Raw genomic sequence first — 144,179 nt, 5'->3', positions numbered from 1 at the left:
CCTAAACAGCACAACACCACAAGGTATAACAACAACTATTCATTAGAAATGTTAAAGCACTTTAGCACCTGCTCTGCTCAAGAGGGGTCAGCAGTAACAAGTTTCCAGACTAAATCCAAACTAAATGCTGGTACAGGAGTCGGAGTTGCACATCTGTTTTAGACATTCCTCTACTGTAAAAGATTTTTGTAGTCTCGCACAGCAGATATCACACTAAGCCTAGATTGAGTGATATGGTAACAATATCTAGTTAATTGAAAAGCCCTTTTTAAAAAAAATAATCACATATGGTATTAAAAAAAGTTAACATCCATCGCAAGAACCCAGGGCTGACTGACATTTCATATAGGAAGTTGATTCATGCTTGTGTTAAACCTGGGCACGGTCCAGCTGAATCAGTCAGCTAAATTATCGCACTGCCAGTTTAATATTTTGCCATCTGCTAACTGAAAGCTCTGCTGCCTGCTGGGTCTCGTATAGACTTTTATTTATTATATTACACATGGCAACATCTGCCACAGGATTCAGCTTGACTCAGCTTCCTAATTAAACAAACACACACAACAACTTCAGTACATGACTAGTTCTAACTATTATTTATAAAATGTAGGGTAGATATTAAAAAAAAAGTCATCTACTCTCGGTGATCAAAAAGTCTACATGGGTTACAACAACTTTGATTAAACTCCTCAAATATTCCATTTTGCAGTCACAAAACAGCAGCAAACAAACAGCTACAAGTATTTTGCCTTTATTTTTTAAACTGTTTATTTTGTATTGATTATGAACAGAAAAGGCAAGTGTTTCAAAGAGTTTTCAGCTCTTTCCCCTTTTGAACACCCCTCCTGTCACTCACATTTTACACTCCTATATATAATGTTCAAACGTTTTCTAAAGTAAGGGGTGAGGGGGAGAAACAGACTTCCTCTTGTACTGTAACTAGGACAGAAAAGTAGCACTTGATGAAAAGCATGGCACTTGATCAGAACAGTATTGCATGGTTCATCCAGCACACAAGAAGCCATAAATGCCTCATCTGAGAGCATTCTTAATGTCTTGGTCTAAAGAAAAGGGAAACCTCTGGCAAAAAAATAGTACTAGCTACAATAATGCAGTGAGACGATGCCTTTTCAACTTGTTTTACAGAGGCTACCAAATAAATATTAGATGATCATGACTTGCAAGCGGCCACAACCTGGAACATTGATCAACAGCAGAAAGGGAAAAGGATGGCTAAAGTGAGTGATGATAGTAAAGAAGGCAAAACCTATTTAGTTTTTTTTTAAATGTAGGTAAGTCACCTGCTGTAAAACTACTTTAGAAGGATAACTGGGTGAAATCCTGGCCTCACTGAAGGAAATGGAGAAACTCTCACTGACTTGACTATGTCCAGGATTTCACCCACTGTGTTATGTAAAGTAACAATACCAACCAAATTAACATTTCAATGTCTCATAACATACACCACATCTATAGGACTTGATCCAACTCCCACTGAAATCAATGGGAGTCTTTGCATTCAATGGCAGCTGGATTATTGGCACTTGGTATCTGTCTTATAGTCAGACAGGCGAGAATCTACAAAAAGAAAAAACTGTACAAGGAAGAAATACATTAGGAACAATCTGCTCAAGTCACTTTAAATTGAAGCTGAGCTGGCTGACTTAAAAGAAGATAATCTGGTAGTTTTTCTTGATTCAAGTAAACATGTGGCCTGATTTAAAAAAAATGAAGTGACTAATTATTGGTAAGTCTTTGAAACTCTCATTTTCAAAACCTGGCATATGAGGAGATGAGCTTTAGCTTTAATATGAGATCACAATAAACAACGCCATCCCCTTAGGACTAGCTAAGAAAGCATAAGGTACTACTAGAGGCCTGAAAACGATAAAATCCTTCTACCAGCATAAAAGGAAGATTCCCTTCAGTGTCAGTGACAGACTTGTGGTGAAATACTGACCCCAATACAGTCAATGGGAAAAAGTTTTGCCATGGTCATCAATGAAGTCAGGATTCTACCACTGAGATTTTGGAGCCAACAGTGCTACAACTATTGCTCCATGTATGTATATGAAGAAGCTGGAACAACGAGGTCTCTATACACGCAAGCCATTCATACACTGCAATAGCTAGAATCCATAGATACCCATGAGACAATTCCTTCCCTGTGTCAGTCCTGAGGCAGTGCAGTTATCCACTGACTCTTATATGCAGTGGACTGTAAACACCCAATCTAGCCATCAGTTTCACTTAGGCACAGGGACCAACTTGTAGCCATTTAGATCCCTTCCATTTTTAAATAAACCAACCAATATAACAAAGCACAGTATGTAAGATTATCCGCTAGTCAAAAGGCCCCTGCTAGTGGACTACTTACAACTGGGTATGTTTATAGCCTCAAGCCTTGAGAAATGACGACAACTCTGTATTAACATATGCCTTTTAATTTAGCAGGGCAGGAGTCCTCAGGTTAATTAGACTCCCATCTCTGTAGATACAAAAATAAGTTTCCTGTACAATTGGTAGTTTATCACATCACAAATAAGGTAAGTCCATAGTAAGCCACTCTTTTCTTCGAGATCCAGAGCACCTATAAAAGTAATGCTTGTACAATCCTTTGCGTTTCAAAGCCTGAAATGGTGGCAGCTTTACATGTTCAGTTTAAGCGAGATACACTACAGGATGTTTGATCTAAACTGATTTTAATTAATTTTGGAGTGTAACATTTGGATATGTTCAAGCTCAAAGAAATAATGAATCTTTTCCTATTTCATTGATGCTGCACAATGAATTATTTATGACTGAATCACAAGATGACAAAAATACCAAACAATATGCACTCTATATTATCCTTCCTCTCTAGTTTAAAATATTAAGTCTACCGTTGCTTATTTGAAAAGCTAGCATAAAAGGAGATGACAAGAGGGCAAGAGTAAAATCTAATTTGGTGCAGCACAAAAGGACAAATACATGTGTTATTTTTTTAAGTGTAACTCTTCTGCAAGATGCCATTGGGATCAAAAAGCCGTAGGTCCTTCTTCAAACCACTCATCACCAGTCCAACCTTCCACCGAGAATTTCTGGAATAACTAAATACCATCCTTGGGCACACTTAATAGGCAATACTTCCCCATTCAAAAGTTCAAGACTGTATTAGGGGAAAAGTAACACATCAACAACAATATACCTAAAGGAATGATCAGTAAAACACACACCTCCATGGTAACTTTGGCAGTAGTCCTAACTCGGTCCCCGCTCCCACCAGTGAGATCATCCAACAGGTAAATGTCCCTTTACTAGGTCATTTCCCCCTCCACTAAATACCAACTCTCTGGTTTGGTGTCGATGGGCAGTGTAGCTCTAGAGACACAAGTGCACTTAGGCTGGCCTGTCTCCAGTCCCGTGGGAAGGGCTGCCTAGTCCTGTCCTGTCCTAACCCAGCTATAGTGATTCCAGTTTTATTTAGTGGCTGAGTAGAAGGGGCCTCACTGGAGTTCACTTACCTCTGCTAACATCCTCTATGGCTTCAGTGAAGAGCCCTTTTGGTATTGCACCTAGCTGAAGAGGTGCCTGTGCATTCTCTCTGTGATGGAGTCATCTGTGCATTGTCTCCAATCAAAGAGGCACCTCTGCAGTGACTCTTACAGCAAAGTCCTCAGCCTGAGTCATCTCTCCTCATGAAGTGCTCTGCTCTCAACATAGCAGGATCCTCAGGGTAGGAGAACCAAAAGCACACAGGACCCTTGAGCAGAGTCCCCACCACAAGGAACATTTTTCTCTCAGGCCACATCTGAACTGCAGCTGGGAGCATGCTTCCCAGCTTTGCTCAAGCTAGTATGCTAAAACTTGCAGCATAGCCGGGGTTGCACAGGCAGCAGCTTAGCCTAATGCAAATCCTCCCAAACCCTCTAGGTATGTTTTGGGGCAGGTGGCCTGAACCACCACCTGTACTACCCCTGGTTACCCTGCTATTTTTAGCATGCTAGGTTGAGCAGATTAGCGCATCTGTCTACCCAAGCTGGGAAGCATGCTCTCATCTCAGTGTAGATGTACCCTCGGTTCAGTTCTCTTACCCAGCCAATTCTGAGTTTGTGTACAGTTACGGTGGCTCCTAAAAAGAGTCATTGGCGGAATTCTAGGTAAATAACTTATGCAAATTAAGCTTTCTGTAGCTATGCTTCCCCTTGTTCACTAATAGATGGAGGAGCCTGAAGCGCTCTCCTCTGGAACTTCTATCATTTGGAGTTTGGGTAAATAGCTTATATTGATGAAGTAAACTGTTCTTCCCCATATTCACCAACAGATGCATAGAAACTCCTTATCCTAGACCAGTGGTTTTCAACCTGGGAGTCCGCAGACCCCTGGGAATCCACAGTTTATGTCTAAAAGGTCTTCAAAAGGTGGTTGTTACCATAGAACAGTGGTTTTCAACCTGTCGTCTGCAGACCCTTCGGGGTTCACAGACTACATCTTAGATTTCCAAAAGGGTCCGCACCACCATTCAAAATTTTGTAGGAGTCTGCAAATGAAAAAAGGTTGAAAGCCACTGCTCTAGACTAGAGCGTCAGTCCACCTAGTTTACACAAGTAATGAAGACTGTACTTAGTGATCACCCAGCTCTATAATTTCTTATGTGTACAAACAGCAAATGAGGATTATCTTCTTGATGATTAAATTACAACAAATAAATATATAGATCTGAAGCAGCTGACTTGAGTAATGTTCATGCTCCTGTGACAATCTCATGTGGGAAGCCATCTCAGAGGTCAGTGGAAAGCTATCAAAAGCTACACACCTCACAACACAGAAGGTAGAAAAGGGAACTTTTTCCTTCCACTCCACCCCTTCTGTTGCACCTCAGTGCACCTCATGCGGGCGTGGACATATGTTCAACAGTCAGTATGATTGGTAACAGAGTCATTTATTTCTCTCCAGCATACATCTTTATACTCTTGAAGCAGGCAAGCAAGCAATTGCTAATTGGTTAACAAAATACACACAAGCACTGCTATAACTTCATAGGATAACATCATCCTAAACAGCTTTCTAATTTATTATCCTATTATTACCTGCTAGAGAGAAGTTAGCCAAGGCCAACTTCTCATAACAAAACTCACAGCCTAATTAACCCAACCTGAAAACCTAAACATCTCAAGCTTCCCACACTACCATCTGCCAAGCTAGCAAAATATTCCCAACACCTCCCCCCTTAACTCAAAATCAAAACAAAAAAAAGCAATAGCAAAACAATCCCAACTCACAATATCAATACTACATTCACACAAGCCAAAGCAAAAGGGCAAACAAAACACCAGCTATCTAACTAAGCCGTAACAATATCTTCCGCAGTGCCCTGCTCTCATCTATCACATCCCCCCTCCAGGTAACGCAAGTGGCCCAAGGGGCTAGGAGGGTTCTGCCTGCTGTCGCGCCCGAGGACGCAGCCAAGGCCGGACCCACTTCGCCGGAATCCACCTAGGACCTTGAAAACAATCTCAGCTAGGCCACCTGGCATTCCCCTACTTTCTCATAACAACTTTATCTCATCCCTCTATTCTTGTAACCACGCTGCTGTAATTTTCCACCAAGGCAGCATAGGGAAGATGCAACCGAACATCTCCCCACTATTCTTAAACACAAAAAAAATTAAAAACATCCAAAAAACTACTCCAAACTATATAGCAAAAGGCATGCAAAACAAACAAACAACAACAAAAAATACATCAATAACAGGGCTCATCTGTAACCATGCAATTCATAACATACAACACCAACAACATCAAACAAAACAAACATAAATCAACAAAAATAAAACAAATAAATGGTGTAAATTCTGCAGGGTTCCCCCATATTCTATTGCACACCATCTTGTGACAAATTTCTATTACCAATTCATCCCTCATATGTCAGGTGATCAAACTGACACTGAGGGAGGGGGGGTCCTAGAAAAAACACAACATAAACCACAAACATTTTTAACAACCACAGCAAGTCTGGCCAGAAAACACACACCACAAACAGACATAAAACATAAAACATAAATTTAAACTTCATAATAAATGCACGGTACATTAAATACTATACAGCTAACATCAATTCTCTAAATATCTAAAAAACAAAAACAAATATACCCCTACTGGGCAATCAATCATTACTTAAAATACACAAATACCCTTATTAATTTCAGGCAAAACAGGGAAATCACTTCAGCAATTAAATCATTTACAGTAATACAATTACTTCCTAGCTTACTTCTAAAATCCAAAGCTAATCACAGCTTAAAAATTCTTACTATTAACTTCTACTTTAAACACTAAAAAAAACAAAACACCCCCACTTATATGCCCATAAAACCAAATACAATCTCAATTACATAACACTATATACATTCTTCAGCTAATGCAACAAAATTATTTATGGCCAAACAATTGCAAACTAATTTCTTTGCCTAAATTTATTACAAACATTTAAAAACACCAAACACTTTTCTTTTAGCATTTTACAAAATTCAGCTAGTATTCCCTTCAGCAACCACAAAATTAACCTTTTACTCTGCCTTAAATTACTTGCTTATACTTTAACAACAACCTTTCTCAACTTAAATCACCATTCCAAGTATCCCCCTGAATATTTGAAATTCCCAAGCTTTTATCTGTAGCCTGGCCACCTGGGCCCGATCCTTTTTTCCTCTTCAGATTCTCTGTCTGTTGCCTACCCGCCTGGGCCCGATCCTTTTTTCCTCTTGCTAAACCGTTCCTTACATAAACACCAACTTATTTCACTATCAATTTAGCTAGGAGGGTGTACTTCTTAACTAGCCCCCACCCTTCTAATCTCTACTGCGAGCAATTATCTATACTTTCCCACCGTGGGGGCTACATTTTATGCATATAACTTTAATTACAACATCTGCAATCAGCCTATCTATTTTAAATATAGGCTACATCTAGTATCAAGCAATCTACAACAGCCAATAATCAGCACATAACACAAAATTAACAAAACCTAATAAGGCTAACAAAAGCACTTTACATAAAGGTACTTTGGGTCACATAAATTCAAAGCCATTCTCCCAAATTACCTAAATTTATGCCTAACAACACCATAAACTCCCCCCCCCCCTTGAGAATACTCAACAAACCTTTTGGCTGAGTTTTCTCAAACTTTAAAAACAAAAAACAATTAAACTCTAAAAAACCGGGGTTAGTAATGGGGGGGGGTAATATTACAATCCAATTAGGGAGGGCAATATATGCTAAAAATTTTATCCAAAACACAGGGCGTAGCCTGTAGAATAAATCCCAAAATCCAATTAACATCACATTCCTCAGCAGGAGTCCCAAATTTCTTCCTGCCAGTGTACAATTCTTTATTTCTTCACCAGGGTCAGTTCTCAATGTCTTTTTAGTCAGGACTTTCTGGTCTTTGGCAATATCAACAACGTGAGTGTTTTTTCTTCTTTTCCACCACCGTCGTGGTTCAATTTCTACGGGGGAAATAATCAGGACGTGGGGGCTGCAGCGGACGAGGGAGAGATTAGCCAGCACGTTACCTTGTCCTTTTCTTTCCCTGCTTGGCTTCTTTTAAACTGTAAATCCTGTGTCAGAACACCCAGCTGTTGCTGCTCATACCGGAGAAGCAGAACAGTATTCCCGGCACTGTCCCCGGCTCAGACCAGCCAGCGTGGGACGCCTTCTCCGGGCTGCTGCCAAAACAACTTACTTGCTTGTAGGTCCGAACGACCTCCGGGGCCACGGCATGAGACTCTGCCTGCGCCATGCACTCCAAAGTTTTCCCGTCCAGGGCTCGCTTGCAGCGGAGCACCTCCTCTCGTGCCTCTGCCTGCTCACGAGCCTCTGCCTGTGCCATGCACTCCAAAGCTTTCCCGTCCAGGGCTCGCTTCCAGCGGAGCACCTCCTCACGAGCCTCTGCCTGCTCCCCCTCTTTCCACAATGATCCAGCTGGAAGACCTTGCATTTGATTTAACTTATTATAAATGGCCTGCAGCTGTTGACCCTGGCGCTCCATTTTCTTATAAAAAACATTAAACTGGGTAAACTGAATAGGCGTAGTCAAATTGGGATAGACTTGTGATGGCATGTGTCTCACCCGAGCCTCCTTTATTTCCCCGCATTCGTGACACCCCTAGGTCCCGTGGACACGGCATGGCTTGGGAGGGGGTGCATACGGCAAAGCTGTTTTCATAGGCTCGGGCGTATTGGAGGGTAGTGGAACCATAACAGGGGCAACATTATCCAGGTCGGAAGCCAAAGGTATCACCGTGTCCTTGCCACCGAAAAACTCCCTGTCTCCAACCGACAACACAGAAGGCATTTCGGGCGTTGGGTGGAAAAGCTTAAAAAGGGCCGCCTGCACTCCTGCCTCGGCCACGAGAGTTTGTACTATCTTCTTTGTCTTATTCCATACTGGACCCAGGGAAAAGGCTTCCTTATCGCCCTGAGCCACCGACTTCCAAAGCTTGGAGCCTAGCCGCTCCCACACAGTTTTATTAAAAATTGTACTCGGCTTAACAAAAGGTTCCCTTCTCTGTCCCCACCGCAGCAGACGGGACAACATATCAGAGGGGAGCTTCTCTCCCTCTCTTCTTAATAAGTGAATCAGTGCAGCAGGGGAAATCTTTTCCCCCTGTCGGTTCATAATGTGCAAATAAAGCTTCTGTGTTATCTTTTCTTCAGCTGATACAGCGGTACTCACGTTAGCTGCTCTGCCCTTCTCCACCGCGGCTTATAGCCGCCCTTCTCCTCCGCGGCTTATAGCCGCTCTCCTCAGGGCTCAGGTGCGCCTCTCTTTTCGGACGCCCGGGGGCTTCTCCAGCACTCCCCGCCGCAGCTCCTCCGCTCGCCTCTGGGCTCAGGCTCCTGGCCGTTCGCCTCTGGGCTCAGGCTCCCGACACTATCATCATTCGATACGAGTCACGTCGGGGTCCGGGGGCTTCTCAAGCACTCCCCGCCGCGGCTCCCAGCCGCCCGCCTCTGGGCTCAGGCTCCTGGCCGTTCGCCTCTGGGCTCAGGCTTCTCCGCCTGGGTCAGGCCACCGACACTTTCATTCGATACGAATCACGTCGGGGTCACCATTTGTTGCACCTCAGTGCACCTCATGCGGGCGTGGACATATGTTCAACAGTCAGTATGATTGGTAACAGTCATTTATTTCTCTCCAGCATACATCTTTATACTCTTGAAGCAGGCAAGCAAGCAATTGCTAATTGGTTAACAAAATACACACAAGCACTGCTATAACTTCATAGGATAACATCATCCTAAACAGCTTTCTAATTTATTATCCTATTATTACCTGCTAGAGAGAAGTTAGCCAAGGCCAACTTCTCATAACAAAACTCACAGCCTAATTAACCCAACCTGAAAACCTAAACATCTCAAGCTTCCCACACTACCATCTGCCAAGCTAGCAAAATATTCCCAACACCCTTCTCCCCACCTATATAATTTCCTTGCATTTTCCAGAATTTAAGTCTAAATATGTCATGTAGTATGTAGCCTTCTCTTAGGGTGATGTTCCGCATACTGCCTTCCAAAATATTAAATCCAACCCTAATGACCCCCTTTTCGTAAACTCCTTATCATACATTTTACACACACATGCAGGAAATGTCAAATACGTGAGAGGACTTCACTGGAGCTCTGACAATTTATACCAGCTGAGAATCTGCCCTGAGATCTTCTCAGAATATTTCCTTCTAAGTCTTCTCAGGTGCTATACTGTCCATGCCACCTAAATATGTGACTGTCCTGCAGAGGGAGCCCTAACCAGGAGGGGAAATTATCTTGAGTTCCATTGAGTTCTTGCCAATCAGACACACTCTTCACTGCAAAGTATTACCACTGTTAGGTGACATGAGCTGTACAACAGTATCTGTCAAACTGACAGGTTTCTGCCCTTTTTTTTTTTTAAATAGTTGCTCTTTCAGTGCACAATCCCTGACTAACTCCTGCAATCATTCAGTTTAGGTGATCTTAGTCCCAATCTTCATGCGAGATCACAGGATTTCACACTGACACAGCGAATCCTCCTTTATACTATATAATTCCTTGTGCTCGAGTCAGTTCCTAAGTTGATCCCGAGCATGTCCCAGATGTTTCCTAATGCTATTAAAATTCATTTCTGTTCAAGATCATTGCTAGGGAATGCCTTGTTGACAGATTAGCCTTTATTTGCCGAGACACATACCAAAAGGGACAAGCACAATTGATCCTAATTATCTCCTACACAAAAAGTGTTAGAGCTAAAGAGTAGGTCTAAGACTGTGCATTTCCCTGATGTGAAGCCTGGCATTCCAGCTTGTTCACTCAGCAATACCAGTGGGTGTCTCTGTAGGAGCAGTAGCAATGGAGGAAGAGAATTAAAAACCAAGATTTCAAATTAAAATACATATAATATCTAAAGGATGAGCTCTTACTATAACCAGAATTTAGCAATTATCCTAACGGCATAGTCTTAATGTCTCAACTAGATTCCCAAGTGATTCTGGCCTCCGGATCATTTCAGTAGCCATCATGTCTGTCTATAGTTATCTCCTTTTCCTTGATTTGTCTTTCAAATCTTTCTGATGCTAAAATGCTTCTTTCAAAATCATTATCCAGTGCAGTGGTGAGAATACATTAGTGGTATCATTATCACCTGATAACCAACAATCATATTTTAGCATGGGAATACTTGGTAGCAAGCCAGCATTTCATATGGATGCTCCAGTTTATAGTGATACAATTCAGCATGAAATCTAATGAGGGCATGTAAATATTTATCATTATTGTTATCCATAAACCACATCCAAATTGTCACTAAGGCTGCCAAATATTTGTTAGTTCCAAAATCGGGCTATGCTTATCCTGTGCCACCCAACTATCTGGAATTGAATGCCGACAGGCCCTAATCCAAGTGGTTGTAGGCTTGTCAAACTATAGAAAGAGTCGAATCAAGTTGATTTTTGGCACAGTCAGATCTGCTCAGATGTGACTGCATCGCCTTATGGAACAGTCCTATAGACTTTAACAGAAAATAATAATCTTTATTCCTGTGTAGCAGGGATAATATTTGCTATTATGTCTATAGGATGCTGGTGAAAGGATATTCTCAATTTAATTCTATAGGGTGTGTGTGTAATTTCTACAAAATCCTTTTAAATGTGTACAGAACTTTATTAAATCTATGTGGAACTCTGTTGACTAGAGCATTATTAAATTTAATTGGACTTTTTCATTAGAGGTAGTGATTGAGAAAATAAGCCCTCATTCGGTACTACCACTAATCCTGATTGTCTTTTAGTCCAAAACAGTAGGGTTTACATTATATCCACACTTACAGCCCACAAGTCCTAAGTGGCTTATGGATTTGAGAGAGTAAATGAATCCTCTTCCCATAGCATTCTAGATTTTAACCAGGAAATTTTTCCCTAGAGGTACTTCATCTGGGTGTTCCCGCCATGTAAAACACTGACCAGCCTTGACTATTTAGCTTGAGAGAGATGGAAGTGGAAAACCTAATACCACAGTCATATTGAAAATAAGGGCACTCTTATGAAGGTATACAGAATGTGGATCCTCTGAAATAAGTGAGACTTCAGTCTTCTTTCCAATTTGTACTTTAATTAGGATGAAGATCTCAGAGAAATGGCCAATTCACTATTAATGGAGAATCTAGATAAACATTGCATGATTTCCCTGGACCCTCCGAGACAAACAATGCAATTAAATGGGAACATTTACTTGCACTCTTGATGGTATTACCTGAGGGATGGCAGATGCCAGATAGTTTAGTGTTTATTAGAGGAAAGTAGCAAGTTTGGCAACTGGAATTGGCTCAACCCCCTCTCTCATTTTTGTAATTTTATAACACCATATGGCCACTACAGATTTCTCCGGCTATCTTTTGGGTTATGTTCAGCTGTTTCATAGAATATTTAAAGTGAAGTTAAACATATTGAAGATGTAATGATGAGTACTGAAGATACATTACCAAGGACTGTTAAAAAACCTCACCAATATAGAAGTGCAGACTACTGTTTCAGACATTTATAACTAGCTAATATTTCTTAATCACTTGCTTGGTACCTCTGCTTTTCAGACTCTGACCAAATAGACAGGTCTCACATTATAGTCAGAATCCCAGACTGCCTCGGGCAAAACTACCAAGGGAACTGTCTCCAGAAACATGTGCCCCTCATAGATGACAGTCTTCCTCCCAACTCAGAGTTCAACCCTATACCGGAAACAGCAGCCATCCACCAGATCACAACCACTGTGATGAGACACAGGGAGAGGGGCGATATGTCCCAGATGATTTATGGCTTTATAGCGCATTCTCAACATCTTTAGCTGGGCCCAAAAGTGAGCTGTAGGCCAGAGCAGAGTATGGAGCATTGATGATATGTATTCAACAGAGTTCGCCTTACTCAAATCAAAAGCCACTGAATTTTGATAATGCTGTTTGTCTAGCCTGCCTCACAACAGTGGAGGTATTGAATCATACGGAAAACACTCATGGTATTTCTAGTCTTGGAGTTCTTGGTTTATCGATTTTAAGGCCAGAGGGGCCTCACAATCACCTAGTTTGACCTTCTGCACAACACAGACCACAGAATTTCACCCAGTTCTCTCCAAACCGAAGCTTTTGGAGTTCAGCCATCGTTCATTTTAAGACAGATTGGACTCTGATTCCGTAACCCTAACGGCAATTCAGACCTCATGAGCTGCCATGGCTACTTTGCCCTAATAGAGTAAGAGAGCCACTGTAGTTAGATGGCAATGCTGTTGCTGAAATAGTTCTATAACCCGGGTTTTACATTTAAGATGTAGGGGGAACATTTTGGGCTTGGGTGAAAGTCCAGTATCCTTCTAGCTAAATCATCTCTTCCTTTTTTGCAACTTTCCATACTGGTTTTATGGGACTGAATTTTCTTCTTTACTATACTTGCAAAAATTTCTACAATCCACTTGTCTCCTCAAATCCTCTCTCTCTTCCCCCAAACCCACCACCACCACCACCCACACTTCTTCACCGTAAACCAAACAAGTAGGCTGGGATTAACAGGCTCCACCTGTGTGGATTCTTAAACAAGTGACACTAGGGACTGTAAAACTCTTTCTAGTTCTAGTGAATTAAACTGGACAAAGTATTGTTTGAAAAAAGTTTGATCTAAATGGATCCTGGTTATACCCACCCTTCCAAGTTCCTCGTACTAAATGAGAACTACATACATGTAATGGAGTTCTGATACTTGTGCCCACAGTAGAGTCAGAAAACCTAAACAGCGATGCCAATGAGTTAGTAAGTAGCTCAGGGCTTGACTCTCTGAAGTTCCAAGTGCCTTCCAATTCCCATTGAATTCACAGAAAGTTGAAGGCATTTGGCATTTCATATGATGAAGCCCTGTGTTGGCCTGATTATCAGCAAAGTATTTATGCTACAAGTACATGGCATAACGGTTAGTGCGGTGTTGCAATTTATCAGTAAATATCTTAATTATCTATTAATTTGTCTCTGAGATCTGTGGGAGGGTAAAGCATTCAGAGTTCCTGCTCTTCCAAAGTGCCCAGCAAAATAACTCAAGATGGTATTTACATTCTACTGTGCTTTCAGATTCGCAGACTTAAACATCAACAAGTTCAAGCCTGAACGCTGTGGCATGCCAATGAGGTTTGGCCTCATTCATTTTTAATCAACCTTTATCCACCCTAGTTTTTTAAATGAACTGTTACTAATGACTAGTCATATGTCAGTCTAATGAATGGGATGCAGACGTGCATTAAAATAACCAAATTAGCTTTTTTGGAATTTTGTTACATTTCTATGGCACAGAGCCCCAGGTAATTATAGTTCAGCACTACTTGCCCATATTAAAGTCTATTTATTTATTTGAAGTCTTTAGGCAGGGCATCCCAATTTAGCTCATGTCAGCTGTTTTAGAAGCACTTTTCTTATTAACAAAGAGATAAATACATACAGACTGTGTAAAATGGATGCTAGAACATCAATTAACCACACACAGGATATACAAGAATAGAAAACATAACCATGAAAAACAGAAAAATATGAGTGAACTCAATCTTTAAGCATATGATCATATCTCAGGGTTTCCTTGAACGAGGAAGGCTGAGCCTATGGCTCAAGGTAGTAAAGAGATCTAATTTCTGTGGATAATTTAGTGCTAAGATCCAAAGTGGCCCCATGATCTTTATCACAGATCATTAGATTATAACAAACTGAACTAAATTTAAAAAGACAGGTGATTCTGAGTGCCAAAACTGTGACACTCTAAAGGGGCCTGATTTTCAGAGTTACCCAAAAATACTAGTCCCTTTTGAAAATATAGGGTATGATTAAAAAAAGTTAATGGACAGCCTATCCAGGATTTCAAAGCTTATTCTTCCATCACTATTTAAGCAAAATTCCTATGATCTCCAATCAGAATTCTGTACATAGGACAAATTTGTGGCAGTACATGGAGCTAGGCAACCAAGTTAACTGTCCCAGATACCACAGGAAGACAGGACCAGCCACCAGTGTAGGTCAATCTTCCTTCAGTAATCGGTAGTAGTAATACAGATCCCAGTACTATTGCTGGGACCCCACCGACCCTCCCTTCATACAAAGGTATTTAAAGCAAAGGAGTTGGCCCCTTATCGTACGCAGTGTTAGGAGCCTCAATCCATCTACACCTGCTTTAGGCAACGTTCTCCCCTAATCTTGCTTCCAGTTCTGGTTTGTCCGGACCCCTACTGAGTGACTGCAGTGGACATTTGCCATGCTGTGACAAGGTAAACTTTTTCCAACCTAACACGTTTACCCGGTCCCTGGGTTGCTGAAAGGAAAGTAAAAATATCCATCTACTTTAGGCTAATCTGGCAGAGAGGGAAACATTCTGTCCAGATATACAGCAGGATTGCCCAGAACAAGTCCCACAAACCAGGCTATTCTAATCCCAAGGAGATGGTTGGGAAGAGAGATTGCTACTACACAGAGAATGGTGCCCAAGGAAGGGCAGACAGCCATCCCCCAGGGGCATGGGAGCCAGTTCACTCCCTCTGAAGCATCTGGCACTGGCCACTGTCAGAAGACAGGATACAGGACTAGATGGACCATTGGTCTGACCTCATATGGCCATTCTTGTGTTATGTTCAAATGGCCTTCTGGTGTACCCTTCAATCCAGCCAATTAGCAAGGGAGACTCCCTTGGCATGCCACCCCCATGGCCAAACTTACCAGGAGGCTGAGTGCCTATGAGGAGAGGGAAAAGGGGAGGTAAAAGCACTCCAGAATTTTCTTATCCCTTGTGGCCTCCACCTCCGAGGCTGCAGTGGGTGAGTGGGACAATTTGCATTGAATTCCAATTATATTCCCCTTTGGGGATCAATTATGCCTTCAGGTGTATTGTGCACTGACATCCACAGGAGCCCCAGGCTCACATCCCCAGACAGAATCGAGGAAGATGCACAGTTCTGTAATCAGCCTCCTGTTGACAGATTACAGGAAAGGCAGAGAAAATGCTTAAGTACGGAGGATACTTATTGGATTCTTTCAGGCAGGAGCCTTATTTAACACAATGTAATACAGAACAATCTTATTTCAGGCCCCCACTAAATGACTTCTACGCTGACAGGCCCGGAGAATGAAATAATTTCTATAATATAACTACATTAAAGGGACTGTATTGGTAGCAGCAATGCAAGCTTCTCCATACCAGCCTGACCAAGGAGGACATCACTACAGTCTGAAAAGAGAGTCATGGACTGAGTCTCTAATGTGGGTGTCCCATTCATTAGACTGACATGACTAGCCATTAGTAACCGTTTGTTTCAAAAGCTATGGGGGGTAAAGGGTCATTAAAAATGAATGAGGCCCAGCCTCACTGCCATGCCACGGAGTTCAGGCTTGAACTCGTTAATGTTTAAATCTGAAAATCTGCAACAGTAGGATGTAAATACCATCTTGAGTTATTTTGCTGGATGCTTTGGAGGAACATGAACTTTGAAAGTGGTGGTGGTTTTCATATTATATGCTCTTGTCAACTGGCAACTAGTTTACCAAAGTGCCAGCGGATGGTAATCTGAATTAGATTCAAATTGTTGACCTCAAGGTAAAGGTATTGTATCCCATTCTGAGTCCATTCCCCCACTTTCTCTGGTATGCTATAACAAAGTTAAAAGTATATGGGAGAGATGGGCCAAGAAGGGAGAAACATATGGTATAGCCCCGGCCTATGACACTTAGGTGTGATAAATGTGTCACAAATTTCACAGCTTTACAAAGAAAGAGAGATTCTTAGAATTACAATTACAGATTACAATTGGAATCCACACCCTGTCATTGCAGATTATGGACCAAGTCTTCAGATGGCATAAATGGGCAGAGTCCCATTTACTTCAATTCATCTACGTTAATGTACACCAACTGAGAATCTGGCTATATGTGTGTGGAACAAGTAAAACCAGAAGCTACGATGGGCAATAGCCATTGCTGCTCATAGCATAATTCCTAAATGATTGCCATTCTGTTTTGTAACACTAAAGAAGTCTGCGATAAATAACCTCAAGTGCCACAAAAAGAGAGATTTATCAAAAGAAGAATGACTTACCAGGCATGACTAGAACTACCTGAAAAATGAGTAAAGCTCTCTATTGCCTCAGAGAATTTATTGTTTTCCTTTTTAGAGTTTTATTTTAACTGTTTTTTTAAGTCTTTAGCAAACTGTTTCTATCAATGCTGCAGCCTAACTTAAAATGCCACATCATCAGTCTTCAGAGAATATTCCTCTCCTTTCCCCTCACTCCGCACACACAGGTAGGTAACTAGCAAATCTAGTACTCTCCAGATGCAGATAAGTGACTTGCTCAGAGTCAACTCCCAGTCCCAAGCCCATAACCACTGAACCAAATATCTTTTAATTGCTAACCAGAGTTGAAAGTTTTGTTTATGAATTACTGATGAGAAAAAACTACAGGCGGGCTTGCAGGAAAATAAACTGCATTTATAAATATTGCAGCAGCCACCATCAATTATATAGCAGGTCCCAATTTCTGAAGTCAAATTTTAAACCAAATATATTCATAGACACCATATAAATGCCTAACCTCTCCAAAATTTAAACGGGTTCGCTTTTCCTTGGACCCATTCAGCCACCATTGACAACCATGGGCAGATCCTCAGCTGGTGTAAACTAGTGTGGCTCCACTGATTTAAATGGAGCTGTACTGATTTACACTGCCTGAAGACTGGGACCTATGCCTGCAATGTTGCGAAAGCAAGGCAGAAACATTGTACCAAATTATTAGCCACAATATGACTAAAAATGACTTTCAGATCTAAAGGCGCATTCTTAAACTGACAGTGTAAAGCAGTAATACGTAAACCAACCTATAAAATCCTATACACACAAAACAAAGTTGGGAATGTGCAAAGGACTCTCTGTTGTAGGAAAGGTTTATTTCCTGTATTCCTGTCTCTGTGCTGTTCGTGAGCATAAAAGGTTAAAGGAGGATTTGACCAATGTAAGAAATCGATATTGATAAAATATTTTCTGTTCTCCTCAACCTCAAGCTGCAGATAAATAAAGAGAGCAAATTAATCGCTGTAAATATTGAGGAAAGGGAATAATAATGCCAAGTCAATTTTGTTTTCTATTAGTTTCTTCTTAGAAAACAGAGTTTAAAGTTTAGCAGATATAGTTTGAGGGAGACAAATACAGAAACTGAAAACTTGTGCTACTGTTTTGCTTATTCCATCGCGGGCCAGAGTGAACTCTGATCTGAATTGCTGATTTAACCCAATAAAGAGTTTATTATTATTTATATGACAGAGCTTAGAAGCTCCAGCAGCAACTGAGGCCCCATGGTGCTAGGCACTGCACAAACAGATTGTGAGAGGCAGTCCCTGCCCCAAAGAGCTTACAATCTAAATAGAGAAATTAGACAAAGGGTGAAGAAAAGGAATCATCATCCCTGTTTTACAGAGGGGAAGCTGCAGTACAGAGAGATTAAGTGACTTGTCCAAGGTCACACAGGATGTCTGTGGCAGAATTATGAGATCTAAGTTCAATTCCTGAGTGCCCAGACCAGTACCTTAACTAAAACAAACCACTCTTCCCATCTTTTACAGGCCCTTCATTGCTGCTTATATGGTATTATAGTCATCTGATATATTGAACACGAGGTGCTTTCTAGAACATGGCACCATATTACAAATTATTCTACAAAGACTTTAGCACACATTGTATGCACGGAAGGCAGTCCTAATAACTAGAATGACACCACTCAGTGTGTCCAGTTAAGCATGTGTGTAAGTCTTTGCAGAACTGGGGCCCTTGGGTGTTATTCTGCAACCCTCACTCAGGTGAGGCACCTACTAATGGGAGTTTTGACTGAGTGAAGACTGCAGGGTTGGGCTTAGTGTGGCCACAACTAATATTTATTTCAGTTTAGATTACAGCTAACACCTGGTTAAGCAAGTGTGAAAAGTCAGGACACTTTTTTCAGGCAGAGGGTGGGGTACAGTCGCATATATTGGACAAAGCCCCTAATATCAGGATGGTCCCAATAATATCAGGATGTCTGGTCACCCTACATCTGGTCATGGAGTTCAGATCTGGATTGGGAGCAGATTTTCCTCAAAGTCTGGGGATGTCTGGCCCCATCCAAAGCCCATTGAAAGACTCCCGTTCATTTCAGTGGACTTTCGATCAGACTGTAGTGCAGTGTGAATACTACAGCAAACATTAGCATAAAGGAACAATTTTCATCTCAAGAGCTATGGAATATCAGGGACATTTTTATGTTCACTTTCCTTACGCATTTGTGGTATGTTGTTAATGAATTTATTCTTCCCAGTAACCATTCCATGCTATTAATAATACTAAGTTCCGTGACAGTACTGAAAATTTATGGAAGTAATTCTAAATGCACACAACTCATAGTATCAGATAGGAAACTGCCAGAAAGGGTAAAATATTGGCGCGCGTGTGTGTGTGTGTGTGTGTGTGTCCGTCCGTCCGTCCGTCCGCTGGGGACTTCACAAAAATGTTGCTGCAAAACCGGGCTTAGAGAAGAGAATTTAGCAAATATTTATTTGAATTTCATCACTGTTCACAAATTTAACATTTTTTTAAAAATATTTTTGCAAAATATCCTTTTTAGTTAAAGCTGGAAACACAGAGCATGGATGAACTTATTCACTCCATATTTCCAGAGCAACTTCTACAAGGCCTCCTGGATAACACCTGTGTCTGGGTTAGATGGTATCAACCCACAACTCTGGATGTGGTGGTCAAAATCATGGAGGAGCATCCATTTAACAGACCTGAGCTGGGACAGATGGTTGGAGAATTAGCAGGGGTGAAGCTTGCAGAGGAGAAAAGGGAGAAAAGCGGAGGAACTCCTTCAGAGAGATGGGAAATTACCTGTTACCAACATGGAAGACAGGGACGCACAAGAACAGACTGCCCTTGTATGGGCTGTGGGATGGCTGAATTTTGTGGCGGAACTGGGAGCTTGGGGGAGGGACAGAGAAAATGCCAACCATCTCAATGAAGGTGGGGTGGAGATAGGAGAATGGCCAAGTGGACACTGCATCTGGGTGTTCACTGTCTAGGAGAGATGTGGTGAAGCCACACTGGATCCTGCCAAGGGAAGGTTGAGTCTGGAGTGCTGTGGTGAGAGAAAACTCTGCCCAGCGGCTGAGATCACTCTCTGGGCCTCCAGGGTTTTCAACTGAAAAAGAGGTTGGTGTTGGGGATAGGTTGCCCCATCCAGTGGAGCCCCTTACCCTTTAATAAAAAGTAGGCATCTGGTATCCAGAGCAGAAGGGAAGTGAGCTGTCAGTGAAGTCAGACAAAGGGATTGAAGTAGGGGAGCCATAGAACCCTATACAACAGGTGCATGGCAGGGGGTGAAAGAGGGGACTGAACATTCTTGAGGAGAATGTGGAGAAAAGGAAAAACTGGCCAAGCAGGCATCAGAGGAAAAGGAAAGCCCAAAAGTATTGGAGAAGGATGGGCTGTCCACAGAATGTTCACTACTAGGGCCTTGAGAAGAGGAACCCTGAGCTAAGTTGGTACAACCAGCAGAATGAGAGCAAAGGGCAAAAAAGCTGAAAAGATAGTGCATGCCCTGCCCCAAAAGAATGAGGGCAAGAGGCGGGGGAGACTAGATCCCCGAATTGCCCCTGGTGTGAAGACCAGTGATCTGAAACAGAATTACAGGCACATCCCTCACCCACAAAGTGTGACTTCTGTGGGTGGAAGTAGGATAACCACACTAGGGCAAGCACGGGAAAAAGGTACCTGGTGCCACCTCTAAAGGGCAGGTGCCAGGGAAAAGGAACCTCAGCATTCGACAAGGGAGGGAGAGAGGGATGTGGCAGAGTGCTGGGAGCTAATGAGTGACTCAGTATGCTGATCATCTAGACACCAATCAATCAGTTCTCCTGGAGAAGGCAGATTGGTGATGCAGCTAATTAGCTGATCAGGCTGGGAGGACCAATAACCAATTAGCCATCAGCTGGGGGACATAAAAGTAGAGACAGGAAGGAAGTGAGAGGGAGAGACTTGGGCTAGCTCAGCCCAGTATGCTCCGAGATCTGGAGAAAGGGAGACCACTGTTCTCCCTCAGCCCTATGGGAAAGGGAAAGAAGCACTGTAAATACTTTGCTGCACAAAGTATCGGTGTTGGTGACAGGAATATAAATAAATTTGCCATTTACTGGCGAGATTGAGAGGTTTCTGGGACATCAGAGGATGGGAATGGAGCAAGGGTAACAACCACATTTTTACACATAACCTCTCTAAATTCCTAGAGAGACTTAAGTTTGTCTTGGCAAACTTGAAAACCTTTTGTAAAACTCTGGATTTATTTTCTAAAATGCAGAATGCAATAAAACATGTTAGATAAGGGCTGGATTGTGCCATTTATTAGTTATAGCCCTGAGAAGGGAGAGGTACAAAGATGCACCACTTCAGGAAGGGTTGTTCCACAGGGGACAAATGAAAAAAATATTTGAATTAATATTGTCAACAAATTGTAGCACATAGGAATTGGGCAGTATCCCTTTAAATAGTTTGAGAGTCCTGCAGTAAGCCTCTCTGTCTTCTGTTGCAGAAGCCATCAGAAACTAACAAAGCAGCAGTGACTATATGTAGCTATGCCTTGTATGTTTGTATGGTGCTAATAAACACGGTTCTTTGGAACCCAACTGTGTCCATGTGATTTCCTTAATGTTGTGTGAAGAGCAAAGACAACATAAGCCTATCTGCCTCTTATGGAATAATCCTATGTAATTTAATACTGATGAAATCAATGGGGTTCAATAGAAACGAAATAGGTTTCTATACTCTAAAAACGTACTGAATTTAATAAGTGATTAAGATCCATTTTATAGTATTTTAAAGCAACATACAGAATTGAATTGGGAATTCTAATTTTGTTACAGAATTCTGTAGGTTGGCTCAAAAATTACATAGAATGAGAATTATTCCCCATCACCATTACTATTTAGACTCATCTCTCCATTGTACGTCTAAGGGGTCTGTCCCTTTGGCATCTAAGCTCAAGGTTTTGGAAGCTGCATTAAAACAGTTAGGCTAATGGAGTTGTATGCAATAGAATACCATGCAGTATTTGTTTTGTTAGCCTGGAAGATGCATACTACATCCTCAGGGTAAAACCAAGACTAGCTAGTATTCCTATTTATTGATGAGCTATGACTGCCATCTGTTCACAGGTCTCTTGAAGGTTTACCCAGCGGGGCTTCTGGCTCACCTTTCTTGATAGTATTAACTCCCCAAATGTAAACCATAAATTTCCTTAACAGGTTGCAGATGCCATATATGGATTCACTGACTCTTCCTCAAGTTACCAGGAACCCAGGCGGTACTTTTTATTTCTGCAACAAACAACAATGAATTTTCATCATTTTGAAAGTCTGATAGCAACTGCTCCAGGCATGCAGGCAGGTGCATGTTCCGCAAGCAGCCATCGTAAAGCTCTGACAGCTTCTTCTCAGCTGCTGTCATCCTAGTCAGTAATTTCCAAAAAGGTATTAGAATATTCATAGCTGGTTCTGAACAGATTAGGCGTAGGCAGTAAATCATATGAGATTAACTTGGCAAAACATTATCCTTTCATGTGCAGCTGTTCAAATTTCTGAAGCAGAGATTGTTTAAATATAATCTAATATCTAGGTGCTGTACCTCTGCCACATATGAAGGTGGAAAGGACTGAAGGAAGACAGCCAACTGCATTGTTAGCTTTATCACGTAAACGAAACACAAACTCCTTTCATTAGAACACATGTTCTGAGGGCTTGATGCAACTTCCCCAGAGTCAGTGGGAATCTTTCCATTCACCTCAGTGAGAGCAGGAGCAGATGACTTGAATGATGAGGAAGGAGCCAGTGAATCAGAGAGCTGGTTTTTGTAGTGGTGGTGAGGGTGTGCACATGCATGTGCATACACACGTGTTCAAACTGTGTTAATTTTTTAATATGACAAAACGCACAATACAAAACAGGAAAAAGGAAAACCTATAGCATAATACCAGGGAACTTCTCCTGGTACAATGGTACTCTACAGCAACAGAAACTGCCCTTCTATGCCCAACCAGGATTATTCACATACCTGTATTTGCAGGATCAGATGCCAATACATTTTAAAGGGTCAACATTCTTGCTTGCAGGTTTTCTAATCCATGCTGTGGACATTTTAGGAGAATACCTGGCAAGGAATTTAGGCTCCAAACTTGAAAAAAATATATATTTTTTTCGAAGTTTTTTTTTTAAAGTTTCTTTTTCTTAACTCAGTGAAAAAAAATATTAAATTTTAAAAATATACCCTGGAATGATCTATCACTTCACATTGGATTGTGTTCATGCTGTGATGACATACACCACACAGAAAATGATGTAATCTGATGCACTAAAGAAAACATGAAGGCTATTTGAAAGTTCACCATTTCTTTAAGCTTCCCATTGCATGTGAATCAAAGTATGCGTTATTCTCAGGTAAAATATAACAGACAAGATATGACAGATTACCAACACACACAGTACCACCCAACCAACAAACTTACTATAGGTGCTCAGATAACGGACTTTGATAAGGCTGCCAGCTATTGGATGGAATTTACAATACTGACTATATGCTGCAATACAAAATACACTCACTGTCACGCTGCTCAAATGTGAAATTCCTGTAGAAGCCAAAAATCTATCTACATGACAGTTTACAAGGGTAATGGCTGTTCTTCTCACACTTAATTATGTGAAAAGACTAGTAAAGGGACGTTAAGGCCAGGCAAGGCCAGATTAAATGTTCTTCAGATTGTTAGAATTATACCTATCTCAAAGGAGGAACATTATATACTTGCTGATAACACAATTTCCTCACTCTTGTTACATGTTATATTTTCAGTATAGCCATCTAAAGTCTATCCCACGAGTTTATTTTATTTTGTATTTGTGCTTTAGAGTATTTTCATGTTAGAAAGCTTGTGACACATATGCTAGATTAAATAAAGAGAAGTGTACTATGGTTTATTTCAAGATGCTCACTTATACATTTCTTTATGGAAATCTATATGAGCCATTTGGGGCAGGGACTGATTAATCCGCAATTTCTGAACTGCCATGTCCATTTATGGTATATCTAATATATGTTAGAGCCTGATCCAAAACCCACTAAAGCCAAAGAGGGATCTTTCCGTTAATTTCAATGTGCTTTGGATCAGCTCCTATATGCTTAACAGTAATAATGACCACCAAGAAGTTTCCAAAACTAGAAAAAAAAATATCACAGCCAAATCACAATCCTCCATCCTCTCCTCCTTCCACTTCCTGCCCTCTTGCATAAATAAATAGAGTGACGAACTAAAATAAATTTTGTTCTCAACAGAATCAAACCCTTTAGAGTAGCAGTTTAAATGCTCAGATCATTTGGAATTAGCTGGACTCTTGGAACGGAAGTACACATTCCAAATGCAAGTGGCATTTTTGTTTCCACTGAAATGGCATAGTCTCTGTTTAAAAGTATGTGCTGCTCTGCAAGGTGACTCAGAACAGTGGGATTGTGGGGCTCATGATTTACTGCATTGCAATGATTTTCAAAATAAATATGCTCAGTTTACAAGGGGGGAAAAAAAGTTTGTTTCTAACTGCCAAACCAGAAAGCCCCCCTAGGATTAGAAAGGCAAAAGTAGATTCTCTCCTGCTTAATCTGCAGTATCAGGTCTACAGGCCAATTTACACCCTCAGTTACACCTGCACAACCCCACAGTCTCCACATTGTGTCCTCAGTGTCACCTGTGGAACCATTTGCTATTTTCACCATTGAATACTTGCTGAATACCATTGAATACATGGTCCTGGAACTACCATTTCTATTTAGACAGAACAGTTCTCTGGCCACTCTGGGAGCCAGACCCAAAACAAGGATCTGATCCAAAGGCCAAAGTCAATGAGAGTCTTCCCATTGACGTCATTGCTTCTGGGTCCGGCCCTGGGCACCTTTGGCATAACATAAAACACAAATATAAAAACTCCATTCCATTCTAACTAAACTGCAGCAATTCCATGCCAGGTGACTCCCCAAGCAAGCACCTTAACAGCTAACAGATCCTCCCGCTCCAACAATTAACTACCCTCACAACTCTCCCTCGCCCAACTTTCAAACACTTCGCGAGAGGAGATGAACATTGTAGTTATCTTTGGGTCAGTGGGACTCTTGGCATACATGAAGGTTTGTGGAATTGGGTCCTTAATAAGTGGCTTTCCTTATCAGCGCCATTTCAATAAGACTGAATGAATAAATGAGTTGTATGTTCAATCTTTTTTAGCGTGGCTATTCAATTTATTCATGAAAAAGGAAGTGCTTCCACTAGTTTCCACGACAACAACCCTAGGAATTCTGTCTTCATATAAATGAGTTATTGCTTTTTGTGCTTCCATAATCCAGGCAGTGAAGAAATTAACATCATACAGTCCCAGAGAAGACAATCCAATCTTCCTGTCCTCCCAACACCCCTACAGACCGTAAATTCATAGACATCGTTGCTAGAAGTATAAATGAGTTGAAATGAGAGCCTCAGTCTGAAGAATATTAAGCTAGAGATATCTAATTTCAGAACAATTTCAATTAAAGGAGCTTCTTTTGGTGCCTGTGTTTGTGTGTACACTAATAGAAAAACTGGGTTATACTTACAGTATGCCTTCTTCTCTGGTACGGTATCTAGAAATGAGCTTGTACATATTTTTCCATCACTCATGATTATTGCTCAGCTTCACTAGTCCATTTACAATTTCTTAGCTTAAGTACCAACAGTGTGTGTTCAGCACGGTACAAAACAAACAGTTCCTGCTCCCGAGAGATTACAATCTAAACAAGACAAACACCGTGAAGCAAAGAGAAGGGAATTATTAGGATATCATCATCATTGCTGACTCACTTCTTGGGGTGATTATGGAAGCATGAGTCTTGGAATTAAGTGAGGATGGGGACTTGCTGTGTCAGAAAAGGGATGGTATTCCATGAATAGATAGGCCTGGTCTAATCCAGAATAGAAGAGGTCCCAGCATGGAGTGACCGGGAAGTCCAGGATCTGATCGCTGAAGGTTTAAAGCCATGAAAGACAAAGGATACAGCGATGAGAAGGGTCTTTAGAGGACGCGCAGGCGCGACGCGAAACCCACCCGCTTTCCCTGACAGCCAGGATCTCTTCATCACCAACATTTATTTTTATAACATTGTTATAAAAAAATAAAAAACAAAATTAAAAAATTAAAAATATTATATATATATATTATTATAATATAAGAAAAGAAACACAAACACAAAAAAAAAAAAAAATTCTAAAAATTTTTAATTTAAAACAATCTAAATATTAAATATATATATATATATATATATATAAAAGAAACAAACCACAAAAAAAAAAAAAAAAATAGTCCATTTCTCACATTTCATTGAAGGTGTCATTCAGTTTTCGCCAAAGCATGAGGTTAGGTCGTCTCGGAAGGCTTTTTTTTGCGCGCTCCGTGGTGGCAGCACTCTCCACGCCAGGACATCGATATAGAGTGGAAACATCGCCTCTACTAGCATTGCTGCATATGGTCCTGGTCTGTGAGTGTTTACTGTTGTTGTTGTTGTTAAATTATTACAAATAACAATGACCCCCGCCCCCTAAGCCAAGCAAGAGGCCAGAAGAGAACAACATGCATTGATGATCGTGCGCTGGCTGGAGGAGGGGGGCAGGAAAAAATTATCCTCTGCTGCTTGCTGCATTGCCTTAGGGAGATCACAGAGTAACAGATAAGATAAAGCAGTATGTAAGTGTGTAAGGCCAGGACTTTGTTGTGCAAGAGGATGCAGCTATTCCTCGCTTGTGCGCCTCTCCAGTGCAATGCGCCGCCGAATGCGAGATCGAAATCTCGGGACTAGTTAGTTCTGAGATGAGGACTTACTTCCTCTTTTGGTCTTGTTCACTGAAACTGACTAGACTGTGTGTTACTGTTGGCAAACATGTATGTGTTCAAGGAAATCACCTACTTTGCTCTTTGGCCAGCATCAACAACAACTCCCAACTCCCCCCCCCAATGTGTATTATTATTATTAGCGCGGTTTGGTTACTGACTTTTTTTCACGTGTTTCTGGTGTCAGAAGACTTTCTGTTTGTCTGGGGTAATGTCATGTCTTAGCAGTGTGCCCACACAGACATGCTGACTGCAGCTGCAGGGTCAACTGCAGCACACACACACAGTAGTCACTAGGCACCAGGAGTCTGTGTGTGTGGTGTATGCCCGGTCTTTCTTGATGTGTGTGTGCTTGTGCAGGGTCCCTGGTGCTGACATCCCCGAATGTAAGGCAGGCTTCCCTTCACATGCATTTGGACTAGACCTCCCTCCCCCCCACCACCACACCCCCCAACCCCCTCACCCCCCCCCCACCATGGTCCCCCCCTATCCAGGGTAACCCTCGCCCCCCCCTCAACCCACCACCCCAGTGCACACACCAACCAGCACACCATGCTTCAATGCTTCATGTTTCCATGAATAAACGAAAAAACAGAAAAAGAAATATTATTAATTATTAAAACATGTCCTTATGTTTTTGTAACCTTGGGGAGTGGGGAAACTGAAACTTGGTTTTTATGATCAGGCTCTCTTAAAATCAATCTGACAGACACAGTCTGCTGCTCTGCTCGAAAGCCTCCTCTTCAAGCCCCTGCTTCATGATGGCTTTCCGGCTGGGATATTCTCTCAGCACTCACGTCTGGTGGCAGCCAGCAGCCACCAGGCTGCAACCACCCTCACCAAAACAAAGCCCTTGCTCTCTCCTCTTCTCTGTGTGGAGCACAGCAGCAGCAGCAGCAGCTATAGGGGGGATATTTTTTCTGATTGATCGAGCAAGTCAGTAAGGTCCCCGCCTCCCCTTGAGGCGTCCAAAAGCACACTCCACCACCATTCTGCACTTGCTCAGCGGTAGTGAAGAGTTCCTTTTCAGTGCACTCAGGGGCTGCTCGCATCCTTGTGTCCTGGCAGGGGGGGGGGGACAGCACAGTTCAGTCACAGTGCCCCCACGCCCCCCTGACTGAGAAGCCAGCACAGCCACTGTGTCCCCAGACCTGCAGCACTATGGTCCCCCCCAGTCTGTGCTGTTTTCCCGGCCCCAGAATCGCGTTCCCACACCATGAACTTGACCCATTGCCACCATGATCTCCACTGCCCGGCGTACCTGGAGAAGGAGGAGCGATAATGTGTGAGCGTTGACAAAATATAAGCCATAATGATATGGGCGAGCGGCTCATGCTGCGCAGTGCTGTGGCTCAGCGCTGTGCCGACCAGAGAAGAGGGCTGCGCGAACAGATTTCTTTCGCGGAAGAAAGGGAGACAGGGAGGGCGGATTGAAATTCAACATTTCCCCATTTCCCCCAGCATGGGAAAAAAAAATTCAAATGGGCATGGGCAGCGGGGGCGGGAACTGTAGGGGTTCTGGTTGCCACCGCTTCCAAGTCCAAGCTGGCTGAATGTGTGAATGTGGACTAAGAATTTAATTTTGTGTATTAGGTATGGATACAAAAATTAACTTATTAATCCGAAAAAACACTTTTAAGTAGATTCGAAATAGTCCTGTAGTGTAGACAAGCCCATAGAGTAGGAAAATCGAGCCACTATTATTTATTCTGTTTGTAAATTCTTAGGAGGTGCTCAGTGAGCATGGGTAAGCACAGAGAACAATTTATTGTAGAATAGGAACAGGGAAAATACCTTATTTCTGGAATCCAGGAGACAGAGCAATTTCCCCTCCACTCCCATGATGTTCTCAACAACATGTCAAGAGTCTGCCATGTGGATTCTGATCTCTGAAGAAATCAGATAGTAAGTTTCACACAACTCAGTTGGAGCTACTACAAGGTGGGCACATAACTGGTTGGACAACCGTTCCCACAGCATAGTTATCAGTGGTTCAGTGTCAAGCTGGAAGGGCATAACAAGTAGGTTCCTGCAGGGATTAGTTCTGGGTCTGGTTCTGTTCAATATTTTCATCAGTGATTTAGATAATGGCATAGAGAGTACACTTATAAAGTTTGCGGACAGTACCAATCTGGGAGGGGTTGCAGGTGCTTTGGAGGACAAGATTAAAATTCAAAATGATCTGGACAAACTGGAGAATTGGTCTGAAGTAAACAGGATGCAATTCAATAAGGCCAAATGCACGTAGGGAAAAACAATGAGTTGCACACAGACAAAATGGGAAATGACTGCCTAGGAAGGAGTACTGCAGAAAGGGATCTGGGGGTTCTAGTGGATCATTGTTGCAAAAAAAACACCAATCATTCTGGGATGTATTAGCAGGAGTGGTGCGAGTGAGTGAAGACCAATGCAAAGAATTAATTTAGCTTCTCCACAACAGCCTTGTCTTCCCTGAATGTCATCTTCTTTTAGCACCTCGACTATTCAGAGGCCCCACTGATTTTTTGGCAGCTTCCTGCTTCTGATGTACTTACAAAAACTAACAGCAAAATATATTTATCTTTTTCTAGTTGTTCTTAAAGTTCTTTCTTGGCCTGCCTAATTATACCTTTACACTTGACTTCCCAGAGTTTGTGCTCCTTTCATTCTTCCTCAGTAGGATTTGACTTCCAACTTTTAAAGGATGCCTTTTTGCCCTTAACCACCTCTTTTACTCTGTTGTTTAGCCATAGTGGGTTTGGAGGGGCGGGGGGGCTTCTTCCTATTTTTTGGTGGGGGGTGTTTAGTTTGAGCCTCTCTTGTGCTGTTTTTAAAGTTTCTATGCAGCTTGCACATTTCATCCTTGTGGCTGTTCCTTTTAATTTCCATTTAACTAGCATCCTCATTTTTGTGTATTTCCCCTTCTGGAAGTTAAACACTGCTGTTGTGGGTTTCTCTGGTATTTTCTTCCCTACAAGATGTTAAATTTAATTACATTATGGTTGCTGTTACTAAGTGGTTCAGCTATATCCACCTCTGAGATCAGATCCTGTGCTCCACTTAGGACTAAATCAAAGACTTGCTTCTACCCTTGTGGGCTCCAGGACCAGCTTCCCCAAGAAGCAGTCATTAATGGTGTCTAGAAATTCTCTCTCTTCATCCCATCCTGAGGTAACACGTACCCGGTCAATATGGGTATAGTTGAAATCCCCCATTATTACTGGGTTTTCTGTTTTTGTAGCCTCTCATCTCCAAGAGCATTTCACAATCACTGTCACCATCCTGGTCAGCAGGTTGGTAGTATAGTCCTACTGCAATACTTTTATTATTCAAGTGTGGAATTTCTATCTGTAGAGTCTCTATGGTACAGTTCAACTAAAATGTCTACTATTTCACTCTATGCTTTCTTTCACATAAAGTGCCACTCCCCTACCAAGACAACCTACTGTCTCATTCCTATATATCATGTACCCTGGTATTACCATGTCCCATGGATTATCATTGTTCCCCCAAGTATCTGTGATGCCTACTATATCAATGTCCTCTCATAATACCAGGACTCAACTTCACCCATTTTAGTATTTAGACTTCTGGCATTTGTATACAAACACTTATAAATTTGTCAATATTTAGCTGTCTGTCTTCATGTGATGCAACTGAATGGGACTTTTTTCATGCTAGCCTTCGACATATTCAGTAATCTCCACCTCATGGAGTTTGTTTTAAATGAGAAGGAAAAATTCCTACATTACTGGGGGGCACGAGGAAGAGGAGACTAATCTTAGAACCTCTATATTCTAACCTATCAACTTCCAAACTATATTTCACAGATGGATGCTTTTAAAGGATAATAAAGCCACCAGAGTATGATAGCCACGGTTGATCTGTCTCTGTAGGAAAATTTTGATCCACAACCAGAGAAATCAAGTCAAGAAGCTGGAAGGGCCTAAGGAAAAAAATACACCCCTAAAACCTTAAGAGCCAGGCTTTGTGCCTGTGTGTGTTTGTTTGGCTTTAAAATACATTAAACTCTTCCACTAAAATATCTTAAAACAAACTATCAGAGGGGTAGCAGTGTTAGTCTGGATCTGTAAAAGCAGCCAAGAATCCTGTGGCACCTAATAGACTAACAGACGTTTTGCAGCATGAGCTTTTGTGGGTGAATATCCACTTCGTCGGATGCATGTAGTGGAAATTTCCAGGGGCAGGTATATATATGAGCAAGCAAGAAGCAGGCTAGAGATAACGAGGTTAGTTCAATCAGGGAGGATGAGGCCCTCTTCTAGCAGCTGAGGTGTGAAAACCAAGAGAGGAGAAACTGGTTTGGAGTACTGTCATGGATGGATATAAACTGTTCAGGAAGGATAGGCATGGCAGAAAAGGTGGGGGAGTTGTGTTGTATGTAAGAGCAGTATGACTGCTCAGAGCTCCAGTATGAAACTGCAGAAAAACCTGAGAGTCTCTGGATTAAATTCAGAAGTATGAACAACAAGGGTAATGTCGTGGTGGGAGTCTGCTACAGACCACCAGACCAGGGGGATGAGGTGGACGAGGCTTTCTTCCAGCAACTAACAGAAGTTGCTAGATCACAGGCCCTGGTTCTCATGGGTGACTTTAATCACCCCGATATCTGCTGGGAGAGCAATACAGCAGTGCACAGACAATCCAGGAAGTTTCTGGAAAGTGTAGGGGACAATTTCCTGGTGCAAGTGCTGGAGGAACCAACTAGGGGAAAAGCTCTTCTTGACCTGCTGCTCACAAACAGGGAAGAAATAGTAGAGGAAGCAATAGTGGATGGGAACCTGGGAGGCAGTGACCATGAGATGGTTGAGTTCAGGATCCTGACACAAGGAAGAAAGGAGAGCAGTAGAACAGAGACCCTGGACTTCAGAAAAGCAGACTTCGACTCCCTCAGGGAACTGATGGGCAAGGTCCCCTGGGAGAATAACATGACAGGGAAAGGAGTCGAGGAAAGCTGGCTGTATTTTAAAGAATCCTTATTGAGGTTGCAGGAACAAACCATCCTGATGTGTAGGAAGAAAAGTAAATATGGCAGGCGACCAGCTTGGCTTAACAGTGAAATCCTTGCTCATCTTAAACACAAAAAAACCGCTTACAAGAAGTGGAAGATTGGACAAATAACCAGGGAGGAGTATAAAAGTATTGCTCAGGCATGCAGGAGTGAAATTAGGAAGGCCAAATCACACTTGGAGTTGCAGCTAGCCGGAGATGTTAGGAGTAACAAGAAGGGTTTCTTCAGGTATGTTAGCAACAATAAGAAAGTCAAGGAAAGTGTGGGCCCCTTGCTGAATGAGGGAGGGAACCTAGTGACAGAGGATGTGGAGAAAGCTAGTGTACTCAATGCTTTTTTTGCCTCTGTCTTCACAGACAAGGTCAGCTCCCAGACAGCTGCACTCTGCAGCACGGTATGGGGAGGAGGTGATCAGCTCAGTCTCAGTTCGGGACTATTTAGAAAAGCTGGACGAGCACAAGTCCATGGGGCCGGATGCGCTGCATCCGAGGGTGCTAAAGGAGTTGGCCGATGAGATTGCAGAGCCATTGGCCATTATCTTTGAAAAATCATGGCGATCGGGGGAGGTCCCGGATGACTGGAAAAAAGCTAATGTAGTGCCCATCTTTAAAAAAGGGAAGAAGGAAGATCCAGGGAACTACAGGCCAGTCAGTCTCACCTCAGTCCCTGGAAAAATCATGGAACAGGTCCTCAAGGAATCAATTCTGAACCACTTAAAGGAGGGGAAAGTGATCAGGAACAGTCAGCATGGATTCACCAAGGGCAAGTCATGCCTGACTAACCTAATTGCCTTCTATGATGAGATAACCGGCTCTGTGGATGAGGGGAAAGCAGTGGATGTGCTATTTCTGGACTTTAGCAAAGCTTTTGATACAGTCTCCCACAGTATTCTTGCCAGCAAGTTAAAGAAGTATGGGCTGGATGAATGGATGGTAAGGTGGATAGAAAACTGGCTAGATGGTTGGGCTCAACAGGTAGTGATCAATGGTTCCATGTCTAGTTGGCAGCCGGCCCCAGCACCGATCCTTGGGGCACTCCACTTAGGACGGAAGAATCCCATGCACTGCTACAGACTAGGGACCGAATGGCTGGACAGCAGTTCTGCAGAAAAGGACCTAGGGGTTATGGTGAACAAAAAGCTGAATATGAGTCAGTGTGCCCTTGTTGCCAAGAAGGCTAATGGCATTTTGGGTTGTATAAGTAGGGGCATTTCCAGCAGATCGAGGGAGGTGATCATTCCCCTCTATTCAGCACTGGTGAGGCCTCATTTGGAGTACTGTGTCCAGTTTTGGGCCCCACACTACAAGAAGGATGTGGAAAAATTGGAAAGAGTCCAGCGGAGGGCAACAAAAATTATTAGGGGGCTGGAGCACATGACTTATGAGGAGAGGCTGAGGGAACTGGGATTGTTTAGTCTGCAGAAGAGAATAATGAGGGGGGATTTGATAGCTGCTTTCAACTACCTGAAAGGGGGTTCCAAAGAGGATGGATCTAGACTGTTCTCAGTGGTAGAAGATGACAGAACAAGGAATAATGGTCTCAAGTTGCAGAGGGGGAGGTTTAGGTTGGACATTAGGAAAACCTTTTTCACTAGTAGGGTGGTGAAGAACTGGAATGGGTTACCTAGGGAGGTGGTGGAATCTCCTTCCTTAGAGGTTTTTCAGGCTTGACAAAGCCCTGGCTGGGATGATTTAGTTGGGTTTGGTCCTGCTTTGAGCAGGGGGTTGGACTAGATGACCTCCTGAGGTCCCTTCCAACCCTGAGATTCTATGATTCTATGGTTTTGTAGTTGGCAAGCCAACTTTGTTTAATCCTGAGCTGATGGTGTCAAATTTGCAGATGAACTGAAGCTCAGCAGTTTCTCTTTGAAGTCTGGTCCTGAAGTTTTTTTGCTGCAGGATGGCCACCTTAAGATCTGCTATTGTGTGGCCAGGGAGGGTGAAGTGTTCTCCTACAGATTTTTGTATACTGCCATTCCTAATATCTGATTTATGTCCATTTATCCTTTTCCGTAGAGACTGTCCAGTTTGGTCGATGTACATAGAGGGGCATTGCTGGCATATGATGGCGTATATTACATTAGTGGACATGCAGGTGAATGAGCCGGTGATGGTGTGGCTGATCTGGTTAGGTCCTGTGATGGTGTTGCTGGTGTAGATATGTAGGCAGAGTTGGCATCGAGGTTTGTTGCATGGATTGGTTCCTGAGCTAGAGTTACTATGGTGTGGTGTGCAGTTACTGGTGAGAATATGCTTCAGGTTGGCAGGTTGTCTGTGGGCGAGGACTGGCCTGCCACCCAAGGCCTGTGAAAGTGTGGGATCATTGTCCAGGATGGGTTGTAGATCCCTGATGATGCATTGGAGGGGTTTTAGCTGGGGACTATATGTGATGGCCAGTGGAGTCCTGTTGGTTTCTTTCTTGGGTTTGTCTTGCAGTAGGCGGCTTCTGGGTACACGTCTGGCTCTGTTGATCTGTTTCCTTATTTCTTCATGCGGGTGTTGTAGTTTTGAGAATGCTTGATGGAGATTTTGTAGGTGTTGGTCTCTGTCTGAGGGGTTAGAGCAGATACGGTTGTACCTCAGTGGTTGGCTGTAGACAATGGATCATGTGGTGTGCCCGGGATGGAAGCTGGAGGCATGAAAGTAGGCCTAGCGGTCGGTAGGTTTTCGGTATAAGGTGGTGTATAAGCCATCACCGGCTCATTCACCTGCACGTCCACCAATGTAATATACGCCATCATATGCCAGCAATGCCCCTCTGCTATGTACATCGACCAAACTGGACAGTCTCTACGGAAAAGGATAAATGGACATAAATCAGATATTAGGAATGGCAACTACAAAACCAGTTTCTCCTCTCTTGGTTTTCACACCTCAGCTGCTAGAAGAGGGCCTCATCCTCCCTGATTGAACTAACCTCGTTATCTCTAGCCTGCTTCTTGCTTGCTCATATATATACCTGCCCCTGGAAATTTTCACTACATGCATCCGATGAAGTGGGTATTCACCCACGAAAGCTCATGCTCCCAAATGTCTGTTAGTCTATAAGGTGCCACAGGACTCTTTGCTGCTTTTAAAACAAACTGTGGAGAAAATGAAGTGTTAATGCTTCTCTCTTTTCAAGACTATACAGTAGGAATTATGTCATATCAGGCCTAAAAGAAAGTCAGCATTCTACAGATAAAAAAGAGTACCCATATTTGCAATCCTTGTGATTTTTCTTCCCCTTGATAGGGAGAACTTCCTGCATACAAACATTCCAACCCTCTCATGATCTAAACTTCTAAAGAACATCATGTCCCATAACCTATCAGCTGAAAAGTGCAGCAATTTACTACAAGGAATGTCTCCAAATTCAGTACCATTCCATCCCCTGCAAGCCTTCTGTGTTGTGTTTATAGATAGATATAGATATATAGACTTGAATATACATGAACAAATTTGTGGGGAATTTTTAAAACTGAGAAGGGCTCAAGTCACAAAACTTAGGTCTTGAGTCAAAATCGTCCAAAGGTCAAGATGTCCAGATCTGGAGTTTGGGGCTCATCTGATTTAAAACACAGTAAAATCAGGGACTAGATGTTTTGGGCAACTAGAGATGGAATAGAGCTCTTCTCCCTTCAGTCACCACTTCTAATCCAGCCCACTTTCATTTGGGACCTCATCCAAAGCCCAGTGAAATCAATGGGAAACTCTCATTGACTTCAATGGGCACTGGATGAGTTCCCTAGTATGTGAAAGTTACCACCATCTGGAGGCTGTGTAGAGACCTACGTGCAATGAGTTAATTTAGGAGTACACACAAAAAAATTAAAAGACCGTTTTTTGCCATCACAGCAGACACTCCAAAGACTGAGTGAATATAAAGGGCTCTGTGTGGATATTTGCACCAGTGCAAAGTGGGTGTATAATAAAATAATAAATAATAATAATAATAATAAAACATGACCTGCTCAGAATGGCAGTAGTTTACATCCATACAAGCTGTAGAACAGACAACGAGGCCCAGAGACTCCAACCCTCTCAGGTGGGTTCTCACCCTGTCTTGCTGAGGTACGTTGGCGGGTCAGTGTGGGTAACTGTCAGAGCATGCTGCTGTACCAGTTCTGTCAAAGAGGACAGTAGTCTCCAGGACTCACGATCTGCCATACTGTCACTGGCAGCAGAGTCACATCAAGATAAATACTGGGGATTGGGGGCGGGGTCACCCATATACAAAAGAAAGAAACTTTAAAATACAAAGTGGAAAAAACACATTCTCATCTGTGCTGAAGACTCCTACTGTGTGTTCTGTGTGCAGAACATGTAACAGAGCTCCATAATGCAGATCAGAGAAGAGAAATTACCCGTTGTTTTTAATTTATTTGATCTGAAAGTGTCGATTTGACATCTGAAGGTTTTAATTCCAAGGGCATCCCAACAAAAGACGAGGCCAAATTTGGCTCTATTTTACACTGGAGTGAATGCAGATTAACTCCACTGAAGACAAGGAAGTTACTCTGGATTTGCACTGGTTAAACCAAAAGCAGAATCTGGCCTCTAAGTTTCAGGGAATGTATCCTTAAATTTAACATAACTGATTTATTTCAAGGAGATTTATGACTCAGACTAGTCACTCTCCCTGCTTATTGGCTGGTATGTACTTAAACATAGTCTCCAATACAATGATGGTGCATATTAGTCAGTTCCATCCGTTATATGCAAAAGCCCCATATATTTCAGTGCATTGCGATCATGTAGAAAAATATAGGATTTCCTTACCAAAGTATAAAAGATCAGTTTGCAATTACAAACTTTCAGTATTGCCTGCCACAGCATTATTTGTTTAAAAACATAGTTATAATGTAACAGTAAGGTCTTGAGTTAATTTATTGTTCCAAAACTGTCTTCCTAATTAGACATTAAATTGTGAGCACATCTTAGAACACCACTTGAGTAAACTAAGAGCACAGCAGATTATTCTGTAGTTAATCTTTAAAACTGTAAAACAACCAGAAATTGTCAGTTTTGCATAAAAAGTACATAATTACTCTTCCCTGTCTAGACTGAATCATAAGGGAAAAAATGAGGTTCAAGGGAAAAAATCTGGATCATTTATATAATTGGACCATCAGATGCAACATGTAGTTCATTGCAGACAAACATACAATAATTAGTAATCAGAGGTAAGATTCAAGCTAGTGGATATTTGCTAAACAGAACAAGGCAGCATTCAGCACGCTGAAGAGGAAAGGATTTGGCAGTTACTGTAGGAAAGTAGTTGAAACCAAGAGCACATAAACAAGTTCCTATGGTAGGCTGTATTGGCGGAGGTGATTCTGTTGGCACATGTAGACCTTCAACCAAATTCATCCTGGGTGTAACTCCATTGACTTCAATTTGGTGCCTCACATACAGGGCTGATCCAAAGTCCACTGAAGTCAGTGTACTGTCTCCCCTGGGCTTGGATCAGATCTGCAGTGCGCAATACTGGTCATCATAGCACAGAAAGGGTGTGATTGCCTCAGAGGTGGCAGTGTGAGGCTAAATAAATAAATAAATAAATACAAAACAGATGGTATGAGAACCCCACTTTGCAGTAATCATTTTGAGGGCACCAGACTAATATCTGGGAAGGAAAAGTCCACATCTGTGTTGACAGGCTGCTCTGGAATTTGTAAGAAACATCCTTGTGCAGTCACTGTCATGTTTTTTCCCCTACTAAGATTCCTTGACCATGAACTTCCTAAAGAAGGTATGGTTGGGAATGTATTTTTCCTTTCCCTGATGAGCTGTAAATGCATTTTGGATTCTTCTTTCCTTGTGTGCACTAGGGACTTACAGCCTAAAGGAATAACTGAATGGTTAATGTGCTCGGTGCTTGGCTGACCAGAGAGAGGCAGCAAGACTCCTAGCACTTTAAGTGTGTGTCATTGGCTTAAGTCCCTCCACAGCACTGCTTTGGGGTGGGATGGGGACTCCCTCACCTACGCAGCCAGCAGTGCTGTGGACTGGGGATGGAAACTCATCCCTCCAGCTGGGTTCCGCTGGAACTTACCCTTTCTGGGTTCCATAGAAGAGAAGGGGGGGAGGGAAATTTATGGGGAAATAAAAACTGTCCCAAAAATGCTGCGACCCTCCATTCCTTCAGGGAGCCACTGACCAGCCACAGTCCAGCTCAGTGCCCTCAGGCAAACCACCAGAAAAGTACCCACAGGTAATCGTTTGGAGTCTAGCCCACCTCCTTCTCAGAGGCCTTGGACAGTCTGTAGTCGTGTGAGTAGGCTTCTCCAATGGAGCTCAGGCTTTAGCGATTTCCCCCCCGCCCAGGACTGCACTGGGCTTCTCCCTTCCTGCTCCTTCCCGCAGCTCAAGGATGCCTTGCAGATCTGGTGGGGGTGGAGTTCTTTTTGAGCCCACAGCAGCTACTTAATCCTTTCGGGTTTGATGCTGGGTACCCTGGGGTGCAACACACAGAAAAAGGAGACCAGTGTAGCACTTACAGACCTTAGTGACATCCACCCTAAACTGCACCTACAGCCAAAGAACTTCAAAGAGGATGGGCTAGACTGTGCCTTTAGGCACAGCCACTGTGCAAGCTGGATGCATAAGCTGGGAGGCATTGTGCCTTCCAGTAACCTAAGAGGCATAGTTCTCTCCCAGCTTCCTCATTGCTTCTGAGATTCAGTAAGCCTGCAGTAAATTGCTACTCCCTGTGCTGGCTCAGTCAGTCTGACCAGCAAGCAGGGAGGTGGAGCCAGGATTTCACCCATTCCCCACCCACCTGCTCCAGGGAGGAAATAAGCATTAAGTAGTCTTGCTTATTCCTATGCCCTCAGACCCCAGGTTCATGTCAGGGTGTCATGAATCAGGGGTTCGTACCACCTCTTATTCCTTGGCACATAGTGAGAGTCTCAATCTAGCTTTTAAAAGTGACCAATAAAGTAGGAGAGAGCTGGGAAGGACAACAAGTAGGTAGCATAAATTGAATGAGAAACTTGGAGTTAACAGGGAAATGGGGCAGAATTAATTCATGTAAAAGGCAGTAAATTATTGTTGGAGATCATTGAAGCAAGGAGTATAAATTCGTTTAAGAAAAAACAAGATTTGATTCTGGACTGAGAACTGAGAGAGGAGGTGGAGAAGATGCAGATAAAATAGGAAGAAAAACAAAAGGCAGACATGTATAGTAGGGATGAACCACCTTTTCTTGTCCCTCAATTTCTTTAATTTATAATCTGTCTCACTCCCATTGTTACATTTCGGAGGGAGAAAGAGTTTCATGTTCAGTGGCTAACTGCAGTGCAGTTAGCTGAGGTTCACTATGCGATTTCAAGTCTCACTTCCTTTCCATGATCGTTCATGGAGGAAACTAAAATACCTTTTTTAATATAATTTACCCAGGCTGATTCTTCTTTTTAATCCTTCTTGCTGTCTACTATTTCTCTGCTAAATGTTTAAGATGATTGACTACATGTTTGACATTTACATTTTATTGGAAAGAATGTAGATTGCATCTTTATCATCTGTTTCTAAAATATTTCCTTCATTTATCCACAACACATTTTTGGGGACAGTAGCTGCATCCCCATCAGTTGTTTTTTTTCAATTCATTACACACTCTCTTGAATGCTGCCTTTTCAATTTCTAATATTTTTGTGCTGCTTCTCTTTGCACATATTGTGGCTTCATGAATATTTCAAATCCAATAGTATTATGATCACTCAACTTTATAAGCTCACCAGCTACTATCTTATTTATCATACGGGACCTGCTTCATTTCCTGGGATTAAGCCCAAAATATTCTCTGAGGTTTTTTTGGTTGCTTATATAAATTGTAAAAGAAAAATAATCTTACCCTACCACTGGCAGACACATGCATCCTTCCTCAGGCATTAAACAATTTCTATTCCAGTCAAACTCTAGGTAATTGAAATCCTCTGTGATTAGTGCTCTATGCTTTTAGTAAGTCTCCACAAGTGCATAAACATTCCCTGATTTTTACACTCATCTTCTCATGGATAATGTGTCTAAGATCTTCCTCTTAACCATTTCCAGCCTGTATTTTAGCCCAGATACTTGAGCAGATCCGACACATTCCCCACCATTTTCTTTACACGTAGAATGACCCTATCCGCGCTCTGTATTTCAGTATCTTTCTTGTCCATAGCCTTGTAACCCCACAGACTAGTCACATTGCTAAGAGTCTACAAAATCTCCCTCACGTAACATTTCTTGTTAAATACTCAGAGGCAACTGGTGAGCCCATGATTTCATCCGTACCACACTAGTCCGAGTATACTGAGAGCAAAATGTGGTCTGCAGATCGCAGAGGTTTTCACTTTATATTAGTGAACTGGGTCAAACCATTCCCAAAAGCATGAGGAGCTGAAAAAAGAGCCAGAAGGCAGGTAATCCCATCGTGCTAGTATGACTTTAGAAGCAAATCCTGTAGCCCTAACTCACAAAGGGCTGGATAGTCAATCCCTATCCCTATCCCTTCTGCTAACTCACACAAAATAGTCCACCCAAGTCAGGGGGTTACTTGTGAGACTGCGGGTTGTACAATGTAGCCCGCCAACAGCCCTTAATCCCACGAGCAGTCCCACTGACATCACTGGAACTACAGTATTCAGGTGATTAAGGGACTACTTACTGCAGCAGCAAGGATTATGGCAACTTGCCCTACAGCTGTAAGTCACATTGAGGGCCCCCTCCAGAACCACAGAGTCCCACAACCAGTCTGGGACTCAAGCACTTGCACAGTATCTGGCTCCGTGGCAAATCGATGAGCAGCACGTGGGTGATGGAAGGTGAAAAGCTGGACGGGCTGCACAGATTCTCTGGCTGCTGAGCTGAAGCAGCCCTGCAGCTACTTCAGAGGTTTGGGGTAAGGATACCTTTTCCCCCGGAGCCCAGCCCAGCTACTCAGGCTGGCCAGTAGATTACTTCATTAGGGGTTAGATCCGTAATGTCTTCCTTCTTTTAGCACACTGCTGCATACTATAGGGCAGGAGCAGGTTTTTCAAGTGACAGTCTGGATGGCAAAGCTTTCATATTCATCTGCATCAGAAGTAGCCTCTGTTGATAGCCACAATTAGCGGAGTCCCCCATCCATTTGGCCAAACTCGCTAGGGGTCCACACTGCACAGCACTGAATCTCAGCTTTGATCCAGTTCTTTCAAGTGACCGGATGCAAAGACTGCCCCTTGTACAATATGCAGAGAGCAATCTCAGCTGTGACAAAGCAGCAGCAGGTGTGCTAAGCTTGTCTTAAGAGAAATTATTTTTACTACGCAACTGATTCTTGCAAGATTTGCAGAAGATCATACAGCTTCTTATGGGATTAAAATGTAGCCTTATCACCTCTGCCTGTGACCTTGTCTGATCTCTTTGGCTGGGACAGCCCTGGTCGCTGGTGCTGCAGGAAGCAGTGTGGGTATTTCAGTAGCTGGTGCTATTCTCTGAGTTAGTCTTGAACTATTGACCCAGCATTTGACTATGGAGCGTTGCACTGATCGAGGTTCCATCTGACCGAGGAGATGGAGAACAAGGGTTACGGAAGATCCCATGACACTGGGCTAGAGCAGGGGAGCTATGCTAACCTACTGCCTGCCTGATGCCCTACTGTCTGGCTTCAGCTGGTTCATGTTCCCCTTTTCCTGTTCTGAATGAGAACTCATTATCCAAGTTGCTGCCCCCCGCACCTGCTCCTCCACTGGGAAATATATTTGCCAAGCTCTCTTAGCTACATTGAAATCACTGAAAAATCCACAGCTGCAGGGCTGCCTGCAAAAAGGACATATATCCTTAACACACAAACGCAAGCTAACAAGCTGTGTGCCTGTCATCATCCGCACACCAGGCCTGTATCTTGCATCCCTCTCCCTCACCCATATTCTGTGGTTAAAGTTTTGGTTCTTGTTTGTTTTTACATCACAAGCTCTTTGGGGCTAGGATTTGTGCTCCTCTTTGGACCTGTACAGCACCCAGCAGATGTGGGGTAATATAAATAAAAAACAAACAACCCAGATATCCACTTGACATTAGCACATTCCTCACACCTAAAGTTTTTCCTGTAGTTTCAGAGGCAAAGCTATTTTTCCTTCTTTCCTAGATAAAAATAACTGTTACACAGCATTACTTCTGTAGAGTGGTTTCTACATGCCAGCATTTCAGTGCTGGGCAAGTCATCACTACATATTATCTGTAAAGTGCTTTCCAATCCTTCACGATGAAAGGTGCTTAATTATAAGTTATTAAATATAATGGGTGGTTTGTATCATGGGGTTTAAATATAGACATCTTACTTTGTGCTTTTTTTTTTAATCCATCCTTTAGGTTGTACCAAAAAAAGTAAATTAAAAATTGTATTTGAGAGAAGGGAATACTGGACACAAGATCTGAAAAGTGCTGTAATGTGGCCATTTTTCTGCACTGGCAATTGTCTGTACTTGAAATAGGAAACCTATCACAGTTCTGGGAACTCACCCTTTCCTGAAAAGTTCTGTGCATCAAGAGTGCATTGTCTCCTCTAAACAGTTGGGGTGAGGGGGCACATTTCAGACTGTCAACTGAGCTTACTGAGTCCACCAGGAGCCCCTGGCTTTCCTCTGTTCCAGCCCATGAGCTCTATGTGTGGCACCCTCCGATCCCCCCGTTAGGTGACCTCCCCATCCTTCCTAGCGTCCCCCACTCTCTGCCCTGCAAAGCAGTGGCTTTGTGTACCCCCATGTCAGCATCCCTTAATCTCCCCTCATCATGGGTTTTGTGGGGCCCTCCATTCTCTCCCCTAACAGCAGTCTGTACACCCCCATTCCCATCTCCCCCACTCATGGTAGGGGCTCTATATGCCCTCATGCCCTTCATTCCCTCCCATGCTAGCAAACCCCAGTCTCCCCTCACTGGGGAACTGTGTTACAGCAGCCAGTCCATGGCCCCCAGTAGCCTAGAGCACTGCCCAAAATCTCTGCAATGTTACATGCAGCAACCCCACCACCGGCATGTCCTAACCAGGGCTTGAGAACAGGACCTCAGAAGAGAGCCTATGGCAGTCTCCCTCACTTTCTTCTCTAGGAGAATATCATTCTTTGATTTAAAAATTAACTATTTAAAGAAAAGAGTAGTGAAAACTTTTCTACTCCAGAATCTGGAAAATTAAAATGTTTAAAAAAAAACACCTGTTAATTTAGGGTGTTACAGCATTGCTCATGTGAGGCCTTTATTGTGTTTTACAATAATTTTAAGGACAGAAGACTTGTCTAATAAGGTGAAAGTCGCCCCATACACCCTACTTAAGCCAGTACAAGGATTATGCACAGTTTAATCTCATCTAAACTCTCAAAATAGGGTTTACGTTGGACTAAAATGGTGCATAGGTTTTAGACTGGCCCTCTTCACAGGGGCTAATGTAATAAAAGCAACTAGGCTGCGGGGAGGTATTTGGTGGCTTAACGCCAACTGAAGCAAGACAGTGCCCTAGAGTGTAACTTCCATGCACTACATCATCCAGTAACAGACTCTCAAGTAAATAAACAATTATTCTGTGCCCTTACTCCTAGTTCAAATGTCTATACTATGCACAGTATGTCTCCCTGTTAATTGGTAAGGACTTTAAGTGACAAAACTGTCCACCCACTTTCCTTAATTAAGAAAAATCCAATTACCACCCAAAAAATGTAAATTATAAGCCCGTAAATATCATCCATCAGTCTTCAGGATTCAGTACCATTGGCATTTATTTTCACAAGCCATCTGTACAGGGAAGGATTCATTAAAAATCCTTTGTCAGCTTATGTACTAGTTTGCAGGGCAGTCACTTGCCAGAAAGTAGAAGCAGCATCTTGCACAAAAAAGGACTGTGCCTACATGTTGAATAAGAATGCTTTCCTTACGTGGGCTGGATGTTGTTTTCTATCTGGAGGTTTGTTCCCCTTTAATTACATTTGCGTTACAAGACAATCAAGTTCACATTCTAGCTCACCGTTTTTCATCTCCTGTGTCTGCTTCAGGAATACTTGATGTCCAAAGCTCACTTGACCCAGCTTGTCTTGTACTGCCAATGGAAGGTCAGACAGATTTGCAGTGATGAAGTAGATGTGGAATAAGAGGATATAGGCCAGCAGCCAATAGTTTATCTAGAAGGCCTGTGTTCAATTCCTTCTAGACTAGACACTGTGGAGAGTTATGAGGATTACACGGTTTCCTCACATGCATGAACAGAAACAAGGGGCCATATCTGTGTACTGGGGACTATGCTTTTAAAGGGCTGAACTTTCCTGGGCATAGTGCTGTGAAGCACCTGCTCTTCTGACCACCATGATATCCATCCCTAGTGCAACAGCAACATTTTCTTACAAGGTTCACTCCTACAGACCCTTACACATGGAAGTCTGTGTTACTCATGCAAGCAGTCCCGCTGACTTCAATGGAACAACCCACGTCAGTGATTAGTGGCCACCCAACAGAAGCAAGCATGCACTTCCATTGTGCATGCAGGGGAGGCCACGCGGCACTCAAGAAACCTCCCCCTGACGTCTCCATTGCCACCAAGCAGGGGCTAGTCACATCATGCACCTTGCTGAGCCGAGTGCAAGGACTGCCCTTTCTCACCTGTGCAGCAGCCCAGCAGTGCAGGCTAGCTGGGGAGAGGAGAATATACCATTCGAAGACAACCTCAGAGGCTCCTGCCGCAGTGCACAGCCCTAGGGCGAGTAGGTGTATTAATTACACGTTGGAGCCCTTTTCATAGGAAACACAGAGTAGGGACTCAAAACAGGTGCTTATACATTTAGGGTGGGTTGCACCACGAACTGGGTGGTCTTATAGTTTAGTGGGTCACTAACTACAATCTGAGCCAATCCAAAGCTCACTGAAGTCAATGAGAATCTTCCCATTGACTTCACTGGGCTACAGATCAAGTTATGCGTGTGCCACTTTTCTATTTCCTTTTTAAACCCCTGTTGCCTAACTTTGTCAATAATGAATCCATCCGTGCCACCCCCAGTGGCAGCTCTCTTGAGAGCGAATGGGAACGCACACTATGTAGCAGAGTGGGTAATCAGTGGCTGCCCAGCACAGCCAGCATCACTTATTACCCTCCCCGCCAGGCAGCGACTGCTCCTTCTGCTGGAAGTAAGAGTCTATAATGGCAATCCTGCCACAGCTGTAATTATAACATCTCCAGCTTGATGCTGGATTGATGTATAGCAGTGGAAGAACGTTTTTGAACCTTTTACTGATGATGACGAACAATGGATCAGGAGAGAGAGGATTGAAAATGCTTCGGACATTGATCCTACTAGATTAAAAAAAATTAAAACATGAGAAAGAATAGAATGAAATGTGACTTGCAAAAGGGAGACATTGGTTTATGATGCCCCCTCTTTCCCCACCCCATTGCTTCTTTAAGATTAAAGGAGCCCTGAAAAAAAATGTTAATTTTATAAAGAGGCCTCTGTTTTTATACCTGAGAAATTCAAGCCTTGTTTACCCAGCCTTGCTGAGAAACTATATGAATAACTAGAGAGAATTAGTAGGATGAAGATATTCACAAGTACAAAAGAAGTGAAATCTGAGCAGCTGAGAGAAAAAGGGAGTTTTAGACAATGGTTTGAAACTGTTTTGAGTACACGTTTATGAATATAGCATTTTAGCTTTAGGCCATAGCTCACAATAAATACACATTTTAAAGTCAGCACAGCTTGGTAAAATAAATACAGATCTTTACAATACAAAAAATAGAAACAAAATTTATCTTGGGAGAAGATTTAATTTAACTTTTACAATCACAACCCATAAAACAATATGAAAAATATACCAACAAGGCTATGAATATATTATTTCATTGAGGTCATAAGGATCCTCTCTTTCACATACATTTTCCTTGTTTTTACAGCCAACCAGGCAAACAGGGCAACGGCCCATATAATTGAAACATTGTCACTGCATAGCAAATATCCTAGTGTGCGAGCTGGTGCAGTAAAAGGCATCTAAGCTAAGAACGGGGTTAACCATTTGTTTTTCAGGTGACACAAGAAGTTGAAAGAATGTAAATAACATGCCAAATCTTCAACCAGGCCAGTCCTGCATGGACAAAACAACGATATTTATCTACGCCACATACTTCCTTTCCAGATAGGCCAACTGCATAGCTTGAAAACCAAGAGCCGTGAAAACCCTTCTTCATACATTGTTTAAAAAAAATCCAGATATATTTCTCAAAACTACAGATAATCTTTTGATGAAGACGACAAGACAATTTATCTGTCGCATGGCCAACTGCCTATCTAGCTATTTGCAAATATATCTTTGGCTGGAAGCTTAATTAAGGACTTTATATTTTTGCCTACCATCCTAGCCAGATCAAGTTCTAAGAAGCCTAAATGAAGAGAATAAAGGGCTTTCAAGAGTCAGGGAAACTAAGATTTGTGCTTTGTTAAACTGTTCCTCCAGACAATCTCAGAAGGCGCTGTAAATTCATATGCTGAATACACAGCCAATAATTGATATAAAGGCAATGGGCTTTCATTGAAATAGCAACATTCCCTCATGTTTGCTTTAATCAGCTGGGCTGTAGTTTGGGAGTCTGAGGATCCTCCTTAAAATTTTATTTTGCACAATCTCTAAAGTCTTTCCAGCCTCAGATTTCCACATCATAATATTTGAGCACAGACTTTAGCCCTGAAAACTCTGAAAGCTGATGCAATTAAATAAACCCCCAGGACATGAGTGAAACAGAGCACCACTTACATAGATTTTAAAGCTCCCCCCCTTTACCTCCTCTATATGTTTATCCCACTGGCCATTATTTGTAAAACAAATACCCAAATAGGTGAAAAACCTAACCTGCTCAATGTAGTAGCCATGGAGTCTTTCATTGATGCAGCTTTTGTCTGAGGCCAAAGTAAATTGATTTAGTTTTCTGACAATGCATAGACAGACACCCCTGTTGGCAAAAAGAGCCAAAATCCTTTAACATACACTTCAACCCAAAGAAGTCTGGGACAACAGAACCATGTCCAGACAGACACCGTTCCAATTTGGGGTGGTGGGTGGGGTGAGGAGTGGGAATACTTCACTTCTTCTAAAACTGCCACAATGTTACTATTATAAAAGCTAAAAAATGAAAAGGGCTAATAGCCCTGACAGACATTTGTAATGGAAATAGGGTCAGTTATTTCACCCCTACACCCTATTTTAACCCTACTCAGTCTGGCTATGGAGGTCTCTCAAAAGATATAACCTAGAATCTATGCTAGTCCTCGCAAGTTTCTCCCAGAGATATCCTGACGAGGAAAGCAAATGCCGATTTCAGATCCACAAAGGCTGCATAAAATCCCCCCTCCATCCCCCCCGCCTTGAGAGCAATATTTATAAATCAAATGACAAAGGACAAAACAATTAAGAATAGCGGAGCAGCCATTCCTGAATCAGTCTTGTTCCTTGGCAAATAAAGTTACTCTCCCATCAGACCTCTAAAGCTCCCCAGAAGATATCTGGTATGGATTTTAAAAACCACATCTAGGGGGCTAACTGGTCAGCAATTTCCAGGATCATTTCTGTCACCTTCTTTATATAAAACGGAACTATAATACCAATGGACCAACTAATGGGAAAAATCCCTGTACTATTTATAATAGCCAGTTCCGGTAATCAAAGAGCCCAGCATTCAATATTGTCCTTATAAACGTCCATGGGGATAAAATCCTCTCCAGGAGCTTTGTTATGGTGGCGTTGGTTTATCAAAATTCTAGCTTTCCTGGTGCAGCCTGAAGGCCGTTCTCAAAAGGCACAACTTGTGAGGTCTAATGAGAGAGACAATACTGAGAGCGTGAGAGATGAAGTGTCATTATAAAAATGCAAATCTCTCTCTAGCATTTTGGGGGATTAGAGCTTCGATATTTATATTAATATTATCGTAGCCAATTGCCACCAACATCCAAAATAGAGACAGATTTTTCTCTATGGCAAGGAGTTCAAATTCCTTCCAAAGAACTGCTTGATGATCCAACTTTTTCTTTAGAAAGGAAAACAAAAAATTGCTTAAGATAATGGTTCCTCTGATTAAGAAACTAATGTCTAACAGCCCTTGCCATAAACTGAAATGGTTTCTTTTAAAAAGGCAAAATTATCCTTTAAGTGGTCAGATAATCCAGTAATTTTTAACAATTTTAATAAATATGTGGCCTCAGATCATTAAGGTCCAGAAGTTGTTTCTTCAAACCCTACAAATCACTGGATGGAAGTGTCTCTGATTTTCAACTCAACCAATGGATTCCACTTGATTCACCTTGAATTTACAGCTTCAAAACCAGGGGTACAGTCTTCCAGAACCCCTCCAGGAGGTGGTAGCTTAAGGGCTGAATTTCACCTAGAGAGGTACCTGTTCGCTGTCTGATTCAAAGGTCACTATAAACCTAGAGAAACAAGCCCAGCTTAAAAAGTGGAACTTCTACATACTAACTCATGCTGCCTCCTCTAGAAGATGAGCATGTGAAATGACCCTCCCCTCAGATCAGTGGCTCCTCTACCATTCACAACCGCCAGACAAATACAATTTAAATTTTAGAAAATGTACAGCCCACAATATCTCACTGTGACCTTAGACTTTTTAGGAGGAAATGAAGGTAACATCCCATTTACTGAATGAGAGGAAAAATTTAAAAAGCATCCTTATCCCCAGAACCCAGCTGAGTATTACAATCTTCCAAAAGAAACCAATATTGCTGATGAAAACTTTCCCGTAAGGAAGTCAATGAGTGATTCAAGCTCTGCCCACAAAGACTTCTTATAAAAAGGGGAGCCCAAAGGAAATAAATAGGAATAGAATAGATGAATCTGGGACAATAGTACTATACGCCTGAAAATAAGGTTGCCATTTGCCAGGTGTTCATTTACTAGTTATAACATTCAATGGTAGAGATTAGAAGGGACAGACCACTTGTCGTTCTTCTCTTTGCATGCTCAGCACGTTTGTTTTTTTTTTAATAAAGATCAAAGGCTAGCAAAAAAAAAGATATATCCTTAAAAAGACAAGTTTCTTGGAGGAAAACTAAATCAGACAGACATATTCCTAAAATCCAAATCCTGGGATTTATTTTTAAGACCTGGAATATTCCACAAAAGGGTTGCGATAGGAGTTTTACTGGAATCCCAGTCAGGTCCACCTAGTAAATCCCCTGCTCTTTCTAGGTTCTCAACTGGGAAATTGTCATGAAAAACTGCACCATTAGTGTTATGATCAGAACATGCACACAGTAATCAGATTTTTAAAAAAAATATACTCCTGCTGGAAGGTTGCAACGTAACACTACTTTGTTTCTTACAATTCAGAACCCTAACACAGAAGAACAGACACACAAAGCATGCTGGTCCCTAAAAGACAGCCAGAGAGAGAGAGAGCGCGCGAGCGAGCGCTCACACCATCTTACTTCTTCCTCCCAGCTGATTTGTCTCAAAATTGTTTTCAGCTTTGTCAAATTGGCCCTTTTAAAGCAACAAGTATACGTCACTGGTCTGGACTTGATCACCAATAATGTTGTTATTCCCTCATGTCACACTGAGGTTAGGAAGCAGCTCCAGGAGTTTTCACATGTTGCTTCATCCTCTCCAAACTAAACAAAGGTCTGTAAGATAGACTCCTGAATTAGAGAGATGTCTGGAGAAATTTAAAGAGAAAGCTGATGAGGCACAGAAAGCTTAATGAAAATCAGTGAGATAAGATGGTTTATGATCTTCAATATAGGAAATGAGCTCATCTCATGGGAACTGTAAGCAAGCTTTGCCCAATCTAAAAAGTCACATCTTTTCAGAGGGATATTCTTGTTTCATAGGCAGATCTCTTGAGTGTGGATTTTCTCTGGGCTAATCATCTATCACAGAATGAAAGTTAGGTCTGCATCTTACAATAATTGGTCTTACCATAAACAGTCCACATCTGTGGACAGTACATAAGAAGTGCTAAATAAGCAATGGGCCAAATTCATCCCCAGTATGATTTGGGTGAAGTCAGAAGAGTCACAAGAACTAATTTATGTGTTGGCCTTTCAGCTAAATATTGGACTAATCTATAGAGAGTATTTTATGGCCTAAGTGACAATCATCGTTACAGAGCCAAAATTAAAGATATTTATTTTCCTGTGACAGAAGAAGTAGGGTGCTTAAGACACTTCGACTTGCCTCAATGGCAGTGAGAGAAATGAGGCAAGTTCTCTAGGAACATAAATGCCATACCAGATTAAATCAGTGGTTTCTTTCCTCTGATCCCAATACCTTGCTCTGCTATGGCTCTCCTTTTGAAAGGCTAGGCTACGTATCATATAGTGCTAACTGGCAAATTGTACTAGTAGGTTAGGATGCTTTTTGATACACCACAAGGAAAAGAGGATCAGAAATACCTGAGACACTGACTATATGGCATAAATTTTCTCTGTGTGGAGATGTCTTTTTGAAATTCTCCCTCTGGCGATGAAGCAGGATTCATAATTGTCACATAATATAAATTAATCCTCCACAGTACCGGGAATAGCTACTAAAAATGCTTTAAAATGGCCAAAATGACCCCAAAAAGGCACCTGGAAGGTGTAATAACCATAAAGTAAAAATGGTTTATTGGCAGTATTGTGGCCTTTGGACATCAACCATTAGATCATAAGTGTCCAATGAAATCCAGAAGTTGTTAACAAGGTTATAACTGCTGTGGCAGTTCTAGCTGACAAGGTAACCGCTAATACCCAACAAAGTAACAAACAAATGAGCAGCCACTGACTGATGAGGGGGCCACTATGCCAGCACAGTTGCAATCTATTGTCTTCTTCCAGTGCAGGGCAGAGAATTAGTGAGACTGCCAACTGCAGAAAGAAGGACTTCCTCTTCACTTTTTCATGAAACAATGCAACACGTTTTAGTTTTAAGCGGATGGATGGAAGAGGAAGATATAGCCAGATGGAATGAAGACCCATATAAAAAGAAATACAGTATGTGCGGCAGAAGTAGCACATAAATATTCCTATTTAAACTAGAAAGTTTAAGTCATTGCCTTGCTTGGAATATTTTAGACACACATTTAGAGCTCAACAGCTTGCTCTGTTAAAAGTGTAATATAGGACTGCTCTACACTAATGCTCTCAGTCCATCTAAGTTATGTTCAGTTATGTAAGTTACATAAATGAAGTTGACGTAAGTTAGGTCAATTTACAGCGGTGTCTACATCAATCACAGTGGTGCCAAGTTAGCCAGTAGAGTAGATATGTGAATGTGCCTGCCCCTGACCTGATGTAAATTGGTGAAGCTCTGTTGACTTCAATGGAATGACTAGGATTTGCATGAGCGGAGGCTCTAGCCCATTTTGTGCATCCATACACCATGGTCATCAGCACTGAGGTCCTGAGACTGCTGCCACTGAAGTCAATGGCAAAACTTCCATTGACATCAGTGGGAGCAAGAGCAGGCCTTTAAATTATAGCCTTCCATATAAAAGGATGAAGGGGCGTCCTTAACACCACTGTCTTGACTCTTCCACTCCTTGTACTTCAGATCTACCTGTATTATTTCCAATAGACTTTCTTCCATATTCAAGTATCCTGAATATCATCCATGTAAGCAGTGGTGAGCTGGAGCCGGTTCCCACCGGTTCACGGGAACTGGTTGTTAAATTTAAAAGCCCTTTTAGAACCAGCTGTCCCTCGAGGGACAACTGGTTCGAAAAGGGCTTTAAAATTTTAACAAAAGCCCCAGCAGTTCCCTGCCCTTCCCCTGACTCCAGCTCACCTCACTCCATCTATGCCTCCTCTCCTGAACGCTCCCTTGGCTTCTCCTCCCCCTCCCCAGCTTCCCGTGAATCAGCTGTTCGCGCAGGAAGCCTGGGAGGGCTAAGAAGGAAGCGGCAGCTTCCTGCAGGTGAGCTGGGGCAGGGGGCACGAAGAGGGACCCCATCCCTGTCCGGCGCGGCTCCGGCCCGGGCCTGAACCCAGGCGGCGCGTGTCTGGACTGACCCCGACCTCTGCCGGCCGGGCAGGCAGCACAGCTCCGGCCCGGTCCCAACCTCAGTCGGCTGGGCGGGCGGCACAGCTCCAGCCCGGCCCCGACTTCGGCCGGACGGCACGGCTCCAGCCCAGCCCCGGTCCCGGCCAGCTGGGCGCCCCGACTCTGGCCCTGTCCGGGCGCCCCGGCTCCAGTCCCAACCTCGGCCGAGCGGCCCCCCATCTCCAGGCAATGCGATAAGGGGGCAGGGAGCGGGTGTTGGATAGAGGGCAGGGGAGTTGGGGGGGATTAGTGTCGGGGCGGTCAGAGGGCAGGGAACAGGGGGATTGAATGGGGGCAAGGGTCCGGGGGGGGCAGTCAGGAAGGAGCAGGGTTTGGATGTGGCAGTGGGGGGCAGGCAGGGGCAGTCAGGGGACAGAGAGAAGGGGTGATTGGATGGGGCAGGAGTTCAAGGGGGGCCATCAGGAATGAGAGGAGGGGTTGGATGGGGCAGCAGGGGGCAGGGAAGGGGAGTGGATGGGGCAGGGGTTCTGGGGGGCACTGTCAAGGAACGTGGGGGGTTGGATGGGGCAGAAGTCCTGGGGGGTATGACCCCCTCGTGGGGTGAGGAGGAGGGAACCGGTTGTTAATATTTTGGCAGCTCATCACTGCATTTAAGCCCTCCAAATACGAATATCACATGAACCCTCAACACAGATGTGTGTCCAGCCCTACCGGACACTTTCAACACCACAAAATGAAAATTTGTTTTTTTCTAAGGAGTCCTTTAAAGCTCTGTATGTGGAACTCTGAAATTACAAGCACAGGCAATCACCACCTACAGTATCTCTGACAAATGTAATGTGCATTTGCCTCTCTCATATGCTTTGAAAGTGTGAAATCTGTCTCTCCTGCCAGACTGTTTGTGTGACAATGGAAACTGGCAATTCCTTTGGGTAACATTCAGACTGAGTGAAAAAGTATCACCACTAGCCGACATCAGGTTTTGACCTTCAGCTTTGCCTCTCCTCTAACTTGGTATGATACCAGGAAGTGGAAAGCATTGCTTTGTTTGCAAAAGCTATTTTGCTTATGTTAGATACAGGTGCGGCTTTTTTCCTCACAGTGATAAGAGCACCATGATACTTTTGTCCAGTTTCCTTTAGGGTATGACGTTGTAAATTTGGTGTAGTAAACTAAGCCAAGGCTGTAAGAGAGGAATATGTGGAAATAAAAGAAAATGGTATCACATCACCTGCTCGTAGCATTCAATATTTACCCCTAGAATCAATCCACAAAGCATGCAATATGCAAGTCTCACATTTATAGTTCTGTTAAAAATATACTGTAGAATTGAAATTCTACAGGATTTAGCATAGGAGCTGGCATTGCACAATATTTAATAATGCATTTGCTCTTCAAAGCATAATTGAAATTGGAGCTTATATGGACTATAAAGGAAAATTATCTTATTGTAGAGCTGGTAAAAAAATTATGAAAACTGTTGCTGGTTTGAGTTTTTTGGGTTTTATTTTTTTAAAAAAAAACAGAAAATTAGGTTTTCAGTTAAGTATCTGCTTTCAACAGAAACTGTCAAAAAACTGAATGCCCCAAAACCAAAATATTTTGGCCAAAAACTGAGGTATTTCAATTCTGAAATGCTGCCACGGGGTCTCAGGGTTTTATTTTGGATGTCTCATGCTCCCATTCTCTTCAATGGGCTGGACTGCTCGTCAGACTTCATCTCTGATAACGTACCACGGACATGCAACTGCGACAGACCATGGCCTCCTCTGATCAAGAAGGGAGATCATGGTGCATTGTGGGAGATGTAACCTAACCAGGGAGCCTAGCCTAGTCTAGCCTAGCAAGGAAAAAAGGACCATGTGATACCTGAATTATAACTTTCATGAGGCACCACGACAGCATTGTAAAAAACAAGCTATTTCAATTATTTTTTTCCACTGAAAACAATTTTTCCAGGAGGGAAAATCCCCCCTTTTCAACAAGATCTAGGTTTGTTACTCTCAGTCTACTTCCACATTATAACTTCTGCTCTGAACAGATCTAATAGAAAAAACATGTTCCAAGAGATACTGTTACCTGAACTGAAATAAGAAGCTGCCATATAATGTTTTGAGGGCCAAATTTTCAAACATACCCATTGAAATTATTCCTAAAAAAAATCAGATCACACAGCACCCATTTTGTGTTTGCAAATGCAAGCAGGCACACATGCAAATCGTGCAATTATTATTTAGAGGCCCATATTATTTAGAGGCCAGATCAAAACATATTTAGTGATACTAACTTCATAACAATTCCTCATACTGAAAATTTGGAAGAAGAATGTCTGATCGCATACTGGATAGACACTGTTTATATCCAGTAAATGTTGGAATGGATTTGATGATGGAGCTGCTGTTAAACTGTTAGATGTTTCTGACTAATCATAAGTGGTGGCTCAAATCATTGTCAAAAGAAGGATCTCAGAGGAGTACTTAAATTACTGCAACAACAAATTCAGGTACTGAAACAATGAACGTGGAGTTAACTAATTATTAGAGCTTCTCTAAGTGTTGGCTTCTCCCTCGTCCTTCACTTCTCTTGCTGTACATTGCAGGAATATGCCCACAAAGCTGGACCAAATAATTTTGGTTACAACAGTGAAACAGGATGCTACACATTTCCCATACAGTATTATTTTTGCCATTTCATCTCAGGGCATGGGAAATACTGGATTTCAGACAGGATTCTGGTACCTAAACTCTATGAATCTGCTTTATTAATGGCACATAAGTTTCCTCCCAGACTATTCTACGCAGATCTCTTGATCAGTAATTCGCTTGGCATGGTCTTATACATAAAGCAACTGGCAGGTACAATTTTTATTACCCTAAGCAGAGCTTCTAAAATGATTGATCACAACCTGTTATGGTACTGCATTGGGAGGAATTAGAACTGCTCTGAACCCTTGACTGATTAGGTTGGCATTTCCCTTTATGCCAGATATAGAGATCGGAGGTGACTTTTTTAATAGCAAAAAAGGAGCAAATTTGGGATTGGATCAAGCCAGTATTTTTTTCCCCCACTAACAAGCTTTCTTAACAAAAACACAAATAAAACTAACCTGTACCGAGTATAAAACATTACATTGGCTGAGAGAGAGGATTCCTTGCAGGTAGTTCTTTAAAATTAATATTGGCCGTTTTATTTTTTTTTAAAGTAACTAAACAGCCCAGCAGTTGCCTAGTTTAAAGTTATCAAATAATGAAGAAATATATTTGGCTGAATGCCTATCTGGAGTAAACCCATTGAGAACACAAGAATGGCCATACTGGGTCAGACCAATGGTCCACTTAGCCCAGTATCCTGTAAGCCAGGTGCTTCAGAGGGAATGAACAGAACCAGCAATTGAGTAATCCATCCCGTCGCTCACTCCCAGCTTCTGGCAGTTAGAGGCTGAGGAGACAGAGCATGGGGGTTGCATACCTGACCACCTGGGCTAATAGCCTATCCTCCAAGAACTTATCCAATTCTTTTTTTAATCCAGTTATAGTTTTGTCCTTCACAACATCCACTGGCAACAAATTCCATTAAAGATATTTTATAATATTAAGAACATAACTGTTTCACTGGAAGGAGAAAGCAAAAGGCCCTATGCTGCATTATGGACTAAAGCCCAGCTGGATTTCCTTCAGTAAAAGATAATTGTTTTTCTATCTACAGAAGCAAAAATATTTAACTAGTAAACTTACTTCTTGTAGGTGAAATGCATTTCTGTAGGCATAGGTGCTAGAACTAGGGATACTACCGCACCCCCTGGCTTGAACTGGTTTCGATTACATACAAGGTTTACCGTTTGGTTCAGTAGCTCTCCGCACTCCCACTATAAAAATTGTTCTAGCATTTCTGCATGTAGAGGGCCTATGTTCCACTTAAGTCCATGAAACAGGTAACAAATGGCAGATAGCCAAACTAAAGGCCAGAATAAGGCCTGACTTTCATCTATAATGCAACTCTGTAGGTTTAAAACCCCATCACACTGATTTTGTTTGTTTGAAGTTTCTACAAAACAAAACTTCCCTCAGAGGGAATTGAATCTGGCCCTAAATTTAAGACCTCACAGTTATCCTTATGGTATCAGGATCCTGTCTGAAATCCAGTCCTTCAATGTCCTGAGATGAAATGGGCAAAAAGGATACTGTACAGGAAATGTTCTTCCTATGGAAGGGGGGAAAAAAAATTTTTTAAATGGAAGTGCTAGCACGACCTTAATTAGAATGACACAAATGTCTTCGCTAGAACGTGTGTTGTCTCAGCATAAAGGTTACCTCAAGGTTAATATATTGATTGCTAACCTGAGAGCATTGCATTGTGCACTCCCTGCAATTATAAATGTGGATATTCTGTAACTTGGCTGGTTTGGTTATTTAGAACTGCTAAGTGTCTGTCTGTCGAAAGCGGCAGGGTTTAAAGTGCACAACAGCATCTCATCTGAATCAATCATTTACATTCATAAAGCTCCCTTAACACGTGCATCCCTGAACAGCCTCTAATGAAAATAAATAGAATAAAATTGTATTGACAGCTAAAAGCAAGGACTAGAAAATGTGTTTTAGGTAAGAATGAAACAATTATATTAATGTTAGAAAATTACCAAGAACTGCCAAGAACTGTGGGGATTTTCCAGTGAATAGAACAGCTTTAAAACTAATCCATACAATTTTGAAGCTTTTGTACCCTAAAGCATTGCTCTCTCCTCGTAAGCTGAGGGAGATCCACAGAAGACCAGAGGAAGGGAGTCAGAAAGGCAGGAGCAGCGCCAGAGTTTCTGGCGCCCTCGGCAGAATTCAGGGGGTGGCATTTTGTGCGCTCCCCACGGGGCGTGCAGAAACTTCCGGTTCCACTCCCATCACGCCACCGAAGAAAGACCCTCCACCGAAATGCCGCAGGCGACAGCGGCAATCATTGAACTGCTCAATTGCCTGCCACTGTTTTCTGCGGCACGTCGGCAGAAGGTCCTCCTTCGGCGGCACGACGGGAGCAGAACCGGAAGTTCCCGTGCGCCCCTGGGGAACGCACAAAATGCCGCCCCCCAAATCTTGGCGCTCTAGGTGACTGCCTAGTGTCGCCTAATGGAAGCGCCAGCCCTGCAGAAAGGCTATTCACAGGTTGCTAAATCAGTAGCTGTGAAGATTGGTAAGGAATAGCCATTTTTCCTGCCTCAGATCATTTTATGTGCAATACGCAGTAGATTTTAGCCTCAGTAATGATAGCTGAGAAGGCATCAATGCTATGGCCTTCAACTCATTTATTGTGGATAACCATGTACCAAAGATTAAAACAATAGAAGAGAAATCTTATTGGAAGACGTTACTGTTCTTCAGGAAACCATAAGTATAATAATTGCCTCTTTGGATGTCTGATTTTAAAGTAAGCGGTCGCCATTAAAAAGGCAGCATTTGTCACAGTGGAGTTGAGGCCACATTTCCCTACCCATATGTACAAGAGGAAATAAGTGTAGTAATTGCACTGGCCTCCACTGGCAAAACACTGTCTTTTTAAATGAAGACTTCTGTAGATGTGATACCATGAGATCTCACACAAAAGAGCAAGAGTTTCTACATGTGAGGGAAGCAAAATAAAAGCACCTTCGTCTGCAAGACTGTGCATGGGGAAAAGAGGAAGCTCGCTGGAACTTGGTACCAGTCTTGAAAGAGAAAATAAGGCCAAATGATCTCATTTCTCTTCAACAGAAGAATATCATTGCCACACTATACTCTGCTGGTAGCTAGTGACTTTTTAAGCACAGAAGAATTTCTGCTGTTACTATAAGACAGGGGTTCTCAGACTTTTGTCCTGGTGACCCATTTCATACAGCAAGCCTCTGAATGCGACCTCCCCTTATACATTAAAAACACTTTTTTTATATATTTAACACTATTATAAATGCTGGAGGCCAAGCAGAGTTTGGGGTGGAGGCTGACAGCTCGTGACCCCCCATGTAATAACTTCGTGACCCCCTGAGGGGTCCCAACCCCCAGTTTGAGAACCGCTGCTATAAGAGATCATGCTGGTTTAGCAGTGGAGTTCAGAACAGCATGTGATTGATTTGAAGAAGAAACTGGAAGCAGAGTGATCATAGATAGAATAGTCATGGCCAGCTTGAAGAAACAGATGGATTGGAGAAGTGAAGAGATAGATCCTGACCAGTGATCACCCTTAAGTGAAGCTTTCATCCAGTCCAAGCTCCCACTGGATCTGATGAAAGGTTTGCCACTGTAGCAAGAGTACAGCATCAGATAATGTTCTCCCTTGTACATACCTCATGTTGTGGTTAGAAGATACTTGTATGCCTTTGTATAATGGTACCCCTTTATTTCTATGCTGAAAACTCATTTCTGTTTTTAAGCCCTTAATCAATGTTTATTTCAACCACTGGATTTGATTTCTTCCATGGAAGAATTAAATCAAAGGGAAGTATTCAAAATCCATATCTCCTTTCCCACAGGCTGTTTTCTTATTAATTCTGCAAAGTCACTATCCTCTCCTCATACAAATCCCTCCTTGTAGGCCCACTTCTGCCATGAAGCCTACAAGAGACCAGTCAGCTGACTGTATCATGGTTGTAGGGTAACTAGGAAAGGTCTTTATACTTTTCCTTTTAAAAAAACAAAAACAAAACAACTAAAGTTGGAAATTGAAGTCAGCAAAATTCAAACTAGAAATAAAATGCAAATTTTAACTGCAAGGATAACTAACCATTGGACACACACTCTTAAGTGATGTGCTAAATTCTTCATGATGAAGATTGAGGAACTTTCCAAGAGATGCATTTTAGTTAAACTACAAGACACAGGAATTACTGGGTGATATTTAAGACCTGTGTCAAACTGGAGGATCATAACGGTCTCTTCAAGCCTTAAAAAATAAAAATAAAATAAAAAACTATGAAAACCACGTTACATTATTCACATTTTAACACAAATTGTCCAGTCACCACCTGGCCACCTTACGGGTCTGATTTACCTCTTTTCCCTAAGCTTATATAGTGTTATGGAACAGGGACTAGTCATTCTTTTGAGTCTGTTCAGTGCCTGCTATGCTATGGGTGCTACAAGAAACAGCTACTACTGATTGTTGACTTCTCTTTCATGGTTTTAAAAACTTGGTGCAATCTCTGAGCAGTAGGAAAGATTAAATGGCAGAGACATGTACAAGCAATTCCATACTTTGCTCTGAACCTGGATCTTAAGATGAGGAAGAGGTAATTTTGTAGCCTAAGATAAATGATCACTAAAAAAAGCCGGGGGGAGGGAGGGTGTTTTTAATTCAGCTCTGAAAGGGAAGTGGGAAAATGGGATAAGATTTCTGCAATTGCATGGGGGCAAATAACTAAAACTTGTAAGATTTTTAATTTAAAAAGGCGCAGATTTCCAGCAGTGGATATCAGACAAGCATCTGGTTAATCTGTCAGCCACCCCCACAGTACCTGCAGAGACCAAAAATAAACATGTATCATCAGCATACAACAGGATATTGAAGGACATGATTGCAAACAACATCACCCTGAGGCAGAACAGAGTTCCTTATGGAACCCCAGGGGCAACATCCACAGGAGCGAATGGGAAATTCTTCAATGCTCACCAAGCAGCCTTATAAAAATAAATCCTTTAATGTGCAACTATTTTGTTAAATCTGTTGCCTACATGTTATGAGGTGTTGTCTGATCCTCATGTAAGTGATACATTATGTCACAACTCAGCAAGCTATTGCTTGTATAAATTAACTACAGTTAATAAATGCCAGCAAGACACATACTAGACGGATCTCCAGATTGGCATTGTGAAAGCATGTTGCTCTGCACATTAATATGTAATCATTGAGGCAATTATCTTCTTCCCAGGGCCTAAAATTAGAAGCAAATGCTGCCACATGTTTTCAGGCAGGGCTGTTGTTCTGTCTCCTCTGTCTTCCCTTCTTTTAGTGAAGTTTAAAAGTTCTCACACCCTCACAGCAGATATCCCAAAGGGATTCTGAGAGCGCAAGAAATACAGAACAGACTAATGAAAAGGTTATATCCAATGTACTGAAGCAGGTTCTCTGGAGTCTTGTCTCTTTTGATTGACAGCCAGTGAAAAGTATTCCACAGGCAGATTTACCTTCAAATCAGAATTGTCTGCTCAAGCAGAAATGGTATTGGTTTGGGTCATTATGTGAATCTGTCTATGTCTGTTTCCCTTATTAGCTATTTGCTATACCTAAATTCAGCCTTCTGGCTGTAGGTAGCATCTGCCCCATTAGAACAAATAGTTGTTTACTTTATGTCATTATCTCACATAGTCATGGTAGTTATGGGGCCAGCAATGTTTCAATACACAGCTCAATTTTCAGTGACATATGCTGCATTTTGGCCATTTCCAGTCCCCTTGGGTTGAAACTAACTAAACAAGCAGCCATCCTGAATGCAATTTGTTCTTACGAATACTGACCCTCCCCTAGCTCCAAATGAAGGCAGTGGCAAAACTTCAGTGGGTTGGGTTCATTGTTACATATTGGTTTAACCACTTTGAAGAGTTCTATTTTTGTGGTTTCTAGCTTCTCTCTTATTGAGCTTACCTAAATAATGAGCTATTTCGAAAAAGTAAATGATTCCCATGAGCAGGAGGATTAGCAGTTAATGAAAATGGGTAGATTTCAAAGAACAGTGGATACAAAATGGCTCAGATTCAGGCTCAGGAAAAAAAATTAAAAATCAGTTCACTTGCATAGTAGCTCGTTTCCCATTTTCCCCGGCAGAGGAAGACATTTACCCATTCTGTATACAGCCCTACTCCAGATCCCTTATAAGAGACAGAATTACCATGGCCTATCAGTGAGCTAGAGAAGGTGTGGAAGAGACTAAAACCTGAGCCAAATTATTCAACCAAGCAATGTACACAATTCCCACCCCACCCCCCACACACACACAATTCTCAGGCTAGTTAGAGAAGAACAGGCAGACTCCTAAACTCTGTTTGCTTGTTCTTTGCAGACATCTCTTATTTATACTGGAGTATCATTCAGTGGCCTAAACTGAGACGGAGACCCCACTCGGCTAGGCACAGAACACTGTGTGCAGATGTGGTCACCCCATCTCAAAAAAGAGAGTGTATTGGAATTGGAAAAGGTTCAGAAAAGGACAACAAAAATATGATTAGGGGTATGAAACAGCTTCTGTATGAGGAGAGATTAATAAGACTGGGACTTTTCAGCTTGGAAAAAAGAGACGACCAAGGAGGGAAGATATGGTTGAGGTCTGTAAAATCATGACTGGTGTGGAGAAAGTAAATAAGGAAGTGCTATTTACTCCTCATAAAACAAGAACTGGGGCGGAGGGGGGGTCACCAAATGAAATTAAATAGGCAACAGATTTGAAACAAACAAAAAGGAAGTATTTCTTCACACAACGCACAGTCAACCTGTGGAACTCTTTGCCAGAGGATGTTGTGAGGGCCAAGAATATAACAGGGTTCAAAAAAGAGCTAGATAAATTCCATGGAGGATAGGTTCATCAATGGCTGTTAGCCAGGATGGACAGGAATGGTGTCCCTAGCCTCTGTTTACCAGAAACTGGAAGTGAGTGACAGGGAATGGATCACTTGATTATCTGTTCGTATCCTCTGGGGCATCTGGCATTGGCCACTGTCGGAAGACAGGATACTGGGCTAGATGGACCTTTGGTCTGACCCAGTATGGCCATTCTTATGTTATGTTCACTGTACATACACAGAGTAAACGGTAATCCCTTCCTCAAAGAGTCTGCAATCTAAATAGCAGGAAGCACAGAGTGGTATGCAATGCTCCTGTGGTCATAGCAAGTCAGTGGCAGAGTCTGGAATAGAACTCCAGGCTTCTGAAGGCCCAATTAAATGTATTATCCACATGGCTATATTGCCCTGAGCTGCCTCTCTAAGCTGCACCTCTGCAAGTACCAGTGCTATCAGGGCATGAAGCTGGTTGTTTGTCATGGCAAAAAAAAAGAGGAATAATTGATACAGGCCCAGACTGGGCTTTGTGTTGATACACTAGGGGTTGTATAGTGGGGACAGGAGGATCCAGGACCCTTTCACCACAACCACCTGTACCATGGCCAGGCAATGGGCCTGGCATGTTCATTTCTAGATACCACATTATTGCAAGTATGTGAGAGAGACAAGGTGGGTGAGAGAATATTTTTACTGGACCTGAAGAAGAGTTCTGTGCAAGCTCGAAAGCTAGTAATTTCTTCATGACCTTGTTCTTGGCTCTGCTGGAGTGTTAGGGGTAGTTTTCTCGTAAGAACCATTTCATTGTCAAGGAGAGGCACTGATTCCATGAGTGCTCTGGGGCTCAAGCACCTATGGAAAAACAAGAGTGGGGGCTCAGCACCCACCAACCACAGCTGTTCGGCAGTGCCACAAATCAGCTGTTTGTCAGCTCGGGGAGGGACCTGTGGGGAGGGAGGAGAGCAGTGAGTAGGGAATTTGGAGGGAGGGCTTGGAGCAGGAGCGGGAAGAAACAGAGTGAGGGTGAGGCCTCAGGATGGAGCACCCCTGGGGAAAAATAAAATTGAAGTCAGCATCTGTGCTGTCAAGTTACTAATATCTTTTATTGGGCCCACTTCTGACACCCAACAGAAGTGGGCCCAATAAAAGATATTACCTCACCCACCTTCTCTCTCTAATACTGTATCTGGGACCAACGTGGCTATGCCACCACTGCATGCAAGTACGTTGACAAATGGGAGTGAATGCAGAAAAACACAGCAACTATTAAAGGGCTAAAGGAATTACTCTAAATGCAAAGACTGAAAAAGCTATAACTGTATATGGTAGTTTGGCCAAACAGCAGCTAAATTGGAGGGGAACATGGCTACATGTATCTGGAGGATGATGTGAACACTAGGTCATGAGAGGAATCATTTAGAGGGATACAAGAACGATATATAGATACCAAGGTGATGGGCACTTTAGGAAAGAACAGGTTAGGTAGGGGTATAACTAGGAATAATAGGGTGAAACTAAGAAAAGGGGAATTTACCCTGAATAGCAGGAAGACCTCCAGACAGCGAGATTCATTAGGGTTTTCAAAAGAAAATGGTAAAAGCCCCATCACTTGGGAATTTTATAATTAGGCTGGAGAAAACAGAATCAGACATACAGCACAGACCAATGACTCTAAAAACTTCTGGAAAGGCATCTTCCCTAACTGCCTCCTTCCCGAGGCCATCAGTCCCATAATCATGACATTCTGAGGTTTGTTATTTTCAACTTAAGATGAGCACCGTAGGCCTGATTCTGATCACACTTACAATCAAAAGCAACAACAATGTAACCCATAAACGTACATTGGTGTAAAATCAGACCCTTGGTTGTCAGTATCACTGCTGTCATCCCATACAATCCCTTTCAATACGATTCTCCATTTTCCTGTCCCTCAATCATACACCTATTAAAAGGTCAGAGTTTGAGCTATGGTAAAATTCACTAATTCAGCATATAAAATGTTCAATTAAAATTAAAAACCAATGAAAACGCTAAGAGCTAGAATGAAATTAATTAGCCACTTCTCCCATTTCAAACCTGCATTTAAATATGTAAACAGTGCAGCACTCAAAGATTTATCTGATATAAAAAAGAGAACATCAGCAATTTTCTACTAGAGGGACAGATGTTGAAGTTATTCTTGTGATTTTCACAGATGTTCCCCTTCCAGCATCTTTAAAACCGGATTTCCAGGTTAATGCTGAAATCCCAAATTTCTTATATGAAACAGATGGCAGAAAAAGATTCAAACCATTAGCACATTTCATGGTACCTGCACTCACAATCATACCTGAAAGGGAGAGAACTTGTGTGCACATATGAATTGATGTAAACAGAAAATTCCACAGTTCTACAGAGCCAAGTGTACTGTGTTTATAGTCTTGCCCCATTTTCTGATGTTGTTAAAACAGAAACTAAGTTGGTGTCTGTACTCCTTGCTGACTGACCATTCTGTTTATTATTATTATTATTATTAAATTATTTGTATAACAGTGATGCCTCTGGGCCCTACCTGAGATCAGAGGCCCCTTGTGATAAGCATTGTATGAACAGGTAGCAAGAGAGAGAGTCCCTGCCCCAAACCCCTTACAGTCTAAATAGACAAGAATGGAAATAAAAGCATAGAGTAGGGAAAAGACTGGCCTAAGGTGACAACAGGTCTCGGAATAAAACACAGGTCTCCTAAATCCTAGTGCAGTGACTTATCCATCAGACCATGTTGACTCTGAAACCCCTAATAATGGGGTTTTTATACCAAGTCCATTGTACCTGACACCTAAATTATGTTCTAGATAAACACAAACCAGCAGAGTGATCATGTTTAAGTTTCTGACTCCTGTTAACCAGAATTTTTGCTCAAAAACAAATTTAATTGGATTGACAATCACTAGGTGAGTGTTAAAATAACGGTACTGTATTATCTAACGGTGTTATTAATATTTTAGAGCACTCGTCTCGCCTAGCACAGAAAACAGTCCATTGCTCAAAAGATCTTACCGTCTAAGTCAGAGAAAACAATGCTGCCAGTATGTAATAAATAAAACAGAACAACTTTGTGGGAAATGGAAAGGTTTCTACTCCTCAAAGGGGCCAAAAACCAGGGAGAAAAGGCAACAAAACCAGAAAATGAAAGTCAGCTTAAAAACAGAGAAAAGAAAAAAAAAGGGCGGGGGGAGAGTGAGTAACTACTTCCAGAATTTCATCTGTAATGACAAGAAGTCTGAATCAGAGATGGGAATAGTAGCAGCATCATACTCTGCTACCACAAATCCGTTTTATTTTGCAGGCTGTCTGTCATTCTAGCTATTCTTCCTGGAGTCTATAACCCTTCTAGCTCCACAAAAGGCCACCCAGCAAAGCCAAAGAGTAACAGCTGGGGGCTTTGAGTGAAGGTCTAGTATCCCCAGTGCTAATAACTTGGGGCCTTTTTCTCCTCCGACTTGCAGTGGTGTAAGCAGGAGTAAGTCAATGTCAAACATTTAAGTCAATGTCATGCTCCGCATTGATGAATGGTGTAACATTGGTTTAAGTGAAGGGGGAAAGCTATTCAACAAGAAATATTGTTCCTCCCCCTCCCTTGCTCTTACCTCACCCAAAAAATACAACTTTTTCAGGGCAAATTCCTGCACAGTTCTGCTGTTCAGGGAGAGGCTGGTGACGCAGAGACAGTGCATGAGGATTCTGTATACACTGCACACCATGGAGCAACGGTCTTCTCTGCAGCAGCAACAAGGGGGAGCAAAATGGGTAAACTCACCTCTGCCATTATGCCTAGAGGGCATTTGACAATGGCTAGGCAGTTGTAATAAGCCACAGTCACAGCTCTCCAACAATCAATCGTCTCACTGATACCTTGTACACACACTCCTCCTCCCCATCTGTCTGTTGCATTCACTCATCTTATACTTAGATTGTAAAGTCTTTGGGCCAAGAATTGTCTTTTTGCCATAGGAGTGAACAGTGCCTAGTACAATGGTGACCCTATCCTTGACCGGGGTCTCTATTATTTATATTACTGTAGCATGTCAATAATAAGCTTGGCAAATCCATCCACAACTAACAAAAATCCCCACATAATTGGGAAGAACAGATGCTGTGGCCACTACCATACCCTATGTGGAATAGTTTAGCAGTGTTGCCAACCTCAAGCATTCAAAAATCATGACTCAGGCCTCCAAAATCATGAGATTAAAAAAATATAATGTGGGCTCTTTATTTTCCTTCTGGTTTCTGAGTCTGTAGGACATATGAGGGTCACAACTTCTAACTTTTCTCTGAAACCAGGAGGGCTAGAAAATTAATTCCTTAGTGAAAGCAGAAATTTTAATAAAACATGACTCCAGGAGCTGGAGCTTTAATAAAAACACCAACTATCATGAGATTTGTGATACAATCAAAAGAGTGGGCAACACTGCTATTGTTAGGCAAGACAGGCTCCCCACAGTCCAGACGCTACCTGTTAAAATGGAGGATGACTTTTTGGCCTAGAAGGGAATGTTCCATCGTGCTCCTCCCCCAATCTTTCAGTCACCCTCACAGAGGTTTGCTGCTGAAGGCCTGTATATACTTCTACTCTGTGCGGGCCTCTTCTGGTATCAGTGCCTGCACCCTCTCCCCTCCATCTTCCATAATGTGATAATCCCTCTAGAAAGAATCATTTCAACTAATCAACCTAATGGCAGCTGAAATACATGAATTCTATTGTTCAGACCTAGGTACACAAGGTCCTCCCTGGCCCTTTAGATCTGGGGCTCCAAGGCTAGGATTTTCAAAAAGCACAGAATATATGAGGAGTTAGACTGATTTTTAGAGATATTAGGGTGCCTAAATCCCCTCCTTTGAAAACCCCAACCTAGGCTCCTCAGATATTGGTCAATCTGAAAAATAATGAAAGTCTGGAAGTGCAAACGATTATTCTCTGGAGTTTTACAGAAATAATTCAGTGGTAATCAGGGAAGATTGAAACTGGAGCTTGTGGAATATTTTCCTTCCTACTAGGCAGATGAATCTATGATTTGTATTCTCTGATTTTAAAATGAGATTCTCCTGCATCTTCAGTGGATTTGATTGATACTGCACATGAGGCTACTCAGTAAAATGATACAGTGTAGATCAAAGCATGAAAGATAATTTTCACTGAAATATATGTAGCTGAGGATGAGTTATGAGTCTTTGTTTCACAGTTTATGGAACACAATTTTATTTAAAGCCTAAATCTGTCATTTCAGCATTGTTTATCAAAATGCATCCAATACCCTATTACCCCAGAAGAACAGTGTCAAGTCAAAAGGTAGAAAATCAAGCTTGTACAAAAACATTTCAAATAACTAAGTATAAAATAAACTCAGAATAGCTTGTGATTTGCATAAATATTATCCACAAACAATGTGTTTCATACAAACCAAAAGTCATTCATCTGCAAGTTAAATACATAGAATGGCAAAAAGTGCTATAAAATTTATAGTAGAAAGACTGCTTGATGTATACCTAAAGATCCCATGAATTGTGTTCACCTGCTCATCTCTCTATATTTGGTAACTGTTTTATTCATGAGTGAGCTGAAAGAATCACAAACAGCGAGCATCATTTCTTCATGACCTTGTTGGTTCTGCTCAACTGTTGGGAGTAGATTTCTCCTCAATCCTTTTACTGTCAAGTTACTATCACTTTTTTTTTCCATTAAACAAACACAAGGTTAGTTGTTGATGACCACACTTACAAATAGTGGTGCCACTTACTCTGTTCCTTTTCAAGTCCTCAGCTGGTGTAAATTGGCATAGCCCTGTTGATTTCCATGGGTTTTGTTTTCATAGTTCATGCAAATTTACACTAGCTATGGTTCTGGCCCGTTATCTTTATTCAGAGAGAGAGAGAGAGAGAGAGAGAGAGAGAGAGAGAACACACGTGTACACACCAAATACATTAAACAGAACAGATACTTCCCAAACCCGACCTGAGTCAACATGAAGATCCTAGTTGGCCAAAAAGAAGCCAAGAAAGATTTGGAAAATCCAAGATAACACACACTTGGAAGCAGTTATAAGAACATGAGAGAAAAGAGAGGGGAGAGAACATAACAGAATGAAACTCAGGATTGTTCTAAACCCACCACATACTTTAAACTCACTGGGACTCCCTTTATTGGTAAAAACCCTGTTTTCTCCACAATCTCAGCTAGAATGTCACTGAACTTTAAACCTCAGTGCCAAATTCAATGCTGAGTTTTGCCTAAATCACCTTTTGGGATAAATTCTGCTCTCAATCACACTCACATGACTCCACTGAGACCAACTAAGAGCAGAATTTGATCCTTGAGGCTGTATTCATCTTTGGTGCTGCTCATTGACTACAGTGCTATATGTGACTGGAGTTATGCCAGGCATGACTTCGGTCCCGTATGTGCAATGAAAGGTATATGCCATTGGCAGAAGGAGGACATCAGACAAGAGGGTTTGTCAGCCGTGATGCTTACTAAGATCATCCACATTCTAAAAGCCAATGCTTTTGCCAAGTACTTCGCAGCTGGCAAACAAAGAGCAGCTCTAGTCATAGGTAAGATTAGTGAGAATGATATGCTAGTCCTAATCCTACTAAGAATGGGCCAAATTCTCCTCTCAGTTACACAGGTGAAACCACATTGACTAGGGTGGGGTTGTACTGGCGTAAGAGAAGAGGATCTGGCCCTATGACTCCATGCAGAAATTCATACTTTTACAATCCATTCTACACTCACCATTTGTGTTTCAAAAATAATTGTCTAGATTTTCAAGATCCAGATTTGGCACAAATGATAAAGGCAACACCAAACTCCTACGCTGTCATGCAAAAACAGCATTTGGGATAGAGTGCATATCCTGCAAAGAAGTCGAAGAGTTAGGCTGGCTCATTTTTAGGCCGGCTCATTTTTAGGCCTGACAAGCTTGATAGGAAATGCCCAGTGTACCAAATACCTATGGGAACATACTGCCTAGTCATTGACCCCAGGGGAAATTTCAGGGAAGAACATATAATAATCTCGACCAGACCATTCGTTCTACTTCCCCAACTCACTGGTGAGCACTCAGAGGGCTGCACAGAATCGAGCTCAGGTAGCTGGAAAAGAGGAAATCACCCACCAAAGGGGGAAAAGTGGTACCCCACCCCCCTTCCTTCTAGTCCCTTTGGAGATTCCCTCCACCCCGCACGAGTCCCACAGGGATTTGAATCTTTGTAAGAGAGTAGACCAGCGCCAGAAGGGTCAGGGCAGTTGGATATATTCCCAGAGGTTTCATCACATGACAATCTTTAATTAAGGATTCATCTTTAATTCCTGGAGACTTCAGGACAATCCTGGAGGGTTGGCAACCCCACAGTCCACTCATTCAATTCCCACCAACCGCAAGGTAAACCCAGGCCTAAATCTGTGCTGCTTCATGTATTACTTTAGGGGTTAGTCCACCTTCCGTGGAAGGATGGCAGGGAAACGTCTCATAAGGAACCTTGTTGCATTTCCTGTCCCCTCTCTGTGTGGGGGAGGGAAGTGATTTAATCATTTTATTTAACCTCTTTTGAGCCCACTGCTCAACAGAAACATGAATGCCAGTATTATTAGAACAGCCAATCAACATTTAGAGATTACCATCAACAATTGCATTTCCAAAACCATAAGAAAAACATAATTCAAAGAAGGCCTCATTTAAGACTGATGAGCTATCAGGTCCCAAGAATTTCAACTCAACGCACTTTCTGAACAGGTTTCCTGTTTTGCTTTCCCCAAATGAGTAAAAAACAGGCGTAACTTTTTCTTTTTAAAAGCAGATCTTTGGGAAAATGTGAGCAAGCATTAATTATCTGAGACTGAGAAACACAGTCTCCTGGAACAATGGGAAAGGAATAAAATGGGCCAAAGGTTTCTCACACAAAAATGCCAAGAGATTTTTTCCCTTTATTTCAGTAAGTTACATCAAAACAACCACAAAATTCCTCACTTAATCTTATCAATAAAATATACCAGAATAAACTTACTATCCACTGGAGGTTAAGGGGGGTGATTAAAAGGCAGAGGGGCTTAGAAGTTACAAATCTACAATGCTGAATTATTAACTTCAGCCTATGAAAGTGAAGTGCGGCAGTTACCTGGGGCTACAGCAGAGTCCTGGATTCAGACTCCTGAGGATCTGTTTTGTCTGACCCTGAGCAAAGCATTGAGGCTTACATTTATTTTGAAGTGATCAGTGATTTTTGGTATCTCACTTCTTGGGTGCACGACTTGAGGCAATGTGGGCTTGATTTTCTGAGTTACCCACTGCTCATCGCCCCTGTTGCCTTTCGTAGAGGTGAAGCAGGGAGGAGTTTGGCCCAATGAGTTCAAGGGTATAAATGAGAGCAGAGTTTAGTCCGGAAATCGTAACAGTGATCTGATTTTATTTTACTAAGAGACTGACTAAAGGAACCGTAACCCTAATTCCTATTCCTGAAGCGGTCATGCGGAAAATACAGATGAAATTAATATAGAACTAAATCAGTTTTAAAACCTTGTGCCAAATTAATCCCTGATGTTATTTTATTGGTTTAAATGGACCTACACCAGGGATGAATCTGACCCTTTTTATGTAGGTGAAACAATTACAAACAAGAAGGCACAAGCTTTTTGTGTTTGCTAGTGTACGTAAATTGTAAGCTCTTTGGGGCAGGGACTGTGTTTGTTGTTGGGTATGCCCACACAGCAAACAAACCTGTGGCAGCAAGTCTCAGAGCCCAGATCTACATACCTGGGCTCATGCTATGATGCTAAGAATAACTGTGTAGACATCTGAGCTTGGGCTGCGATAAAGATATTCATACAAGATCAGGGCTGCATCACTGAAACCTTTTCATACGAAGATACAAAAGCCTGCCCTCCTCTGCCCCTGGCCCCACCCCTACTCCACCCCTTCCCCAAAGTCCCCGCCCCAACTCCTCCCCCTCACTACCCCTATTCCAACCTTTTCCCCAAATCCCACCCTGGCCCCACCTCTTCTCCACCTCCTCCCCTGAGCACACCACGTCCCCGCTCCTCCCCCGTCCCTCCTGGAAAGTCCTAAGCACCGCCAAACAGCTGTATGGTGGCAGGAAGCACTGGGATGTAGATGGAGGAGCGGGGACGCGGCGCGCTCGGGGTGAGGTGGGGAGCTTGGCTGCCAGTGGAGTTGGCGCCAATGGCAGGCCACATGAAATAACTCCAGGCCACGTGTTTGAGACTCCTGTATTATACCATATGCTTCTATTGATAATGCTACTGTAGGGAGCACATACTTCACCAGAGACAGAGGTAAACAAAAGAAAGAATCGGAGGCTGCCCATCACAGATATCTGAGGAAGATACTACATACTTCATGGAAAGACAAAACAACAAATGTGAGAGTAAGGGAATGGATAGAGCAGGACTTAGTAGAAAATAACATCAAAGAAAGAAGACTCGAGTGGTTGGGACAAGTACATGGTATGGAAGATGAGAGACATGCTAAGGAAGCGTTGAAATTTAGTATCTGAGAAAGGAAAGGAAAGAGAAAGTGAGGAAGGCCAAACAAGAAGTAGCAGTTATAGAGAATATTGAATGCATTGGCATTGCTGTGAAGAAATACCACAACTAGCAAGCAACCAATCAGTGGAGGAACTGGACTGCTTCCTCGGCAGCAGCAGTAGCAAACCCCCAGAACAGGGTTGTGTTTGTTCATCTCTAACACATTCCACAGGTTTATTCCACTTTGTACAGCTGATCCACTCAATATTGTACTCAGCCAGGCTGCCAATTCCAAAGAACAAACATCATTTTATACTCCGGTCCCCCCACCCCTCCTGTTCTAAATGCACAGGTCAATTTATGAAGCATCTATTGTTTTTCAATCCCCACATGTAACACCCTCCCCAGCACTCGGAGCAACTACCGAAAGCCATCTCCCTTTGTTCTTGAAACTTCAGGCTGCCCCTGGGCATCGTTACCACACACAGTACCAGACTCTACATCACAAGTGACAAAAATATGGCAGTCACTCCTCAGCGATCCAGTGGTCTAATTTAAACAAGCAGACTGTCTTAGAGAGCGTTTATTATTCATTGTCGCTCCATTAATATTGCATGGCATAGAAGTGATCACTTTGAAAAGGTTACTGTCAAACTAGAAAGGAACCTCTCTGTCATTACAGGAAGGTCAACATCTAAGACTAGGACAGAAGGCAACCAGTCAGTCAGACATTGCGATGAAAAATGACAGACTGCAGTCAGACCCACCAGTAGGGCTTCCCTTTGAATTATTCAGTACCCTTTCGCCGCTTTTCCATGGTAACTGACAATAGAATGCATATTTTAAAAACGGTCCTGATAAGGTTCCGGGAAATGTACTAGTGATAAGAGTATGGAATACAAATTGGAGCTGAATTTACTTAACTGCCCATAATAGATCATTCTGACACACTTTTTCCTCTTAAACAACAACATGGTTATAAAGCAGCTTTTTGTTTCCAAATATATAAAACAGACAAATGTGTCTATTTCAAGCTCAAATAAGTCTGATAGAAGGACACGCTATAGGGACCTACTTTAATGGATACTTCAGAAGTGTGTGAACATATGCATTGGAAAACATCACCTATGACATCGAATTTTACTGTTACATTTTTCCAAAGATAAGAGATTAGAAGAGGCCACAATTAAAGATGTTTAAACAAACATTCCTCTCCCCACAAACTCTCCACCCTCTCCCCTCCCCCCGCAACAGCTGTACCTTTGATTTCCTGTCATGTAACCCCACAGACTGAATCTAAGCAGAGGTAACTCACCATGCAAGCAAGGAGTTCTCTCTCTATCCCCTTGGGAACAATAAATCCTGTATCACTGAGGAAAAGTAATACCTGACTGAATTATCTGACTGAAATCCAGAAGCCTGCCCCCTCCAACTATGAAACTTGGGAAAGAACTACAACACTACACATGTTCTTTAGTTATTAGCATACAAAAACTACAGTTAGAGATGGTTACAGTTGAGGGAGGACCCATTCCACCTACCCAAAGCCTTAAAAGCAGGGAAATGAGATGTTAAGGGGAAAGACGTGCATTCCTTTTCACCTTCCTACTGCTTACAAACACTACTGGTAACACACCCAATGCTTCACAAGGCCTTCAGTTCATTTTCAACAAACACTCAAAAGCAATACATACACCAGCTTTCATCAAACTTGATCTTGACATTGACCTCATGTGCTTTTGTATCAATTATATGAACAGAGCAGCACATCTGACTGTCACATACTGCATATATCTGGGAAGTTATTCTGCCTTAACATTGGTGAAGTCACTGTTTAGGTTTTACAGAGGAGCACAAGTTTTATTAAAAATGGAAAAAATGTAGTTACATGGGGGAAAATGATGACCCAGTGGTTAAGGCACTGGATTCAAAATACATTAAAAAAGACTGAGGTGCTCAAAACATTACATTAATGGGGGCCATATAAGTACCTACAGTAAATAGCTAGATAAGTGCTAACTATTAGTATTGGTATTCAAATCAGAGGTCATAGCTACATTAAAGCTGCAAAACAGTTAAATTTTCATTTCTCTGGACTTGGTCCTCCTTGCAAACCCCAAATACCCATTAGCACGTAGGAAATGAAAGCTCAGGTGTGTGACAGAACAAGTATTTAACATACTGTAAATAGGCTGCATCATTGGTCAGATTTTAATACATTCTACACCTGGTTAAATACATATTTTAGTTATTGCTGTGCACATAATATATTTAATGCATAACATTGCTTGTATGCAGTTTGACAACTAGCTAATTTCAGATTTTATTTTACAGACACCTTCTGTATTAGCAAACAAAAACCACACACACACACAAAATCCCACAACAGCAACTCCAAACCACAAAACAAATTAATCCCCTCTGGACAATATGCAACAGGTAACAAATGTAATTTTCTATGAGATCTATACAGAATCTTAAATCTATCCAAGCAGCATCTCCTATTGCATTCTGACTTTTGAAGAAAAGTGGCTGTTTTCTACAATTAAGAACTTCAGAGTAGACCCCACTGCTGCCTCTGGTAGATATAACCTGGGGGGCAAGGGGAGGGAGGCTGACATCAGACAAGGAAAATTCCTCTTATAAATATCCCCTAATCTATTCTGGTTGGAGCCCTGTGACACAGGCAATTGTTTCCCCCTTGACATGCAGCTGATGGAGGATCCAAAGTTGCTGAGGGGCTTCCACACAAAAGCCCTTTGTCTCCACACTACAAGAAACAACCCCTGTAAACGCTGACCTGTTGGAACCACCTTACAAGGGTGTCTCAGCCTACAGTGAGCCAGAAATCTCACTTAAAGGGGGTCAGCTTTTAGCAAGTAGAATAGGGCTATACAAAAGCTAATGCAGTTTGAGGCTGACTCTTTTCACCAGCTTTTCTGAGGGACTTCCTAGGGGGTGGTGTTCATTCCCCAACCCTGGCCCTTCACTTCCTGCTTTCCATCTCAAAAGGTATTTCGGGGGTACTAGAAAGATGGTGCCAGGGAAGCAGATAACACCCTCCCCCACCAAGCAGCTTGTTGTAGATTCATCTCCAAAAGGGTTCCTACCTGGGAATTAATCTAGCTCATTCTTACCAAAACTGAGACTAGAAAGCAAATACACCATAGACAATCTCTAGTCTAACAACTACCAAATAAAAGGCAATATTGCTTTGCGTTAACATTCTCAGAGTGGAGGGGGGAATGCTAACATCTTTAAAAAGAATAATACTACCTAATCAACTAACTTTCTGCTAATTAATGAAAATGTGAGTAGCTCTTTAACTGAAAAACTCTGGATATATTCCCCAGAACCTTCCATTATTTTTCCATTACATTAATCATCAGAGGACAACTATTACAGATTACCACTTTCAAGCACACTCCTCCTGATAAAAACAGCCAGGAATGCTGGCAAGGTCAAATACACAGCTAAATTCCAATGAGATCAGGAAACCTGTGAGCTGCGGTATTCAGCAAGATTTAGAAAATGTCAAAGTATGAAGAAGATAAATGATGGCTTTCAAAATTTAAGGCAGAACACAAAAAGTGTAGTACACAAGTCAATACTGTCTCATGAATAATTTACTAATTTTCATAAGGTGGGCCAAATAATGGCTTGTTGTGTCCCCTGCTCCCTTAAAGAAAAAGTAACGTGTTAAGCAAATCATCTCTAGGCAAGACCAATATATACAGAACATGGCAGCAATAAACTCCTCTCCTTTAGGTAAAATACATTGGAACCTACTCTCCTTGCTCCTTTTAATGGTGTTTGCAGGTTACAAAGATTTTACTAATAATGCCTATTAAATATATACAACATTGGTAGCATTTTATCCCTTTTCAAAAGAGCAGACATAATGCACCATGAATTCACAGTCACCAGAACTGAGACTAAATAATACTGAATACAGAATGGGCATACGTTGTTTTTGTATATGCTGCTGTACAGGAACTGACTATGTGTGTAGTTTCTTCATTGACAACGATGGAGATCAGTTAGAGGAGTGCTGGCTGACTTGAAGTATATTGCTTTCTACTCAAGAGGCTACAAGCATCACTGATGTCTCTTTTCGTCTCACCTGCTTCATTTTCTTATCTAATAGATATGAGTGGACACAAATTGGTATTATAAAAGGCACCTTTACTGAGAGATCTCCTTTGGGGTATTACATGCCATTCCAGTCATCATGATATAGGAAGGTCATTGCAGAGATTGAAACTGACCATTCGAGATCAACCAACCCGATTTAAAATGTGTAGCATATGGGAGGGAAGTTTATAATGAGAGTGGCCACATTTAGCCCCTAGACAGTTTAGCGAGTAGGAAGGCAGGAAGCCTAAGGGAGAAGACATGAGGTATATGAGCTCTGGATGAGAAACAAAGAGATGTAGGTCACCAAGCTCATGAAGAAAAGTTAATGGATTGCGGCTGAGGAGAGGGCTAGTCCTTAGGAATTACTGTCAGCCAAAACCTTTACATAATGAGAGTTGTTGCAGTTATGCAGCTAATCCCCAAAGTGAGCAACAGCAGCCAGGAGACTGAACCATCTCTCTATTTAAATTGTTCTTCATTGAAGAGACGTTGGCAACTACCTTTGATAAGCTGTAACTGTTTGTATTTTCAACTCTTCATTGTCCCTTCAAAGCCGCTTGGAAACTTAGCGGAGTTTGCCTCATTTCTTGTACCAGCCACCCCTCTGTGCAACAATGTTGGTCAACGGCATTACACTGGTGTAAAGGAAAGCAGAATTTAGCTTAATAGTGGTGCCCTTTCCCACTTGTTTCTCCCCCTAATGTTTCTATTTTTCAGATTAGGTCCCAAAAATTATACTGAGCCAAAATTCTATGCTTGGTTCCTTCAAGTGTCAATCCAAAATAACTCCATTGCACTCAGTGAAGTTAAGCATATTTTTACTCATTACCTAATGGGACAAAGGAGTAAACTAACTATTATCATTTGAAAATGTTGATTTCCAATGGGAGTTGTGAATGTGCTAGAATGGCAGAGTGAGGTCAAATGTTGGACCACAGCTATTGGACTTAAAGCAGGAATGAATTCAGGGAATTCCTATGGCCTGTGTTATTCAGAAGGTCACACTAGAGGATCACAATGTTTGCCAGAGGTCATTAACTTCAAGCCAAATGCAGACAGCAGCATCTTGGCACATTCTTACTCCAAATAACTGCCTTTTCTTGTATGCTTGTCTGGAGTAATATTTCCCCATCATTTGCTCAGTCAGGCTTGTTATAAATAATTCTGAATTGTTAGCTCTGCTTTCCACTTCATGCCTTCAGCTCTGGCTTGATAACCTGTTCTGACCTCATTGTCCAAACTGCTTTTATGATTAAACTGGTTCTTTAAAAATGCAATTCCTGCTCCCCACCCCCACCATGAAATTTGTGTGAGGTGCACATGCAGGGACAGCCGACGTGCATGTTACCAGGACAAACCTAGAAGTTTGCAGTCCAGCTTTTATTAACACAGATGCAAGTCTCTGAGAGCAGAGTTTGAGGGAGACAAGCTGCAAAGTGGGATCCAACACTAAAACAATTTTTTTCTATTTCATAAAGTCAAAACAAGTTCTTTCCTTGAGAATATCAGGTCTTAAAAAAAAAAAAATCAAACACACACACCCCTACCTCCATGCAGATAAGTAATAGGACATCACTCAGGTTTAGCAATCATGGACTAACTCCGAGTATGCTGCTTTCCCTGCAAAATGTTCTTCAGGGTAGGGTTTGGGGTTTATTTCACTTCTAGCGGTCGCCGGTCCCCCGGCTGCGGTGGACCTCCTGCAGACGTGCCTGTGGAGGGTCCGCTGGCACCGCGGCTCCGGTGCGGGAGGTCCGCCGGAGCTGCCTGCCGCCCTCCCGCTGGGATGCCGCCCCAAACGCGCGCTTGGCGCGCTGGGGTCTGGAGCCGGCCCTGGTTCCTGGGCAGCATTTGGCTGTGGTTTACAGCTGCACATTTTAAACTGTTGTAAAAAACATCTAGATCCATGGAAAGGTACTTTCAACGACTCAAAGGAGAATAAAGAAAGATGTAGGCCAGTGTACAAAAGAAACACATTCTATTCTACGTTTGCGCTTAGCACACTGGGGTCTCAAAGGAGACTCAAGGTAGCGCTGGAATACAAATAATCAAACACTGGCTAAGGCCCCAATAAAAGAGTGAAAACAAGTTCTTGATGACCAGATGTCTCTACAAACTACCACCTTTCTAGCTATTAGCAAAAGGGAACAATTCTCCCTTTGGAGTGCCCAGGGCATGAGTGTCAGATACACAGAAGTTTTCCTAGACAAAGCTGGTGTTTTGAGGGATCTGTGTCTCCATATGCTATATTTTGCTATGGTAGTCCATTAATCCAGTAAAGATCCAGATTTATTTTTGCTCTGACCCACTGCCTGTAATGTTTAGTAAGCACCCAGATTTATCAGGAGGGAAATTACTGCACTTTTTAGCAATAGGTAGGTTTAGGTGTGTGGAAAAAACTTGTTCGAACTGGCCTACTGAGAGGCTTAACACAATTACTAGCACAGTCTCTCTCAAATTTGATACCTACACCCCAGAAAGACTCCATCTGAACATCGATGACACCATTCCCTTACCAGAGCAAGTCGACTTGTGGCTCTGGTAAGTGCTGAATGCTTATAAGAGGGGCTGAGTACATTAAACTTCCATTGACTCTAATGGGATCTCAAGGCACGCATCTCCTCACAGGATCAGAGCACCCAATGCCTTATTTAACACAGTAAAACTACACTTGAAACTCGACAAACATTTTTGCAAAATTAAAAAACCAAGCCAATCCATTCCATACAACCTGCCTCAGAAAAATCCTCTAACTTTTGGCCCAGAACAATCACAAACCAAGACCTATTCACAGGGAGCAGCTAAAATGAGCATCATTACCAGGATTGGATTGGCCATTTGCTTTGGATGGAAACTGATTCCATCACCAGAGTAGCATTAAGATGGACACCTGAAGGCAAGCGAAAATGAGGCCACCCAAAACAACATGGTGAACAGCTGTGAAAGCTGAGCTGAAAAACCTGGGGCACAGCTGGAGAACCATTGAAAGACTGGTTAGAAATAGACTGTTAGAGAGCTTATTCCTTCACTCTCCCACTTCCCTGGTCCTTCTCACATGAATAAAGAGCAACAATACCCGAAGTCCGAAGGTGCAAATAATTCTGTTTATTGGGGTGAACTTCCAGCAAGCTTAAATTCAAGTTCCTTTTCCTTATGTTCGAATTCCAACTTACTTCCTGTTTGCTCCTAATTTGTATAGTAATATTCTCAGCTATACCTTAACCAATCATTCTACTAAAATTTACCTAACCAATCCTAACATATTGTAACATGATTAGCTAACCAATTATATCCCACCACCTTAATTAGTTTACACCCAGCAAAATTAAATTATACAGCAGACAGAAACAATCACAGAACCAGACAGAGACCATGCAAATAAACATACAAAACAATACAGAAGTGAGGATTTCACAACTACATCTATACAGACATAAGGGTTTTCCAGCTGTGTCTATTGATAAGTGAGTTCTTACCAGACAGAAAACTATGGAACTAAATTTCCTTTTAACATGTTCTAGGCTCTTTCCTTCCTCTGGAGGTGATAGATCAGATCACCTTCCTAACAGCCCCAGATTAGTCATATTGAAATAAGGCAAACAGGGCCTCAGACTGTCACAGTGAGAGAAGGCCCTTACACAGATAGACAATGATTTTGATTCTTTTATACCTCTATAACTAGCTAAGTGATAAGAATACACCTACATTCTTAAAGTATAGGCCAGACAGGCTTGAATATCTATAGCCTAACAGACAGGAGCGGAGGAGCTTCATCACTGCCCTAAACGCCAGAGGCGTAATGGGTACTAACTAACCCTATTTAAAAATTCTTCAAAAACCTACTTACAGTTGTGTTTAGTGCATTCACCAACATGTTGGCTTATTAAGGATGTAACATGGAAACCTGCACAAACTTCTGAACTGTGATTACAGTGACATAGTAGCATTTTCCATCACTGGTTGGTTTTATGGGCCTTGCACGTCACATAATATATGGCTTGTCTTACACATTCAAAGACTATATTAAAACAGGTTTCAGAGCAGTAGCTAGTAAGTTAAAAAAAAAAAAAAAAAAAAAAAAAAAAAACACTTACTTACTGCACTAAAGACTAACAAAAAAATTATTGTAGCATGAGCTGTGAGCTAAAGCTCACTTCTTCGGATGCATAGAATGGAACACACAGACAGGAGATATTTATACATACAGAGAACATGAAAAGGTGGAAGTATGCATACCAACATACCTGTTGGTATGCATACTTCCACCTGTTGGTATGCATACTTCCACCTTTTCATGTGCCACAAGTACTCCTGTTTTTTTTTTTTATATTAAAACAGCAAATTCTCGCCCATGGGACAGACTTTGTTATGGCTTAATGTGCACTTGGTTATAATAAAATTTCAAGAGTAATAAAACAAAATTCAGTAAGTAGAATAATGGGCTAATTATACTCTAAAACCAAACGTGCTTTCTTGTGTCACCATTTCGTAAAGTCAAAACAATTTATTGTGCCTGTTAGAACCACTCCAGCTAATGGTCAGTTGCCATTTCCATAATAAACCCTGCTTTTCAAGAACTTTATATAAACTCAGCCATTCTAATTTTGCATTGAGTTAAACTTTGGCACTCATATAGGGTTGAATTGGTTAAATCATTGTTAAGATTAATGATCGGTCAAATATTTTGGGAATAGTAGGGGGTTGCTTTCAAATATGGTGAATGAATGAATGAATGAATGAATGGAGTCAGACCTTTTTAAACCACCAGCTGCATGTTTGCCATCACGTCACCCATTATGGTCTCATCCGCCACACCAGGACGTTAGGTTGGAAACACTCTGGCGAGAAGAATGGATCTCTGTTATAATCCTCAATCAGTCCCTCATCGCTGATCCCACAATTTTCCCACCTTGTTTTGACCTGCCCCGTCGCCAATAGTCCCTGTTGAACAGGTTCTGGACTGGGCAAGGTCTCTGTGCAGCCAACCAGGGCCCCTGGGGCCTTCGTGACAGCCCTTTGTGCAGCTGCGGCACAACACAGATGACACAGATTGTTGATGAGTGCCTGCTGACTAGGTTCAGCGATGGCCTAGAAGACCTGCATCATGCCACTGAAGATGCTATCGCTTGGCTAGACGACTATGCACATGCTAAATAAATAATAAACGAACGATGACAGGATATATATTTTTACCTACAGAAAAAGTGCTTCTTAGACTTTATAGGGAGTCTCCTTTAGCCAGACATCATAGTGATGAACTGTGGTAGAGACATTTAGCTAGGCAAAATAGAGAAAAGTGTATGGAGCAAGGGAATTCGACAAAATACCTTGATATTTATGCACTGAAAAAAGTAACATCTTCCAAGACGTATATGAGAAAAAAGTGCAAATAAAGGATCAAGTCCTGCATTCCTTATACATCCAAAACTTTCAGACACCGTGGAAGTTTGGGTGCATGGGCATGCAAGAGCAAGTACTAATTTTATCCTTCATACCATATATGAAGAGTAAAACTCTCAAAAGCAACTAAGTGTCTCAGAAGCCTAAATTGCATTGGTGACTGAAAAATGTACCCAAAATATAAAAATAAAAAATAGCTAAAGTTAAATTAAAACCTTTCATGTTTCAAAGAACCAGTGCTAGCCATCAATGCTCCATTCACCACTGTATGGCTAGGATCACAAATTGATCATAAAAAAAATAAAATGGAGATCAGATTTTGGGTGCGGGGAGGGCTACACTAATATTCTCAACCTTCTTCTGTTGCAACGGAAGAGTTTTAGGAGACTCCCTCTTACTTAGCCATGAGGAAATGTATTGGTTCCAGGGGTCATGACCACCTTTCATTATCTTCTGGAAGGATCATGAAACTTACACCTGCAGACCTATGGCACCAGAGAAAAGGAGGGCTCCAAAACTAGCAAGAGGCCAGTTTCCCTGAGAGTGGCAGAAAGAGGAGATCCCAGTTGAGGAGGAAGAAGATTATGCTCCATTTTAGTAAGGGAATCTAAAAATAATAACCCACGATAGATTTCTAATATTTTGTACTTTTCTTTCATGCATTGCTATTAAAGGCTTCACAGTGAGAGAAATCAGCAGTGTCTTCAACATTAATCAAGAATCAATAATGTTATCTCACTAGAGATTTCCTAAAGAGCGGAAAGGTCATCTAGTTATCAAGGAAATCACTTGACCTCTTACTAGTACATTGGGGTGACTGCATAGAAGGCAGCATAGTTTAGCCTACCATATTAATCCTAAAAACTTTCCAATTAATTCTCCAATTCCTTAGATCAAATATAAATTAGTTTCTTTAATTGCCCTTTATGAATGCATAGCTGAAATGTTTGACTTGCCCAGAACTAATTGCCTGTCAAAGATATTTTGCAGCCAGATAGCTTAATTGGATATTTAATTTAACTGCAGGCTTTGTTCTTTAATATTTCAAGTTTTAGTCCTTAATGTTTGCTAAATTATGTATTCTGAACATGTACTTTGATTGTCTGTCTTTAAGTGCATGTTCTGTTTTTCTTAGAAAACAAACATGTTTTATTGGCTTCTAGCTCCCTGACATTTATGACATGCTGTTTTCTGTATGAAAAAATTCATGATAGGCAGGTCCCCTCAGGATATAACATTTATGTAGAAAATTGGCTGTTTTTGCAACAATTTTGCACATCTACTGGGGATTGTTAGTGTGAACTGGAAATGTTTCATAGACTTTTAAGAGAGACCAATAGATAACTGAGGGTCTCTGTGCTACTGAAGAGATCAGTGGTTAGTCCATGTCATTAGCTACATATTTCAAGGACAGTGCCAAGTTCAGCTCCGCAATAGCTCACTGCGGGCCAGTATGTATGGGCTGGAGCAGGGGAATCCTTTGCTACTCAGGTCCTTCTCCCTCTGACAAGAATGCATATTAGGGGCCACCAGGCAGCTCCAGAGCTTGGATGATGGGATCTTTTCCCCTCCCTGTGGCTGACAACTATCCAGTGCATAGCTTTGTATCTAGGCTGAGCCCTAGAATGAAGAAGTCAGGCTTAAGGGGGAAATATGGAGGGAAAGCCATCATTTCATTCCCTCACCATATCCCCATGCCATGCTTCCTACATTTTTCACAAAGATGGAGAAATTCAGACTCCCTCTACCAGGCCCAGCTAGTGCAGTTTATGTGGTGAATTATTGCACCCCCCGTGCAGCCCATTGAAGCTACATCTCTAACAGAGTGCCAAACCCAAGTTCAATGGCCTGTGTTATAGTCAAAGGATGAGGCAGAAGCCTAGCCTCACTGTCTTTATTCTAGAGATTCTCGATCCGCTCCTTAGCATTCCTTTAATGAACTTTTTAGTATTGTTGTGTAATGATCAGGGTATAAAAGAGAAAAGAACATATACCCAAGATTTATATCCCACAGCATATGGCAAATTGGATAAAGAGCACACTGAACTGAATAAATTACATAAAATGGGATGTTTCTGATTTTATATCAACTTTCTCACTGGGCATCTGTTCTCTTTGAAGCTGCAGGACTCTGATGAAATTGCCTCACTACAGCTGATTAGCACGCCATAGGTGATCTCCACTGTGTAACTGATTAGACATTTGTTTGCTAATAATTTTTCAACATCAGTTACACAGTCAGACGCTACTGATTTTCAAAAGCATATAACCACACAGTACTCAGAACTCTTTTGAGCAAAGCTATTATGTGTACGAGACACAAAGATCAAGACAATGATGGAAGAAGCACGTGACAAGCATGGGAAACGTGTGTGTGTGTGAGTGTGTGTGTGAGTGTGAGAGAGCGCGCGCCACTTGGGACCAAATTCTGGTCTCTCCCTGGTAAGTCTAGTGATTCTGGTGGAGTTACTCCTCAAATGACATGGGTAACTAGCAGTGAAGGAGTTGGTTTCTGCTTAGGAACATTTTGTCTAATTTTGAACCCATTTGAGCCTTGTGGGTTTAGAAGCACAATCCAGTCAGGAGTTTTTCCTGCATCTGCTCATCTGCCAGAGTGGAATGCAAGCTCCTGGTTGGCACCACCAGCCCCTCAATTCATAGCAGGCTGGCTACGGCATGGTTGTTTCACACTATACTGTAAGGTTGTTTTTTGGTTTGTTTGTTGTTTAAGACATCTCTGGCCCAAATCTTTGGCTACATTATACAGATTGAACCAGACTCTATCCTGCAATACATGGACACAGCATCTATTGACTTCATTAGGATTTAGAGCCTGGGTATCTGAAGCCAGGCCTACACTACAGGTGCTACAGCACCGTAGCTCTAACACTGTGGCCCCATAGCATAGATGCACCTACAGTGATGGAAGGAGCTTCTGTCTTTGTAGGAACTGTACTTCCCTGAGCAAACATTAGCTAGAGTGATGGAACCATTCTTCCACTGATCTAGCTGCATCTATGCCTAGGGGCATTAGGATGGCACAGCTACAGGGCTTGGGGGGTGAATTTTTCTACATCCCTGAGTGCCACAGCTACGCTGACCTAATGTAGACCAGGCCTGCGAATAGAAATCAGCCCAGAGTAATAAACAATTCTAGTCTGTTTTACATAATGTGGCACCACCTTGTGCTAGTAATTTGCACATAAACTTTTCTTTGCTATAAGCTCTCCTGTTATAGGGTGCTTTAATAAGAAATAAGCCGGCCTGGGATATATCACTCAAAAAGAAACTATATAAATAGAACAGGAGAGATAATGAGTGTGGTTCAGTATCTTTTCAACTAATCAGGGTCCAATTAAAGGGGACCAGCCCTTTGATCAGTTATGATCAGAATTGTATAACCACCACCTAGAGATATCAAAGCAGAGGACATTGTCTAGAATAGATGGTGAATGACACACAAAAATGTATAATAGCTGAGCTGCTTCCATTGAAATTGTTAATGAATAATTAATGGAGCACTTGATGAAATTGACTTGTTTATTTTCATAATTTCCATACTATCAAACCTTCTGCGTCAACCAGAAAGAAAAAAAAAAGGGCTGGGGAAGAAAGGCAATTTTTTGAAAGCCTGCTTCATTAATATTCAAGACCATCCATTTTAAAGAACCAGTTTTCAAATCAAATACAGTCAGTGTGTCATTTTGCATATCATCTATATTTTAATATGACAAACATCCAATTTCAATTACAAGCATGTGAATCCAAAATCAACTCTCAAATGGAAATTGGCTAGATGATGAACAAAACTGTTCTAATCATTAGCGTAAGACTACATAGAACTGCAAGGTGGGATCATCACTCAAAGAAACGTATTCCTTCAATCCATAGGATATCAAAGGTAGGTGGTTGTTTCACTAACAGCATGATTCTCCACTCTGTTATATCAGTTTTACCTCCAGTGAATGGAATTAAATCAGCATAAGCTAGCACAGTGGACTGATAAATCAAGTCTATAGTTTATAATTTAAAGACATGTTTTTGGTTGATTACTAAACACCACACTCCTCAAGTGGGAAAGAGGTATTGTAGTATCGTTATAAGAAAAGCCCAATAGTATAAATGCCCAGACCACCAAACATTTACTTTTATTATGTAAAATTCAAATGCAAGTGCTAACTGCTACTCAGCTAGATATGTAGGGATTGGATGGCTCTAATTCTGACTAGTGCAAACCCCCTACAGACAGATGAATACAGACCTGAATAAAAATAACTTTATTAAGGTAGAGTTATATCATTAATTAATGAGGGGGGGGAAATCTTAAAAAGTTAAAGATACTCCATTTTTTAAAATTAAAATCTAAGTAGTTTAAAATTAAAGCTAGAACACCTTAAAAATGTTAAACCATCGAAATGCAGAGTTATGGTGCTCCAAACCACCTTACCTCTTCCCCATATCCCAGCTTAACCTCAAAACATCAGGTAAACCGTCATACGTTTCACAATTACCTATTGTGATCAAGCAGACACAATATCTTATGGTACCGTAGAGTTTAATTCACTCTTATCTAGGGATGCCCACATTCAGATTAACGCAATCCAGGGCCCGAAACGCTTCCCAACATGGGGCCCTCTGTAGCTCCACACCCACACCACAATGGAGTAGCTGATACAGGAGGCCCCCTTCCACCCTCTGAGAAAGACAGGGGCAGCATCATGGGTACCCTGCTCCTCACAAGGTATAGCAGCAAGAGTCCCCTCTCCTCAGAGCAACACAGGGTGGGGGGGTAGGGGAGGCTGTGAATTCCTTATCCCTGCAGCCAGTGTGGGGGAGATCTGCACAGATGGGCGGACAGGGCCACTGCTCTCATCTCCTCACATCCCAGGGTCCTCTACTGGTTTGCCCCCCCCCCAAGCAGCAGGCCTTGGAGTTAATCCCCACTTGAGACAAATGTGAGCATACCCCTCTCAGAGCAATTGTTTCAGGCTCCCTGTAGACTCTGGCAGAAGCTACTGCATTGGTTACTTTCAGGTCAAATTTACTAGACAGCCATCAATGAGAGCATTGGTTATTGGCCTCTGTGCTTGTTACCTTTTCATTCTCAGCCAAATGGCATCATTTTGAAGCAACCGATTTTTAAGTTACTGAAATGAAATGATTAAGACATGACAATCCAAACTAAATTAAAGTTAGGAAGCTAAATTCCTAAAGTTTCTAAATTTTGACCAAATATGGTTCACTGTTGCAGAGTGACCTATTACCTGAATACAAGGACACCATACTTAGGGTGACCTATGACTTGTGTGCAGAATAAGACTATTCCGCTATATGTGATGCTACAGTATATTTAAATAGCAGATTGAACACAGAGTCGATCAGATCACAAGTCATCATAACGCCAGTCTAAGTATGATGGTGCATATCACACAAATTACTGTAGTGTTTGTGAAGGATGGGAGTGATACATAATAGATCCTGGAGAGAGGAGTGTGAGTGTAGCTTAGAAACCAAAATGACAGACAAATGAGTTGTAGACCAAAGGTTTTCTCGGTTGTTACTCTGTATCTTTGCTCAGTACATTTGTCAGTCGATTGATTAAAACTGACCACTGTTGCATACTGTGTAACTATTTGGAACTTCTCTACTGGGTGTCTAGAATAGAAAAATATACATCTTTTAAAAGACCCCTTGGTAAATGTTGAATTGCTTCTCTCAACACTGTAGTGCAAGAACACTAAGGTTAGAGTTCAGAGGACCATCATCTTTCACTATCAAGATACTATTATTAATGAAGAGCAGATATGCATCTCCTAGCAAGGCGGCCAGCACTAGTCCATTTAATTTTTAAGTAGTGTTCGAGTCAGAAGAGCGAGATTGAATGATTTATAAGGATCAAATCTACAGAAAGTAAAGAGGCTGTTCAAAAGGTACAAGGCTAGAATCCTCAATTCCAGTCTGTAGTAGCTGGTGCATGCCCAGGCCATGGGAAAATAAACTGCTCCAAGTCTCCCCTTACCTGGGATTTAGTGCTTCTGAATTCAAGCTGTTCATGAGTTATCTATTGCATCTGGTGTCCCACTCACACACTTGCTGTTCAAAGCACCATGGCTGAGACTGGCTCTACCAGAGGAGGGTACAGAAAGTCTCCACCCGGCTCCCTGACTTCTCCAGAAGACACTATATATTTTGGCTCTTCCATGGCCACCCAGGGATAGGACCTGGCCCTTGTTTGTTTTTTAATTAAAAATACTGAATATCCTCATATGTATTTTTCAATTCCATTCTTACCTGGAATAAAGTCATATTTCTGCTAAAATTTACAAGGGATAGAAAATTTAAGGAGGGACAAAAGAATCAAATGGGTATTTTGTTAACAGTTGTGCTGTATATTTATGCACCTCAGTTCATACACATCTAACAAGCTGCATATCCCAAGGAAATAAAAATCTTTGGCATCAGAGTCTGAAAATCTCTTATGGATCTCAAATCCTAGAGTCAGCCTGACTTCAAAGTCCCAAACCCTGTTCTCATGGTCTGTATCCCATTGTTGTCAAGCTCTATAGAACACAGATTTTCCTTTTGTTTCCCCCTCTCCACACACACTAGTATTAAATCATTCAGACTCTGTCTTATTGGATTTTCCTGGACATCTGTAGCTTCTCTTAAGTTCTATATGTTATAAACTTCAAATTTATACTGATTGCATCTATTTCTCCTCCGCTCCCCTGCTGCCACCCCACATTGTTATAGTACTTCTCATTGCTGCCTTCCTTTCACCACTGAGCCAAGACGGGCTTCTAGCCAAAGCTGTTCTCTTCCTTGATTGTGGAATCGTAGCTTTTTGACCATCTAATACACTCTTCTCAAAAAGATTCCCAATTTTCCCTTTCATTTTTCTATCTAAATATTTCTTCCCAATCAATTTCATTCATAATTTTCCTCCCCTTTTGAAAATTAGCCCTTTTGAAATACCAGTCTTGGAGTGGAACATAATATACTAACTACGGAGTAGGTCATAATTACACTTCATACATTAAAAGCTCTCAAAAATCAGCCTAAAGATTGTTATCTTGGATTGTCTTTAAAATATCCCTAGAAGGCTCCTTTTGCTCTCAGTCTCCGCAAACAAGCCCAAGTAGTAAACAACCTCACTTTCCCTCCTCTCCCCCAGATGGCTCCTCCAGAACAGGGCTGAGACACAATGGCAGCACTAATACTCATGCTGTATTTTTCTAGATTTTCTCCTCATCAGAGAAATAATGACCCCCAATGTCATTAATTCAGCACATCACAGCTGAATTCAAATGAGGTTCTATCCTGGAGATAGACTATTGGGCTGAAACCAGATGTTCCAACATAGCTGCATTTGCCCACGTCTCACACAGCAGGTTTATGGGGCACTGGGAACTCGTCATGACAGTACTCCTTCCACCTGACAATCACTGAAATAATAATTTGCAATGGCAAACAAACAGCACCATAAATGGAAGTTAATACCTGATTTATACAGCCAGGAGTATCACCTTTAAAGAGATTAGTTTGAAACCATTATAAATTCCATTACAATTATGTCAATGGTCCAAGATGCATATTTAAGTAAGCAATCTGCTTGTGTCACTTACAGGACAAAAAAGCTGCTTTATTCAGTCCAAACATTTTCATCAATGATACTAATTTTGCAGAAATAATCTCCCTGTCAGACATGGTTTACTCTTGTTGATTACTACTTTGTCATTCAGGCCAGTCGTGTCTCAATCACTTTAGTAATCAGCTTAATGGGGATGTGAAATAATTCATTATAATAAAACCTCAATGTGCAATTAGATTCCATAGTGAAGACAAATGCAACAGTCAGAAGGTTATTTATGAATTATACATTTAAAGCGGCTTAGAAGCAGGCACCTTTGGGACAAGAGCCTCTGGCAGGATGATTGCTTACCCCTGCTGTCCATTTGCAGAACCACCTTCCTTTAGAGCACTGGGCTGAGATGCTGTTTGAAAGTAACACCAGTGTGCCCCAGCTCAATCCTAGAAGGCTCACCTCTAACAGCGAAAGGGTAGAAGGACCCAATGCATCTAGACTCTGTACCATGACCAGAGGGTGTCCCCTGTCTATATTATTTATACTGTGGTAGAACCTGCAGGCTCTGATAAGGGCTCCATTGTGCTAGGCATTATCTTTACTGTGCTAGCCTCTCCTGCCTGCATCTCCTCCCTGTCTGTTGAGCAGTGCCAAGTGTGGAATTGCCGCCTCAACTCTCAGCTTGATAGGTTGTATTCTTGGCATGCCATTTAACCATCTTTGCATTTACTGCCCAGGACTGAAATATGATTCATGCCATGTCTCGTAAAGGCAGCTTGGACATGCAATCTGGCCAACAAGCCACTGCCTGCAGATGCAAGTAACGCCAAGCTGGCAGTCTTGTTAACTGAAAACACAAGACATACAAATAAATCATTTGGACAATCCTGAAGTCCTTGCCCAGACAAAACGTCCAATGAAGACAGAGTATTGTCTGAGCCAAAACATCAGGAGTTAGCCCTTGGTTTGCCTGGTCTTAAGGGAGAAGGAAAGAACATGGAAACATTCTTTTGAGAGCTAAAGAATTTCTTTACTTGTCATATCAATTTGGATATCCAGGACCTAAAGACATTCATGTCATTGCCCTTCTGCTCTCCCGTCTCTGATTGTCATCGTTCCACATTTCTTTCAGAAGATAGGAAACGTGATTAGTCAGGGGATCTAACTTTTAGGATCTAGCTACTGTACCTAGGCATATCTAGTGTGTCCATCTGCTACCTAAGAATCACAAAGTGATATAGGAGTATGGAGGGCATTCTGCAGACCTTGATTTAGCTACCATTACTTACGTGATTAGGAATAGAGCTGGATGGGAATTTGTGTAAAATTCAGCTTCTGAAAACTGAAATTTTCTGTGGGAAAGCTTCAGTTTTTCCTAAAATTTTTCACTTTTCCATTGGGAAAAACCTAAACAAAATATGTCAGGTCAATCCAAATCAAAACATTTCTGTTTATCAGTCTGAGTCAAAATATTAATACCAAATCAATTTGACATTAAAATCTGAGTGCCGTTCTGTGCTTCCACGTTGCCTAATGCTATTTGCCTCCCTGGACAAGGCCCCCAGGGTGGACTACACTCCCATGATAGATCTTCAACTTTTGTCGAAACACCGTAGCACATCATGGGAGATGTAGTCCAGCCAGGGAGCCTGGCCCCTAGAGGATAGAGGTATGAGGCAGTTCATGGAGAAACAGATTAATACTGAACCAAGTCAACTAAATCTTTTGGCACATCCAATCTTTCACAGAACAAAGTTCTGAAAAATTGCAATTTGGAAATTGACCTTTTTATCCCAAAATCAGCATGAAAACAAAAATTTCAAAATACCAGAAATTCCAATTTTCAACTGGTTCCAGTTATAAAGTTTTATTTAGCCCCCTGGTCTTCTCTTTTTTCTCCATCAAGCCAACCACTGTTAAGATGCACCCAATTTCCACTAGTGAGACAGCACAACCTTTGCACTGATGTTCAGCTTAGGTCTCCTGCATACCAGCACAAAGAACTGCCATGGTACTACCAGACCTGCTGTAGTTGTGGGTGATATTCTTTGACCCTTCTTGTAAGGGCGTTTGTCAGCAACAGACAAAAATACTAAATAATAATAATGGAAGCTTCTGACATACTCTGAAAAGCAAAACCAAGGTCTTCAAAATAATGGTACGTAAAAGTCTGCTCATTTTTCACACTGCTTCACTCCCAGCGTCTTTTGCTTTCCATTGGTGAAACAAGCTTAGTTATGGACGTAATTCTGACTGATTCTATGTACAATTTAATTGCAATTTGTTTTAACCTTAATTAGTACCCACTTTCAAATTATAAATATGTATATTTTTGCATATGTATTTTTTTGCTGATTTAGGCCTCAATTAACCACTAAGCCAACACAACTCAAGAAACCACTAAGCCAACACTTAGCTTCAAGCAGATGCTGAAGTGCTTTCCTAATGGGGGAATGATATAGGTTAGTGAGTTTCTGCTTTCTGTGAGAGTTAAACTTCCATTTATAAATGATCTAATAGTGTAGGCACAGAAGGAAGTCTGATATATGAATGGTAATAGGGGGAGAAAAACAGTACATCCCCTACATTTACAACATTAATACAGCTGACCTGCTAAAGCAGCAATCAAATAGTCTAGATATTCTCTCCAGATCTTAAATGTACATCTATTTATAAATAAAATAAATTATAATAAGTATAAAACCGGAGAGACGTGGGTCATTACACAAGAGTCTAATTAAATCTGACTTGGTTCTACAAGCTTCCTAGAAACCATGATAAACATCTTCTTGACTCAGATTAAAAATAAATTGCTGAGTGAATTAGATTTCCTGGTGTTTTATCTAATTAATCCATCCTTTAACTCAAATTGGTTGACTTTTTAATTACCAGCTAATCTCATCCATATGATGAGAGTTTTTTCCTGTTCAGACCTTTTCCTTCACATTCACCTATGCCTTGCGCTTTCTAAGACTCTGTCTGGCTTTTTACCTGCTTTCACGGATTATCGAAGTGCAAGGTGGAGAGGCTGTGGGTTACAAGTAGAGAACCTGACTCCATTGTGTTGCTCAAGTTTTACATCACTGTAACGCCATTGATTTCAATGGCATTGCACCAGTGTAAAACTGGCATCCAACAAGCCCAGCGAGTTTCGAGTCTCAGATATGAAGGAATGGCTTTGCAGTACAAGGTGCTTGGCAGCCTTGCTATCCAACTTTCAAACACCAGGACTGTTCTTGGAGGCAGAGATACGATCTCAAAACTATGCTAGTGGCATGGGCAACACAATTCTGAGAAACCTTTCATCCTTAGCTAGCCCAAAAGGTCTGGAGGACGTGTTCTTGAATTATTACGGTAAAAAGAAAAGGGTATTTTTTCCCAAGCTGAAATAGTCATAGATCCAAGAAAACTCACTATTGGTCTCAGTTCACCAGTCTAAAATACTGTGCAAGCTAAATTAAAAGTCAGTAGAAATGGAAGTTTAAAACATACATTTTAGAGACACCAAAACCCTGGCAAAACTCACTTGGTATAAATTTCATTTGGACTCTAGTAGGAGCTTCTGTCTGCATACGGACTGTATTGGCACCCTAAGGAGAACGGTTGTCAGCATTCTGGTGCTTACCTCATGCCCTTACCCAGTCTTCTCTTTAGGTTTCCTCTCCCTGATGGGTTTCATATGGCCCCAAAGTCACGCTGACACAAACAGTCCCATTGACCATAGATTTGCATCACATTTCCAAACATTCATTTGTTTCAAATACTCTGTTGCCTCTGGCACTTCCCAGAGCTAGAATCGCCCTGCTGTTCACTGGCATGCTTGTCAGTATGTGGGGGAAAGAAGGCAATATGTTTTTCTAAGTCTGTTTTATTGGGTGCATTCAGACTGACAGTGAAGAGTGAGCCTACCAGGCAAAGAGCAGTGCATTTGAGAGCCAAGTCTCATGACCTTGGCAGGCCATGTGCACTAGAGATCCCCAGCAGAGGAGGCCGTTCACTGCCGTTTCACTGCAATTTAAGAACCTAAAATTGCCCAGAATTGGATCCATTAGGGAGGTCAGGTTTATTAGAGGAATTGCTTTGGGCGGCACTTCAAAAGCCCTCAGCCTTGGCCTCACTCTTCTCCCATTGACTGGGAGCAGACACAGCCTAGCACTTTGGAAATAAAGGGTGAGATTTTAGAAAGTGAAAAGCATCTGAAAAAAATCCATTTTTATACATTAAATTTTTCCAATACAGCATTAAAAGGCTCAGTGTTAAAGTTGCAAAGTTAAAGACCCAGAAGTTAGGAAAATTTCACCCAAAAGCCAATGGCAAAACAGCTAGTGACTTCAGTGGGGCCAGGATTTCAACCCTTTTAAAACCCTACCCTGCTGTGGCATCTTGCCCTGTGGTGGGGAAAGGCTCCAGTAGTGGGGCGCTAATGGAGCCTTGCCCCGCTGCGTCCCCCCTGAGCCTTTCCCCATCCTGGAGCCTTTCCTTGTAGTGAGGAAAGACACTGGCAACAGGAAGGGATTGGGATATTAAACTGCTAATAATTGCAGGATATATGGGGCGGCGCTGCTTGGGCACCTAGAGAGCTGTGGAGGGTACATACCTTATGGGTTCAGGCTTGTCTTTACTTCCCTAAACAGTACCTGACTGTCTATACTGCTATTTATACCCTTGCCAGGTGAGCAGGCAGTATGTACTCTGCCCGCTGCCAAAAAAGAACATGCAGCGTACACATATCTTTAATGCACCAAAAACTGAACACAGACAAATGCTTGACACTATAAGGCCCTGTCTAAACTCCTGCTTATGTCGGCAAATCTTATGTCGTTCAGGGGTGTGAACAAACTTCTTGCCAACATAGCTACCGCTGCTCGTTGCGGTGGTTTTATTATGTCGATGGGAGAGCTCTCCCCCACCAGCATAGAGCGGCTACACCAGCAATGCCCAAGTGTCGCTGCAAGTTTGTAACTAAGGGTGGGGCAATTTTCAGAAGCGAGAGAAAAGCTGGAAAAAAGAGCTGCACTTTAAGAAGAAGCCTGCAGAGGAGCAACCATTTACTTAAGGCTAAAGGAGTAACAATAGTGACCACCACAAACTCTGAGCTGGCTGAATCTCAACCCAGATGGAGACTGAGGTGATGGTGGTGAGCTGGAGGAAGCAGCTGGAGGAGATGGTGGAGGCAAGATCAGCCCTTTTAATCAAGACAGTATATCTGCTGTCAGTTAGTGGGCTTTTCAGCTTATGGGTATTTTAGACCATATTGGACAGTTTCACTTTTATACAAAATTCCCTTCCCCCTCTTATCCTCAGCAGCCCCTCCCTGCAGCTCCCAGGTGTTAGCTCCAGGTGGAGAGGCAGCAGCAAACAGCTGGGAGCTGCAGGGAGGGGCCACTGTTTTAGCTCTGAAGAAGAGCTCTGTGTAAGCTCGAAAGTTTGTCTCTTTCACTAACAGGAACAGATCCAATAAGATTACTTCACCCGCCTTGTCTCTATAGAAAGACAGACTGCACATTTTACCACTGAAAATGCAGCATATTCAATGCCTTCTACTAAACCAAATGTCTCTGCGATTGATCTACAATGGTTTCACCAGTTGATAGCTAAAGTTACTTCATTCAGAACTGAAATCTGACCACCACACTGAATAACTCAGAACAGGCATGTCATGTCATTAATTCCCATGAGTTTCACATACAGCCACAAATCATAGAGGCCTGGCTTTCTTATCCCTTCCAGGATCAGACCCTATCTGCCAACCATGATCAACAGTCACCACGAGTCAGTCATATTTTCTTACATTCATATCATATCACAAGGGTAGTCACCATCTATTCAGGTGACAATGTTTTTATTTTAATTATATATTTTATACGCTGTCATAGATGCTTTTCCTATTTGCTACAATGGTCTCTGTAATGTTCCTTCTCAGAACTGAAGGGGAAGAAGTAGCGGTATATACTAGCAGTATGTAGAGCACCCCAGTTACTGCAGTTTAAGACACATTTTTACAGGGAGCCCATTAATTTGGTTTCTTATGCAATAAAGTAGTTATCTGTTTAGAAATGTGGGAATAAATCATTAAAATGGCATTTCATAGCTGAACACCAACCCCTGTATAAAGCAGTTAAAGAGCTCTCAGTCTCTGAGCAGAGCTGCAACGTACCAGCTAAGAATATCTTGAGAATATGATCAGCCTCTTGGTGATTTCTTGTCTCAACAATCTGGACTCCAGTCTTGAGGGAGGTAATTGCCCTACAGTAGCAGACACACACGGTCAATCTCTTCCATGAGAGGCATGATTCCTAAAGGCTTAGAGTTGGCAATATTGCACCTATCATTCTAAAAGTCTGACGAAGTGGGTATTCACCCACAAAAGCTCATGCTGCAAAACGTCTGTTAGTCTATAAGGTGCCACAGGATTCGTTGCTACTTTTACAGATCCAGACTAACACAGCTACCCCTCTGATACTTTCTAATGAGCCACTGCTTAAAGAGCTCTAGTGTTTATAAAAATACAATAAAGCCAATATTGCAATTAAAATTAATTCAGTTATATCAATATGATGTATCATCACAGGCGATAGCCAGCCCATATGATTTTTTGACTGCCATCTCTACCTTTGCATGAGCTCAAGTACTTGATAAAAGGTGGGACAGTCTCTCTGTTTTACATAATCCCGTCAAAACACTTCCTAAGGTAAAATAGAAATGCATTTACAACTATTTTACCTTGTCAGTATAAACAATCAAGCTTTCATGAGGACATCTTCCCTGTGGATTACAGTAGTATGCTCTATCTAATCTATATATATTTTTCCAAGCATTAATATTTATATGTCCATCAGTCTGCACAGAGCCAGGAAGAGACAGTCATACAGATGCAAATGCTTCACATATTTTAAAAAAATGGGTTGCATTGAAAGATTAGTCCAATGATGTACAGTCACCAAAGTTTGACACTGTAATGTATGCATCAGTGGCTATGAATTAGCTACACAGTATTTTGGTTTGAGTAAAACCTTGAAAAGGCCTTAGGAATGATTTATTCTGCTCATCAGCCTTTGCAAGCTTTCCGCATTGGAGGCGTGCCAGAGCAATTTACAAGAAAATAGGACAGACTATCTGTGGCTAGTAAATACTAATTTATAATGGCTAATTGCATCCTGACCTACAATACTTTTACAGTTGCAGGTGTATTTATTGTGATAATAAATGACACAACAACACTGATAGACTCCTTACCACAATTGTGTGTATTGCTGAGTTCCTTCATATTACGGGCCATGTATTTCTTGTTTCTTTTGGCCATTGGCAGTTCTCGAGCCTTCTCCAGCTGACTCACTGAGTTTTCAGCCTGTTTGCTCAAGTCTAAGGAGCCCTTGTTTATCACCCCATTACGACCCAGAGGGCAAGGCTGTTTATGCACTCTTGTGGATCTCTCTCTTTGGAACAGAGGATCCAAGCATTCACAAAGCTCTCTCCTTTGCCAATGCACCCAACCACCCCCAACTTATTGCTCAGACTGTTGGTCACAGAATAGAATGATAAGAACGAAGATTTTTTTTTTAAATGGCTACCTAAAGTTGAGAATTCTAAACAGGGGTAAATTGCACTGGTGCAAGGTTTCACACCAGTGCAGCATGTCCATTCTAGGTGTCTCCACCACTGTTGCTACATTGGTGCAGCCATACTGGTACCAGAAAGCCTCTGTGTCAAGAAGCCCCAAGTAAATTTGGAGACTAGGGTGGTATAAATGTAAACACTAGTGAACTTACACTTTCCATCCTTCTCAATTTAGATTCACCTCTGAATATGCAATATTTCATACCAGTGTATTAGTCTATCTATTTAAGAAGCTTCCAGTAACCTGGATGCTATAGTGATCTACATAAGAAGGGAATTAGGTATCAGCCATGGTATTTTGGGCTCAATACTAGTTTCAGACATGCAGGAGTGTATTATTGCATAGCTGAAAAAAAGAAGCTATTATATGTCCAGGAGTAGAATTCAGATTTTGGACATAACACTGAAGCAGAAACCACTGTGGTCTTCAAATTATTGAGGACTGTTCTCTATGGTGGAATCTGGAATAGGGCAGTATTTGCCACAAAGCAGCAACTCGATTTGGGGGAGCATCAAATCCAATGCCAGCCCTTTGAAGGTTTGTAAAAATAGTCTGTCAGTATTCCAAGTGAGAACATGATATACACAGAGATTAAAAACAGTTACATTCAGTCCCCAATGCTTCACAATAACAGTGTCACCTGGGATTGAAGTCATCCCAGTAGAATTTGTCAATATTTACTTGATTCCTTCAAGAACCAGGAGAATTGTGCTCTCCAGTTTCTGCCACTGCCATCATGTTGTAAACAGCTTGTAATCCTAGTTACCAGTTGTTTAAGAACTTGTGGGAATCAACAGATAGTGAAAAAGCTTGATGAAACACACACACACACACACACACACACACACAAATAACTGCCACCATAGGCGCTAGAACTAAGGGTACAGGGGTGCTGCAGCATCCCTTGGCTTGAAGTGATTTCCACTATATGCAGGTTTTACAGTTTGGTTCAGTGGCACTCAGCACCCCCACTATACAAACTGTCTTAGCACCCCTGATTGCCACCATTTCCTCTCTAATCCATTGCTGCTCTATGAATTGCAATTCTCCATATCACCATCTCACTAACATTGGGAGGGGTGGGGGGTCCTGCTATTACAGAATATTTCTCCCATTGAGAAACTGCCATTGGGAAGGAATTTTGTCACAGCCTTCAAAAGTGGGGGCGGGACAAATTAGTGTTCTAATTTCCTTAAAGAAACAATACCCTCCCTTTAGTATCCACAGATTCTACCATTTGCATGGTGCTTGGCAGTGTTGTACATCTCTGAACAGACTTCTGCTATTCACCACTTACTTCATCAGTACTAAGAACAGCTGGAAAAATGGCTTGGGAATTTAATCGGAATTTGGTATCTTTAATCTGTTCCTGTACAGAAAACACAAACCCCTATTTATGATCCAGCTTTTGGAAAGCTAATTGAACAATTCCCCTAGCTCAAGAAAATATAAGCCTCTTCTATGACTCATGATGTGGTATTGTGTAAACAGCCCATTGTCACTCTGCTACCTCCTCAATCAGCAGTGTGATCACAGCCAGAAATCAAAACATACATTTGTTGAAATTTCAAGACCACTCCTCCAAGCCCTTCATCTTTGGCACCTTGTTTATTACTGGATCCCTTGTCTTCTGTCCTGTGTCTTCCAAATGGATAGGGGTTGTAAAGGAAAAATCTTATCTAGAAAGGCAAAGTGGAACAACACATTCAGTCTCTCCTGTATAAAGCTTCTGGGAATCTTATCACAGTACTGATGTAGGATTATACACTGAAAGCTCTATATTGTGTGCATTAATGAGAAAATGTATTCTGAAATGTCTGTTTCCACTCTCCATAAAGAAATTAAATGAAAACCACCTCTGGTTCTAATTCTAGATTATAGCAGCCACTGTTCTATCTTCCCAAAAAATCTCAAACAATGATGCCTTTTGGTTTAGCTGTAGTGACTATTAGAGCTTGTCAAAATTTGTTCCATGGGAAAGTCTGACATTTGACTTTCATCTCAAAGTCAGAATGTAAAGCCAAAATGTTTAGGTTTCCCACAAAACAAAATTTCCCCAAAAATTGTTTCAGAAACGTCAAAGGGCTTGCTTTTGACACTGTCCTTTCCACTTTATCCTTTTGACTTTATTATGGTACTTAAGTCAAAATGAAGTGCTTCCACCTTGTTGAAACAAAGCGCTACAATCATTTGTCCAAAAAAATTGATACATTGACACAAAATGTTTTGATTTACTCAAAATCAAAAGTTTCCAATGGAAAATTGTTTCACAGGAAAAAAAATTTGACCAGCTCCAGTGACTATAGTGGGATTAAAATGACAATAAAGAAACAAAGTAAAAACTAATCCAGTTAGCACAGTAAACACTTCATCCTTCCCCACATCATTCTTAGGATCATACACCAATTTCAGCTCCAGCTACAACTGACTCCCTATTGACAAGTCTATTGAACTCTACTAGCCTAGTAAATTTCAGGCCTTACAGTGCAGTAATCTCACAGAACTCCCTGGCCCTTAAAACTCCAAGAACTACAGTCTACATCATAAAATTGCCCCATAATTTGATAAATTGAGGGTTGAAACATAAGAGGTCTTTCAGGTCAGGACTGAAATGCAGAGAGTTATATAATGAATCCTGCTCACAATCTGTCTGCATTATGCCTGGCTCTAGCCAAAGCCAACACTATTAATAACTCACTTTCATAAACATTTGCACAACACCATACAAAACTAACCACCACAAAAAGTGGCCAGTATCTTTCTAATCCCTGTTAGTACAGGGTTGTCATTTGGGTGAACAATATCTAATATGAAACAAAGATGCAATCACCCACAAGTTAAACTATGTAATCCTGCATCTACACAGGAGCAAGATGGATTCTGATTTCAGTTACACCTGTAAAACGGAAAACAGAATCTAGCCCCGTATGCTTTACTCAAGCAGACAGAGCTAAATGGATTCTCCTAGCTGATTATACTACTCTAAAAACAAAATCCTTCCTAAAAGCTGCTGGGTCCATATCTGTCTTGCCAGCTGGCCTGGCGTTAGTGAACGTACATCAAAGTGCTACAGGTCTGAATATATATAGTCTCCTTCACATAAGGCCGGCCAGCAACAGCAAGAAAACACCACATGTTTATTCTTTTAAAGGAATTAGTGTCTTCTAAATATTTTATAACAGTTGTGCAGCTTACAATGACAAGGAAATTCCATCGCCCTCGGCATTTAATACGAATAGCTACTGTTTACAGAGTACTTCCTGAACACTGGGGCGAGGGGGAAGTTTTCAACAGCAAAGGGCAGGCAGGCATTCAACTCCCATTTGTGCCTTCACAATTCCCCCTTTAGTTTACTTCTCGGAGAACCACTGGTGATATTAATCCCCACTTTACTGCTGGGGAAACTGAGGCAGAGCGCTTTTCTAAGTTCGATACTATAAAATTAGGCACCTAAATCCACGTCTGGGTACCCTCACAAACGTCCTGATTTTCAAAGGTGCCCATGTGAGAAATTGGGCCCAGAGTATTTCTCCTGGATTTATAAGAAGAAATGCTTTTTCCATATATTTTGTGACTCCTTTTTCCCCATCTCTTAAATTCCTATTGACGTTTAGCAAGCAATATTCTAGTGGGTCACAAAACAAACCATTATGTTTCATTCTGAATCAATCACGAAGTTTTCAGAAAAATGTGACCATCTTCTGCAGGGCCCATTTCTGCTACCATTACTCACGCTGAGTAGCACCTTGCTCCACAAGTAGCCCCACTAGGTCTAATGCAAGGGCTTGTCTACATGCTACATTACGATGTGCACTAATTGTTGGCCTGCACTGAAAGTTCTCTAGTGTGCGTCGACACAGTTTCATTTCAAAAGTACTAAGCCACTGTGCACTAGAGAACTTTTAGTGAGCACCAGTGGGGTCCCCATGGTGTGTTAGTGTGCACCAGCTGCCCATGTAGACAAGCCCTGAGTTAGGGTGGCAGAGTAAGGGCCATAAAGCATGAATGTAATTTGTTCTCCAGGCAGTGACAGTTACATGGACATTCTTATGTTGCCAAATGATAATTTTGAGGTATAATCCATCTCAGGCTAGTAAATCTAGATAGCTAGCTCCCAGTTCCTCATCTTTGGTTTGTCTTCCCCCTGGAGAGGGCAGATGCAACAAAATGAACTGCAGTCCTAACCCAGAAAGGCTCCCAGCTGAAACGAAGCACAACAGATTTACAAATATGCAGACTGCTCCATTTAATGCTTGCAATCAATATTTGCATGACCTGTCACTGGAGGGCACACTGTACAATAATTCACAGATCTCCTCTGGACAAATTCTTACTGCATTAGAATTTCAAACTAAGACCTGGTAAATTTAATGCCAACATTCTAATTTTTGGTCCCATTTCACTAACATACACATTGGGCTGCATCCCAATCATTAAAGCTTTCCCCAGGCCATATAAATGATAGCAATAGCCTATGGTTGACTATCCAATACAAGGAAGTGTCTATTTAAGAATTATATTTGTGTGTAAAGAAGTGATTGAATTTAGTGGTTCTTTAAATTTATAAGGAGACTAGAGAATCACATCAGAAGAGAAACTGAAGAAAAAAGATACATGGGAAGACACTAATGTGACTAATCACCAGACTGATTCGCCCTACAGTGTACCCTTCTCAAAGCAATCTCTTCCAGGTGGTGGTGTGACAGATGTTAAACTTACTGCTTTATAGTTTTCTGGTTTGATTTTTGATCCCTCTTTAACTAATGGAGGAAAATGACAAAAACAACTCCATTATTTAGAAAAACGGTCAAGAGACAAACCAGAAAACTACAGTGCAGTACGTTTAACATCTGTTGTGACATCAATCTAAACTTAAGAGCTGTGATGGGTAACACCTAGGAAAGTATAGTTTGATCAAGAACAAGCAGCACCTGATACATTCATGGAGACTATGCTTAGCTCACTGGTGTTATTGAAAGATATACAAAGATAATAGCTTGTTTAGATTTTCAGCCAGCGTGGAATACGTTTCACATCAAAGATTATAGCTATGGTGAAGGAACGGAATAGGAGACCAAACCTAAACAAACTCAACAGCAAGGCGATACGTGTATCCTGTACTCACCTGATGACTCCACTACCCCTGAACATGCCCTTTAGTAATGGGAGAGAGTGGAGAATATTATACCAATTTATGGTTGAGGAGTGAAAATAATGGCTCAAACAAACACTCTGTCTACTACTATTATATCTATAGCATTGGACATGGACAATGCTCTCATAACTATGAAATATTCAAAGTAAGTTTGGGACCCCTTAGCAGGGGCGGCTCCAGGAACCAGCATGCCAAGCGCGTGCCTGGGGCGGCAAGCCGCGGGGGGCGCTCTGCCAATCGCTGCAAGGGTGGCAGGCAGGCTGCCTTTGGCGGCCTGCCTGCGGAGGGTACGATGGTCCCACGGCTTTGGCGGACCTCCTGCAGGCTGCCGCCGAATCCGTGGGACTGGGGACCTTCTGCAGGCAAGCTGCCGAAGGCAGCCTGCCTGCCGTGCTTGGGGCGGCAAAATACCTAGAGCTGCCCCTACCCCTTAGTTAGCAACTATTTCTAATAGCCCACATGCCATGTATGTATGCCACTCAATATACTGCTCGTAGTACATCTTCACAACCAGCCATGTGTCATATGCTTGGATTGAGGGTAATTGAGACCAGGGATCAGCCCAACAGAGACTCGGACTCCAGAACATCTTTGGAATGAAGGAAGAAAATGGTTCGTAGTACAGGGGAAGCCAGAAGAGATCTAAGGCCTAACATAAAACCCACTGAAGTAAATGGGTGCCTTTCCATTGTCTTTAGTTAGCATTGGATCAGACCTTTATTGATTTAGGATAATCAGCTTTAGAAACTCACCATCCTAATGAAATATGGCCACACAAGGAATCCACTTAGAATTTTACCAATCTTACTCCAAGACCCTTATAGCATCTAGATATAGTACCATCAGCCTCATGTACTCTCTGCAGTTTGGTATTTAAAGATGGGCCAAATCAAACCTGTGAAATCTTGGCTCCACTGAAGTCAGTGGGAGTTTTTCCATTGATTTAAATGGAGCCAGGATTTTAACTCTGCTATTTCTATTGCAGCACAATGAGGAGTCTGGTGGCACCTCCTCGCTGTTTTTGTGGATACAGACTAACACAGCTACCCCTCTGATACAGGGCAGGTGATATATTCACCAGCTTTCCAAGTGATAGCTGTGTTAGTCTGTATCAGTAAAAACAACGAGGAGTCCTTCTGGCACCTGAGAGACTAACAAATTTCTTTGGGGATGAGCTTTCGTGGGCTAAAATCTACTTCATCGGATGCATGGAGTGGAAAATACAGTAGGCAGGTATAAATACGCAGCACATGAAAACATGGGAGTTGCCTTACCAAGTGGGGGTCAGTGCTAGCGAGCCAATTCAATTAAGGTGGAAGTGGTCTATTCTCAACAGTTGACAAGGGGTGAATACCAAAAGGAGGGAAAAGTCACTTTTGTAGTGCTAATGATGCCAATGCAATCAAGGTGGCCCATTCCAAACAGTTGACAAGAAGGTGTGAGTATCAGCAGAGGGAAATTAGGTTTTGTAGCAACTTATCTATTCCCAGTCTTTATTCAGGCCTAATTTGATGGTGTCCAGTTTGCAAATTAAATTCCAGTCCTGCAGTTTCTCGGAGTCTGTATATAAAGTTTTTTTTTTAATTGAAGAATTGCCTCTTTTAAGTCTGTTATTGAGTGTCCAGGGAGATTGAAGTGTCCTACTGGTTTTTGAATGTTATAATTCTTGATGTCTGATTTGTGTTCATTTATTCTTTTGCGTAGAGACTGTCCAGTTTGGCCAAAGTACATGGCAGAGGGGCATTGCTGGCACCTGATGGCATATATATCACATAGATATATGTGCAAGTGAACGAGCCCCTGATGGTGTGGCTGATGTGGTTAGGTTCTATGTTGGATACCTTGAATAGGTATGTGGACAGAGTTGGCAATGGTGTTTGTTGCAGGGATTGGTTCCTGGGTTAGGGTTTTTGTTGTGTGGTGTGTAGTTGCTGGTGAGTATTTGCTTCAGGTTGGGGGGCTGTCTGTAAGTGAGGACTGACCTGTCTCCCAAGGTCTGTGAGAGTGAGGGATCACCCTTCAGGATAGGTTGTAGATCCTTGATGATGCACCGAAGAGATTTTAGTTGGAGGAGGTAGGTGATGGCTAGTGGCATTGTTACTTTCTTTGTTGGGCCTGTCCTGTAGTGACTTCTGGCTCTGTCAATCTGTTTCTTCACTTGACCAGGTGGGTATTGTAATTTTAATAACGCTTGATAGAGATCTTGTAGGTGTTTGTCTCTGTCTGAGGGATTGGAGCAAATGCAGTTGTATCTTAGAGCTTGGCCATAGACAATGGATTGTGTGATGTGGTCTGGATGAAAGCTGGAGGCATGTTGGTAAGTAAGTTTCCGGTACAGGGTGGTATTTATGTGACCATCGCTTATTTGTACTGTAGTGTCCAGGAAGTGGATCTCTTGTGTGGACTGGTCCAGGCTGAGGTTGACCATGGGGTGGAAACTGTTGAAATCCTGGTGGAATTCTTCAAGGGCCTCCTTTCCGCAGCTCCAGATGATGAAGATGTCATCAATGTAGCACAAGCAGAGTAGAGGTGTTAGGGGACGAGAGCTGAGGAAGCGTTGTTCTAAGTCAGCCATAAAAAATGTTGGCATACTGTGAGGCGATGCGGGTACTCATAGCAGTCCCGCTGACTTGAAGGTATAAATTGTCCCAAAAATCTGCAATAGTTGTGGGTGAAGACAAAGTCACAAAGCCACCAGGTTTGCCATGACATTATCGAGGCTACTGTTCCTGACGACTTGTAGTCCATCTTTGTGTGGAATGTTGGTGTAAGGAGCTTCTACATCCATAGTGGCTAGGATGGTGTTTTCTGGAAGATCACCAATGGATTGTAGTTTCCTCGGGAAGTCAGTGGTGTCTCAAAAGATACCTGGGAGTGCTGGTAGCGTAGAGCCTGAGGAAAGAGTCTACATAGCAGACGATCCTGCTGTCAGGGTGCCAATGCCTGAGGTGATGGGGCAATCCAGGATTCCCAGGTTTATGGATCTTGGGTAGCAGATAGAATACCCCTGGTCGGGGCTCTAGGGGTGTCCATGTAGATTTGTTCCTGTACTTCTTCAGGGAGTTTCTTGAGCAGATGGTGCAGTTTCTTTTGGTAACCCTCAAACTTGCGAGTTTGACAGCTAAACCTGAACAATTAAAGTATTCAGAGGAAGCTCACTTATAAGCTTTACATTCTTTGATCCAGGTTCAGAAGGTGGAGTTTTGTACAGATCCCATCTCTAATTTTAGTTAGTTATTTTTATAATATGATCAATCACCCTTGAGCATACCTATTTCCAAGACAATTTGGACTCATTCAAATATAGTTTCTTTTGCATGGCTTTCAGTTACTAAAGAGTTATGGCTAAGTCCTAAGAGTGCCTGCAACTACCACCATGTGCTACAGAGGAAACTGTAAATGTAGTAAACATTTAAAAATAGACATTTAAATGTAGTAAACATTTAAAAATAGACTGTTTGCCAAGATCTCCTCACCACAAGGCTTTGGTATATTATACATTAATAAAAATGGAGTTCATGAGGGCAGCTAGGATGGATACTAATGTATCCCAATGTGTGAGAATTAGTAAATTACTGCAGCCCTAAAAGAGAGCTCACTGACAAATGCAGCCAGCGTTTCTGAGCTCCAACAGTCACTAATAAATCTTAATTTCCCCCAGGAACTGTAACATCTTTTACTGTAGCACTCAGTCCTTTTAAGAAAAGCATCCATCATGCCATTCAAATATTTTGAGCAACTTGCTTTCATACTGATCTAGAATGTATCACAACTGTGGACACTTGTGATTAGATTCTAAGGTTTTGATTGGTGACTCCATGCCTGTTGGAACTGGACATCATTCTCTCTTGCTTCTAATAGCTTTCAATCTCCTCGGGGGGGGGGGGGGAGGTGTATATGCACACGCACACTTTACTTCAGGTTAACTTTTCTCACCTATCAATCACAATGTTAGCATCTAAAAATATTGCAAGATCTGGCCATTTCTCACTTCCTTGGCTAGCCGGATTCCAAATCCTGCCCTTGTATCCAAGATTGATTACTTGCAAGTTTCTCTTGCAACACTTGAGTGGGATAAAAAAAAAACCCAAATAGATTGAAGCCTTACAGAAAATTCTTCTGCTGAAGCTTCAGGCTTTAGAGCAGGGGTGGGCAAACATTTTGGGCCAAGGGCCACATCTGGGTGAGGAAATTGTATGCAGAGCAGGGGGTTGGGGTCCAGGAGGGAGTGCAGGGTGTGGTGCGGTGTGCAGGAAGGGGCTCAGGGCAAGGGATTGGGGCAGAGGAGGAGTGCGGGGTGCGGCAGGGGGTTGGGGTGCAGAGTGTACGAGGGGGCTCAGGGCAGGGGGTTGGGGTGCACAGTTCAGCAGGGAGCCCAGAGCAGGGGGTTGGGGTGCAGGAGGGGTGTGGAGTGTATGAGGGGGCTCAGAGAAGGAAGCTGGGGTGCAGGAGCGGTGTGAGGTGCAGGCAGGAGGCTTAGGGCAGGGAGTTGGGGAGTGGGGTGCAGGAGGAGGAGGAGGAGAGGTTCAGGCTCCGTCCCGGCGTCGCTTATCTAAAGTGGCCCCAGGGTGGCAGCAGCATCCACCAGGGCCAGGGTGGGCTCACTGCATGCCTGCCCTGGCCCCATGCCACGCTGCTCCAGGAAGCGCTGCGGCCCCTGGGGGACGGGAGGGCGGAGGGCTTCACATGCGCTGCCCTTGCCGCACCTCCAGGTACCTCCCCCGAAGCTCCCATTGGCCACGGTTCCTCATTCCCAGCCAATGGGAGCTGTGTGGGGGGCAGTGACTGGAGGCAAGGGCAACACACGGAGCCCTCTGCCCCCCCACCCGAGGGCCACAGGGACATGGTGCCGGCCACTTCTGAGACCGGTGCGGGGCCCACGGCACCACAGGGGGCAATCCCGCAGGCCAGATCCAAAGCCCTGAGGGGCCAGATCCAGCCCGCGGGCTGTAGTTTTCCCACCCCTGCTTTAGAGAGACAATATATGTGTGTTCAGAACCAAAATGTGGCCTGTCTTACAAGAATTAAAAGTCTCTTGGGGAATTTTCTACAGATTTTAAGTATCTTGGAGGTAGAGGTTGTTTGTTTTAAGAAAAATTCTATAGGGAAATATTCTGGTTTTGTATATTTAATTATAGTAAAATATATAATCACAGGAAAAATGAGTGTAGAGAATTAAAGAGAACAGATACTCGCCAGTGATGTTCCTCAACTTTTTGTTTTTGTCTGACACTGCTCGTTCACAGCTGCCAACAGAGAGCAGGCACATGATGGATCAATGGGTAATAGTAATACTTACTAGGGGGTAAAGCTGAACTCTAGCACTGGCCAGAGTACTAGGCTCGTTCTGATAGATGTGTAACAAGAGCGCTCTGTATGAAGCTGTGTGCACACTCTCATCTAATACGCCACTAACCAACCCTTACACACTTCAGCAAGGCCCTCTGTACAACATAAGAGGGCTGGGTTGCCTGTAAGTGAATAGTGTGAGAAGAACTACTTTGGCCGTACTTGGCCCTGCATGCTGAAGCTGACAGCAGTGCTCCTAATGGGAATTTGTTTGAATAAGGATGAAATACAAACCGATCAAGGTCCTCAGGCTTTATCCCCAGAAGTGGAAGCCTCGAGGTGCGTTAAGAGCACTACCAAACACAAAGGGAAAAGAGTGGTTTGCACAGCTAAAATGTCATACGTTAACAAGGCACCTCTCTCAGACATTCAAACGCTGAAGGAATAGGGGCTTTCCTTTCAGCATCGTGTGCTTTAAGGATTGGACAGGATACATTTGCTAAAGCAAATCCCATTTCTAAAACCCTGTTAAGAGATGATGTAAACAGCAGCCAGAGGAAGCCATTTGCAGTGCCCAAGTTTTATAGGGCCTACAAAACCCAGGAACTATACTACAGGTTATTGAGCATCATCTACTGGCATTTTATCTAATTTCACATACACTGACAGAGCTCTCATGACAGGGTAGCCTATGGGGAGAACCAACTTTCTTTCCTCACTCTCCCTATTTTAACTAGACCCTCTCTTATGGTTGCATAAAGCAGGATTTTCTATCTCTAACAGGCTGAGCCATTCATTCACACTTGGACAAAAAATGAAAATGACAGATGTTTTCTCCTGTTCATGGGGGGCCGGGGGATAGTTACCTTTTCACAGCTCCCTTGAAACCTCAATCCATGCCTCATTTAAGCAGAATCTGACAAGACAGCCATCTAGCTTAGAGGAGACTATAAATCTCTTCATCATGACGAGGCACGTGCAAATTCAATTCTGCAAACTTATGAAGTTGAATCAACCCTCCCACCTGCACAGAGTTCTACTGAAATTGGTGGGGCTACACCCTGGGCACATGAGTGATTGGATTACTGGATCGGGTTCTAGTTTACTTATGTATCATATGTCTGCTATGTAGTGCAGTTTTGTTCATACTGAATGAAGGTTGATACGTTCAAGAGAGCCTAGCAGCGTTTGCCACACAACTGTTGGCTAATCATGGTAGTTACCTTCAAAATGCTCACCTAAGAGTGAAAACGCCATACTTCACTGGGCTACAAAGGCATCACTACATGCCATTATGACAGCGAATTCTGTTTAGAAGTCTAAGTAAAATACTTCTTAGGAAAAAAATCTCTTGGTTTACACAAATCAGTAAAAACAAGTTGTTACAAGACAAGTGCACTTTGAGACTTTTTTTAAAAAGCAATGGGTATTTTAGCTCATTTAATAAGCGGGTTCAAATTCCATTTTCCCAAGCAAAAAATATATGAAATATTAATTCCAAAACTCTTTAGCTAAAGGTCACTTCAGTTGGCAATACTGGAATGTGTCCAGTTTCCTGCACTCCCTAGACAGTCTGACACTTTGCTCCTCATTGTGCTATGGCATTCGCCCAGAAACATCGAAATGGGATTAAACTCTTCAGTGACTAATTTTTTGTATGACTGGTTTAGATTTATCAGGGAGGTCTCACAATTTCAGTTGAAACTCAGCCTGGTCATGGTTAATGCGTGGTATTTGATTGCTGGCTCACATTTTAAAAGGATAGTTCTGTAATATCCGGGGGGGGAAAGAAGCACTAGGAAGGAGGAAATGAAGCTAGGAATAGTGTGAATGCCCACAAAAGGGATCACTGTACTTTACAAATCTCTTCCTTTTTGGATACAGCTTCTTGTTGACCTTGTTTATTGAAAAATAAGGCCATGGAAATATTCGAAGGCAATGTCCGTAATATGCCATAAAAGAGACAATCCATACCAGAAGCTTAAACACTTAAATAAATGGGAGTTTTGCTAGTGAATACAAAAGAACAGGAAGGGTGCAGAGCGTTATCTGGATAAAGGTCCATGCCAACTTCACCAGCCAATGCAAATGTCTGAGGTGGGGATTGGTCCTGCTTTGAGCAGGGGGTTGGCCAAATGACCTCCTGATGTCCCTTCCAACCCTGATATTCTATGAACTGGGATACAGCACATGCTATCTATGCCCATAAATGGCAAATCATAGTAGTTCAGTATGGCTAACTCCGAGCATTCAGAAAACATGAGACAGGCTCCCCCCAGATCATGATACTGGCTCAAAAATCCATGAGATTTTATATCTATATCTATATCTTTATGTGCGCCTTCTGGTTTCTGCACTCGCTTCCCATTTTCAAGCTGTCATCTGTAACCACAAGGACTAGAAGGTTACTTGTTTTAAAACTGAAAGCTGAGATTCCCATGGCACCTGAATGTGGCAACTAGGTCTTTAAGAAAGATGCTAAATACAAATGTTGGCAACTCTGTTTTGAGAGCTGAGGAGAGGAAAGCAACAAGCAGGACAGGGATCCTTGGAAGGCCAGGACTGTCCGCAAAGAGGCCTTCTCAGTTTTCAGTCTTAAACCAAGTCATCCTCTAGCACTTATGATTACAGATGAAAGCTTGAAAATGGGAAGCGGGTGCAGAAACCAGAAGGCAAACAAAGAGCAGTAGAGTACCCAGTGCCATGGAGGTAACTCAACCCCCACCCCTTAAAAACAAAAGGGGAGAGATCAGCATGCAGAGACTCCCCTCCATGCATGGTTCTGGAGGACACAATCTGGGATAATATATTAATTATTATTATTATTATTATTATTATTATAGATGCCAAAGAGGAGCAGTGCTTTACAGAAAGAATAAAGACATGGCCCCCGCCCCAAGAAGCTTGCAGTCTGGGCTAGATAAGATAGGACATCAACACAGGAAATTAGGCAAAGGGGAGGGAGAGAGAAATCCACAGCATAACACTAAGAGGTTGCCTGTCTCATACCACCTCCTTTTTAAAAATCACTAGAGGTAGCAACTACCTAGTTATTATTTGTATTGTGGTAATGCCCAGTGAAGTTGTGCTCTAATATTGAGGCTCCTGTGCTAGGGGCTGTACTAGGGTGACCAGATGTCCCGATTTTTGGGTCTTTTTCTTATATAGACTCCTATTACCCCCCATCCCCTGTCCCAATTTTTCACACTTGCTGTCTGGTCACCCTAGGCTGTACCAAAGCAAAAGAGCCCCAAATAATTTAAATTCTTAGAATTTAAACTAAGAGCCAGACACAGACTGACAGGGGAGCACAAGGAAACAACAAGACAATGTTGGTCTGCACAATAGGCAGTGATCTCAGCGCACCAACTGCCTAACCATTGCCAAGTTTTTTGTAGCAGAAAAAAAGAACATAAATGCTATTAATTAATATAAATTCCAGAGAAAACTCTTCCCCTCATACTGCTATTTATACATTGTGCTTTGCGTTCCCTCCAACTGTTTGCAAGCACACTGTCACTAATTTGTTTTTGCATGTTCACTGATATCTATAGCATTTGGATCTAGTTCTGCAAAACAACTCCTTTTATGGGGGAGTTAATAAGAATCTGTGAGCATTTCAATCTATTAATGCTCCTACAGTAGAAAACTATGGCTGGCAGAGCTTGGCTGTGCCAGCACAAACCACCCTCCAATTAAGAGGGATTTTCTAAAGCTATCAGTGCTGGCCTAAGTATTCCTTGGAAGTCAAGCTGAGACTGAGATCTTTTGAGAAGCCAGTTGACATATCCAGGAATTTTCCACTGAAATTACACATCTTACCAAGGGTAAAGTTACACAATGGTTTGTTTTCACAATGTTAAAGATGTTAGTAATGACATTCAGCTACAACGTACTTCTCTCTCCCTGCCATTTCGGGCCTAGTCTTGCTCCCATTGAAATCCTTGACAGAATTTCTTTTGACTATGTTTGTAGTAATATTGGACTCTCTGTGCCTGATTCACTGTTGCCTTGAATGTTGCAGTTACGCCAATGCAAAGTGAGTGTAAGTGCTGTTTAAGTACATCAGAACCAGGAAACCTGCCAAACAATCAGTAGGGCCACTGATGATTGAGGTGCTAAGGGAGCACTCAAGGAAGACACGGTCATCATGGAGAAGCTAAATGAATTCTTTACATCTGTCTCCAGTGCAGAAGACGTGAGGGAGATCCCCCACACCTGAGCCATTCTTTTCAGGTGACAGATCTGAAGAACTGTTCCCAATTGAGGTGTCAGAGAAGATTTTGGAAGAAATTGATAGATTCAACAGTAATAAATCACCAGGACCAGGCAGGAACTCAAATATGAAATTGCAGTATTAATTGTGGTATGTAACCTATTGCTTAAAATCAGCCTCTGTACCAGATAACTGGAGAGTAGGTAATGCAAGATCAATTTTTAAAAAAGCTTCAGAGGTGATCCTAGCAACTACAGGTCACTAAGCCTAACTTCAGTACCAGGCAAACTGGTTGATAGTATAGTAAAAAACAAAGTTATCAGACACATATGAACACAATACATTGGGGAAGAGTCAACACTACTTCTTTAAAGGGAAATCATGCCTCACCAATATATTAGAATTCTTTGAGGGGATCAGCAAACATGTGGATGAGGGTGATTCAGTGGGTATAGCATACTTGGACGTTCAAAAAGCCTTTGACAAGGTCCCTCACCAAAGGCTCTTAAGCAAAGTAAATTGTCATTGGATAAAAAGGAAGATCCTATCATGGATCAGTAACTGGTTAGAAGATAGGAAACCAGGAGAGAGGTAAATAATGGGTCCACAGAGGATCCGTACTGGGACCATGCTGTTCAACATATTCACAAATGATCTGGAAAAAAGGGGAAAACAGTGAGTGGCAAAGGTTGCACACGATACAAGATTACACAAGATGGTTAAATCCAAAGCAGCCTGCAAAGAGTTACAAAGGGGTTTCACAAAACTGGGTGACTAGGCAACAAAAAGGCAGATGAAATTCAATGTTGATAAATGCAAAGTAATGCACGTTGGAAAACAATCCCCCAACTATACATACATATATAAATTATGAGGTCTAAATTAGCTGTTACTCCAAGATCTTTGAGTATGTTTCTCTGAAAACATCCACTCAATGTGAGGTGGCAGTCAAGAAAGCTAACACCATGTCAGGAACTACGGTATTAGGAAATAGATAGATAAGACAGAAAATATAATGCCACTATATAAATCCATGGTATACCCACACCTTGAATACTGCTTGCAGTTCTGGTCACCCCAGAATTGGAAAAGGTGCAGAGAAGCACAATGAAAATGATTAGGGACATGAAGCCTAATGATTCCATATGATTACAAGATTAAAAAGACTGGGACTGTTCACCTTAGAAGAGAGATGACTAAGGGGGGTTATGACAGAGATCTGTGAAATCAGAAATGGTGTCAAGAAAGTAAATACAGAAATGTTATTTACCCCTTCACGTAACACAAAAACCAGGGGTCACTAAATGAAATTAATAGGCAGAAGGTTAAAAAACAAACATAAGTACTTCACACAACGCACAATCAATCTGTGGAACTCATTGCCAGGGGATGTTGTGAAGGCCAGAACTATTACAGGGTTCAAAAAAGAATTAGATAAGTTCATGGAGGATAGGTCTATCAATGGCTACTAGCCAAGATGGTCAGGGATGCAATCCGATGCTCTGAGTGTCCCTAACCCTCTGACTGCCAGAAGCTAGGACCGGACAACAGGGGATGGATCACTTGATAAATTGCCCTGTTCTGTTCATTCCCTCGGAAGCATCTGTCATTGGCCACTATCAGAAGACAGGATACTGGGCAAGATGGACCACTGGTCTGGCCCAGTATGGCCATTATTATCTGATTTGATAGTTTTACACTCAATATGCACTTTTGTAAATAATTATACAAGGTGAACAGACATATTGAACTAGGCCCTTGCAAAAGTGAGCAGTAGGGATGGTGTGTGAAGTGAGAGATTTGATACCTGGCAGGGATTCTTTCAATTCACACCACTTTACAGTCCTCCCTAGTCTCCTGCCTCTAGGAGTGCAACCCCGCAGTCCTTCTGCACACAGAACTCCCCCAGACATCAATGAGACATGTACGCACTCAAGGACTGCAGGATTGACCCCTCATAGGGAGCAGTGGAAAAGCAAGAGCATGATGATTAGAGATAGGCCCCGAGCTGGGGAGATAAAATCCTACCCCAAACTACTCCCAAATTCCAGGGCGAAGGGTTATCATCCAGAGCTCTAGTTCAGTCCAGTTCAGAGATCAGCGATGCTGGCATTTACAGAGCCAGAGATGTGGAACAAATCAGAGGACAGCAGGGAGTGGCCTCTTATGACTGGGGAGGAAGTTCCCCCCCTAAAAAAGAAATTGATTAACAGCTTAAATCTGTTAAAACAACCAAACCACTGGTGTTCAAAAAAGACAGAATTTTCAGAGCTTTACAACACACTCTCATCATTAAGTACCTCAACAGAATGTTTGTGAGAATTACTGACATATCTGATTATTTGGAATGCTTTACAGACTTATCCAATTAAATTCTAACAGCTCCAAAGGCAATGTAACCAGTGGCCAATTCCCCTTTGTCTAGAAAAAATAAAGAGCTACTTAAGATAAAACTGAAGCTTCATGGGCCCAATGAGCAACAGAGTTGGAAAAGTTGAGAAAAAAATATCAAATAGATCCATGTATAGTAATTAAAAGCAGTGTTTGTCTGTTTGAGCTTTGTAATAGATCAGGGCACTGATTATCACGTGAGACTCTAGGAACATCTGTCAAATGTTCATATTTAACCAGAACCTTTTGTCTGAAATATGCTTAGTGAATAATAAGTCCCAGAAGGCCATGTCAACAATTCTTGCTTAGTGGATCAGAAAATAGGGACATAGTCTGTGTCCAATTAGAATTAAGAATGGGAGTGAAGGCTGCCACTGAATAGACAGGGTTGCTAAAGGACTGTGTGCACAACATATGTAGTTAAACGGAAGTTCAAATGAATTTGGAGAACAGAGCAGATGGCAGGTGATTTTACTTTGCTATGTGTTCTTTTGTCAGCCAGGCTTTGGAGATGCAGGATGCATGTGCATTTATAGCAAAGCAGATGCTGGTGCTGCTAGGCCTGCTCTGATATGGATAGGCCCGCAGCTGTCTTCATCTTTGACATGGAGGTGCTACATATGGACTCCCAGCATCCATTGATCCATATTGAGCAGAGACCAAAGAGCATATTCTATATACATTCTCAATTCGCTACAAATTAGATGTGGTCCTTTGGTTCCTAGCAGGTTGCCTCAGCTGAGCAAAGTTTGCTGCCTTTGCGTATAAATTATGCGAGAGAAAGGAAATGGGAGTTCCCCTCTTTAAGGTGTATGGTCTTTCTTCACTGATTATACGTAACTTCCATTGACACTAAGGGGCATTACATTCCACACAGACGATAGGTATTTGCCATTGAAGATCTGAGTATTGTAAGGGTTTTTTTGGTTCTCCAGTCAAAAACCCCATGGGTATAAGGGACACAACAATGAACAGTGAAACTAGTCTACAGTGAAGTCTGTAGAAGTCCCCAGTTTTTCTGAATTAATGGTGTAGATTCATCACATCTAAGTAAACTGCACTCCAGGGCTTGAGATCCATAACGACGGTCTGATTGGACATGGTCAGAAAGAACGTGGGCTTCTCAGTAAGTGATGTTCCCATTGATGTTAATGAAAGTGCCACCAGACATGAAGGGCAGCATATGGCCCTTACAGTAAAATGTAGGTACAGATGATTCAGGAGTATCTTCAAACACCCAGAGCCTCATTCTCCAATGCCCTGCACCTTCAGTAGGTCACATCTATGCAAAGTGGGTGTAAACACATTGCCAGTTTGAAGTGCTAACTCTGACAGATTCTGGACCACATCAGCACTGTGCCACCTTTATACTCACCTGCCCTAATCCTGATCAGGTTGAATAGCTCAACTTAGAGCAGCCTCAGGGCTGTCCTAAGTTAAACCTGGCTGATCACCACCCCACTGTCAGAGACTGCTTGCTGGAGCACAGAAGCTTAGCAGTCACACTCTTTGTCCCCAGCTATTCCCCTTTTTGGGGCTGATGCAGCAGAAAGCCACCAGAACATAGGGGAGGAAGAGGGATGTGAGGCACAGGTATAAGTCATTATGAAAAATGTGGTGCAGAATCAAGTCCCCATTCTTTGGTCTCCTTCCTGTTTCCTTCTGTGGTTTTAATCCTGTTCATACTAAAGCTGAGTGCTATGCCATGCACTCTGCCTCTGGATCAACATGGTGATGTTTTCCCTGCTCATATTGCTTTTGACAGATACAGTCAGGCCACTCTTGAAAGACCAGAACAGAGAGATTCTGCATAGCACCCACAAAGCAGTGAAGGGGCTCAGGGCACCAACCCTGGAAGGCAAGTAAGGTAGAACTGCAGGGGAAGGCAGAGACGGAGAAAAATCCTTGGAGGAGTCTGCTGCTCCACAAATTGAGACTTCAACCCACCCTAAATATGGGTTGATCAGGTTTCTAGCCAAACTGTTTGCACAGACCAGAGTCAATAAAGGGCCAGGCTAGCACTTTACTATTTCCCCCCCAAGTAAGGGGCTGTGTATGTTCAGTTTCTGAACCCCTTTGATCCATAGGAGCATAAACTGTTCCAGCCCATCTCCTGCCACACTAGCTCGGCTGTACTGAGGGACATATTGGAGAGGGGGGAAAAGGGGGACCAAGGCTCCACCCACTCATTTCTACCCAGCCATTCCCCATCCACCTGCATTGCAGGTGAAGTAGCAGCTGATCTCCCTCCCTCCTTCACACAGGGTCTGGCAAGTAAGGAGCCTGTGTAGGTGAGTAAGGGTGTATCCCTAAACCCCATCTCTCTCCTCCATGGGCATACAGATGGAATGCTGGATGAACCAACAAGGAACAGGTATTGTTTGATGAGCTAAGGTGCTGACATCTTTAAGATGTCTCTGTTCTGGCCACAGCTCAACATTAAAACTAAAAAAGGCTGCTACCTTGACAGAATAAAAAAAATCCAAATACTGCAAGGTGCTACAGGATTTATTTATACTACACCCTTTGCTTAAAAGTTTATATATAGGCTTTGCTATTTAACATACTGAGTGATTGATTTATAGAAAGAGCTAGATTGGAGGGGAAGCTTCCTGGCGCAGAAATAATAAGCACAAATTTCCTCTGCTTTCACTATAAATAAGTTAACCAAAAAGGTCATCAGATCCCTGGGGACTCTGTTTTTTTGCTGAAGATATTTTTCCATTAATAGGACCCCAGTGAGATTGCATTTCAAGAAGTTTTTGCACATGAGTAGTAGACACATTTGTTTTTCCCCAGAGCGTAATTAACATAATTACTACCAGGGCATTAAAATACTGCAATTTAAAAAAAATAAAAAATAAAAAAACAGGCAGGAGCCAAAAATGATTTTGCTTTGGCTCTGAAAGCCTCTCCCTCTACTCTTGTTCTGATGGAGATGCTGATACTGGGTGATAATACGTTTTACTGAAATGGAGAACAGAAAGCCCATAATTAATTTGATCTGATAGTGTTCTGCAAAGAAAAAAACAACACTATATTCCCTATCATGGGACAATAAAGAAGAAGTAGTACTCTCAGTGCTCAAAATGACATGCTGGAGTGCCTCCATGAATACAGTTTAAACACTAATAGATAAAATTGATGTGGTTGATGATGATTAAAAGAAAAACAGCCGCATAACATATAAAAACTTTAACACATAATACTGCAGGGGGAAACAAGAGAACAAGTGCCATTTAATCTATATTATAAATATTGGAAGAAAAAAAAACCCCATCAGCTTCAAGGGTCACAGACTGAAGAGGATCTTTGACAAGAGTCCCACAGCTGCTAACTGAGTTGCCAGAAAAAAATAATTGTTTCAAAGTTCAAAAGAATATATGGCACCAATACTCCATTGAGATTGGCTAGCATGGACCCTTGCCCCCATGCGGTGTCTCATTGATGCTCTTTGGAAGTGAATTAAGATAAATGAAATTAAGGCCACTTTAATTCTCAATAATTCTCAGCTCTGAAGGCAGCAACGCAGATGTAAGGGTGGCATGGTATGGTATTGCCACCCTTACTTCTGTGCTGCTGCTGGTGGGATGCTGCATTCAGAGCTGGGTGCCCAGGCAACAGCAGCCACTCTCCGGCCACCCAGCTCTGAAGGCAGCATAGACATAAGGGTGGAAATACTGCAACCTCCCTAAAATAACCTTGCAACACCACCACCCAGCAACTCCCTTTTGGGTCAGTACCCCCAATTTGAGAAATGCTGGTCTCCCCCATGAAATCTATATTGTGGGCTTTTACCCTATACTAAAGGCCAGATTTCACAGTCTACGACACGTTTTTCATGACTGTAAATTTGGTATGGCCCTACCCATACATCAGAGAGACACTTTCAGGCAGCTTCCAACACCCTCCAGCATAACCGTATTTTTCCATTCACTATCCCAGCTGGCCCTTTTGTTAGAGGGCAGGTGAACGAGTTTTGTGCATGGACTGGTGTATATTTGTGAACATTCTGAAAGATTATGCTGTATTTGTGTGATCTACTGTTCCACATCACTGTTGCTGGTTTGGCAGGAGCGAACATTGGGAATTTGCATCAGTACCAGTATTACGCCTATTATCAAATACTCGCCATCCTCTAGCTCTTTCCTTTAATACTAATTTGACACTTCCACAGTCAAAGAATAAAGACTTGTTTGCACATTTTTGAAAAACTATAAACACTCCTGAAAATAAAAATGTAGGGCAAGTTGACAGCGTTAAACTTCCAAACATGATTGCATTGGCTGTCTGTGATATGTACAGCAATCAGCGGCACGGTTATTGTTTTGCAGAGACTGATGGAAAGTGACACAATGCCTTATTAAGCTCCCATCCCCACACCACTCAACTGCCATCTACCTCCCTACACTCTCACCAACTCTAACTGGCAGTGACCCACCTGAACCGGTCAGTTCTTTGTGATCCTCACCAGTTCCATACCTGACAACACTGGAAGTGCAATTTTCTAGAGAAAGAATAGATTCAAAACCAGAAGGCACCATTGCGATCACCTAGTCTGACCCCCTGCATAACACAGGCCATAGAACTTCTCCAGATATGTGCTCTAGAGCAAGGAGAATTTATTTTAGAAAAAAAATCCAGCCTAGATTTAATCATTCAGTCTCTGCCACAGCCCGCTTTTATCATCTTTGTCATCTGTGATGAAGTAGGATCTGGAAGTCTCTATCAGGTCAGAGCCTTGTTGTGCTGTGTGCTATTCAAACACATCTGATGAAGTGGGCTGTAGCCCACAAAAGCTTATGCTCAAATAAATGTGTTAGTCTCGAAGGTGCCACAAGTACGCCTGTTCTTTTTACAAATATAGAGTGACCACTTGCACCAAAATTAAATGTTGCTGCGGATACAGCATCAGGGTCAGTGCTCTGGCATGGTTAGGTGTGTAAGGCAGGGGCCTTTACATCCTCTTAGATTGCTAAACCTAAGGCCCCCACTGACAGTAATATCTGATGATAGAGTGGGGGTCATTAAGCCATGGCCATTGATCACTTTTGACATTATTTCTAGTGTTGGAGGGATTCCCTTCACAACATGGAATTCTTGCAGCTGTCACAAGAATGGTTTAAAATTGTAGTAAATGCTAGTTTAAGGTTTCCTCCATGCATCAGATTAAAGGGAATGCTGCCATTTCTATTTCCATATTTAGTCAATAAGCTGAAGCACATCAGCAATAAAATAGTTTATATGCAAAACTAAGGGCACCACTCCCAGACAAGAGGATTTACCCATCTCAGCTAACCTCAAGTAGAATTCACCCAACAAAATAAGCCACCCCTCAGTCAACAAAAGCCAAAGAAACCAGAGGGCTCTCACAATGTGCCCTGAAGGTCAACAAATTCAGGTTCTGATGGAACAATAGGAGCAAGCAAGTCCCAGAGGCAAGAACACCACTCACCCACCATGGAAATCACCCTGTAAGGAGCCCAATCCCACTTATGTCAGTGAGCTACTAACTCAAGCACAGATCCTGATTGCTATTGCATTGGTAGCATACAGAATTTAGTTTACAAGGTACTGGGCAATAACAGTCATATTTCTGTAATATTTTAATGTCACAAATCAATAGAGAATTTCAGAGAGAATTTCAGTTTGCTTTGAGTGTGCTAACATGACGTTCAATGGACCAGACTCATTCCTAGTGAAACTACCAACTTCCATGAGTTTACAATAGTCCTGATTTGGTTCACTGCTTCTAAGGAAATCTCCACCTGCCCTTGGTGATGCACAGAAAAAGGTACACACATCATGTCTAACAGGCTTCTGTTGTATCGTTATGGAGGTTCTAATCACCACAGTCACGCCACTTAATGGAAGGCACTCGGGTACTAACACCTGTCATGTGTGATGCCTTCTCTCTGATTATCTCCCCAGAAGTAACTGTGTGTACAGGCCAGGGTAGCATATTGTTATTTGGTTGATTTTTTACTATAATATAAAACACACTGTGCATATGATTCAGAAACCACCAACCTTTCCTTCTCTAAATCTATTTCTGGTAGCTCTTATTCCCTAATGGGAGTCAGTTCCTTGTTCTTGAACATCTTCCCTCCCACTCCCCGAGAAAGCTCTGTCTCCTGCACTTTACACTTGCTATGGATGGCTCTATTGTGTCCGCTGGGTAAAGTTCTCATCACAGCACTGCCAAGCATATTTTAGGTATGCTGGGCCCAGATCATTGAGCGTCTTGAAAATAATGGCCAGGACCTTGAATTTGACTCAGTGATGTCTGGAAAGCCAACAGAGAGTTGAGGACAGAGTTGTTGAATCTCCTGAGGAGATGCACTGCCACATTTTGTACTAGCTGGATTTTCCCGAAGGGCTGATTGCTTTATACACAGTTATATTGCACCAGAAATCGACAAGACCAGGTCAGGACACTATCCACCAGGACAGGATACAATCCCTAGACCAGTCTTGGGTTTACAATGGCTCCAGTGACTCCATGGAGCCAGCCCCATGCTCAGAAGGGACCCTGGCCTACTCGCTTGCACTGTGCCCCGAGACCCCGCTGGCTCCCCCCCACCCACCACTTGCTCCTCTCAGCCTGCCCAGCTGCTATCTCCTCGGCCCCACCCCCTGGCTGGACCCTAGTGCACCTCCGGCTCCGGGCAGTCTGCGCTTCCCACCACCTGTTGCGCCCCACCTCTCTCCCCAGAGCTGAGCCGCCTGGGACGGGTGCAGAAGCCTGGCAAGTCTCAGCCATGGTTGGAGGGTGGGGGAAGGGGACAGTGTGGGGAGCGTGGCTGGGCCCCTCCCAGGGGAAGTGAGTCTTGAGGGAGCCCAGCTGGGGCAGGCCCTGGCCTGGCTGATCACACCACTCCTGAGGGACCGGAGCAATTCCTCGCCCTGGGACCAGCTCTGGCTGCACTGCAGGCTCAGCCTGGCAGACAGTTGCCTCCCGGCCACACTCACTGGTCCTGCTGGGAGGCAGGGCATGGGGGCCCACAAATAATTTTGGTGCCGGGCCCACAAAAGGTTAATTCGGCCCTGCCATAGGCAACTGGAAGTATGCAACATACTGTATCCACAGGTTGTGATACTCATGGTGAGAGTGGAGAATTACATTTTAACAAGTTGCCTTTGATTTCATGTGCAGGGAAGCATAGCTCAACTCTACCTGCCAAACAGATCCGAGTTTCTCAGCAGGACATAATTTGCTTTCTCTTTCCATTTGGGTCTGTTGCTCCTGACAGGATGATGGCAGGTAGGAAGGTATGGAATTCCAAACAATCAGAACCAGATTTAGCCAGTGAACTAACTAATAGTAAGAAGTCAAACCAAATCTCTGAGGGCAATTTTAAAGGAGTTCTGAAGCAACTCACTTTAGGAAAGCTTAAAGGGATATAGCTCAACAACCTTACAGTAGTTAACAAAATTAAACATCAGGAATCCTAAGGTTAGTGTGCTAGAGCTAAGACTGAGGCCAGCTCTTTAAATTACTAATTCTTAAACAATTACCAACATTGACCCAATAGATTTCGAACAGGAACTGATTTGATATGCAAGGTACCTTATGCACACTGCTTTTATCTACACTACCATCTAGTGGAGCTCAATAGAAAATAAAAACTGTTCACAATTTGATGGTAACCCTTCATATGCTACACCTCTACCCGAATATAACGCTGTCCTCGGGAGCAAAAAAAAAAAAAATCTTACTGCATTATAGGCAAAACCGCGTTATAGCGAACTTGCTTTGATCCACCGGAGCGCGCAGCCCTGCCCCCCGCCCCCCCCGGAGCACTGCTTTACCGTGTTATATCCAAAGTCATGTTATATCGGGTCGTGTTATATTCGGGTAGAGGTGTACTTCATACTATGTCCCGTTCCAGCTTCCCATCTCAGAGTCGGTTCAGTTTTCTTTAAGTACCTTCACCTTCGACAGGGCACAAAATGGGGGCACAAGAATTATTTCAGAGCTTATGAAAGTCTTTATTAAAAGTAAAGATGGGCTTGAACCTAAACCACCAATCGAAGAGCACCATTCTTCGGAGGATCAATTTGAGAGCCAGATCTCGATTCAAGTTGTGTGGTTCTTGGCTCATTAGAAGAAACATTGCCACCTATGTTCTGCTCTGTTCCTGCAAATACCCAGACCATGGGCTGAATCAGCATGGAGACTGAACTCCCTTCTCACCACTCAAGGTGACCATGCTAAGTGAGGGTTAAAGCATGATGGCAGAAAGATATGCAAAAGCTCACAGAAATGTTACCTATGGTAAGCCTGTTCTTAAGACAGCTGCAAAGGAAGAGGTCTGCCTGTTTATGAAGTGATAGCTCTGAACAGTGCCTACATGGGAGAAACTTCCCATGTATAAGTTTGCATATGCAAACTGTGCAAGAACTGTGTGTGTAAACTGTGCAAGAACCTTGGATGAGCAAAAAGACACCAGGCTAAAAAAAAGGGCAGGTATGGCAAAATGACAAAGCAGCCTGTCATAGTCTGTTCCTTCCACGAAGGGTCTGATTCTTTGAATAATCCGGTATCTAGTGCTAATACTTGGACAGTGGATTACCAAAAGGGGTCCCCGACTTCATTATACTACATCGCTGAAGACAAGTGAAGGATTTTGTTTTATAGCTAAAAAGCTTTGAGAGATACAGAGTATTTATAATTCATCCTTACCATTAATTCTACTTGGAATCAAATATGAATTATGGACAGGTTAATGCCAACCTGCCACACCTTGTGTAAGCAGCAGCAAACTTATCTTGTCTGTGAAATTTAAAGAGTTATCAATAAAAAAAGATGAGAACATTCCCTAGAGATTGAATTGAATTAAAGTGTATGTATGGTCAAGGAAGCAACTATTAAAAATGGCATATTACTCCACAGACATGCTCTCTGCAAGTACTCAGTTACCTGCTTACTGTAGTGATATAAGTGTGTTATGATGAGCTAGAAATGCAGCAACATCACCTCTGAGAAAGCAAACTGGCCTCTTCCTGTTCACACACCAGCGATCGGAATTGCTAACTTTTAGCAGTGGAATAGTACTGCTGTTGCGTATAAGGAAGATCACAGCTTGATTCAGATCCAAGGGTAACTTCACAGCATTAAGAGTTAAGAAACATTTAACCAGAAAGAGCAAATCTGATATGTAAAATCACGAGAAACAAAATGTGGGATACCAAGATGCCTTCTTTTTAACTCAGTTGCTTTTGAGAGGAGTATAAGTGTATTTTCAGGAATGGGTTACCCAGAGAACACTACACACTTCAGGAATTGGTAACATTTACACTGCCAAAAGTTTAATATTAACCAGCCTTCTGTTACAATGATTTATAAGTCAGGACTATAGTATTTCATGTATAAACGCTAGTGTCTGCCATATATATTAAGCTTAGAGCAAATTACCCAAGTGATCTTCAAATGCCCTCTGAGGATCCAGGGTTCAGAAGGAAGTTTCTTAAATTGAGAATATTTTTCTTAAATTTAAAGTAAGGATTTCAGATGTCAGTTAGAAAAAGCAAGTTAAATATAAAGTTCAGATGTCAGAGTTTAAACTTACTTTACATTTAAAGTGTCACTCTTTTCAAATAGCCAGCATCACATGGACACATTGTTAAGGGAATTTGGAGCTTTTCTTCAATAACTTCCTGATTTTACTTCAGATCTGATACTTCATATAGAACCCACTCTGCACCCTCATTAAACTGCTATAAATAAAACATTTTAAAAAAAAAAGCTTCTCAACTCTGGTGATTTGTTCTCTTCCATCACAATTTGCCTGTGGTGTTATTAAAATCTATTTCACAACAAAATGTAAATGGAGCTCATGTGCTCAATCAGCACTCCCACCTCACAGGAACAAGTTCTATTTTCAATGATGTTAATTACTTCTCTCAACAGCCCTCCTCCTCTGCATTCACAACTCTCATTTTAAGTCATGGCAGAAACTTCTGCTGGGGTAACCCATAACTGAGACAGGCAATATTATTGTATTTGTTTCCAGATTGAAGCATTTATGTACTGAATGGAACGGAATGCTTTCTGAAAGGCACAGATTTATCAGGTGCTAGCAGGAGCCCATGAAACCACCTTTTCTCTCTCTCTCTCGTTTGATCTGTTACCGGAACACGTGCGTAAGGCAGTACTGGGGCAGGGCCGGTGCAACCACTTAGGCGACCTAGGCGGTCACCTAGGGCGCTAGGATTTGGGGGGCGCCATTTTCTTCGGCAGCGACCATGACGGCTGGATCTTTGGCCGCCGCCAGCATTTAGGTGGAGAGAGCTGGGGTAGGGGAGCGCGGGAAGGGCCACCTGCAGCAAGTACGGGGGTGGCACGCAGGGGAACTCCCCACTCCAGCTCACCCCTGTCCCGCCTCTGCAGCCATGGCGTGCTCGGGGAGGAGGCGGGGCAGGGGTGAGCTGCTTTACTTCTCCCACTTCCTGGGAGAGTAAGCCTGGGAGGTGGGAGAAGTGAAGCAGCGACAGCATGCTCGGGGCGCGAAACATCCTTGCACCGGCCCTGTACTGGGGCGAATACTCTTAATAAGGCTATATCTGCACTGCAGATAGAAGTGTGCTTCCCAGCATGGGCAGACAGACACACACTAGGTCAGTTTGAGCTAGCATGCTAAAAATAACGATGCAGCCAAGGTGGTATGGGGGGTGGCATCAGGCTATCCAGGTGAGTGAGGCAAGAGCACAAAAGTCTTTAAAATGAAAGAAAGTGTTTAATGCTGAGCTACAGACGTGCCTTTATCCCTGGAGCTGACTGTGGGCCTCAGTGATCTATGTTGTCACTGTAATCAAAAGCGTGATTGCAGCTCGGGTAGGCATACCTGCACTCGCTTTAATCTAGCTAGCATGGCTAAAAACAACAGTGAAGACGTGGCGACATGGGCTGACAACACAAGTACACACCCAGAGTGCCACATGGGCTTGTACAGAAGGGCCAGTGATGACATTCCACATAGTTTTATTTCCCCTTCATTGAGTCCCATGTCCAATATCCACTTAATGCCATTTGGCTCCCCTACACACCATCCAAGAGACGGGAGCACTGGGTCACTATCAGGTAAGCATAGAGAAGGTCTTTGCTTACCCACCCTTGTTACTGACTTGCATCTGTCTTGCCATATGCCTTTACTTTCGTCACTGTACTAAGACATACTGCACTACTTTCATCTGTATTTTACATTCTTCTTTCAATAAAATTTACAATTATAGATAAGATACAAAAAAATGCAAAATTTGGTGAAAGACACCAATATTATAATTCACAGGATGAATAGAACAAACATACTATTCTGGTTTCCATGTGGGTCTTTTCACTGTATGTTAAGTACTACGATTAGACAGACGTCTAATATTTCTGAGTTAAGTGAGATGAGCCTCTAGTGTATGAAGATGTTTATTATGTGACATTTTAAGGTCGTGAGACCAATTTTATCTAAAATACAACCTATTGCCAGGCAATATTATAATTATATTATTATTCTATTGATATGTCTTATGGGTTTTATTTTACTCTATGTCAGCTTGGTGGAAGCAATATATAAGCTCCCTTTTGATTTTACGTATAATTTATTTTTACTGCTACTAATCCTTCACAGCTGTTCAGATATGCAACATCTTTAATACTACTCAGCAATATGGAGACCGTTTTTTATTAGCTCTTCAGCTTGAGTTAAGCCAAATTGCTAGAAAGGCACATTTGAATGTTGTGCACTTTATCTTCTTTGACCCCGTTAGAGATCCCCAATTCAGTTAGCTCAGCAAGAGTGTATGGGGCAAGATCCTCAGCTGGTGTAACTTCAGTGGAGCTATGCTGATTTACACCAGCTGAGGATCTAGCTCTACAAACATGCAGGCATAAATAGTTTACGTCATGTCTCCAGAAATGCACTTACGTCTCCACAGATATTAAGCTGCATCAACATATATATAACACGTTTCTTTCCCAGTCATGACTTACACATGGCAAAGACCTTTAATGGACAGCGAAGTTCATGGGTCAGACCGGGAGTAACGACACTGAGTTACGGGATATCTTGCAGAGTGTAGATGGTTTCAGGGAACTCAAAAGCATGTTGAAGAAGAATGTCCAAGTGATGTTCTGAGATCCATCATGTCCCAGGAACAAAGGAAGACACAAAAGAAGATTCTGGGAGTGAACTGCTGGCTAATAAGTGATTTAGGATAGAGAGAGTTTTGGCTTTGTAGAATACTGGTCCAACTTCTAAGAGGAGATGGGGCTGTATTGTTTGGATGGCCTCCACCTCAGTAGAAGGCAGACCAACCTCCTGTGGACAAGCTGGCTAGAGTAGTCAGGAGGATGTTAAACTAATAATGAAAGGGGAAAGTATAAAGAGGGATGATTTGCAAAGTCACTTAGCACAAAACTGAGATATTGAGAACAAAATCAATCAAGAACCAAAGGACCTGAAGAGAAGTAGTAGTTCTTGAATTGCCTCTACACCAACGCTAGGAGGTAAACAAAAGGAATTGGAATTGCTCATTTATGAGCATTAATTCAATCTAGTTGGTATTACTGAAACCTGGTAGGATGATTTGCATGATTGGAATGATTTAAAAAAAAAATCAATAATTATAACCTATTTAGGAAGGATTGAGTGAGCAAAAAGGGAGAGGAAGTGTCACTCTGTCAAAAAAATGGCATTACCTGTTTCCAGGGCCATTTTCACAAAGATGAAACAATTATGAGACATCAGCTATGATGAAGAACTTAATCAGAAAAAATGTGAATAAGAATTGAGATAATTTAAGAACACCTTAGTAGATGTCCAAAAAGCCACAATCAAGGTAGAAGGCTATGCTGGTTAAAAAACTTGCTTGGTTTAAAGGGGAAGTGAGGGTAGCTATAAAAAAATTAAATATTTAGAACAGATGGAAGAAAGGGGAAGTTGATAATAATGAATATAAATCAGAAGTTGAAGTGCAGAAAATTGATAAGGAACGCAAAAAGTACACAAGGAGAAATCTATGACTAGCAGAGTTAAGAACAATGAGCAGGAGTCATTTAAATATATTAGGAACAAAAAGAATTCTGACAATTGTATTAGTCCATTACTAGATAAAAATGGTAGAATTATCAGTAATAATGCAGAAAAAGCAGAAGTGTTGAATAAATATTTATATTCTATATCTGAGGTAAAAACAAATGATATTTTCTCATCATATGATGATAACACTCTTCCCGTTCCACTTGTATCTCTGGGGAATGTTAAACAAGCTACTAAAGTTAAACATTTTATAATGAGAAGTCCCAATAAACTTGCATCTAGGAGTTTTAAAAGAGCTGTTTGAGGAGCTTTCTGGACCTTAATGTTCATTTTTAATATGTTCTTGAAGTACTGGGGAAGTTCCAGAAGAATGGGAGAAAGCTAATATGCCAAAAAAATTTTTTTTAAAGTTACATAAGATGATGTGGATATTTATAGGCCTATCAGCTTGGCTTAGATCATGCGAAATATAATGGCACTGCTGATATGGGACTATTAATAAAGAAAGAACTAAAGGAGCGAGTAATGTAATTAATGCAAATCAACACAGGTTTATGGAAAATAGACCCTGTCAAACTAACTTGATTTATTTTTTTTAATGAGATAGTAAGTATAGTTAAATGAACAATGTTGATGTAATACTCCCCAGCAGGAGCGCCAGGCGGGCGGAGCAGGGCAAGCCCCATTTCCCTGGCAGGAGTGTTGGGAGGAGCTGGGGGGACTGCTGATGGAAGAGGTGGGGAGGGTCCCTCACTTGCTCTGGCCCAGGGCTTCAGAAACCCCTAATCCGCCTCTGACCACAGTTGCAAGTAAAAATAACCTTTGTGAATCATAGACCCAGTAGATCAACCCCAGATGTAAAGTTGTTGATCCCAACTCTTTAACCAAATAAACTCTTTCAAAACAGAGAAGTCTTAACCCTGATGATCTTCATTTCATGTGTAGATTTTAAAATTCATAAGAAAGTAAGTTTTATCTGCATATTATGTCTATCTGGTATTTAGCCAGAAGCAACATTTCTCCAGCTCCCTGTGATACAGATTTTCTCTTATCTGAGAGGTTCATCTTGCTCTCCCCACTGTCACGGCTTTGTGTGGTCCCCCCCATTTCAGTCTGGGGTTGAAACCTGACCCAGAATACTTGCTAGGCCACTGAAGCCTAGATACTGGAATTCAAGCGATTCTGTTTCTGCTCCATTAGACTCTACCCAAATCCAGGTCTGGAGCCACTATGTTATTTAAAACAGGTCCCTTACAGAAGTAAATGGCAGTGTATATTCATTTCAAACATTCCCAATAGTGTCCCTGGAGACTGGGCCACTATATAAAAGTCGCAGCAGGACTATAGCCAGCAATAGCTAGAGTTTCAAAGGGAAAAAGGAGTCGTACTGAGGCAAGAATATGAAATTTACCCTCCCAACGCCAGCCTCAGTGTCCTCAAAACCTAACTGATTAATCTTCTGCACAATGCCTAGTTTTCATTATGAAGTAATTTAAGCAAGAAATAACTGAGTACAACACCTTGTACATCTAATAGATGAGCCAACTAATGTATTCAAGAAGAGCATGCTAACAACACACTTGAGGACAGAATTCAATTCTTTTAACTTTCTGCTACATACATAACACTATTTGTTGTAAACATTTTTCACTGAAAAAGGTGACTAGGGAAATTACCCTGTGAATATTAACAAAATGAGGGCTTTTTTCAACTTTAGAACAAATAAAATGTCAGGCCTGTTAATTAGGGGTTTACAAAAACTATGATACAGTAACGGGGGATAGGCTTCAGCAATTCCAGTTTTAAGAAAAATCAAGATAATGAATTCTATTATTCATTCTTTGGTAAATATTCTCAGTATAGTCAATTTGAAAATCAGAAGCATTATTCATAGGAATAGGGTATTTTTCATAGAGCTATTAAAAATTTTAACATTTTGTAGGGTGAAAACCAATTATTTGTCTACAGAATCAAACTTTTTAATGAAAGGATTTTCCCCCATTAAGTTAAATTTTGCTTCTAGCTTTAACCCTTTCTACTCCCCTCTCCACCTTTAGATTAGCAGGAAATGGTTCCAGAATCAGAGTTAATGCAGTTACTGTGTAACTTGTATGAACAATTAAAGGGGTTACACGCACACTTGGAGATGAAGAGATACGCTTCTTTAAATCCATGTAGTACATTGAGTGCACTAAAGTGTAATGGTGTCATCTATAAATTGTAACCTTTGGAACCCTAGATTTTAAAAAAAAGTGTGACTTTATGAGGTTTGTGGTTTAGCCTCAACATACTGTGTGACCACCACAAAACCTCCAAACAAAGTTACCTACACGCTACCCCTTTGCCACTCTATTCAGATCATGATCCATCAACAAACGTGAACTAGTCTAAACTTGACATAAGCCAAACTTTTAGGGCAGATTCTTAGCTCGTGTAAATTGGTGTAGCACTATTGACTTCAATGAAGCTACAGCAATTTACACCAGTTAAGAATCTGGCCCTGTACCACCAGTTCCGTACTTGTGTTATGATATAATTCTGCCTCTGCATCAAGCATACAAGAGGAAGATTCAAGGTTAATGTGCCAATAGACTGCACATATAGTGCATTTATTTCTCAGTGTTTCGGTCTTCACTATCTTAGTTCATTAGCAGAACTAAGTACATTGCAAAGTTATTTTCCCTAGCTCTTGTGGTTCAGAACTGTTTCCAAAACTGACGTGTCTAGTCTGTGCATTTCACAGCAAGATAAACAAGCTACCGTATCTTGTGATAACATCATGTACCCCAAACACACTGCCATCATAAGCCTGAGCATTTCTTTATCTCCAGTATGATTTGTATATTTTGTCCTTGCCCTTGCAAGTGTAAATTACCTTCTTTGCTCCTTTTTTCTTCGCAGCTGTTATCCTCGCCACAAGCACATCGCAGTATTATCAACCACCACTGTCAGTTGGCCAGTAAAGCACTCAATGAAACTTTCCATCCATCCTTCTCTGGGTTGCAGAAGGGAGCGTGCATCATTTGACAGCATAATTCAGTCAAAAGGGCTCATATACTACAGCATCTCAACTTGCACTGTCCCATAAAATTGTCCCTTAGATATGAATCATTGCTTTCATCATGCAGCTAAACATTCATTCATTCATTGCACAGTGCATATCATACTCAAGCCACAGAAAGCATGCTCCCATACCAGCAAGGGGCTGACTAAAACCTTACCAAACAGATGTTCCATCTGGGATTTTCTAAGGGGCCTAAGGAAGTTTGGTGCTCAGCTCCCCTAGAATTCCATTGAAAGCCCAACTTCCTTGACCACCTTTGAAACCCTCAGGTTCCTTCTCTCACTCACAGCCTTTAGCCTGCACATAGCAATGCATGGTGATCATACCCGCTGTCCCATGACCACTGAGGCACATTGGGTGAGAAGGTATCAGCCTCCTTGCACCTGTGGACGTGCATTAGAGGCTTAATTTGAAGTTAGAGTAGTCCAACTACCTTTGTGTCTTTTCAATAGAATTAAAACGTTGCGCCTTTGTTGACACAAGAACAAACTGGCCATCAACAAATTTAAGCTTGAAATTAGATGAAGGTTTCTAACCATCAGAGGAGTAAAGTTCTGAAACAGCCTTCCAAGAGGAGCTGTGGGAGCAAAAAACACCTAACTGGCTTCAAGACTGAATTTGATAAGTTTATTGAGAAAATGGTCTGATTGGCTATATACCATTGTAGGCAATCCTATCTGTGACTGCTAGTAGCAAACATTCCCCAATGGCCAGTGATGGGACACTAGATGGGGAACACGCTGAGTTACTACAGAGAATTATTTCCTGGTGTCTGGCTATTGCCAAAATTCACAGGACCCAACTGACCACCATATTTGGGGTTGGGAAGAAATTTTCCTCCAGGTCAGATTGGCAGAGACCCTGGCGGCTTTTTGCCTTCCTCTGCAGCATGGGGCACGGGTCACTTACGGGTTTTAATTAGCGGATTCTCTAACTTGAAGAGTTTAAATAATGATTTGAGGACTTCAGTAACTCAGCCAGCAGTTATGGGTCGAGGTTCCATGGCCTTCAGCATGCAGGCTGTCAGACTAGATGATCTCTTCTGCACTTAATTTCTGAGTCTAAAAACTCCCTGCAAAAGTATCTGACAACTGTCATCAGGAAAAAAGTCTTTACCCAAATAACTATACTTTGTTGTTATTAACACTCAATCTTTATCACCATTAGTTGCAAGAGGTCAATCAATTGTTAGCATTTATCATGTTCATATTTAGCATTGTTTTAATGCTCAGACTGTACTGTTATGATGTTGCTGCATACATAGGGAAACTATCTTAAGTGTCATTGTTTTGGGGAACAACAAGGGAGAAACTATGGTATTATGAACTGCAGGGTATGGACCTTCACACATAGAATCTGGTTCCAGAACTAGGATTACCCGTTGTTCTTAAAGGAGGGGTTTGAAATCCAAGGTTTTGATATTGATCCGTTTCTGCTGTGGATGGGCAACCTTCTCCCTATGCAGCAGCTCTGCTAATGCACATTACAATGTGCTGTCAAACTGGTCAGGTGTAATGGGGATTATCCACAGGCAGGCTCTGCAGACTTTACAGGAAGCTTTTTGATGCATGTCTCTTCTTTGCATCATTAAACCTATAATAGGATTTCACCAATTTTTTGTTTAAGGTCTAAACACATTAGTGTTTATCCACAGACAAAATGCTCCAGAGAGGAGTTTGGCATTTTCTTCAGCAAGCAGCTCCTGTTGTAGCTCTTATTTTGGCATACCTTCCTTCCAGAAGAGGGCTAATTGGCTGAACAGAATAATCCATTTGGACACTTGGTAATGCTGCTGCTCTCAGATGCCAGAAGAACAGGATATCAAAGACAGACTAAAGTACCTCTTATGTCTCTTCTAAAACACTGGCTTGTTCATGGCAATACACTGGTTTAAATAATAATCCTACACCGGATTTGCTGTCTGCGGCTGTAGGATCAAACAGCAGAAGGGCAGGTTCTCTGACCAGTTGTCAAATATGAGAGTCACTTATCACTTGTATTTCCACAGCACCCAGTCATGGACTGGACACAGTTATGCTAGGGACTTGACAGACAGAACAAAAAGACAGTCCCTCTCCCAAGAAGCTTAGGCCTCATCTACACTTAAAAGTTTTACTGGCATAGCTACATCTGTTAGGAGTGTGAAAAAAAAAAAGAAAGGTCACACCCCTGACCAGCATAGCTAAGCCAGCAAAAGCCCTAGTGTAGATGCAGTTATACTGGCAAAAATTCCCTTAGCTTATTTCATTCAGGGAACTGGTATAAAAACTTTTGCTGGTATAAGATGCATCTCCACTAGGAAGATTTGCTAGCATAGCTATACTGGTAAACCCTCTCAGTGTAAGCAAGGCCATCATTATATCAGTGCAACTGTGGCAGGGTCGGCTCCAAGGGTTTTTTTTTGCTTGGGGGTGGAAAAAATTTTCCCTTGCCCACCCCCCCAGCCCTGCCCCAACTCCACCCCCTCCCTGCCCCATTCTAACCCCTTCCCCAAATCCCCGGCCCCGCCTCCTCCCCCTGGCACACCGCATTTTCCCTCCTACCCCTCCCTCCCAGGCAAGCCTAGGAGGGAGTGGGGGAGAAGCAGAGCGGCAGCACACTTGGGGAAGGAGGCAGAGGTGAGCGGGGGGGTGGGGGGAGTGGTTCTTCTGCCACCCCACCCCCCAGGGTTACTTCCTGCAGCCCTCCCTGCACCCCCCACCGCCGCAGCTCACCTCCGCTCAGGGCCGGCTCCTGGCTTTTTGCGCCCCAAGCAAAAAAAGGCACCGGAGTGCTGCCCCTTGGAAAGTGCCGCCCCAAGCACATGCTTGGAGCACTGGTGCCTAGAGCTGGCCCTGAACTGCAGCCACACCAGGGAGAGAGATGTACTGTTTACCGATATCAGTGCAGTACAACCTGTGCATGTTGACAAGGCCTTAAACACCTGGGTAAAGTTACACATGAGAAGTAGAGTAGGACTACTTACATGAGTAATGCATATGCATAAGTTTGCAGAATTAGTTTTCCCATTTCTAAATAGCAGTTATGCCAGTTCCCAGGAGTAACTTTATCTAGAGCAAAGACAACGAGTTTACTGAATCTGAAGCAGTTTAATTTTAATGTCTCTCTTTCTCATTTTCCTCCCCATGGCTACGGCATGCCTCCATGACATTTCTAACTCTGTAAAGACTAGTGCTTCCTTTCTATCAGATCTCTGTCTCAGAAGCTTGCTGGGCAGTCAACCCTCAGATATGCAGCAAAAGTTCTTCAAAAGCTCCCTGTCCCCCAACACAGACAATATTGATTTTGGTGCAAGGTAATAAGAAACTTTTCCACATTTTCCTCAGAACACTGTGGTTTTTTCATTTCTGCCATTCTACGAGGAGGATAGGTGTGGATGGGTTATCATCACGCTGTCTGAAATATTTCAAGCTGCTGGATTGTGCTACTTCAGCATATTTTTAATAACTGTAGTTGTCAGGGAGCAGTGCCAGAGTCTTCAGTTTTTAGAACAGCCAGGTTTCTGTCTCTGCCCACAGTTGTTGCTGACTGGCAAGATTGCTTCAAGAATAAGAGCTTTGCTAGACTCTCTACAATACTTCCCCCCCCCTCCCCCCGATGAGAGATTGCCACTTAGCAATGGTTCCCTGCCAGCCCAGGACTTGATCTGCACAGACAGAGACAGAGAGAGAGAGAGAGAGAGAGAGAGTGTGTCCCTGCTATACTTCTAAATGCCTTCTTAAAACCCAAGAACTTATACAGCAAGAAAGTGAACAAAGAAATCCTTTTATGAATACAGGACAGCTAATGGTTCAAGTATGTTTCCTTAATACATGACAGAATAATAGGTTTGTTCATAAATAACTTTGCAGTTAAACAGCACTGTTTCACCCAACTGAAGATACCAAAGAGTGTTCCAATTGCAAAGGTTGCATGAGTGTTCCCATCCTAAGTCCCTGTATTAAGATGCTTCCCAAAACTTTCACCATTTAGGATGAAATTTCCTGTGCTTGGTCTCTGTCTGAAGACAGCTTTCTAGAAAGTTTGGGAACTCATGTGGGAGGATCAACCATTTGCCTGGGGGCGAGGTGTTGGCTGGTTTTTTGTGTTTGTTTTTAAATATAGCATTAGAACACAAATGACAAGGTGGGAAATTGAAATGTGTCAAGGACACAGCCATTGCCAATAGCTAGACTGTAACATCACAGTCTACCTTGAATGGAGGTCAGCATGTAACTGCACCACCGCAGGAGAGGACCAAAGAAGAAACTGACTCCAAGTCATAATTTCACCCCAGCTTCTCCCATGCCCTGCGAGAGGAAGAATTTACTTCACTCCTTCTGGTCAGCAAATTACTCCCATCCATATGGCCAGACAGCTAATCCAATCAGCGAATCGGGGAGGAACAATGCCAGAGCTCTTTCTACTCCCCATTCCTCCCTGCCTACTTGTGCATGGAGGTGGGAATTAGGCAAGTAGTACCAGCTGCCACAATCTTGGCTACCCTTACTCCAGCAATCACTCTTTCTTCCTTATGTCCCTGCAAAGCTCTGTAAGGACTGTGACAACCTAGTTCTTGTGAGTATTGTGGTGAGACTTGGCTTTGCTTTGATCGACTTAGGGCTGCAGGCAGCACGCTTTGCATAGAGCCATAGGCATCACTGGGGATCTGTATGGGCACAGGGATCTGCCTTTAGTCATCTATCATGTACCCAACACTTTTCTCCAACCAGCAGCATAGACACAGTTTAAGGGGTGGGGCCCCATGAACTATAAAGCTAATGGGGGACTCATCCTTCCAAGTATTTACTCACACGAGCAGTCCCACTGAGTTCAAGGCGAGTAGAGTTACACACGCAGTAAGTGTTTGCAGGATGTACTGTCATATTTAGTCTATAGTCTACTGCGTAAGAACCCGTTAACTGTGGATATGTAGTAATCATAGAAAAATTGACATTTCTATTATTAATCATGTAATTAAGGATGGGGACATAATGCACAAGTGGGCAGAGTAAAGGTTGTATGTACAAACTTTACTTTGTCATTGCCTGACTTTTAAATGCTTAACTTCAACACTCATGCACCAAGGTGCTGGGGGTTTTGAAAGAACAGAATATTTATCTCCCTTGAACACTTTACAAACAGTGACAATTCCAAGTTTTCTTCTAGGGAGCAACAAGCCCTTTGACATCTCCAAAGTGCAAAGAATTAACTGTCATCACAGCTATTGGATAGGAGAAAAGCTGCAGTCTGGGAGGCAAAACAGGAACTCACCAAAAATTAAAGAATTCTTAGCTGTCATAGGCTAAGTGTCGCCTTCACAGGATACACTTGACAGGCCACCCTCAAGCAACTTGCTAATTTGACACAACTTTTACTGCTGTAATGGCACAGCAAGTATCACAAGTCTCCTATTGGTAGACACACAAAAAGAATGCAACTTCATCTGTTTTCTTGAAAGGCTTCATCACAAGACAACATAAGAGAATGAAAATATTCATTTTCAACAAACAACTGGCACGAAGGAGCCATAGTGGCTATTTCAACAAATAGTGGATGCTCCAAGTTGGAGGATGAAATTTATCTTCTCAGCCACCACGCCTCCATTGCGCAGAACTGAATTACCCCAATTCAGCAAGGATTTCACTCTGAGTGGGAAGAACCGCAGGTAGCGATCTTTCCCACCCTTCCTGTTTCACTTAGATAGCAGTTTCACTCTTAGACCCATAGACACGCAATATTGGATTTTTCCAAGATGCACCTGCATATCTGACACTGGACTAGGGCAGCCTGAGACCTGAAACACTTAGGATAGTAGCATAATCTTTGGATTGCACAACTGTGTTTCCTTTAGATTAAAATAATTAATTACTGCCCTCCTAGAGTCATTAAGATGTACCATGGGGTGGCCCCCTGTGAGTGTCTCTCACCTTAGGTACACACCACACTCCTCCAAGCCACCTTGACCACTTCTGGGGAGGTAGGAGGCAGGACAAATAGAAGGCAAAACTAGCTGCGGCTTCGGCTAGTACCAGGCTCTCCCTCTTCCTGGGCTTCCTTCCCCTCTATCTGCTCCCACTTGCTGGGGTTGCTTCTCCCTCTAATTAGCCCTTCAGCTGTGGCCCTACTTGTTAATTGATCCTCTATTTACATCCCACTTAACCCATGTTGGTGGGGATTTGAGTGACAGGATGTCACAGATCCCACTTCAAAGATTTACTGTCTTCCCATCTTGCCATTAAACAAGTCAAGTACTAGCTTTCCAATTACTCACTGGGGGCAAGCAAATACCTCACTGACCTAATAGCTGGCTCCAGTTCTAAGTTAAGCAGATCAATTGGGCATTTTTCCCCTTTAAAACTCTAGAATGAGGAGGTGCCTCTGAATTGAGCTCTGAAATGATATAAAGCAGAAAAGCCTCTTTAAAGGTGTATAGCTGATTGCTGAAAAAAAAAAAACCTGCCTGGGACCAGGGGCCCGGAAAGCCATGGTTGCATTATAATATAATCTTTCCCATGAGAAATGTAGATCCATTTAAGCTCCTCAACCCAAGACTGGTCTAAAAGTGGCCTATAAGCATATGTCCTATATCCATCCTTGGCCCCTGGAAACAGTGTAAGAGAGGGGGGACACCCCTACAGAACTGTGCTGCATTCCTATATTCTTTCCCTTCCTGCTGACGAGAAGTGAAAATATAGTATGACATGCATTCATTACAAAACTACATTGTTTCAAGTGAGCAGAGCTAAGGTCTGAGAAGAACTGCTCATTTATAGGCACCACGGTTATTTAAGAAAAAGCCACACTGGGGAGGGATGGTTCTTATCCAGTTAAGAATTACTTGGGCCCCAATCCTGCAACTGCACGTTTGCAGGGAGATTCTGGGGCCTGCCCACAGCCCCACTGACTCTTTAAAATGTTTTGTGATGTTTGGTTTTGTTACCACCTATTTAAACTGCAAACTTCTGACAAAGAGCAAAGACCAAGGGAGGTGGGGACATTATCAAGGCAGAGGTAAGGGTGGAACCACTCAGTGCCAGGTGGGAGGATCCTTTTTGAGGTTTTGTGCTATGGGTCTATTAGTAATAGGGTTGTTTACCCAGATTTTGTATGATTTTCTGGTTTCAGTTTCATGCCCCTTGTTTAGTTTAAATAAGCAATTCAGAAGGAGCGGCCCACCTTCTGTCTCTTGGCTGGCCATTGGGCTAGTATTTGTATTGCTTGCATTAGCGTAAAGCACCAATGTTCACAATTTAAGTGAACTCAGGGTGAAGTGTCTTTTTGCAGGATTAAAACCTGCACTTGCAGTGCAAGGTGGTAACGCTGGCCTCTCTTTTCTTTGGTAATAGACTTACCCCTCTGCCCCATAAGCCTGAGGCCAAGAAGATGGTGTCTGAAGTTGAATTCAACTCCAAGTTCCCAGAGAGCAAATGGGTTGCATGGAGGATTCTGGGAAGTAAGGGGGGGAGGGGTAACTTTTTACATTTGTTTCTATTCATGTCAGGAATATTTTACACTCCCCCCACTTTCCCATCATGCTGTACTGGTTTGGTTTTTGTGTAACCAATCCATGCAGACATACTGGATAAGATTAATGCTGACTTCCCCACCAGCGGATAGGAAAAGAACATAAACATGCATGCATCCCAAGTCATTTATTTTAGTCCAAACAAAATAGTGGGAAAGTTATAGTCAAGGAGAAGGTTTAATCAGCAAACACAAGAGATGGGACAGCAAGTCCAGGGCCCCAGTTCAGCAAAAGAATCAATGGGACTTGAATGCATATTCTGCGAGCAACTGAAGCGTGTGCTTAAGTACCTTGCTGAATCAAGACTCAAGTAAGTTTTCTCATTTGTAAAAGCAGACCGTGAAGGGAGGCAGTCATGGCTTTGGAAATCTTTTCTGTGTTAGCAGGATAGATTATGACTTGGATAACACATGTACATAAGGACCCTCTTACAGCCCTGCGGATGCTGCCAGGACCACCTCGAGTCCAAGTGCACAGAACTAAGCCCACTTACTCCCCACCAGAGCCAGCCAGGGACATGGAAAGCAAGGAATAGGTGGAGAGTTGGTTCTGGTGTTCAAAGGTATAAGCCAGCAGCAAATCATGCCCCTGGAGCAAGGGGACAGCCAAGCCAGCATTGTACTTCAAAGATGGCTGAGATACAATGCTTGCCAGGGCTACATACCACTAAGGGAAAGGAGCTTTCACAACACCTGTTGGTAGGATTGTGCCTAAAGACACAATTCAGGCCACAATAAATTTAACAGCATGGGGCTAATCCCGGGGCACAAGAAATACAGGACTCCCGTTCTTTCTTTCTTTCAGAACAGAATGCTTTATTTGACGTAATCTTTCAGACCTTCCTCTCCTACACCTCCTTCGTCTCTCAAATTTGCCAAGAGGAAAGAAGCATTGCAAAAAAATAAAGGGAGACTCAAATGCCATCAGATTCATTCTGATATACTTTCTATGGACAGTCTCAAGACCAGTAGCTGGGTAGGATGTAAAATAACTGGTGCAGTATCAGAAAGTAACTTAAGCGCTACCTACTGCATTATGGGCTCAAAATTCTTCCCTGTGGACTCAGAGTTGAAGCTGGAAGTTCTGGCAACTTCTGAATATTCTGTCAAAGCCATTGGAAACACAAACTATGCATTTATAAGAGACAGGGAGGTCCAGGGGGATTTGATCCACACAGTATGTGGTAAAACCTTTTACTCCTTGAATAATTCATACATTATTTCCTGAAGAGTATGATCTGGAAGGACAAAAATCCCACAGAAATACAATAAGAAAAACCAATCCCAGTTTTCAGGTTTCTCTGCATCAGTTTCCATTATCATTAAAATGGATCTCTCAACTGTTTTCACAGTGTATCTTTCGTTACACTAATGGCTGAAGCATGTTATGGTGATTTATTTTCTAGCAGCATCACACATACATCCGTCCCGCGACCAAGACCAGACCTCATGACGCCAAGCACTTTACAAACACAGTAAGATGATAGCTCCTGCTCCAAAAAGCTTACAGTCTAGATCAAGGGTCAGCAACCTCTGGCACGTGGCTCACCAGGGTAAGCACCCTTGCGAGCCAGGCCAGTTTTTTTACCTGCCGCATCGGCAAGTTCGGCCGATCGCGGCTCCCACTGGCCGCGGTTTGCCATCCCAGGCCAATGGAGGCGGCGGGAAGCAGCGCAGGCGAGGGATGTGCTGGCCATGGCTTCCCGCCACACCCATTGGCCTGGGACAGCAAACCACAGCCAGTGGGAGATGCAGTCGGCCAAACCTGCTGGCACAGCAGATAAACAAACTGGGCCGGCCCGCCAGGGTGCTTACCCTGGCAAGCCGCGTGCCAGAGGTTGCTGTCCCCTGGTCTAGATGCACAATACAGGCAAAGAGTAGGAAGGGAAACAGAAGCACAAGGTCAAAGAGCAGGTTAAGGATAAGAACCCAGGTCTCAATTCCCAGTCCAGTGCTCTAGACACTAGACCATACTGCCTCCCTCTTCTACTAGAGTCTTGTTCCATAGATTATAGATAAAGCCATTACTTCTGAAAACCAGCAAAACAACCTATTGTTTTGGATACATACACACATCCTATTGAAAGGGGCAGGGTCTCTCCTCTTTAAATGTAAGCCCGTTGATTTTACTTATGCTTTCCGCTTCAGCTGTTCCTACTCTTACTTGGTTTCGCTATTAAAAGGAAATGGAGAAACAAACATCTCGGACTTCCCGCAATGCAAGTGCGTTTTAAATGCACCATTTGTATGAACTGCTACAGACTTATGTCAAGAGGTGAAATCCTGACCCCACTGAAGGCAATGGAAAAATTCCCCTCCCCATCAACTTCAGTGGGGTGAGGATTTCACCCGACATTTTTACTAATGGAACAAGGGTCTTCTCAATTGCTCTCGCTTCAGCAAAACTGCTCTGCAGCTGGACTATGGAATGAGAATTCAATGCTTTTCCATGGTTGTCAAATCAATGCCTCTCCAGAACTGAGGAGAGCCAATTCTAAACCCAGGAGAGTAGAACTGCACTTTGATAGGAAGCAAATTTCATTCTCTATCTGGATAAATTCCCAGCCTTGAGAATGTGTTTAATTTTAATTTGCTACACACAGATAATTTACTTCATATAGAAGCTGCTGTAGTTAAGGTTTATCATATTCATAACTAAGTGAGCCACCAGACAGTGGAAATATCACTGTTCTGATTTTGATTTGTACAAGTTTTCTTTGTGTTTTCACAGAGAACTGAGTCAGAGAAAAATCTTTGGCCAGTCCCCAGGACATGCACACAGAAGAAGGGATCTCCAAAATTCTTCACAGCTTGCCAGTTTAAAAAGGCAAAGGATCAGCAGAGAGTGGTCTGTTTTTCTGATATAGGGTGGCAGCACTCTTCAATTCCAACACTGCTCCACAATGGGTGCATGTAAAGATTGGCCAGATCCCTCCCGCCACTCCAAGAAGCCTCAGGTACTTGCAAATTAGAGTCCCCACTGCTGTGCATATAATGTAAGAATTCAGATACTTGTGGCTCTATTTGTTGATATGAGCTTGTTTTTCCATCTACCCTTCCTGAAAGCACTTACAATCATGCCATCTCAGACTGACATCCTGTTAGAGTCACAAGCTGAGCAACCTGGGTCTGTGGCATTCAAAACACAAGGAGTTGTGCTGGGTGAATAGATGGTACTCCGTCCTCTGAGTCACACTGGGTCAACGCCCGTTATAGGGATACTATGCTCTTGAAGATGGCACCTCTCTGGTGAGATGAAACACTGAGGGTTTCTGGCCACTTTTATAGTCATTAACTTACCCAGTGCACTTTTTGGAAATTTTAACCCTACTTTTCTGTGCAAATTCCAGCTTGGTTTAATTACATTCTACCTACATTCTCTTATAGTTTTAACTGTCCCTGGCTTTCTTCTCTTCCTGGCCTGTACTGTTGCTGTCCCCTATTAAAACATCTCCTCTGTGCCAGCTACTAGATGGGGGAAACTGGAGGAAGGTGCATTTCAGTGGTGTCCCCCATATATCCTCTATTTACTTCACAGGATTGTTGTGAGCTTAAGTTATTTGCAAAGCACTAGAACATTGGGTGAGAAGTATGATAGAAAAGGGACATCACTGCTAATTCTGAGAATGACATGGCAGTACAATACATGTTCAGCCACATTGGCAATACCACCTGCTGGAGCAAGTACTCCACCAAATCACGGTAGGCCATGGAAGTGGGTAAATAGTAGGATTGTTGCAATTTTCCCCTCAAACCTAAACCAATCTACTGTTCATGCCTCCCAGGGATAAGGGTGTGGGGAATAAAAAAGAACAACAAAAAAGACAGCTGAAAAAATACTACACAGGTGTTTCAAACTTAAATGCAAAAAAACACATAATATGCAATGCACTTGAGAACATATTTAGTCTTCAAATGATTCCACAGTAAAAAGCTTGCAATTTTGTAAGTAAAACTTAGTTCCACAATGATCATGTCCCCAGTCTATGATCTAGTTTTCCAACAAAATGGTGGTTATTTGTAGTAATTTGAACAAGGTGCAGTTACTTAGAGTTTGAAAAGTTCAGAGTGACTGATTAGTGTTAAAAGCTGAAAGCCTTACCAGCTCTCCTTAGGCTTCCTTCAGACAGGCCAGCTCAAGTTCCATCCTCAGAATTCTCTTGCCTTTTATCCAGCTTCTAGCTGCAGCCCTGACCCAGGCTCCTTCCCCCACCCATCATAAAGAGACACCATAACTCCCTTCATTTTCAACCACACGCAGCCTTTTTATAGCCTACTCCCTTTTCCCACAGTCACCTGACCCCCTTTGGGAACTACAATTCCCAGAATGCCTATAGCAAAAAGGGCCAGTATAGCTCTGGGTCAAGCCAGCCATTTTAAAGGGGCAGCACATCCCTGTGACAATGTAATCTGAGATATGATGAAAGGCACTAAATACTGTATGAGCAAAATGTCATTGGTCTAAATTCAGGTAATAGAATTGTGCAAGTTAGACATTAAAAATGAGGAGGAAGCAGATGCCTCTTCACCTGTTTGAAATTATTTTGTTTGTTATGGAGACAATTTTATGAGCATATAAAATATATTGCTTCCATGCACATGTATGCTATTATTTTGCACGAGACTTTCATATAGAACATGTAAATTGAGCCTCACGTTTACTGCTATTCTGGGGGCAAGGTGGGGAACTATACGGGATATTTCTTCTTTTGTGAATTCAATAAGTCTGCTTATGGTGTAAGGAAAATATTATATGAAGTGGCAAGAGGCTCTGTCCCAATCTGTCTGCAATGCATACATTGCAGGTCAAATAATCTCACTAGTACAGTATGCAGCACAGGTGATGCATTGTGATTTATCAGAAGACTCCTGGCACACATGCGCTGAGTAAAATCCTCTCTGGTACTTTACACATTGTGAGCTGTTATAAATCGATCTGGCTCTTTATTTTGGTTCCTGATTAAATATCCCCATGGTCCCATCAGGCTGGACCATTAAAAGACTTCTACTTTATGGATCCTTACTTAAAAAAAAACACGCTTGAGATATTATCATTACAAACTTTTGCAGAACTTATGATACCTAGGGTTGCCAGGCATCTGGTTTTTGACCATTAAAAATCCGGTTGGTGTGGGGCTGGCAGGCTGCCTGTCCAGCTCCGTGCAACTTCTGGAAGCAGCTGGCATGTCCCTCTAGCTCCTAGGCACAGAGGTGCCCAAGGGGGCTCCACGTGCTACTCCAGCCACATGCACCAGCTCTGCTGCTCCCATTGGCCAGGAACCGCCACCAATGGGAGCTATAGAGGTGGCACCACCTGGCTGCCCCTCCACTTAGGAGCCCAAGGGACATGCCGGACGTTTCTGGGAGCTGCCTGAGGTAAGCGCTGCCCAGAGCCCAGACCCCCTCCCACACCCTAACTCTCTGTCCCAGTCCTGAGCCCTCTCCTGCACTCTAACTCCCTCCCAGAGCCCACACCCTGCACCCCCTCCCTCACCCCAACCCCCTGCCCAAGCCCAGAGCCCCCTCCCACATCCTAAACCCCTCATTTATGGCCACAGAGCCCGCACCCCCAGCTGGAGCCCTCACCTCCTTGAAACTACTTTAAAAAGAAGCTTTAAGGCTGTGACAGGAAACTAGGCAAGAACAAAAACAGATGGAATTCCTCAGAGATCGGTTTTGGGACCAATCTTATTTAATCTTTTTATTACTGACCTTGGCACAAAAAGTGGGAATGTGCTAATAAATTTTGCAGCTGACAGAAAGCGGGGAGGTATTGCTAACACAGAGAAGGACCGGGATATCATACAGGACGATCTAGATGACCTTGTACACTGGAGTAATAGTAATAGGATGAAATTTAATAGTGAAAAGTGCAAGGTCATGCATTTAGGGATTAATAACAATAATTTTTGTTATAAGCTGGGGATGCATCAGTTGGAAGTAACAGAGGAGGAAAAGGACCTTGGAGTATTGGTTGATCACAGGATGACTATGAGCCGCCAATGTGATATGGCCGTGAAAAAAGCTAATGCAGTCTTGGGGTGCATCAGGCGAGGTATTTCCAGTAGAGATAAGGAGGTGTTAGTACCGTTATACAAGGCACTGGTGAGACCTCATCTGGAATACTGTGTGCAATTCTGGGTCTCGCATGTTTAAGAAGGATGAATTCAAACTGGAACAGGTACAGAGAAGGGCTACTAGGATGATCCAAGGAATGGAAAACCTGTCTTATGAAAGGAGACTCAAAGAGCTTGGCTTGTTTAGCCTAACCAAAAGAAGGCTGAGGGGAGATATGATTGCTCTCTATAAATATATCAGAGAGATAAATACCAGGGAGGGAGAGGAATTATTTAAGCTCAGTACCAATGTGGACCCAGGAACAAATGGATGTAAACTGGCCATCAGGAAGTTTAGACTTGAAATTAGATGAAGGTTTCTAACCATCAGAGGAGTGAAGTTCTGGAACAGCCTTCCAAGGGGAGCAGTGGGGGCAAAAGACATATCTGGCTTCAAGACTAAGCTTGATAAGTTTATGAAGGGGATGATATAATGGGATAGCCTAATTTTGGCAATTAATTGGTCTTTGACTATTAGCAGTAAACATGCCCAATGGCCTGTGATGGGATGTTAGATGGGGTGGGATCTGAGTTACTACAGAGAATTCTTTCCTGGGTGCTGGCTGGTGAGTCTTGCCCACATGCTCAGGGTTTAGCTGATCGCCATATTTGGGGTCAGGAAGGAATTTTCTTCCAGGGCAGATTGCCAGAGGCCCTGGGGGTTTTTCGCCTTCCTCTGCAGCGTGGGGCACGAGTCACTTGCTGGAGGATTCTCTACACCTTGAAGTCTTTAAACCACAATTTGAGGACTTCAATAGATCAGACATCAGTTAGGGGTTTGATATAGGAGTGGGTGGGTGAGATTCTGTGGCCTGCGTTGTGCAGGAGGTCAGACTAGACGATCAAAATGGTCCCTTCTGACCTTAAAGTCTAAAGTCTTTGAAAAAAGTGGGAAATAATGAGCATAATGTGCACAACCCTTCAATTCTTTGTCATAAATGCTTATTCACTTCCAAGATTACAGAATGTGACCCAATGTGTGTGTGTGTGTAACTCCCACTACACAGGCCCAGGAGAGTATATTAATAGTAATACATAGCATTTTTCATCAGTAAATACCAAAGCACTTTCCAAAGGAGGTCAGTATCATTCCCCTTTTACAGATGGGAAAGTTGAGGAAGAGAGAGAAGTAACTTGCCCAAGGTCGTCCAGGAGACCATGGCATAGGTGGGAATAGAACCCAAGCCTTTGAAGTCCCTCTCCAGAGCTAGAGTAAGTAGGCCGCGCGGTAAGCAACTCAAGAGTTACTCCTCTGCGTCAAGGATTTGAAGCTAGAGAAGCACCATATCAGTCCAACTCAGACAACGACACGTAGAGTTTGAGAGCCCAGAACTATTTAAAACTAATCAGATTTCAGTTTGCAACGTGGCCTCTACAAAAAAGCAGCTTTCCTCCTTTTGCCAAATTGCCTGAAAATTGAGAATGGTTCAAGGGGGACATTCAAATTTGGAGCTTTCGGTGAATCTGTCAGAAGCAAAACTCCCTGAGGTGTTTTCCTACGGTGCCTCCCCTCCACAGGTCTGGTAAGCAGAGTGCTCAACCAATTCACCTTGTCTCCAAATAGGGAGCCCAGTGCTTAATTTGTAATGAAAGAAATGCCGGGGCTCAAGCAATTTTTTACTTTCATAACTGATGTGGCAAGCCCGGAGGTGCCAGGGCTATGAATTGCCAAGCCTAGAAGCACTTGCCAGCCCTGGCAAGCCCTGGGTTCGTCTTGGCTTGCCTTGAGATGGCTGCAGCTGGTCTGCTTTATCCTCTCCCCCCCGTTTCCCCACTCTGGTTGAGAGTGAGGCCTTGGGCCTGTGCAGGCAGTGAAGTTTATTTGTTTATAATAATGGTGAAAGGGATATTTAAGGGAATCCATCACCTACCAATGAAGGCCACATGTCCCAAATACATCATATAGCCAGCTGAATTTCTCAGCTTTTAGGGCTGTCCTTCATAACAATAAGGTTCTGATAAAAGTTTTGGGCTTCTGGTATATGGTCTGCATGCTCTGATGGTTTTCATAGATTTGTAGATTCCAAGTCAGAAGGGACATTATGATAATCTAGTGTGACCTTCTATATCACACAGGCCATAGAACTTCCCCAAAATAATTCCAGTACCGATCTTTTAGAAAAACTTCCAATCATGATTTTAAAATTGCAAGAATCCCCACGACCCTTGGTAAATTGTTCCAA

The 144,179-nt window shown here is 42.3% G+C and overlaps 1 long non-coding RNA gene across 2 annotated transcripts; it reads right to left on the bottom strand.

Annotated features, from left to right (window-relative positions):
• Positions 1-36,433: 36,433 nt before the first annotated feature.
• On the bottom strand, positions 36,434-140,106 carry LOC120373228. 2 transcript variants are annotated; one of them, XR_005585455.1, is made up of 4 exons: positions 139,983-140,106; positions 44,089-44,180; positions 43,460-43,531; positions 36,434-37,935 (listed from the first exon to the last, which is right to left on the bottom strand). It is a non-coding gene; the product is annotated as an uncharacterized LOC120373228 (long non-coding RNA). The 2 variants fall into 2 exon arrangements; XR_005585456.1 differs by lacking the exon at positions 36,434-37,935 and adding an exon at positions 40,391-41,006.
• Positions 140,107-144,179: the final 4,073 nt, after the last annotated feature.

The sequence above is a fragment of the Mauremys reevesii genome, linkage group 10, assembly GCF_016161935.1.
Source record: "Mauremys reevesii isolate NIE-2019 linkage group 10, ASM1616193v1, whole genome shotgun sequence".
Classification (NCBI taxonomy): Eukaryota; Metazoa; Chordata; order Testudines; family Geoemydidae; genus Mauremys; species Mauremys reevesii.
Note: the sequence above shows the minus strand (reverse complement) of the source record. Positions and strands in the feature narration are given on the sequence as shown.